Source organism: Osmerus eperlanus, chromosome 5, assembly GCF_963692335.1.
Source record: "Osmerus eperlanus chromosome 5, fOsmEpe2.1, whole genome shotgun sequence".
NCBI lineage: Eukaryota > Metazoa > Chordata > Actinopteri > Osmeriformes > Osmeridae > Osmerus > Osmerus eperlanus.
Window position 1 is genome coordinate 20,414,612 of NC_085022.1, and position 130,388 is coordinate 20,544,999.

The following is a 130,388-nucleotide window of genomic DNA, read 5'->3' on the forward strand; positions in this document are numbered from 1 at the left end:
TGTGAACAGCCTGATGTCTACAGACTGGCCTGAGGGCCGGCCTATTCTTTTGGGTTAGGTGGTAGTAGTCAGGATGTGTGTGTTCTGTGTAAAACATCTCTAAATACAGACCGTTCCTTGACTCTGAACCATGAAATACGGTAGGACGACGCTCTGAGCTGCTTTTACTTTCAATGTGCGCCATTTGTAAAGCGCTTTAGATAAAAGCGTCCTGCTAAATTAAACAAATGTGATGTAAATGTCTTCCTCCCAGGTGGAGTACAGCCACGTGCTCTCGCTGTATAACCGTGTCTTGGAGGTCACTGTGAAGAGCAAGAAGAGGTTTGTGGTCGCGGCCAACATCCAACTGGAGGAAAGGATGATGGACAAAGAGGAGTGGTTCCCCTTGGGAAACTGTCCCAACTGACACCTGGGGCTGCACTGGAGAAACTCCTCCACTAGAGGGCGACGCTATCCTGAAAATTCCACTTTGGGGCTGAGAAGAATGGACCTTCTGCACTTGACTGCAGGTCTGTGCTGTTTTAAATACAGAGTGCATTGTACGTACTAATGTCTTTGCTGTGCACAATGGATATATAGGACCAGTATGCACAGCTAACTGGATATGACTGCGTGTCTTCACACTCCAGTACTGGGATGCACATGAACTGTTACATCATTGATCTAGACTAGGGAAAGACTCTTTTGAAGAAGACTTTCATTTCTCCCAAATGAAGAAAAAAAAATTTAAATTTAGTTTGGAGATTAATATACAATTAAAACGGCCTTTAATTAAGGAAAAACATAAATTTATTGTTTTTAATAATGAACTGTATTTGTTTCTTATACTTTGTTGTAGAATTTGAGTATGCTATGGTATAGTAAAATGCCAGCTGTGTTCTGCTATAGTGTGTCAAACATCCCTGTCCCTCGGAATGTAAAGGTGTCATAGATGCCATGCAGAGGAAACACACTCGACTCACCTGTCTGTCCTGAGGGCAGAGGGGGTAGGAGGCCGTCAGGCGAGGGAGGGAAGGGATCTGCCTGGAAGCTTGATGTCACCTCAAGGCCTTCTCGAGCCCCAAGGCTTCTTTTAACTTCTCACCCCCCAAAATCTTCTACCACAAGACCCATCTCTCAAGCCTGGCCTTCTAGCCTTCCATCATTTACCTAAACCCAGGTATCTTCATGTAATCCTAATGGGAGGGCTCCAAGCAGGCTTCTGAAACTTGTCTCTAAACCTTCATGAAGTCTCAGATTCAAATGAGATGGTAGTGTACTGTATCTGGTTCAATAATGTATACACCTCTGAAATGCTATTTATTTTACCTCTGAGCATTTGAAGGAGGTCTTAAACCCTTGTGGCTGCTGCTTTTTTAAATGTCATAAAAGGTTGTGGTTTTCATGGTTCTAGAATTCCTATAAAATAATATGCTTCTTGTATGCCAATCCAATCAATAACTACCTTGTTTTGTTTTATAAAGAGACCTGTCTGAACTTGTTTATGGCTTATCACTGAGCAGGTGGTGCTAATATTGTCCTGTCTTGAGACTGTGCTGAAGTAAGCCTGAGGCCTTCCTCTTCCATCACACAGGAAATATATTGTAGTAAAAAGAAATATGTAAAATATATTTTCTGAAGATAAAACGTGTTTTTTTTTTATTATTTATTATTATTTTTTTTATTGGAGGCAACGTGTCTTTTTATTGCCTGCTGTCGGGGGGTGCAGATCCTCGCTGAGATTTGTGGGGGAGGGGGGGGGATCTAGGAGAACCAGACAAAGATGAAGAGCGACGCAGGATCCAAACTGAATCCCTCTCGAGACAGGAGAGGCACCCAGCGGTAGCCTGATGAGAACACACACACACACACACACACACACACACACACACACACACACACACACACACAGACTACCAGATTTAGAGTGCTGACATTAATCACACAAGCTAATGGTCACTGCCACCATGCTCTCCCTCTCTCATCCTCCTCCTTTCTCTCCTTCCCTCCACTTCTCACCTTTCCTCCACTCTCTCTTTCTCACCTTCCCTCCCCATACTCTTCTCCCCCCATCTCTCTCACCCCCCCCCCCCTCCATCTCTCCTTCCCTCCACCTCTCTAACCTTTCTTCATGCTGGTGAAGGGCAGGGTGTACTGGGCCACAAACTCGCTGTTGAGGAGTCCTATCTGGCCTCGTACAGAGAAGCGAACCAGGCAGAGCTCGGGCACAGCGATGGTGAAGTTCATGGAGGAATCCCAGTGGGGGCTCAGCGCTGCGGCAAAAAAGGGCCTTCGAGTCACCAGGCATTATGACACAACACACACCCAGTAGGACAGGGCTGCACACTCCCAGGAGGACAGGACTACACACTCCCAGGAGGACAGGACTACACACACCCAGGAGGATAGGACTACACACTCCCAGGAGGACAGGACTACACACTCCCAGGAGGACAGGACTACACACTCCCAGGAGGACAGGACTACACGCTCCCAGGAGGACAGGACTACACGCTCCCAGGAGGACAGGACTACACACTCCCAGGAGGACAGGACTACACTCGTTTCTCCCTGCAGCAGGGATCTCTCTCCTGCTCATCCCAACTTCATTCTGTCTGGGCAATCATGTCTCAACACAAACAGGTCATTACTCAGAGCGGCAACTACCTAACTCTATTCCAGCAATGGTTATCTCTCTTTCTTGACAAGCTTCTGTTTCAAGTAGAGAAACAGAGTCCCACAGTCAGTAATCTCCATCTCTTTTGAAACTCATATGTATTCACACAAGTGACCTGGTTGACTGAGAGAAAATGATAGGTCTTATAACCTTGCATCAGCAGTCATCTATCTTTCTCACTTCATTTCTGTCCTCCCTCTCTCTCTTCCTCTCTCTCTCTTCACTTATATACTCTCCCCTTTCCTGCTGTCAGTCTCAAGCCGGCGAGTGCCACTTTCCCCGCAGCAGCGCCTGGGTGTCGTCTAAACCATCCGACACATGCTTTGTTTACAACTTAATTAAGAAGCGCCCAAGCTTTGAACACGTACATTCCGGATGAAGAGGAAATCTACGTGAGCCGAGAACCATTCCCCAGATATGGAAGAAGCCTACCGACGTCCCTTAATGTCCATCAAAGGCAACACGAGCAATTACCCTGTTTTAGTGTGAGTCTTTACACCCTGATGACGGGTGGGTTCGCCGGGGGCAACAGAGCCCCGTGAACATACTACCAGGAGACGTTGTTTGACGCTCTTGAAAAACTCGATCTCTCTTGATAGGAAGGCATGAGCCTGCCTTAATAATACAGCTCTCGCAATAGCTTTAAGGTTATTACTGTACTAAGACGTGCTGTTTAGCATGCCACAGCTATGGACAGTCGGACTAAATTGACTTAATAACGTACACAAAGTCAACATTCTTGATATTCCTGCAGTATACTGAGGAGCTGTCCCTATGAGTGTACATACTACAGTGTTTTGGGGGTACAGTTATGTAGTTAGGTATGGTACACACTAAAGCAAGCAAGGCTGCTCCAAAGGCTGTGCACTCTACATGCACTCATCAGCACGTCTCCCTTGTAGAAGCCTGGCGGCTTGCAAGTAGAATTTTTTATCTATATTTTTTTAACATTTTTTGTCATTTAGCAGACGCTCTTATCCAGAGCGACTTACAGTAAGTACAGGGACATTCCCCCCCGAGGCAAGTAGGGTGAAGTGCTTTGCCCAAGGACACAACGTCATTTGGCACAGCCAGGAATCGAACCAGCGACCTTCTGATTACTAGCCCGATTCCCTAACCTATAATAAATAAATAAAGGGAGGAAAAAAGAGATGGTAGAAAATCATAAAAGTTGATTCCTTAGGCGAGATAATAGTCGCTGTTAACAGGATCGGCTGACGGTGGAATCAGGTGGGATTCGTGCTTCTTAGCACTCCCGAGGACAAACGGGGAGAAATGGTTTAGGAAGCTGGTGTTGTGTCCACTCCCTCTACAACCCTGGTCAAGTTTCCCCAATTCGCAATACAGAGATTGACAATAAAAGATTAGTTAAAAAATATAGACTTTTATCATATTTTTGACTGTTGTAGCTGTTTAAGAGATTCAAAGTTAGGAGTGTGTTGTGTGTGTGACAGCACATACAGTTGTGTGTGTGTGTGAGACAGCACTTACAGTTGTGTTTGATGGTGTCAGTGTTCCTCCTGCAGTTGTCTGAATGGATCCCGAGAATCTCGACTCTGACGAAGGGATCCAGCTTCCCACTGCAGGGCACAGGCAGGCTGGAGCCACTGACCACCTGAACGCCGCCAACACAGTGACCGACACAGTCAACAACACACAGACCAGCACAGTGACCAAACACACAGAGCCCACCTAAACGCCAACACAGTGACACGATGACCCTTCTAGAGTGAACACCGCAGACAGGGTCTCAGCCAGGATGGGATCATTTCACTCAACAGAGAACTAGAACGGCCTCTTTACAGACAGGAACACTTAGACGTCAAGAAGAGTTGTGGCGCCATTAAATCAGACGTCCTCCCCATGCAACTCTCCCTCAAGAACTGTGTTTACACTGTGTTTTAAAGGTCAGTGTCCCTGCATCTCAAAAGAAGCAAGGGAAAATCTTGTTGCATTCTAACTTGTAAATGTTACGTGCCCAGAGAGTCCATGTTATCCTGCCTGAGATCCTGTAGCGAGGGAGATGACGTCAGCTGGAGAGGAGAGGGAGGGAGGGAAGAGGGAGGGGTGGATGTCCCTCAGAAGGAGAAGGTGTAATTATACTAGTCTGGACCCCGCCAGCCTTATCTGCAGTCCTCTCACACGGAGCTGCTCCCCCGCCTGGCCCCCACGGCCCCTCCATCAAAGACAAACCTGCATGCACTTATCTGGACATGCTCTGTCTGACTGACTGCATGTTTGACTGTCTGGCTGGCTGACTGCCTGGCTGGCTGGATGAATGGCTAACTGGCTGCATAGCTGACAGTCTGGCTAGATGACTGATTTCTTAGCTGGCTGGCTGACTGACTGACTGACTGGCTGGCTGGATGACTGACTGTATAGCTGATTCCCTACTTGGCTTATGAAGAGTTTACTGAGTTATAGGAGTCCAAATAATGCTAGAGAACTACAGCTCCCATGTTCCTAACTTGTTCTACAGCCAGAGGCATGTGAAGCTGTAGGCTAGAGTGGTGAGTGATGGTGGACTAGAATAGAGTTTCCCTTCTGGAAAGAAATGGCTGGAAACCCATGTGAATAAATAAAGGTCGGCTTTTTTATGAGCCTCCAGAAAGGGAGTTTTTATGTATATTTCATGTGCAAGACCAGGCAGATTCATCAGCATGCACACCAGACAATCCTCACTTCGACCATGGACTAGACCCTGTAGGGAAACTAGTGAAACGTCAGGCAATTTTTGTGGCCAAAGAACTGCATCCCAATACAAGACATTCCTTATAGGAGTTCAACTGCAGATTTCTGGGTTTTGTCTCCATGCCACACTCCCACCCTGCAAGCTTTACTGTATATAAAATCACTGTGACTGATAAAGCCGTAGCGACGCAGAACCTACAGATCAAACCCAGCCATGAACATCTGGGAACACTGATAGTGTACGGTCTGAATGACTGATCCCCCAGGTCAGGTGAGGCAGCCATCCTGTAAAGGCCTCATGGCAGACAGTCATAGAAACACAACGCTGCACGCTACATCTAGGAGGTGATTTGTACACGAGTGGGAGTCAGAGATTCACGACAGCTCGTTTCCTCATGTTGGGACCAGGGACGCCACGCCACCAGTGCCCACTTGTTACCCTCCATCGCACTCTTCCGACTTCTGGACAATGACAGACTTTGTCGGGCCGCACATCTCTATAGCCTGTGTTTCTGCCGTTTTCTGGTATGTTCCATCGAGAGAACAAAGCCTGCTCTGTAATTGGGGTGAGGAGAGTTACAGTGATACTATTTCCCATGAGACTGATAATCAGACCAGAAAAACAGGATGAAAAAAAAAACCCTCATGAAACTGATGTAGCTGCTGTTCAGCGCGAGCCGCGTTCTTCGCCGGCTCCATCACTAATCTCCTCATACAACTTTGATGCTATGGAGGCGAGAGTCGTACTTGGCCCTGAAGCGCACAGTCTCTCTCTACATGAAACCGGAGACTCGCCCAGTCGTACTGCTTGCCCTTCGCATACAACAGTTCCACCCCCCCCCCCCCCCCCACACCCCTCCCTTCAAAAGGCTGATCTAATTAAACTACGCAGCTCTCAGCAGGGTTGCTCCTCTCGGTGGCTCAGACGGTCCAGGAGAGAGAGGAAGTGAGGTGGAGGAGATGAGCACCATGGTACAGTACCATGTCCTAGTTAGATAGGACGATGCACATGAGCACACATCTAAACACATGCACACACGTGAGCACACACACACACAAGCACCCCCCCCCCACACACTCACACACACGAGCACCCATCTTAACACATGCACACACCAGTGATATACCTTGAGTAAGAGGTGGGTTGGCCTTATGCGGGGCTGGGAAGAGTTAGGATCAAACCTCCTCTCATTGGACCGGAGGATCGCGGGTTTGAGGATGTAACCACAGCCACCGTTGTCCCGGAAACGTCCGTCGTTCAAATCCATGGGCAGCCCCAATGACTGGAAGTTTAGTGCCACTGCAGGATCGGACATAACACATTTAACAGCACTCACTCAATGCTGTGCAACACTCGCTCTGTTGAAGAACAATGTTCAGTTAACACACAGCTGTACATGACATCATCTGTTCCGTAAAGCAGTGAGTGGTAAAGATGACATATTTGTGATTCAGTGGGATTTGGCATAATTCCACGGCAGTACAAGGTTCTGAACAGCTGTACCTGTGGCCTTGCAGTGGAACACCTGCTCGCACTCCAGTTCTCACACTATCTCTATCACAGTCAAGGCCATGAATCACCACAACATCCCATAATATATCTGTGGCTGTCAGGGCTTTTCTCTCCCAACTCTTGTCCCCGGGTCTGTCTATCTGTGAGCTTCCTCTCCTATCTCTGCCCTCTTTTTGGTCCGAATTGATCTATGTGCTTTCCATTGTGTGGCAGTCTCCTGAAGCTGTTGGACGCTCTTTGCTCCATCTGCCTGGATGGCTGCTCCCAGGCACAGAGAGACTCTGATAGCCGCTCGGCAGGAAGAAATCTCCTTGTGTTAGGATCAGGGATGTACTGTCTATCTCTGTGTGTGTGTGTGTGTATGTGTGTGTGTGTGTCTGTCTGTCTGTTGATCTTTGTTTGTATCTGTCAGTTAGTTGTCAGTGTGTGTGTGTGTGTGTGTGTGTGTGTGTGTGTGTGTGTGTGTGTGTGCATGCATCTGTCTATCCCTGTCTTTCCTCTGTGTCGCCTCTTCTTACTCAGACAGACAGACAGACAGGCAGGCAGGCAGGCAGGCCGGCAGGCAGACAGGCAGGCACACAGACAGGTGTGCTGGCATCCACACAGGCTCAAACAAGTCTCCAGGCTATAGCTAATGGGTTGTTACCTCTTATCCTGGAATAATCTAGAATGACAGAGACCTTGAGCTTGAAAGGTGAACGTTTGGGTCTATAAAGCATGGTAAATTGATGGATGATGGCCTTGTCATATAATGAGGGGCCGATGTGATAAGTGATCATCTCACATGCATACACGCACACACACACACAGAGAGAAGCCTAGCCTGTGCCTCTATCAGGGATGTGTTACAAGTTCTTGAAAAAAAGATGCTATAAGCGTTGGCTTTGACTCCTCTTGGAACAAACCTTGTTCCTGAACCACACCAGTGTCCAGACTGCAGGCCACACACAAGTTCTCCTCACTAGCTTTGGAAAAGACGTGCTACTCTTCTCTAAAAGTGATGAACTGTTCTTCCTTCCTTATTAACTCTTACTTCCTGTCCCTTCAAAGGGATTTGTTTGATTGTTCTTTGTTTACACTGCTGTAATGGTAAATCTGGATTTGTGTCATGATGATGACAAAGAAACCATTTTATTTTGTCTCGCAATTGTTGTGCAATTAAAATAAAGATGTCAGCATTTCAATCTTATCAAAGACTTTGTTGGCGTCAAAGAAATCTTCCATTTTGCAAAAGATGTTTGGAATATCTATGTTGAGTCCTGCAGTCTGGGTTGAGGTTTAGAGGTTGAATGGGCACGGTACCAAATGTTCCAAGAATATCAATGAGGATGGAACTGTCACGGAACACAGAAAGTAGTGTGTGTGTGTGTGTGTGTGTGTGTGTGTGTGTAGTACATGGCTACCTAGCTGGGAACCCACGTTCCAGAACTCCTGGGGATTGTAGTTGGACGAGAGCGTTCTAGAACCTGCTGGGTAGATCCTGCTGAGAAACCTCCTGTTGTGTTGGACGAACTCTGGACCTGGAAAGTATCGACTCAGCTAAGAACAACCGATTATAAAACGATCTCCACATAAATTAGACTACATTGCAACAGTATTATAACTGCAGGAAATTATACATGCTTGTCGCCTAATTGGGATGATCATTCCATGGCCTGTGTAACTGTAATGCTGCTGGGCAGGACAAGCACCAGAGCAGACCTCATTTCAATCCTCTATCTCTAATGTTTCCACACATAGCAGCACATTTAACTGATTAGGATTCAATTTCAAACTTCACCAGGTTTCTTTAAATCTCGGTCAGAGCTGTAGGGGTATTTTCACTGCTGTGTTTAACATTTCATACGTTGCCCTAATTTAAATATACGGTCCCCTACCCTAATGTGTTATTTGTCAATGTGTTTCTACTCTCAAGGTGTTGTATTGCCAGTTAACTCACTGCTCTGCATCCATCCAATCGTCCATCTCACCTTTCCTCCCTCCTTCTCTCCCTTCTACCATCCATCCACCCATCATCCATCCATCCTATAGTCAACCAGCCAGACAACATGAAGCCTAACCAGAAGTCTTGGCCAGCTTCCGAGCCTTCTTTTCCCCGAGGGATGTGTTCTCAAAGACGGCCTGGTGCTCCCTGGAGTGGCTGAAGCTGTGGAACTTGACAGACTTGGTGTAGACGACCAGGTTAGACAGAGCCTCCACCACCACCACCTTTTTCTTCTTCTTCTGTGGTTGGGGAGATTTCTACAATTAGTCTGCAAGCTTCCACACGTAGAGGGAAGGTCACACACACTGGGAATGGGCATAAACATTGTAACTAGATAAAATACAGTTATACATTCTACTTATGTCTGGTGGCACATCTACACTACATCAAGGAGGTATACTTGTCACTGTCACCTTGACAACAGTACTCGGTTACATCTCTCCTGTGGACTTACTTTCTTTCCTGATCCTGTCTGTCTACCTAAGAACTTTATTTTAGTACGAGGTTCTTCTTCTTCTTCCTCCTCCTCCTCCTCCTCCTCTTCCTCACTATCCTCCCCCTCTGCCTCTCTCCCTGTCTTGCCATCCGGCTCAATCACTGGGCTCAGCTTTTTGTTCTTTATCAGGATCTTGTACTTCAGGTCCTGTCGCAAACACACACAAAGACACACGCACACCTGTCTCAATTGCAACCATCAAAAACTCAAGGCTGTCTGAATAATTCAGCGTCTGTGTCCTTACTCCAGGGGCTGGAAAACAAAAGTTCTCCTGGACATAAACCCTCCACTTTCGGTATAAATTTGTCCAGATATTCCTCGTAGTTTTTTGTTTTGTTTTGTTTAAATCACCGAGTTCAAACCAGAACTGTCAAATAAGACAAAACCGACAACCACATAGACCAAGAGTCAAATCTGTGGGGGGGGGGGACAGTCAGTGACCCAGACAACGAAACCTCATACATGTCTACCACAGATCAGGGCAGCCAGTACAGCTTCTCCATAGCTGTGATCTCCCTGGTTGGCAGTGTACTAGTGACGAGCAGCAGCATGCTCAGATCTAAGATGTGGGGACATGTGGTCGCTTCTGGAGGAAGCCGGCAACTCAGTAATCCAGTTCTGGCAGGAAGCTTTACGTCCGCAGTGGGGGACGGCAAACTGAAAATAATAATGATATCCTGTTGCATCCCCGGCCTGGAATCCAGAGGAGTCTCCACCAGAGTATAACTCTCTGTTTAAAAATGATTACCCACACGTTTCCATGTGGCTACATGGCTCCTCTGGCACCTAGCTCCCTTATTTCTGGTATTACACAAGATTATATACTATGGTGAAATTAGAAATAAGCGTTTATTGATGATGATATATATTGCATGTGAGCATCCCCTAACAGAGCTTAGAAAAACATGTAATGCCACATTCCAGATTATGTCTCAAGCGAAAAAATATTATGCTAAAAGTATATAGTACAAACACATTTAGCCTGTCAATGAGTATGTGAATAGACTAAATCTGTACATTTTAACCGCACCAATTGTGTAGAAAAAAATCAATCCAATGAAAATGTATTAACCCTTGTGCTGCCTTCGGATCACATGACCCAAAGGTTCATAACGAACCATCGTTGTGTTTACCCAATTTTACCCAATACAAAAACAAATAAAAATGCTTCACTTTGTTTTTGTATGCGGTAAAATTGTCGCAATACGACGGTGGGTCACAATGAGTGATGGTTCAGAATGACCCGAAGATAACACAAGGGTTAAGCTCAAATATCATACACTGAAATTTCTTAAAGTATTCTCTTTTTCCGCTTGGGGTGACATGTAAAGGAATTGTAAAGTGTAGCTAACGCCTCCAAAGCAAGCTGCACAGTCAACAGTGCTAGTACTTATCCTGCTGTGAAGGCGGCATTACAAGATTATAATGTGCTGACCATCACTATTACTGGCATAATAAAAGGCCCCACAAATTATCAAGGGACAGTACTAGGTAAGTAGCTATCCTTGAAAGCGTGTGTGTGTGTGTGTGTGTGTGTGTGTGTGTGTGTGTGACGGCTCCTCGTGAAAATGGATTGAATATCTGAAGAGGGTTGGGAGTCAAGACCAAGTTATTAGATCCGTCGAGGCTTTCATTTAATGCAATGCTTCGCAAGCCTTAAAGATGAAAGATTGATGTGTAGAGGAAAGTCAGACTTAGAGGATTCTATCACAATTCATTTCATAAAGCATGAAAGAGAACCCAAAGAGCCAGAACACATTCATACAATGTCTAGAAAAGCCTTTGTCCTCCAAATAGTGTTGGTTGGGCAGACAGACAAATGGACACACAGGTCCCCTCAGAGCTATCCACAACCGCAGTTTAAAGTGAAGCAGGCCATTTCAGAGAGGAAGTCTGCTTCGCAGAGCGAGAAACAGAAATGAACGCTCCTCACCAAAGTGCTCAAGAACTATTCATGGTTCCATCTTTTTCAGCCTGGCCGCTCCACTGATTCTGAGGGAGTCTGTGAGATTGGACGGCCTTGTAAGGATTATGATCCAGGACAGTAACATACTGTACTCCCAGAGGTGGGGCCAGAGAAGGTAGAGGGAAGAGAAACTGCTTGATGAGCCACCTCAGACACTAACTAATGAGGCCCTCCCCTCCTACTAAGAATTTTTATTTCTGAATGACAGAAAATAAATAGGTTTAGATGCACTTACTGTGCCTGCAATTTCTCTCGCACAAGCAAAGACCTATTTTAAAATTCAGGCAGTGGTAACCTCATTATGTCAAATTACATCAAGAACTCAACTTCCTGTTGATATTGATGCTTGCTTACTTCTGGGCTGGGCAGTTCTACAAGGGTGGTGAGATCCAGGCTGGAACACAGTTTTCTCCCCAGGATGGAGGTGAGGTAGTGGGCCATAACCTCCTGCTGCCCAGGAGAGCAGTGGTTCTCCAGGGACAGGATAACAGGGAAGGGAGACACCTAACACACAAAAGTCAGAAGATAAACACACATACTCCAAAGTCTCTTCTCAATAGGGAGTCAGGTGGCTGAGCGGTGAGGGAAGCGGGCTAGTAATCCGAAGGTTGCCAGTTCGATTCCCGGTCATGCCAACTGACGTTGTGTCCTTGGGCAAGGCACTTCACCCTACTTGCCTCGGGGGAATGTCCCTGTACTTACTGTAAGTCGCTCTGGATAAGAGCGTCTGCTAAATGACTAAATGTAAATGTAATGTAAATGTAAAAGTCAGAAGATAAACACACATACTCCAAAGTCTCTTCTCAATAGTTTGTGAATCAAACACGCCTGAATACCAGGTCCCCAGACATCACAGCGAACGGCCAAAGCTCTCTGAATAAAAAGGAGCCCCCCACAGTGCACAACACTGCTATTAAGAACGCCATTAATTAGAATGAAGACAACACAGGAGGCTTCTTAAGAGCCAGAAGAATAGAGAGCCCTGAGGCAGGACCGGGGGCGCGTTCACTCCCTGCTGGACGGTTTCCATCTTGTGTTGCTGTGTACAGTGTGCACCACCTCAAAGGCGTGCTGCTCTACGGTTGTGATGACGTCTCTGAAGAGGATCTTGGTGGTCAGAGTGTAGCCGTGGTAGACAATGGGCTCTTCATCTGGACCATCCCAGCAGTCAATCTCCAAACAGCGGCAGCCTTTCCTTAGAGCACTGCAGGAACACAAATCACATATAAAATATATTTTTAAAGTTTGTAATTCTTTATTGATGAAAAGGGATGAGAGCTAGGATGAGAGCTGAGATGAGAGGTTGGATGAGAGGTTGGACGACTACAGAGAAAACCTTGTAGCAGTTGTTAGAGGCAAATTCCAATTTCCTGTGAACAATATAACACTGTTTTCCACAGGCTTAAAGTGGATCCGGAAAAGCCAGCGTGAAAACATGTTTGGGATTACAGTATCTGAACGACACAAAGCCAAAAACCCTCAATGATTAATAAGGCTGCATCCCAATTTGTCCGTAAAAAAAAACGAAACAACTTCAGATCTCCCATCTTGCACAAGTCTTACTGGAACACCGGCCCTCTGTACTTCACGTTAATCCCATCTCCCTCTCGCCATCTCACCTGACAGAGCCACAGCGCTGACAGGTCACACTGCTCTCCATCCCTCAACGTGCTTATGGCTCTTTCATTAGCTAAGTAAACCGGGCTTGCTCGGCCACTTGACAAAAGGGTTACAGAAAGGAGAGAGTGCTCCCTGGATCCCGAAGGGACTATAAATACGCTACTCTGTTCTCATCAGCCTCTTTCTCATCTCACCTCCATTGTCCTCTGCGGGGCAGGAGAGCCACTTCCCTGTCTGGGTCAGCACAGCAGAGGGTCAGCATGCACGAGGGAAAGATTGAGTGTGTGGACAATGGAATGGGCCTCTTACCCCAGTATATAGGCCAGCGTCGATTCCTGACAAGACGCACTCTAAAATACCCCTACCAATCTCCACTTCTCAAGGAAGCCCAGTCTCAAAATCTTTCTGTGACTTTCTCAGAAGTTGCATCGGTTTAAAATGTCTCGAGATTTATTCCAAAAGGAAAAGTACACCACAAAAGTGATTTCCATTTCAAATGTCAGACGATTTCTACAGTCCTATACATTTACATTACATTTAGCAGACACTCTTATCCATAGTGACTTACAGTAAGTTTAGGGACATTACCCTGAACTGGGTAAGTGAAGTGCCTTGCCCAAGGACACAACTTCATTTTGCAAGGCCGTGAATCTAACCAGCAACCTTCTGATTAAAAGCCTGATTCCCTAACCGCTCAGCCATCTGACTCTCTTACAGAGCATGTGGTTGCAAGTCGGCCTCTCTATCCTCTCTGCTACATGTCACCTGTATACCTGTATACCTTTCAAACTCTCCTCCCAGGAGCCTGTGTTACCTTGTGTAGGCGTCCAGGTCACTCTGACCCACTAACTGGTCCCCAGTGAGGTAGGTGTTGTGGGAGGAGGAGATGAAATATCCGCTAAGGGGTTGTGTCATGTCCTGGTAAACCTTTCCATGGGCCTGGTCAAATACACAGCAGTCCTTGGACTCCATGTACCTAAGAAACCCCTCAAAGGTCATGGTCTTCATTCCTCTGGCTGCGGCAGATTAACACAGAGACACAGTATGATTTTTGGTAACATTTTTGTGTTGTCCAGCAAGTAAGTCCTTATTTGATGATGCCTAGCAATGCAATGGAAATCCAATCCCTGTAGTTTAAATGTATATGGCTAAACAGTAGTGAGTTGTTTGTGTTTCAATTTTAAAGAGGTGAATTCAAAACCAAGAAATTCGGTGGTGTTTACATTTCTATATTAAGTATTCAATGCCTTTTGAAATTCAAAACATTATGTCACTGATTTGCTTCCATAGTTTAGCAGCCTTTTTATATCAGTCTGTGCGAGCTCAGACTAGGACGATACCGATTGGGTGAGCGGTTCACGAGACCAGTGGCTACAACTCTTGTTGCAAAAAAAAGTCATATTTATAGGCCTATCCAATTAATGTAATTATTTGGATAATAACGCACTGCACATTCTTGGGTTTTGAGCAACACGCCGGAAGATATTCCACCTCATACAGTGCCCGGTTGTCGAGAAGATCCTGCCACAAAAACAGTCAGACAGACAGAGATTCCTGACATAGATGAGTGTAAACTCGAGTAAAATAGAACTTTCTGAAATTCAACAACAGCTTAGCTTGACCTGTAGCTATGTGAGCCCTCCTGTTTTTGCCTTGTCTTATTATTTGTGATGGTGAGAGCAGCACAGAAGCAGCACACTGAGCCCTTGGGCATCATCTGGTCTAGTAGTCCTCTGATGTGCCTGATTCCCCGACTTCCTGTCTGTGTTGTCACACTTTGAGGCCACTGAGCCTTCAGCAGAACATTCTGTCATCGTGTGGGAGTTGTGTTCTACAACGTCAAACACTTGGGATATACCGTAACATTCCCATGACCGAAACACTTTTCAGTGAAGATGTGAGACCAGCGTAACTGTAGGTGACTAAGCTGAATTTACCCTTGGTTATGAGAAGCGACACGCTGCTTTCAGTTAATCGCGATCAACAGACTGTTAATAACGAAGCGGATTCCACGCTCACCCGTCTCTTCTATCTCATATCTGTCAATCAGACTCTCTGCCGTCTCCTGATTGGCTGTGGTCTCCATTTGCTCCCTATGGAGGAAGCTGAGGAGTCCAACGGCAGGCAGAGTCCTCTGGCCAGAGGTGTAGCATTGGTAAATGTGCTGGATTTCCTCCCTCTTGGAGGGCAGGAGCTTGCTGTTCTTCATCCTCTTCCCTTACACATGAACCTCAAAGTGCCTGACCTAATCTGACCCTTGACACCCTAGGACATGGAAAGCCATCACACATCAAGTAATCACTGACCTTCTGAATATGTCACAGTTGATTGCATCACATATTGTATAGGCCTATCGGAAATTTGGAGATGTAAAATGCCCCCTTTTGATTTGACAATGAAATGTAAAGAACAGGACAAAAAAAAAGAAGGTAAAAAAACGTTATCTTTTAAAACCAGAACTGAAAATGTATGTTTAAAGTGTTCGACTAGATTTTGGAAGCATTTCAGTTGAGGAGTCAGAAAGCCACAGCTCTAGAAATGTCACCAGTCTGAGTCCAGAGCTGGCTGCTTAGATGCAATTTTTTGCTCCTTCAGCTGAGAAGAGGGGGATGAAAGGGTGCTCGCTCTCAAGGAGGAACACTCCCACCCTCCAAGACTCCTCGATTTCATCCCCCCCCTTCTCAAACACAGAGGAAACAGCTTCTGTCTCTCTCTCTCTCTGTCTCTCCCTGTCTGTCTCTCTCTCTCTCTGTCTCTCCCTGTCTGTCTGTCTCTCTCTGTCTCTCCCTGTCTGTCTGTCTCTCTCTGTCTCTCCCTGTCTGTCTCTCTCTCTCTGTCTCTCCCTGTCTGTCTCTCTCTCTCTGTCTCTCACTGTCTGTCTGTCTCTCTCTGTCTCTCCCTGTCTGTCTCTCTCTCTCTGTCTCTCCCTGCCTGTCTCTCTCTCTCTCTGTCTCACTGTCTGTCTGTCTCTGTCTCTCCCTGTCTGTCTCTCTCTCTCTGTCTCTCCCTGTCTGTCTGTCTCTCTCTGTCTCTCCCTGTCTGTCTCTCTCTCTCTGTCTCTCACTGTCTGTCTGTCTCTCTCTGTCTCTCCCTGTCTGTCTCTCTCTCTCTGTCTCTCCCTGTCTGTCTCTCTCTCTCTGTCTCTCACTGTCTGTCTGTCTCTGTCTCTCCCTGTCTGTCTGTCTCTCTCTTTCTCTCCCTGTCTGTCTCTCTCTCTCTGTCTCTCCCTGTCTGTCTCTCTCTCTCTGTCTCTCCCTGTCTGTCTCTCTCTCTCTGTCTCTCCCTGTCTGTCTCTCTCTCTCTGTCTCTCCCTGTCTGTCTGTCTCTCTCTGTCTCTCCCTGTCTGTCTATCCCTCTCCCTGTGTACCCTCATTTCGAATGTGTGCCTATCTTAGCCCCAACCCCCTTGCCTCTGATGTTACAGAGCCCCGTCGCTGCATTTGCTCCCTGCTGAGCATGTCATATCCATGCTGTACTAAACCACCAACACTGTCACTCATGTCATTAACTTTTTATACACTAAGCTCTGTGTGTTGCTGTGCAGGCCTCTTTGTGAATAAAGTGGCTAGCCATCTATTCATTAGAAATATGGCCAGTCAAGGGTATACCCCAGCCACAGCAGGTAGTGCTATCTGTCACCATGTTGTTTTTGGGGTCAATACAGATCTTTGCCATACATCCGGTCAACAGAATGGCCAAGGTAAGTTACCGTAGTCACTTTGGAAAACACTTTTTGGTTGTGGTGTATAAACAACCTACCTTAGAAATGTATCTCCTTAAGCATTGAGCTTCTGTAAAATGGACCACATCGACAGGCTTAGTAGATCAGCCTCAGGACAAAAAGAATGTTGTCATCACATGAAGACTTGTGATGTAATAAAACATCAAAGTTCTAATTCCATGCATTGAACGAATATGGCTCTGGTGTTCAAAATACACCTAATTTGTCTCCTTTTGGCATTTGGCAGACATGGGCCATTCATTTATGGCAGTGTCTCAGTCAACCAGGATGAAGAGTTGAAACCATGTCATAAGGGATCCCAGTCTCAGAACTTTCTATGACTTTCTCACAAGTCATCTGACAGTTCCATGCATTTAGATGTCTTTAATATTCCAGAAAAATCTCGTTACTCAGCTTTTTTGGCTCTCTTCTCAGAACAGCCCAAACATTAGTTTTCCCTACCACTGTGAACCCATCATCCTGTGTGAGACTGGAAGCAGAGGGGCATATCCACCCACTGTGGTCAGAGATGAGTGAACACACAGTGGTCCACCTGTGAAACGACTGTTAAAAGGCCCTTGTGTGTTTACAGAAGTGGCTCGGGCTGGAAGAGGGGCGGAAGGGAGATAGATATTTGAAAGGAAGGGTTTCTGATTCAGTTGGAGGTGCCGTAGGGATTAATTGAAGTGAAGTGGGTGGGTGATGAAGGATTTAGAAATCAAGAACTGACAGCTGTATTGAGAAGCTGACATTGGTATTATAAAGTCACTGCATCACCAAAGCACTCCTGCCCACTGTTTACCTCAGAGAAAGGGCACTGAATCTCATCAAGGGGACCTATCATTAAAGTTCATGCTGTGGAGGAAGGAAAAACTTGTGGTGAAGTTGTTTTAGGTCTACTTCTCAAAGAAGGGGCTGCCCTGCTGCCACTCTCTGTCTGAATGCGATGTTATAGGTTTCCTCTGAACCAGTGGTGCACAACACTGGTAATTGCTCGGTCACCGTCCAGCAGGGTTGGTTTTCTCTGAATGAAGCCGTGTCAGAGGAGGAAGGGGAGGGGCTTGGACCTGTCAGGCCCATTGGGAACCAAAAGTTGAGAAGATAATTCCCATGCAGTAAAAATGCAATTGTTATTAGGAGTACTCATCTCTCTGTAAAGGGATTTCTTTGGAGCAATGTTGCATGCATATGAGAGTTACAGCATATAATATAATGTGGTGACTCATTAGCTGAGCATTACACTGAATAGTTGTGTGTCGATTACTATTCTACTTTACTAACTTTTGAGTTTACAGTGTTGGTGCCCAAACTACAACAATATAAGCTACTGCCTAGGGCCACTCTTCACATTTGAGTAGGATTGGCTAAATCCCTAAACTGAGAAGTTGAGAGGAAGGTTTTAATTGAATTGTGGTGACAATGAATTCCAGCAGGATTTCCACTGGCTAATCCGGTATTCATCGGCCCATGAGAGCTTGGAGTCGGGCGGCTGAATGCCAGTAATGATGACCTTGCAGGCTCTGGTGACAAGAAAAGCAGGGAACACGTGATGTCTACCACAGCCACCAAGGGTATCTATCTCATTGGGTGATCTTAATGGGGATCTAGGACCCCCCAGACCAACTTCAGTTTGAACACTGTTCTAAGTACAGGCGAGAGTAGCTTCATAAAAACCATTAGGGTATTTTGTAAACCCAGCACTTCAACAAAGTTTGAAAAAGCTAGCTCTTTCAAAGTTAGCTCCGCTCTCACAGTTTAACCAGGAGCTTTTATGACCAGCTGGCCCAGGGCAATTATAATGATGATGTGTTTGTTATGAGCAATCAAGCTCCTGTTCTCCTAAACGGCCATTTTAGGGTGTTATCAAGACTTTACGATTATGGGAATTCCCCCGAACCAACTAAGTTGGGGGAACTGCAGAGTTCGCAACAGATTCTAAACAACATTAATTCTCATGGTGTTTACCTCAAACCTACAAGTGCATGAAGCTGCAACTCTGTTCACTGACAGATCATGAAAAGTTTTGCTCATGAGTAGGCTATTCTTTGTCTTCTATTGTAATATCATCAGCTGTGTGCAAATGCTATCTGATGACAAAATCCTCCGGTGGCAACAACGTTAAGGCAACATCAGAGGCCTTGTCTGGTACTGCTGCAGGCTAGTGAGTCAGATTGTGCAGTCAGTTGTGAGGGAATAAACTGTTGAGATCTGCCACAAAGAAACAGTGAGTCATTTTGTAACCATGAAGCAAATATAATCTAAACTACTCTGCTATAGATATTCTACTGAGCCGTAAAAGACCCCCCCAAAATTGGGAGGAAAATCCTTTACATCTAGCAGATCTGGAACGCTATAAATTGACCAGAAATCCTACATAAAATTGTTTAACAACAAATAATTAAAGTAGTTTTTTTGGTCATTTCCATCAAGCTAGAAAACAAATGAATGCCTTTGTTACGGTACAGCAATGGTCGGACCTTAAAAACGGACTTGTGAGGCAAAAAGTTTCAAAAGATAGTCTTTAATGTTCTATGTTCTAGCGGAGTTAACAATCTGGCAGAGTCTGGATGGTGAGCAGGGTCCACATAGATTGTTGATTGCTGATCTGCCACAGGTGAGGATGGTTGTCTGTCCCGGGAGACTCCGCCCATGCACACACAGGGAAAGGGAGGGAGGAGAACACAAAGGAAAAGAGAAACAGAAAACAGCGTCACAGCCAGGGGCATGACAGCCTTCTTCTAACCCTGAGTGATTTCTGCTCCAGTGATAGTTGGATCCAGAATTTAAGTGATACATTTTGTGTCTACACTGTCTGCCTTAGAAATGCCAGAGATTAATTGGTGTATGTTAGCCACACAGGCATCCAGGAGGGCTGTGTAGGATGGGGACCCGAAATCTGGACCATTTATTTTTCATCACGGGTCACATGGTCCCTAGCTTCATACTCCTAGTTAATTCACCCAGTGATATTAACCTACATTGTCAAGCCAGGGCAGCCATTGAAAATAGAAAAGGGTCACACTTCTACAGTAGTTTGGACAGAGCAAGAGGGATTGGCATTGAAAGGGTTTAGAGGTTTAAGATTAGTATCTAGGATTCTCCCTGCCATCACCCTGTGTGTTGTCTCTTGTGCCCTGAGGACAAAGGCTGTCAGTGACAGGAATGACGCTGGTCTGGAGATGAGCCGGGTCACGAGCCATCTAGAAGAGGCACAGAGTCGGCAGCCTACACGACAAACGCATCACAGGAAAGGAGGAAGAGCCTTTTTTAAATAATTCCCTTTCACTATGCCTGTCGGTCTGTGGATCCGCTGTGCATCTCCCCTCTTCCTCTGCTCCCATGCACCTCCATTGAACCCTCCGCTGGGTGCGGAGCGCAAGCACAACGGTGCTTAATTAGGAGGTTTCTTTACGCAGAATCGGCTGTGATTTCAATTCAACTGGCATACAAGCAGTTGCCATTATGAGAGAAGTGAAGAGCTGCAGCTCTATTGTGATAATCACAGTGCAACTCCCCAAATCCTCAGGGGGATGCCAGGGTGGAAAGGTGCGATGGCAGGGTGGAAAGGTGCGATGGCAGGGTGGAAAGGTGCGATGGCAGGGTGGAAAGGTGCGATGGCAGGGTGGAAAGGTGCGATGGCAGGGTGGAAAGGTGCGATGGCAGGGTGGAAAGGTGCGATGGCAGGGTGGAAAGGTGCGATGGCAGGGTGGAAAGGTGCGATGGCAGGGTGGAAAGGTGCGATGGCAGGGTGGAAAGGTGCGATGGCAGGGTGGAAAGGTGCGATGCCAGGGTGGAAAGGTGCGATGGCAGGGTGGAAAGGTGCGATGGCAGGGTGGAAAGGTGCGATGGCAGGGTGGAAAGGTGCGATGGCAGGGTGGAAAGGTGCGACACCCAGACCCAGCTGTGTTTATGTGGCCTGACAAGGATGTCAAAAATCACTTACAAATAAGAGCTTAAAAAACCCCAGTAAGGTTACATTTAGTCATTTTAGCAGACGCTCTTATCCAGAGCGACTTACAGTAAGTACAGGGACATTACCCTGAGGCAAGTAGGGTGAAGTGACTTGCCCAAGGACACAACGTCAGTTGGCATGACCAGGAATCGAACTGGCAACCTTCGGATTACTAGCCCGATTCCCTCACCGCTCAGCCACCTGATTCCCACCTGAAGGTTTAGTATGAAGGCGACTGAGGTGAATGTTGAGTGGCTGATCCAGCTTACTCTACAGGATAGATGGAGTAGGTATGAAGCATTAGTAACATGATCAATGTATGTTGGTGTGAAGGTACAATCCCATAGACACAAAACCAGCAAGGTAGAGGTGATATAGATTCAGGACTCATGACTCATCAGCCTTCCATAATTGTGTCTGAAGAATTGAAAGATTAGATTACAGTGACAGTTTTGCAATGGAATGGTTGTGAGACTGTCTGCCATGTCAGTCTCTCTATTATAGCAGACTATGTCCCCTGAGATACCACCAGCTAGTCTGAAAGCTTTCAGAAGCTCATCAACAGACACACAGATTGGAGAGACTGACATCTGTCTGTTTCACTGCTAGGTTAAGAGCAATACGTTCCTGCTGCTTGAATCAGTCTGAAACAATATACAAACAACATCTGCTTCAGTCATGATCTCAATTCAAACTTGTAAACAAATCCGATCAAAGCACATCAGCAACCTTTCGACATCATTTGCGCACTCAGTGAGGAAAACCCCCACATGAATTCGTTGTTAATTGACCCGTTTCTAGATCCACCGGGAGTCAAATACTATCCGCCTGAGTGGGAGGAACGGAGCGATGCAGAAGTCCCTAAAGAGCGCGGTGACAAACGAGCTCACGTGCCCCGTCCATCCGTCCTGCACGCACTAATTAATCAGTTGCTTGGCAACATCTGGCAAGGGCATGATTTACGGCAAACAATCAGCACACCTGTTAAACACTGCGTTAGGGAAGGGGAGGACTGGATAGCAGCTTGCGAAGCCTCAGAGCCCCGCTCAGTCTGAGTAAATAAGCACGGCCCCGGGTAACATTTTCTTGGGTTTGGTTTAAGGTGGCACATTCTGATATGGTTGAACGTTACGTGATGTTTTCATGGCAGCTCTAGGAACCCAGGGATCGTGTGGCTTCACTTAGGTCAGGCTATTTCTGTGGTAGCATAGGTTTACGAAGACAAAAACATGATCTGTCTCCTCTGCATACCTTCCTGTCTGCCTTACTCTAACAATAGGCACTTCATATGTGTTTTGACATTCATGCCAGCTTGGATAGCTAGGTATGTCCTCAACATGACATTACTGCACATCTTGAAACAGGGTCTGTGTTGTCAGGACAATCCACCTTAAGATGGGTGATAATGAATGCAGGATGACCCTAATACCATCATTCTACTTTATTTGTTTCCGCCAAAGTTGTTGTTCACTCACCACGAAACAACGATGCTTTTTCCATTTAGACAGATTGCACTTGATAGAATTTACTCTGATTTAATATCTCATGTTCTTTGTTTATGTGGAAGGCACCTTGACTAAAGACAGACATATTGTAAACTCAAGAGGAACGTTTCCAGAACCAGGGTTAGGTGGAACGTTCTGGACCGAAGCTCTTCCTATGAGCCGTGTGGAACTGGTTAATCACCAAGGACTAATTAAATCCGGAACCCATTAATTGCGTTTCACAACAGTCATGATCTGCAAATTGGAAAGGATTCAAGGAGCTCAATCAGCAGCCACGGTTGTAATTGCGTGGTGGTCACAGATGCAATTACACAGTATTAGCGTTGTTTTTTTACCCTGATCCCATGTACCCCCAATGGCTGGCTAATGCTCTTTTAATGTAGGTATCTGTCCCTATGTGGTCTTCTACTAATGGACATAACTTAAGCATTGATTAATGATAAATTGTCTATGTTTAGTAATGATAAACTGTCTATAATGTCCAGAACATCAAAGTATTATTTTTATTGTATTATTTTTATTGTCCTAACAGAGTTCCGTTTTGATAGCTGCCCCAGCCTCACGTTCAAACTGATCGACCATCATGCTATAGCCTTCCACCTCATGTCCCGTACCCGTAAGACCCGTAAGAGCGTCAGACGCTCTTATCCAGAGTGACTTACAGTAAGTACAGGGACATTCTCCCCAAGGCAAGTAGGGTGAAGTGCCTAAGAAGATGACACAACGTCATCTGGCACGGCCGGGAATAGAACTGGCAACCTTCTGATTACTAGCCCGCTTCCCTAACCGCTCAGCCACCTGACTCCCATACCTTAAGATCAATGTTTCATTGCTGAGTGGGATACATTCAACAGATCCAAATGTTTTTCATGTCTAAGTCTTGCTATCCTGCTATTAATTTGCAAGTAATTACATCATTTATAACACTGCTTCTTTAGTCAAGGCAAGTTAGCTCTGCATTTTTGCACTTCATCAAATTAGCTGCTGTTGGTATCCTTATGTAGCCTTCTGTTTTGCAGTCTCTTTGACGTTCTAGTACATTAAAGTAATCCCTATCCTGGGCGCTGTGCCCAAAGTAATGACCAACCATGGGATCAGATGATGCTGTTGCCATGGGATCAGATTGACGCTGTTGCCATGGGACCAGATGATGCTGTTCCTGTAAGAAACGATGCTTTAAAGTGTCTCCTACATCGGTATGTAAATCTAAGAGTGGCATAAGAGAGGGGGGGTAGTGAATCTCAGGAAGCTCTGTACTCTGTAGGGAGTCAGGTGGCTGAGCGGTTAGAGAATCGGGTTAGTAATCAGAAGGTCGTCGGTTCGATTCCCGGCCGTGCTAAATGACGTTGTGTCCTTGGGCAAGGCACTTCACCCTACTTGCCTCGGGGGAATGTCCCTGTACTTACTGTAAGTCGCTCTGGATAAGAGTGTCTGCTAAATGTAAATGTACTCATGGCACGAATGCACTTACACGGATGGCAGAGTTCCCCCCCATCCCGTACGCTCTGAAAAGTTTTCTCGTAATAAGTTCTTTGATCTATAAGTTACAGATGACAGGGTTTTTTTTTGTCTGTGTGTCATCAAAGCACCACAGTCATCCAACCATCTATCACATATCCATCCATGATCAATCCATCCATTCACCCACCCATCCATCCATCATCTATCCATCCATTCTTTCATCCATTCATCTGTCCATCCCTGAGGCCGCTGCTTTGGAAGGGCGGTCCCCTCTCTCTCTCTTTTTTTTATTTTACCTTTCTGCTGAGCCCAGCAGCTGCAGTGACCACGTGCCATCCAACCAACAAAACACTGATTAATTGTCTGCGGAAGAGAGAGGGACAGAGGACCAAGAGAGAGAGGTTGAGATTATGTCACTGTTTTCTACATGCATTAATAGAGCCTGTAGCAGTACAGCAATGCTTGTGATGGTGTTTCATAATACATTTGTGTCCTTCTGTTAGTGTTGGCCTGTGTGTGTGTGTGTGTGTGTGTGTGTGTGTGTGTGTGTGTGTGTGTGTGTGTGTGTGTGTGTGTGTGTGTGTGTGCGCGTGTGCCTGCCTGAGTGCCCGGATTCTTCTTCTAGCACCCTGCTCTCCCTCGGAGTGGCCCGGGAGAGATGGGACGTCCGTCAACCTGGCTGCGTCTGAAATAAGTGGGGAATCAATACTGATTGATTAGGAATGCTGCCTTAAGGAAGCCCCCCGCCCCCCCCCATCCCCCCCCCCAGCCTCCCAATCCTTAGGACTCGTCGTTGGAGGGATGAGCAGGCCTAGCTGAGTCTAACACAGGGAGACGAGTGAACTGGCCCTCACACGACCCCTCCACAGGGTACAGCTGTGTCACCCTGGCTCCAGTCACTACGACACACACACAGAGACACAGTAGCAGGCATGTGCACACATCAACAATTTTAAACGAGACGTAGCAAAGCAAAATGTGAAGGTATGTGAGATAATGGTGCACTTTAACTCTACATCTCTTCAATAGCTATTGGGAGTCTAAGCCCTGACCTGATTGATTCAACCAAATAAATTTTACACCCTTGATTTGACGTGTAAATTGGGGAGTCAGGTGGGGAGTCAGGTGGCTGAGCGGTGAGGGAATCGGGCTAGTAATCTGAAGGTTGCCAGTTTGATTCCTGGCAGTGCAAAATGACATTGTGTCCTTGGGCAAGGCACTTCACCCTACTTGCCTCGGGGGAATGTCCCTGTACTTACTGTAAGTCGCTCTGGATAAGAGCGTCTGCTAAATGACTAATTTTAGTTTTTTTTTGTTAATTGTCATCATTGGCTTAAAGCAGATCCAGTGGTCCATCATATGGGCTTACTGGACCTGAGTGGGAAGGAGATCAGCTCTCCCATTATAAATCACTCCTCATCGATTCAGAGCCAATTCACCACGACAGTCCTATTTTTGTTGCTGACTCTGACCTGCCAGCCATATGGCTGTGTGTGCATGTTAGTTGGTGTGTGTGTGTGTTGGCAGGGGAGCTTTAGTTAGAATTTGCTGATCGTTGTCCACCTGAACAGGTGTGCAGTACAGGAGAGTTTGCCAAAAACCCTTTCTATGATGCAGCACTGACTCAGATACTGAACAGTTTTAGATAGGGTTAGGGTAAAATAATAGTTTTGATCATTTATGTAATGATGTGGAAATGGTGTTATCTCAAAGAGGAGTACAAAATAAACAAGTATTGTTATCTACAGAGAACAAAGATCTTACTTAACTTTCTCTGTCATAGTCAAGTGAAATTTCCATTACGTGTTGGTAAACTTTCACGGTTCGTTGGTTGAGATATCATTCCACTGCCAAATGTCCTGCAGAGATAAGCATCATGTTATGTGTCATTGTTGTCAATACTTTATCACTACTTTATGTAGTGATGATGCATTATATAGTTAATTAATCATAGGTTACATGATTTTTAGATGTTGGCTCCATTTTCAAGTTCCCCTCACAACCTGAAGATCTCAGAAGCCCTTAATTAAGATTCAGCATTTCCAAAACAAACTATTTAGTAGTGAATACTATTTCTTTGCATATAGTAGCTCTAGACAGCAAGGAAATGTTGGTACAGTAGGTGGTCTCAAAGTGCTGGTAATTTGCTTCTCATAGCAATTGGTTTAATCACTGTCTTCAAAAAAGAGAGCGAGGGAGAGAGAGGGCAAGATATAGAAGGGGGAGGAGAGAACTCAATGACTCACTAGTCCAGGATATGGGTCAGGTTGTGATATATGCATGCTGCTGTGGCAGAGGCCATGGATCACGCTATGCTACACACACACACACACACACACACACACACACACGTGCATGAATACTCTCATTGGTATGTATAGAAGCACATACGCATGAGCACACACACACAATGACACGTACATGACACATACAGTAACAGAGGGAATCTGCAACTTCAGAAGAATCTGGGGTCATGAAGAGACTTGCCAAACTTTGTGACGTCAAAAATGAATCTCATTGTCCCTTGACCGGCCGCGGGTCTTTTTTTTTTACACAATAATAATCTTCACTGACACATTTCCTGTAGTCGAGGTCTTAAGTGGCTCTGACACTGTACAAAAGGTGGAGAGAAACCTGAGTAATTCCCTCTATAGCCTGAAGAAAACTATAGAGTGCTCAGGTGAAGATTGCAGGACAAAAGGCAAAGAAACAACACATTGTACATGCTTTTTTAAATATACAGTCGGTGTGGGGAAAGATTATGCGAATCTGCTTTGATTGATCACACAAAGACAGAGCAAAATGTGTGGGTTGTTTTCCTCCATCTTTCGTTCTCTCTCGTCTGACCTTGGCAAATTAGCAGACGTCCTAGGAGCAAATAGCTCAAAGCACGACAGCTGTTCATACATAAATATATGTCAAAGGCTGGATCGCACAGTACATTTCTTGCAGTTCTTACATAGTACTTGTTTTGAAAAGCGATAGTGTTGACATCCTTTTTTTTCTCGACATTGAGTCATGGAAGATTTTTTTTTTTTTTTATGATTTAAGAAGGTAATGTATGTTTTTAGCCTAGCGCTGTTGTTGTGCGCCTGTTTTGTGGATCCACTGAGGGTGGGAGTAGAATTATTTTCTCCACATGCTAAAGCCAAAATGCTGAATCATGCAATACTGCTTTGTGCCTCCGACAATGTGTTTTCTGGAGATCTAAAGCTCAATGACAATACCTCACAACACAAAGCTTTGCTTTTATCCCTTTTGATGGTCATCGACCACATGGAAGACAGATACCATTTCCATGGGAGTAGTCCTCCCCTTGACAATCATAGCTGAATATGAAGACAGAGACTGTTTGAGCCACAACACTTAACTTTACGCTCATCCATCCTATTAGTTTATAAAACATATCTGCCTGAGAGTTTGTCAACAAAAGTTGACAGGAAACTGTTGAGCTCGTCCCACTCCTCGCTGGGGCGTGAGAGAGGTCCGATGGTCCATGAGGGGCTCTGGAGGTTTGCCCTGCACACGACTCCGGTCTTCCTGACTGTCCTGTCTCACATGACCTGGGACCTGAGTCACATGACTCAATTCAACTATGACTGTCACAACTCTTGCTTTCCCAGCTGGAGGAAATCAAATTTAATTTGTACTGCCCATTTTTTTTTTTACAAGCAATGTTAAAGAGGGCCTCACAGATGCCCATAGATCAGCCTCAAGAAGCTCAAACCTCAAGAAAGACAAGGAATAACTCAGGAAAAAAGAAAAAATGGAAAAGAGATTTGGGTCGTAAGTTCCACATTTAGTGGAAGTCCTGTACATCATTAGACGTTCTGGTACACGACACTCAACAAACACACTTGGCTACTTGAGTGGTGGGTGTTGATGACCATTGAAATACATAGAAGTTTGTTTGATTTCATACACTAGAGTTGGAGTGGCACGATATAGGCCAAAACAGTTACATCCACTTAATACTGACTGAATGCCTTCAAATCCATTACACTCAGGTAACACTTCCAAGGTGATTCCCCTGGGGAGGGTCGATATAATCTTTTATAGGTTCGCATAAATACACAGCGAACAGGATGAATTTGCACTCGTGAAGATGAAACTTCGGGGACACGTGTGTCAGGATGTGTTTTGTCAGCAAAAGTGATGATTTTTAATGGCTTGGGAACATCCAAGGTTCCCACCCACGAGGGGTTATTTATACAGCGTGGCGGAGACGAGCTAAAGACTCTGATCAATATTAAACAGACCCACACTTTAATTAATCATCTACTTCATTACTTAAATGCCACCCATGGATCGCTAAGTAATTATGCCAGCTACATCTTATGCACCGCAATCGATATGTAATGTGCTGTGTTGTGCGATGTGCTTGCCTACATACTGTAGAGATGCGTTAGGACCAAAGTGGAATAGCACTAGTGCACGTTTCCACATTATCTTAGGAATCAGCTAGGTGTCTATGGTAGACGGGGCAATATAACTCAAAATTTCACTCAAAGTCCACCTTTTAAATCAGCAAATGAGGTCGTCAGTAGCTTTCCAGAGGACCAACCTACTGGCGATTAAGCTATCAAGGTGCTTTAAAACAAAGACTTTAAACCCAGCGAGCACAAGTGAGTTGCAAATGTCATAATTGAGTTATTTCCACAACAACTGGATTTGCCTTGGCTTTTGAAAGATTCCTAGAGATCAGAATGCCATTTTAATTGCTGTTGCCCCAGACCACTTACAACATGATTCCCTAATCACTAAGCAGATTGCTCACTCCTTATGGTTTTAATGACACACATCATCTGTGGAAATATCTCATAAAAGCTGTGCGGCTGTGCTGGGAGGAAAACCACTTGGACTGCACCCTACCCCCATGAAATCCCTATGAGGTCATCATGTTAACCTCATATAGTGAGATTACAGAAGGTGTGGAATAAGTTTAACATCCTGGCCAAGTAGTATCTTTCATTACAGTCCTTAAAAGGAGACATGGACATTGACAGCAGATTTGGTAAAAGCCAAGAATTAAATTGGGAACTATTAACTGACTTGACAACTGATTCCACCAAACGATCTAACAATTGAATAACCTTTAGCACACATCTTCCAAACTACTACTGCTACCGTCATCTAAGCCAACATGATGCCACTGTTTCCATCAGTACCACTCAGTGTCACCAGCGCCTGCTGATTTGACTGACCCTAATAGCAGCACTGGCTTGTGGGTAATAGATGCCTGTAAAATGATACTCTGAAATAGGAGAGAAAGAGTAGAGCACATTCAGTTCAGAGGAACAGACAGTGTGAACTCTGACTATACAGTGAGCCACACAAGCTAGTGGGCTGTTATATTTACTACATTCCAACCCATTGTACCACGGGTACCATAACAACCTATGCACAGGCGCAGTGTAGAGCTGGGATAACATCTCCCCAATTTGAGGACAAATAGTTGGTCTTGCACAACAACTAGCACAGATGAAAACAAGCCATTATGTCAGGGTTGCCTGTGATCCTGCCTGAGACACTGAGGACCCAGACTAAGGACCAAGTGGTCAATCAGCAACCTCAGAGCTTGGAGACCAGTCACTGAGGATAACGACTGCAGGACAGGCAACAGAACAAAGGCGCTCAAACAGCTGCTTGATATACACATCCATTAATTACATGTTGACGCCTCAAGTCTGGCCTGAGATGTTGAAAAGAACCTCTTCTTTTTTCTTTCTTTTTTTTACAATTCTGGAGCAATTACGTAAGACCTCAAAGCACAGTATCAGCCAGACACAATGCTGTGAGTTCTTAATTATTTCCTCTCTCTCGGATTTGAGAACCGAGAGAGAAATCTGATTGTCTTCAAATTGCTCTGCTTACAAAACAGTTTTTTTCGTAACAATTCCACAAGCCTCTGCTCACAGTCCTCTCCTTCAACAACAAAGCAACCATATCAGAGGGGCTGTAGTTAGAATAAATCTGCACATGTGTGGATCTCTAAGGCAGTTCCACAGCTCATTTAGCATGAAATGTTAAAAAACAGTTAGCTAACTTTTAAGGCCAGAGTGACATTTTAGGGGGAGTCAGTCCACTCAACCCAGTAGCCTGCCAAGAGAGGGGATAAACAGATGGGACAGTTCCATGGGGGCCAAGGACTCATTTGCTCCTGTGGTCTGGTATGGTTGTTTCCATGTTTATTTGTTTTTCTTTTCCTCCTATTAGTTTCTGTAGGGGGAGGGTTTTTGAGAGTAATGTACTGTAATTGGAGACAATGTCATCCTCATCTGCTAATTCAGGATAAAATCTCTGTGCTGAACGTATTTATTGTGACTCATTTTCTGGTATCCCACAACCAACGACAATGGGTATCGTCTTAGTCTTGTCAACCACTATGGGAAACATAACGCATCTCTAAAGATAGCTCACTTTAATTTGTCTCTTTTTCCCTGGGAGAATGGTGACAGTGGATTCCCCACCTCCATGTTAATTAGGACAGTAGCTAAAACAACACATATTTCAAATAAGCCTCAGCAGAGACAGATGTGACAAGCTGCAGAAATGTGATGAGGCCCTCAGGATATGAGGGCGTTCAGAGGAACGAGACTTCTTTGGGTTGATATGTAAGCAGGGCCGAACACACATGATTCACCCCTAGCAGGATCTAGGCAACGGTGGACTTCACTAAAGAAATGCCTGTGGCTGTAAAAGAAAAAGGATTCAATAGCCCCTGTGCAATGGACTGTCATTTGTGTCAATATGGACAGACCATGAACAGCAAGCGGTATACTGCACTACTCTTAACAATACCAAGACAGCTTGAACTTTGGAATCAACCGGGATACCCAGCTTAATCTTCCAGACTTTTGTAGTGGAAATGTAACGGTCTGCTCCGTTCCCTATGCATGTTCAAACCTTAAGGTTCAAACCTTCAGTTTCTTGAGCTTTCAAGCAACAATGCCTCAATTACCACTGAATTCGCAAGTGAACGAAATTTACATTTAGTCATTTTATCAGATGCTCTCATCCAGAGTGACTTACAATAAGTACAGGGACATTCCCCAGAGGAAAGTAGGGTGAAGTGCCTTGCCTAAGGACACAACGTAATTTGGCACGGCCAGGATTCGAACCGGCAACCTTCTGATTAATAGCCCGATTCCCTAACCGCTCAGCTGTCTGACCCCTTACTGATCCCCACTGAAATGATCTTGATCTAATTTTTTTGCTGGCTAAAGTTTGTCGAAAGTCAAATATGATTCCATCATTTTTTCCTCATCCTCTTTTTTCTTTTACTGGACTGCTCTACTAAAAACGTCCAGCCTCTCTCAAGCTGAAACTGAGCCTTTTCCCTGGAAAAGGAAACAGGGTATCTTCGTTCCTCCTCGGCGAGACACTACCTCACCTTCAGACCCTGTGGGTATAGACCAATCGGTATCAGGCTTTGACAAAGCAAATTCATACCTTATTGACCTTGGTCAAAAAACGCAGAGTAGGAAAAATGGAGAGGACGGCTATTCTTAAAATGGGAGATAGTCTTAAAACTCTTCATAGAGGTATCTTATTTATTATTTCTTTTGTTATTGTCAGTTTAAAGGTAAGGAAAATTAAAGTCACATCGAGTTAGGGAGAAAAAGTGGACGAACTGAGGCAAACTTAGAGAGTGATGGGTCTCCTTGAGACACATTACTGCTATTTGTATTGGGCCTGGCATCCTGCTGCACCACTACTGCTCTCTCTCTCTCTCTCTCTCTCTCTCTCTCTCTCTCTCTCTCTCTCTCTCTCTCTCTCTCTCTCTCTCTCTCTCTCTCTCTCTCTCTCTCTCTCTCTCTCTCTCTCTCTCTCTCTCTCTCTCTCTCTCTCTCTCTCTCTCTCTCTCTCTCTCTCTCTCTCTCTCTCTCTCTCTCTCTCTCTCTCTCCATTCTCAATCAATACAGGGCCGATGGGAAGGTTACACCAACAACTTTGGTTTTAATTTGTTTGCCATTCTTGTCGTTCACTACAGCAGAGAATTCTCCTCACCGACCACTGTTTTGTGTTTGTTTTAGAAATTCTTTAAACCACCGTCCATGCTGCTGCTCTGTTGGTTTTGAGCAGAACAAACAACTCTCTGTAACAAGGCTCTAGTCACAGGTCACTTCCCTGACAGCATCACCACGGGAGAGCATACAATGGGCTCAATGTTAGAAATGTGACCAGGTAAAGTAATGGATCTTTTTTTCTTTGTTGATTCCCTATCCACGAGCAACGCCTGCCTGTGCCTGACCCGAGTAGAGGCGCTCACTCAGTGACCAATCACAAGCCATGTCTGCGAAAACTGTACAGTCTTAAGCACAATGCCGCGTAAAGCCAACAAACAAGCCAGGCATAACTACCGAGGTGTTGGGTGACCTCTCTTTGTGTGGTGTAAAGAGCTGACACTGCCGACTGCACAGCAATGCCATAAGAGGAGTTTATTTATCGGAAGTTAAGGGCACATTTAGAAATATTACTTAAAGTGTAGCAGCAAGGCAGGGTGTGCTATATAATCTTCCTTTTTGATAAGGAATCTAATTAGGCTTCATGTGACTTTTTGTCTGTTGTGTGCAACAGTATTAGTCTAGTAAAGGAAAATGTATCGTGCATGATCTGTTTCTCACAATCCTAGTCCATTTCATTTGGTAAAACATGCATTTTACAACTGCAACTATTGCCAATGTAAAATGTCGGATTATATATGGGGAAATGCATAGGACATTAATGAGTATTTTAAAAAGGCCCGCACCTCCAGTGATTCACTTTTTTTAGCCTTACAGCTACCCGCCCGTTGCCAAGGTTTCGGTGTACGCGCGGCTCGAGCGGAGACGCGCTATTCAATGCTGTAGTACTAGTATTGCCAGACATGGCGGCGGATCTACACCCCGAGTGGATCTCTTGTCTCCCTTCTTCTTGGAGTTATGGGGTTACTCGGGATGGACGTGTCTTCTTCATCAAGTAAAGACATACTGGATTTTATTATCGGGCTTAATGTATGATTGTAACTCTTTTAGGCACATCTTACAACGGGTTTTCACTATTTCCATTTCTCACCAACAGCGAAGAAGCGAAGAGTACAACCTGGTTGCATCCAGTAAGTGGCGAGGCAGTAATAACCGGGCACAGAAAAACTCCAGGTATGCCGACTTCATTTGTGGAGAAGTTTCTTTTAAGATTATCTGATGTTGTACACGCCAATGCTGTGTTTCCAACGGCATAATCTCAAAGAAACTCGCTCTGTTTCTGTTTTGCTACTGCTTACTTTGATGTGTTGGTTTTGGTTCGCGTACTGCGAAAATCTGTAACGATTTGTTCTTCTTGAGCGTGGTGGTGCCCACACCACTGGTGCCAGTGAGTCGTTGGACGGTTAATTTGGTCACCCTACATTTGGCACTACAGCTAGCACTAACAGTATCGTTAGCTAGCCTTAACTACCTGACCTGGCCACCTACACACTCGTCCACTGCGTTAGGTAAAAAAAGGAAATACGATTAACATGAGACAATTCAAATTTCGAACTTGACAACCATCTCGGTAACTAATATCGTTAGCTAAACACCTCGCTGCCCTGCTAGCAAGGTAACGCAGCAAAGCCAGTGTGTAATTGATTGACATTTTTCCAGCAGCGACAGCTGCTGCTGATACGCGGTTAGAAAAGCTAGTCTAGCTACATACGAACTTACTTGACTAGTCGCCACTAAATTAACCTACTATGGGCGAACACTGTACTGAATCAAATAGCAAACATATACACATCAATTAGATATTCATAAATAATGTCAATTTTACTGTGTGTAGCACTCATTAACCAGTGGCCACCTATCTTGCTAGCTAACTAGCTACCGTTTTGTCACTTGTGACTGTATCGCTTGAAGTCTGTTAGGTAGCCTAAGGTGCTCGCACTCTGACCAAATGGCATTGCGGCCGTGTGCATGGTTGGTCCCAGCACCGCGACACCCACCCCCCTGACAGCTGTTATAATGTAATTCATTGGCATACCAATCAACCCTGTTTAGTCTGTTGTTTAATCTGTTTCCTCATCAGATCTACCGACTGGTTGGGAAGAAGGATATACTTTCGAGGGAGCACGATGTTTCATCAAGTGAGTCAGAATTTTGCAGCCATCCTGCTTCAACATGTCTTTATCATTATCTTGATTAATGCTTGGTTTGGCCCGCTTTGTAAGTCATACTTGTCACACGGATGACAACGGAGATGTTGTGTAGTGTCATGTCTGAATGCCACATCTTCTATTGCCTCTGATGTTCACAACTTTTGTATGAAACACAAAGCCCAACCCTTTCTTTGCGGTGCTGATTTTGAAAGAAAATAACATGTTTAGAAAATGACTGTCCTGTGAGCTTTACTCCTTTGTTTGCATATAGTGTCAGCATGGTTAATGATTAGTCTTTATACAGATACAGGCAGTGAGCAAAGTGTCAGTTGGTCTCAGTTTCAAACATAAACATCATTCACATTTTGACCATGATTGTGCTGGTGTGTATGTATATATGCTGATAACTTGAAACCGTTTTTGCATTTGTGTTTGTGGGAGTCATGTGTTCCACTAGCTCAGGGAAAGACACTTTCTATTCCTCAAATTTAACTCCCACCCTTCTCAACTATATTCGAGAATTCTATTTACGATGTGATGTTCACCGAAGAGGTTAGCTGAGGTCACCATGTCTTAACGTTTCATTCCATTGGCTTCATGACAGGAGTGTGCGTAATCAGAGACCATCATGTGATCCATCTACAGCTAGCTACTGCTCAGAATGTGTCACATCCATGTAGATGCAATGCCCTGCCTTGTTGCCTCTCAAAAGTGAAATGTGTCAGACACATGAGTGAGCCTTTGTGTGTTGGCACATGCTCTACTCTGCATGAATACACTGCAGCTTCCATTTTTTTTAAAGAGGAAGAGAGAGAGTGTACAGAGAACAGGAATGCTGGAGAGTAGTCACATTTCCTCCCATCCTCACTCCTCTCTGTGTTAACAAGGCAATCTTTCCTCATGAATTCGAGGAGCCTTGTGGCATACTGCCAAACAGTAGAACAGAGAGGCAGTAATCTGATATTCCAGTAAAAAATCACCAACCAAATTCTGCATGACATGAGGATGGTCTCCGTCAGAATTTGGTGGCGATTTTCAGAAAAAGGTACACTTGACACAGTGCATTGTCATGCATTTGAGGTTTGTTGTGAAACTTTTGAACTCAGACTCAGTCTGATAGGGAACAAGCCTTGCCCTAATAAGTATGGAATCCATTAAACATACTTATCTAGTCTGCTGGAGTATGTCGGCGTGAGAGATTTGCTGAATGAGAGACTTGTTTTGCGGCTTGGTTGCTCGGCCGGCCACATGGGGAGCACTGAGCAGCAGTTCTTGCTGATGTCGTCTCTATCCATTTGTGGGCCGTGAGAGAGTCGTAGCGAGGTAGGCCACAGGTTGTCAGTGTGATGTGGGGGCTTGGAGCTTGGGAGATTTGATTTGTTGATGTCATTGTGGGCTTTGAATCAGTAAAGGTCACTGCAGATGTTAATCAGATCATTTTTGCCCGACTGAGCTTCAGAATAACCGAGGTTCTGGGTCGTTTGCTTGCAGAATCGTGCCAGCATGGCCTAAACCTCTTTGTTTTGAAGAGCATAGTTTCAACTGCCAGCTAGCTCTCTGCCAGCAGGGAGTAAATCACATAGTCAGGAGGTGTTAAGCTGTGAACTAGGAGTTTGGCTGTTGGTTGTTGTGTTCAGCACTGCCACTATTGAGGGTGGCACAGTTCTTGATCATGTGTTCTGTCAGTAGACCATTGTATGCAAGGAGAGAGTCAGAGGAGAGACGGTTGTTATCTACCATTTCAAAGAGAAGAGCTACTTTTACTCTTGTATTCTTTTAAATCAGTTGTGCTCCTACAAGCAGCATGCTGTAGAGTTAGTGAAATGAAGCCTGTTTTGGTCGCTGTGCCTCCCTCACTTCCCCTGCCTGTCACAGTGAAAGGCCCTCTCTGCGGTGGCCACAATAGCCTCTCATCATCATCCTGAGCTCGGCAGAGGGATGAGGTGGTCAATGGAGCGCATTGCTGCAACTACTGCACTCCCAAGCTCCAGTCCTCTGCCAGTGTCGTCTCTCTGGGCCCCTTGAAAGTATTCAGCTCACCAAGGATCTCCTAGTTGAGCAGGGAGAACAGGTCCTAAAACGAAGGACTGAATCCCGAAGCCTTGCTGCTCTGCCAAGAGCTAATGGGATAATCCACATATCAGAGAATCGGTGTTTCTCCTCCAGCTTAACTCGTCTGTTTTACAGCCCTGTACTGAGATTGTAGAGGGAGGCAAATCGCTTATTGGACACCCAGTCAGCTGTATGGATCTAGCCTGGGATCAATGACTCGAAACAGAGGCTCCTTTTGATAGAGACTACAGTGATCTTCTAATTCCCTTATTTTATGCTGGCAAAGTATGGTGTGTCATAGGTTTTAGTGTGGTAGGTTTAGGTACATAAATCTAAATAGCGCTGTTGAGAGATGGATTGAGAGATGTTAAACTTCTACTCTCTCAATGTTATTCATTCATTCATTTAATTGCCTTTAATTATGGCATCTCATCTCATTTATATTTGCAGTGAGTGGCCAGGTCTTTATGTTGGTTATGTACGACATTTCTGTTGATTTATGTGCAATAGGAAATCCAAAGTCATTAAGTTCCTCATTATAAATGTATAACCTAGCTGTTCTACAGTATAGGCCTACAAATAATTCGGTCAACAATGCTATGAAAGCAACATTTTCTTTTTGGGTGCAACGTTGCAGTTCAAATTAATGTTGGCACGAGATCCACAGCCAGGTCAGTGACGAGGCCTAGACCTACTTCTTTTGCAAACTCATGTCTGTTGTCGAGACAGGGTGCCAAACCATCTGACAGATTTCATTAATCCGAGGGGCACATAATCCCATATTTAACCTAATCCCTATTTGGGTTGAGGTTCAAGCAGAGGGAAAGACGAGAAATTGGCTAAACTCAACATTGAAGCAATGATGTGTCAGCGTATAAATGGACACTAATGAGCTCTGTCCTCTGTGACCTGTGTGTGAAGGGTCTTTGAGCACTTGGGATGAGCCTTCCGATGGTGTGTATCTGATCAGTGGTGTCTAGTGGCTTGACTGTTGTGGCGATGCAAGATAAAATATCTTGGATGAATGTTGAACCCCAATCAAATGATGAGGGTCCATTTTGTGCCCATAAGAGTTGTTTACAGCGAATAGGCCTAGGCCTGTAGACTTTTTTTATGGAGCTATTTTGATGCCAGCACAAAGGGAATCTGCATTTAATAGTTTGTAATTTGAAATGTTAAAACTAAATATTGTATGTTAAATGTTACAGATTTAAATGGAATCAAATGGGTTGAAATCTAATGTAAATCTTATCGGATGAGTACTTCTCAGTTCAAACTCAGATTGATTGTAACAAGGGACTGTTATAGTATTTGTGGGTTAATGTGTACAAATGTTTGATAACATAAAGCCTTAGCTGTGCTGTTGCTGTGAGTTTTTCCAGGTTTGAGCGTTCGATGAGTAGGTTGAGCCAGGGCCAGGTTAATGATATTTTGGTTCTGTCTTTCCAGCTAAAAAGAGTAACCTTTTTGCAGTTGCTAAGGATATGAGGAGAAAGGGTTTGTGTGTCAAAGATATTTGGATAGTGGGCAGATCTCCTAGCAGAGCACTGGAGGGGCTGTCAGGGAGGCATATCGAGGACCTCCGGCCACGAGTCTATGAGTGGGCATGACCAGAGTGAGTGGATGTTACTCTTTCTGAAGCCCACAAGGAAGAGTTTGTGTAGTAGTGTGTGGTCTGTAAAATGTTATGTTGTAGTTCAGTGTTTCCCCTACGTTTACAGCTTTGAGGGGGGGGGCGACCATGTAGGAACAGAAATGACATGCCGTCGTGTAAATAAGATAAATAACATAAGGCCATTTAGTTTGTTTAATAAGATAGCAAGCTTTAGACCTGTTTTATAGGAAAGGTAACCTTAAATGACTTATTTTGTGATCTGGCGCTACATAAATGTTCTAAATTAACTTGACCTTCCAGAGGGGGGGGGGGGGGGGGGGGGGCGTTGGGGGGGTGGGGCGCCCCCCTAATATAATGGTAGGGGAAACACTGTAGTTATGTATTGGTGTTGACCTTTGCGTTGTGAATGTATTGATGCATATAGTTTGCCCGTTTATTGCAGTATCCTGTAGATTGGAGATTGCCTACAGAGAGCATCATTGTCGTGTTCTTCCCCTAATGATTTCTCTGAGTTTCAAAGATTCAATTTCAGTCTGTGAAATGCTATTTCTAATTGAGCAAACAGTTGGTTATTCAGTTTGAACATTTCTAATTCAAAACTGTTAAATGCTGATTCAGTTTGTGCTGGCACTGAAATAGCTCCATACTTCTACTATCTCATGTCTCTTCACTCCCTATGTTTCTTTCAGGCTTCATAGGGTTTTCTGGACTGTTGTTGAGACTGTTTTCGGACTGTGCTTGGCTGTGCTTGGTGTGTCCGACCCTACCTCTTACATTTACATTTAGTCATTTAGCAGACACTTTTATCCAGAGCGACTTACAGTAAGTACAGGGACATTCCCCCCGAGGCAAGTAGGGTGAAGTTTCTTGCCCAAGGACACAACGTCATTTGGCACGGCCGGGAATAGAACTGGCAACCTTCTGATTACTAGCCCGACTCCCTAACCGCTCAGCCACCTGACTCCCTACCTCTTAATTCGGGGAAAAGTTTTTCCCCCACAAGACCTCCATCAAAGTCAATGTTCTTTGAGGACATGGTGGAACAGCACAGCCCTCCTCTGTAAACTCCAATATGAAACATAAATATTTGACTAGCTAGTCGGCTCTGCCACCACCATATTCATTAGGCTGCTTCATTCCTCCTGCTGCATTATTCATCCCACAGAACAGAGGAAAGCATGTCAACTGAAATCTGGCCAATTTTTTACAAAAGTCTCCCCAGCGTGTTCCTATATGTTTGGGCTGTAGCTGATGCTGTGCTTTAAAAAGATTAGCGAACTCTCCTGACTGCAGGACATGTCAAGCACGACTCATCATCACAGACGTTTTACCAGTGGATCAATAATTGATACCGCTGCTTTCCAAGAAAACCTATCTTTCTATTATGCTTCTTGATTCTACAGTAATGATAACAGTAATTGCTCAATGTTGTGGCTTGTATTTACCCAATGAAAACCTATTACGTCCCACAAAAAGCATGTAGGTCTGCAGCCTTGTAGTTATTTTAAGGGTTAGGCTAGCGACTGGGTCACAAACTGTGTCCTGACTGGAGAAGGAACCTCCAGTCTGTCTGCTTACATTTACATTTACATTTCGCTCTTATCCAGAGCGACTTACAGTAAGTACAGGGACATTCCCCCGAGGCAAGTAGGGTGAAGTGCCTTGCCCAAGGACACAACGTCAGTTTGCACAGCCGGGAATCGAACTGGCAACCTTCGGATTACTAGCCCGATTCCCTAACCGCTCAGCTCAGCCACCTGACCCCTATGGCACATCTGCAGCTCCACTCATGCTTCTCCCTTTGAAACAGAGAGAATCATCATCCGTCTAGAGTAGGGAGGAGTTTGGGGGAAGTCTTACTGGATCTGTTGCCTCACACGGCCCTCCCCAACCTCAACCCTCTCTTTGGAGCTGCGGCTCCAGGCCCACGGGCCGGAGCTTCTTAAGGCGTCTATAAAAGCGAGGCGTGCCGTTATCAGATCTGCAGGATGGAACAGCGTGTCACAGACGCGGAACGCTTGTGGATTTGTTTCATTTTGATGAGTGATGCTCTGCTCAAGTGAATCAGCTCGCAAGCTAGCCTGCCCGGCAGAAAAGCCCTGGAATGGTTCCCCGCTGATCTCGCTTCAGTCAGAGGGGAGCGTTTGGTACTCAGCTAATGGGGCTCTGAGTCTACCTGGCTGCACACAGAGAGAGAGAACGGCAGGGGGGCAAGGTGGCCGGATTCATCAGGGAGGAAGTTCCTGTTCTGTCCCCCTACACACCCACACACACACACACACAGTCCCAACCCACACATCTCAGTGTCTGCAGCCTTTGAACTTTGAATAGCTCTCCTCCCAGGAGGATGTCTCAAAGCGTTCGTATCGATCAGACAGAGTTATCTGGGAAAACCCAAGCGGGAAACTAGGCTCGAGCCGTGAAGGGAATGCGTGAAACAAAAAGAGAAGCGTGGGCCCAAGGGGTTCCTCGTTCAGGCTGTTCTAACAGGCCACTCAGTGAGAGGGTAGCTTTGTTGATGCAGAAGGTTCCCCATCGTTCCTGTTATGGCTTGCAGGGGACTCTGGTTCTGCTGCAGTCAGACTCCACAGGCGCTGAGGGGAGTGTTTACTCCCTGCTCAACAGGGAGAGGCTGACAGTTGTGTCGCTGACTCACCCGGCCACTCCTTTTGAGGATCTTTGTGTGTGTGCGTGTAATGAGATTTGGGAGGGGAAACCAGCATATCTGGATTGGCTGTTCGTCATGTCTGTCTCTGGCTCCACGACTCTGGAGTCCCCTTGAGTCCCGTTGCCGCAGGCAACAGTCAGTCAGCTTTGAGCTGCTCCGACCGCTCTCATGCACTGCGGTCTCTGTGGGGTCTCTGCCATCTGGCGAGCTGTGTGTGTGTGTGTGTGCGTGTGTGTGTGTGTGTGTGAGAGTCAAGGACTAGGGAGATTTTCATGTCTATGACTGCCCCAGGTGCTGATTAAGGCCTTTTCTCAATGCGAAAGCTGGCCCGAGTCATGCCAGTAGTAAACGCTAGAATTCTGTTTGCTTCTCTGATGATATTTCATCGGATTCACTGTTGATCTTATTCTAACTGATATTGTTATTTAGAAACCGCTCGTTCATGGACGGTGCTTTGGCCAGCGTGGCTTCAAAACCACCGACCAACCAACTTCTGTTTGATATGTAAAGGTGGGAAATCGACATGCGCACATGGGTACCATGCAAACAGGGGCCTAGTCTTCAAGCCCACTCCCCCTGCCCCATCCTGGTGCAAAGAGAGGGTCCCCAGTGTGGTTTTCCTCTGTGCGTGGTGACAGATTCTCTCACCGTTGGTGTTAGATCTCAGCCCAGACCTGGCAGAGACCGGGGAGCCCTGGGCTAGGGCCAGACCCTGTTTCACAAGACCCAGTCACTTTGTCTCGCTCAGTTTCAGCTTCAGCTGGATAGATGCACTCTCGGACAGGAATCCTCTGTAGCCACAGACTATATAGCTGAGCCCCTCTGAGTGGTGAATGAATGTTCTTCCTCTAGGGTTCGGTCGTGGAATAATACTTTGGCTTCAAAGCCTCTTAGCAGTGCGATGTCTTTGATTCGAAGCTCAGAGCAGTTGAGCTTATAGTAAGGCTTAATCCCAGTTTTGATAATCTGCTATGAGCTGGCCTTTGCTGATCATGGGCCAGGTTGAGTCCAAGGGACAGGGCTGGCTTGTTGGAAATGGGATTGTGTCTGTATCGAGGTTCTTTACTGAGCCATATCAATCTGTTATTACTGTAGACTGTAGTGTCAGCGGCTTCATTCTATTCTGCACCCCAGACTACGTTGCGTAGGCTAATTTGTTAGCCTACGCAGTTTAGTGAGAGAAACACACACTCGCTCACGTACACATACCCACATTAGCTTTCCTCGTTGCTCTGATGGCTAATTTACTTTCCCTTTGAGTCCCCACCAGCTACATGCACTACACACATGCCAAGTAGGATGAAAACCCAACCTGTTGCTCCTTTGTGAAATCCATTATCTTGTCCCTGTGACTCAAGCCAAGTTTTCATCCTTCTAAACAAGGATGTGTGATAAGCTGTTTAAAAAGTAGAGAGTATTGTGCCCATACAAACAGCTCTCTCTCTCTGTCTCTCTCTCTGTCTCTCTCTCTGTCTCTCTTCCCTCCGTCTTTCTCTCAGTCCGGTGAGCACAGTTCGGTCCAGTTGTTGCCCAGATTGTATGTGTTGATTCGGGTGCTCTGGGAGGCTGGGGCTCTGGGAGGCTGGGGCTCTGGGAGGTTGGGACTCTGGGAGGCTGTGTCTCTGCTCACACCAGGAGCAGCTGTGGGAGCTCTCCGAGCGCCACGTAAAAAAAGAAAAAGAAAGTCCAGCCAGTGCTTGGAACACGATTTCTCTTTTCGAAAAACAAATTGTTACAATTTCACCCTGCCAGCTTAAACAGGCCATGGCAGAGTCCCTCTGTCTTTCCTAGCTGCGCGACATCCATCTCGAACCATAAAGGAGACCTGTTTAGAGAAGAAGGCTAAGCAGCACTTTACCTCCTCTCCCACCATCATACAGGGGACTGGAGGATGAGGCTGGGCAGCATTGATGTGCTGCTTGCTGCCAAGTTTTCAATTTAGCACCAGTCAGAGAGAGATTAATGTCCCACCCTGGGCCTGGAGCTTTCGTTGATCCCCCCCCCCCCCCCCCCCTGCCTGCCCACCCCCCACGCACAACTCACTCTGTCCAGACCTCTTCTAAACACATTGCCTGGTTGTCGTGTCTCAGACAGGTCTTTCACCCAGATCCCCCTGCTCTCTGTAGCAGAGCACACGGACCTGGCTCCGACTGTCCCCTGAAGCATGTGTCAACCGTATCAATATCAACTGTCAGCTAAAGCCTCTACTTTGCCACAGAGAGCTTCAGTAAATGGACCTGTCCAGCTGTGCTCGGGGGCGTTCTGCGTGGAGACCCATTACCACCCATTACCATTCAGAGAGGGGATCCCTCTCTGAATTGCTCCTCCCAAGGTTTCTTTAATTTTTTTTCTCCTGTTGAGAGTTTTTTTGGGAGTTTTTCCTTGTCTTCCTTGAGGGTTTAGGTTGGTTGAGGGGCATTTCTATGGGCGTATGTGAAGCCCTCTGTGACATGCTTGCGTGTAAAAAGGGCTATACAAATTGATTTGATTTGACCACCGTTGGGTGTTCGCCTTCTCTGTTGTGGTTTCCCCTCCAGATGACTGGCGTTCTCTCCAGTGCTCCATTCTGGACAGCAGCCCTACAGATAAAACCTCCTTGCGTAAGACCACAACAGCAAAGCTTCCCAATACCCAACTAGACTAACATCGCTCCCCCAGGGCTTGCAGCAGTGAGGCCCTCCTACAGTCAGTCTGCCCCTGCATTCTTATTAGACATCTGGAGAAGACCAGCGATGCTGCTGATGGTTTCCGGTTGTTTCCGAGCAGAAAGCAGCTCAGCCCTTCCTTCCCGAAGCCGTTCCTACGCCTCGTAAGCTCCAGGGTTTCACCGGCCTCGTCACAACTCTCACATGAGACGAGAACAACCTTTTAGAACAGGTGCATGCAAATTGCATGGCATTATTGTAATTGTATCCCTGCCAAGCCAGCTTCTTGTCCCGCTGGGTGTTTTGTGTCTAAGACAGGATGCAGAGGGATCTCGAGACAGTTGCAGTGATTGGATAATGTATTGCATTTAGCACTTCACTCACCAGCGATGCTGCTGTTCCAGTAGCTTCCACCCACTCTCCTGTCTCCCACAGCTACACTCTCCACGGCGAACTTCCTATGTGTGTGCCCACCCTTTTTTTTCTGGGAGACCACTGCCAACAGCCTCAACAAACACCTGCTGTGCAGTCGACTGACTATCGTATCACATTGTCTCACATGCTGACGGGATAACCAACAGCTCTGGTAATCAGTGAGCTCTCAAGACTGGCTGGCTTCTCCACTCCCTAGAGCGCTGTCCGTCTGTCTTAGGTCAGCTGACTCCCGGATAGTCGACAACGCGGACAGTACTGCCCAAAAACCCTCCTATGCTCCGTCTCGTTGGGTGCTATTGATAGCCTGCCTGCCTGTTGCACTGGAAGGGGATGGGCATCGAGCCTGGGCCCCCTAAACAAACACAGCCAAGGGGGTATTTTTTTATGGACTTGCGGAAGAAGAAAGAAAGTTGTTCTGATGGAGCATTAGTTTCCCTGCACAGCTCCCTGCAGCTTCCTGCTAGTTTTAGTGGCAGGGTGAGAGAGGGGGTGGGGGTGAGAGAGGGGGGGTTAGGGTGGAGGGACAGAGCTTCATAAGAGCGTTTAACGGGCTCTCCTGTACTCTGTTGTGATTCCTCCGTCCAGCGAGGCCTCCGCCATCCCTGGCATGCTGTGTCACAGGCGGGGATGAATGTTGCTGCAACACGAGACACCAGGTTTAAATATAGGTGCTACTCACGCTGGGGTAAATGCAGCACTCCCACCCTAGTGCTGTTCTTCACACTAGGGCTGCGCCCCCCCCCCCTCTCCTTCCCCCCCCAAAACACACACACACGTTATGCTGTTCCGTACAGGAGTTTGTGTTTGATCCATCTATGCTTGGCTTTCTTTTATTAGATATGGGAGTGAATACGAAGGATTTATAGGTTGATTGATACTGGAATTACTTGTGCTGCAGATGTACTTCTTTTGGTAGAATAATGGTAGGACCTCTGCTGGCTGATTTGGTTAATTCACCCAATGATGATGATGTCTTGTTGGACTTGGTTCCCCCTGGCAATCGTGGACCCCATAAATCCACCGTCCCTGGCAACCGTGGACCCCATCAATCCACCGTCTCATCTGGGGATCCAGATCTGTAGCCAAAGCCGAAGTTCAGGCTTGGAGTTGGGAGCAAGACATGGACCGGAAGATTGCAGCTCGCCTTTTTAGAACATTTGTTTTCATTGTTTATTTATGGAGGAGGCGGTGTCATTAGTCATGCAGTGTGACAGTGTAAATGTGTACACTTGAAGTTCCACTCCCCCGGTTGAAAGTACGTAAGCTGGCCGGCTGCCAGATTCCCAATTGGCTTTACCCAACGAGGTGTCTGAATGACTGACAGGACAATGCCCTCAGAAACAAATATGCCATGGATCATGGTTTTATACCGCAGTCAGCCAGTGTCTTGTTTGCATTCCCTGATTTCAAGTTCCTCCCTAAGAGAGAGAAAGAGAGAGAGAGAAAGGCGGCTTGTCTTTGTTTACGCAAGGATCCACTCCACTGATGAAATGCATCACGGCCTCTTCTCTGCCAGGTTGAAGTATTCCCAGAGCCCTGAGGAGGAACTCCTTACAGGCTAGCTAGACGCACGGAGGACAGAAATAACCGCTCTTTCGCACTCTCTGAGGGAGATGAAGGTTTGAAACCTTAATAGATATGCTCAAGCATCCAGGCAGCAGCTGCAGCCATATGTGTGTTTGTTTGTGTGTTTGTTTGTGTCATTGTTTTCGTGTTGACTTACATAAGCTCCAGTAATGAGAACGTGAACTCCACACCTGACTGGAGCTCTTTAAAGTGCAAATGATTTCTGCAGACGCTCCATTTAGTGGTGACCCCAAACGCAAAAGTAACCAAAGCCGCTCTCGTGACACAATAGAGTTGTTGGTCTGTGCTGTCAGGGAGGTGACTGAGTGCATGGGACTTACAACGATGAGTCGCAAACATGTGTCCAGATCTGTTCCACCCAGTGTCTGTTGAAAAGGCCACACGGTGCCCCCGTAGAATCATGAGTTCAGGTTCCTCTTACTCTACCGTGCATTTGTTACCCTCCCAACTGAAACGCTAGCAGTGGCACGCTAGTCTCACATGCACTGGCCCCCCTCCCCCAAACCGTAGAGGCTTAAGATCTCGAGACCTTTTTTTTTTTACAGTACAAAATAAATAAAAATCTCCCCCTCTTCTCCCCAGAAGTGTCCTAGTCCGTTCACCCTCTGTCTGGACTTTGCTTCAGAATTAGCTTTGATGATTGGCTAGGCTGGAACTGGAATGGCTGCCGGCTAGGGTCGAGCTATTACACCACCACGCTGGCCTCTAATGGACTGCTGTGTGGAGCTCTCTCTAGGGAGTAGAGGGAGGATTAGGAAATGCATTGGACTGGCTGGTCTGTTTTATTCTCCCACCGGTTCTAGGTGTGGCAGTCTCATTGCAACACCTTGCCGACAGGTTTCCCAACAGACTGTGCAAGATTAATGTTGTGGCCATTGGAGAAGGTATTTTTGCGCAGTACTTGAGCGCTACATTACAGCAAGCCAACGAACCTTACACAAACAGAGCTGTGTTTTCCTCTTAGTATGGTTGGCTGTGCAATTCAAAGGGGTGTGTTTAGAGAACTATGAAGTCAGAAGTTTTTTTTTTTTTTTTTCAGGTGCTGTTTGTGTGTGCATGTTTAACTGCAATGTTAGGCCCTTGTGAGACTAATGCTATGTTTACACCGAACGCAAAGCGAATTTTCGTGCGGCAAGATTACATGTAAAGTCAATGCAACACGCCTACTCGCATCTTTCGCTCAAGTTGAAAATGTTCATGGTTAGCGATGAAGAAAAAAAAAACGAGTGAGAGAGAAGGAGAGAAGGAGAGAAGGAGAGAAGGAGAGAAGGAGAGAAGGAGAGAAGGAGAGAAGGAGAGAGGGAGAGAGGGAGAGAGGGAGAGAAGGAGAGAGATGCAACAATGTCTAAAGGAAGCTTTGTGCGTTAACGTGTTTTCTACACGGCTGCCAGCTCATCCTTGGTCGCATGCATGCAAGGGTGTCAGCCCTGCTGAAACCTTTATTCCTCTAACATATGCAATGGAAAGATGAAAGCGGCTTTGATCTGAATTAGTTTGAGGTTGAAAATGTCTTATTTAATTGAAGTCATTTTTCAGGATCGAATGTATTCTTTGATCAAGGGGGATTTTGGCATGGACTCTCTTATTAGGTAGTGGGAACTTCCTTTTAATAATGCCTTCTGGAGAGGAAATAGCAGGAAAGGATGCACAGAGCAGTTACTTTAAGAGAAAGAGACTGGTACAGCCATTTTCTGATACATTTCTATAATAATGATTGCTGAGGTGTTTCATAATCTGTGTGCGCGCACATGTGCATATTTCCTGCTTTAGTCTGAGGGCGTGTCTGTTCAGCGCCTGTGCCGAGAGATCCTCTACATCAGTGGTTCTCAAAGTGGGGATCCCTAGGGGTCCGCGAACCATAGCCAGGGGGTCAGCAAAATGATTTGCCATAAATTATAACGTTGTAAAATTGTGCTGTATCATTACAAAATGAAAAAAAAATATATAATAGTCTACAGATGGGGACCATTTGCACCAATAAAACAAGCATATTGTGCCCATTTAAGAGCACAAAGGGTGTGCTGAATGGGGGTTATGATTATGGGGGTGGGTCCTTGGAACATTTTCTCCCCAGTAAGGGGTCACTGGCCCCAAAAAGTTTGAGAACCCCTGCTCTACATAGCGTAGTTCCCTGCTCTGTCAGTAATTAGTGTGAGAGAACCTCCTCCTCACCTCTCCTCTCTCCTCTCCTCCTCTCCTCTCCTCCTCCTCTTTCCCTCTCCTCCTCTCCTCCTCTCCTCTCCTCCTCTCCTCTCCTCCTCTCCTCCTCTCCTCCTCTCCTCTCCTCTTTCCCTCTTCTCCTCTCCTCCTCTCCTCCTCTCCTCTCCTCTCCTCTCTCCTCTCAGTACATACGCAGGGTCTCTGAGCTGAGTGCTGCAGAGGCAGTGATCTCATTTCAAGTGTGTGTGTATCTCAGCTTGGCAGCTCTCCCAAAAGCAGGGCTGTTTCTTCGCTCCAGCTGCTGCCCTCTGATTCGTCTGTTACTGCTCTTGTATGACAATGAATTGAATAGTTACAACCAGCCCACCACTGTTGTGTGGGAGCTCTTTATGTGTGCATTCCTTGAGTCATCGACACAAGATGATTTCTTTCATGTTGTGTTTTGAAACGCATCCAGTTGTTTGGCGTGCAGAGGTAGCAGAGCTGAATGTGAGAAGCAAACAAACAAGATTAAGTCCACAGCCTAAATGGATCCTTACGTCACAATCACATTGGTCCTGCCCATTCTCCGAGTTTAATGGAGGAGATCGACCAACAGAGGGCAGCAGAGCACCAGCCTGTGTTCTAGAAACATGACAAACGTTTCATGCAGTCTTAAATCAAACCAGATTTATGTATCTAGCACAGTTCTGTGTTCTGCCATTATTCCATCAGTGCTGTCAATGCACTCCCGTGGGGTTGGTTGAAGAATGGTATTTTTTGACTTTTTGTTATTGCCTTTTGTTATATCTCTTACTGTACATTGTGTGTTTGCGAAAATCCAGTAGGATTCCTGAGGAGGTTCATCGGTTCTCATACAGGCATACTTGTTTTTTCTTCTTCCAAATAGTGACAAACATCGTTTTGGAGAAGGCACTATTGTAAATCTCTAGGCCAGGGTTGTCAACCTCAGCAGCTCCTGAAGATCTAAAAAAAAAAAAAAAACGTGTGGGTTTTCACTCTAAACAGGATTCAGCTCGTCAACCAACTAAATATCAGAATCAGAATCCGGTTTATTCACCATGTATGTTATACAAACACAGAATTTACTGTGGCAGGGAGGTGCAACACACTAAACATATACGAATCTTAAATTAAGTAAAAGTACAAACGTTTAACTATTTCTAAGGACTAAACAATCTAAGAATACAACAATTTAAATATAAAATAAAATGTATATAAAAATAATAATAGAATGAGCAGCGTGAGTGGTCAACATAGTGCAATCGGATACTGAGATAAGGTGGCTTATGCATACTGTAATTGCCATTAGATGGACTTATAATAGTTAAATAAGTGAATGAATGTCAATGGGAGTCCTTGGCCTTGTTGAAGAGGCCAGTAGCAGATGGAAAGAAACTGTTCTTATGGCGTGAGGTTTTGGTCCTGATGGACCGCAGCCTTCTGCCAGAGGGGAGTAGCTGGAACAGGGAGTGACCAGGGTGGGAGGGGTCTGCCACAATCTTCCTCGCACGCCTATCAGAACCAGATGTTCTTGAGAAGGGTTGGGAACAAACACCAACATGATGTTAGCACTCCTGCAGCCCTGGGTTGGGCAGTCCTGCTCCAGGTCCTGTAAGGTTTGGTGCCGCTGCACTGGGGTGTCAGGGAGTCAGGTGGTTGAGCGGTTAGGGAGTCGGGCTAGTAATCTGAAGGTTGCCAGTTTGATTCCCGGCCATGCCAAATGACGTTGTGTCCTTGGGCAAGGCACTTCACCCGACTTGCCTCGGGGGGAATGTCCCTGTACTTACTGTAAGTCGCTCTGGATAAGAGCGTCTGCTAAATGTCTAAAATGTAAATGTGTCACGGTGTACCTGGCTCAACCAACCAGGTGAGGGCGCTGTTGTTTAACTGACCACTGCACCCCTTTCCTTTCGAATGAACAAGCAAACACAGAGACCTGCAGTCCCCTTCCCATGTGTTCCTTTCCTGCGCCTGCTAAATCAGTCTGATGGAACCTAATGCAGTGATACCTGTCGGCTGGTGATTCGACAGCACACCTTATGCCCTGCAGACCAATCCTAGTTCAGTGGTTCCAGGGTTACTAGGTTCCATGCTGATAACTGACTGATCCTCCCTTGTTTTCCCTTCTCTTCCTTGGGGTTGCCTTTGTGTGCTGCCTGGTCCACACCATTCAGGTATGTCACTGAAATAAGAAGGACCTCGAGAATGAATACTTAAGCCCACACGCCATTGATTTGTCTGAGTGACTTTAATGTTCAACCGAGTGGGCTAGATATGTGGGAGTCTGACAGTTTTTTTTTTTTCTTGTTATAGCTCATGCTCTGGAAAGGATAGTCTCCGGCAAAAGCCACTGTTTGGAGTAGTTTGGCTGTATCATTAGTCCGAATGGAAAGCTTAACCCGACCAAATAGGATCTTGATCAAATGTAGGGACTTTTAACAGGCAGCCCTTACTTCTGTCCATCACTGCTACTCCTCATAACGTCAGATCTGTGCTCCCGTTCTGTGGCCTCTCCCTCGGCTGTTCCCTGCCGAGGCTCTGGACGCAGACAGCTGTCAGCTCGGAGAGGGAAATAGATTTGAAGAGATCCTCAACTGAAAGCTGCCAGTGGTTCTATGTGATGCTCTTTCTCGGATGCTGAATCACTGACACCCCCCTTTCCCCCCCCCCCCCCCCCCCCCCCCCCCCAGCAGGGAAGTGCTGGAGAGATAAAGGCATCTCTCAAGAGTTTCCTCCCAGTCATGGATAATGGTGTATTGATTGGTCTTACAGAGGCCCACGTGCTGTGAAGTAACAGCATGAGGTCGTGAAAGGAGATCGCTCTCCTGCTTGTGTTTGGTCCTGTGTGTGGGGGATGAGACACAAACTAACTAGCTAGTCTGTCTGTTGATCAATAGGATGTTTGTTTATCCTGGTCATGGCTATGGGGAAACCCAGAAAGCGGAGGGCCTCAGTAGGATGCAGAGATGATGTTGAGGGAGTGAAACGTGATGGAGGAGGACAATAAGAGGCCTACTGGACCAGAGGGGGCTTGTGCTGAATCATAGCAGCGTCTCGGATTTCTGCTCTGGGCACTGCCCTAATTTCCCAGCGGTTCTCTCCACGTCCCCTCGTCCCCCCTCGTCCCAGAGCTGCATTGATTGTCCCAATTTCAAATATGGATCCAACAGGATGCCAGAGTATGACATGGTATCAAATGTGGATGTGGGGCGCTGGATCTAGCTTCACTTTGGGAGTCGGAAGACTGAAGGGTGGAGTTTGTTTGTCGGATTTCTTGTCGTCCTTATAATTGCACATACAGTACAACTGCAACTGCAACTTAGGATCTATGTTGAGCCGTTGCTACCAGCCCTCTATTATCAGTGATTACAAGAGTTTAACCAATACTGGTCTTGTCTGTAGGGCTGTTGAAGACTGGTCTAGTCTGTAGTCTGCAGGGCTGTTTAATACTGGTCTAGTCTGTAGTCTGCAGGGCTGTTTAATACTGGTCTAATCTGTAGTCTGCAGGGCTGTTTAATACTGGTCTAGTCTGTAGTCTGCAGGGCTGTTTAATACTGGTCTAGTCTGTAGTCTGCAGGGCTGTTTAATACTGGTCTAGTCTGTAGTCTGCAGGGCTGTTTAATACTGGTCTAGTCTGTAGTCTGCAGGGCTGTTTAATACTGGTCTAGTCTGTAGTCTGCAGGGCTGTTTAATACTGGTCTAGTCTGTAGTCTGCAGGGCTGTTTAATACTGGTCTAGTCTGTAGTCTGCAGGGCTGTTTAATACTGGTCTAGTCTGTAGTCTGCAGGGCTGTTTAATACTGGTCTAGTCTTTAGGGCGGTTGTTTAGAATGTTGTGAGCCCTGAGATGGAACATCCTCCACATTCGTCCACTTCCTTTTTCATCGTACAGGTAACATGTTGTTGCCAAACTCTGTCATCAGGGAGTACAGAGAACGACAACCCAGAATGTCAGGTTGACAATTATCACTGAGATGTTGTTGACAGTAGACTGGTCTGAGCCGGTTTCTAGAACAGAGTCTGAAGAGGCAGGCTGCATGGGCTGTTTGCAGTTTCGCTCGTTGCCACACAGCGCACACAGTCTGGAGACCTACAGGACATGTTTATTTATCACCACCGTTTGTTCATTTCGCGCCAGCTTTGTCGGTGTCCCCCAAAAAATGAAACAAAACAAATTGTGAGCCTATTGAAGCATTTCACACACAATTTCCCCTTCAATGGCAAATAAATCTAGTATTTTCGAGATGGCAGCGTTGTGACAGTGCAGTGCCGGTTAGGTCTGTAGTTGGCAAGCATGCACTGCATTCAGGGTCCCCTCTGTAGGCTCACACAGGACTGCACTCTATCTAGCCTACATTACACACACACACACTCGCATACGCTCTCTCACACACACACACAAACAATCATACACTCACAAATGCTTTCTCACACACTCACACACACACACACACACACACCCTGTCGACCCACAATCATACACTCCCGCTCATACAACCCTAACGCAGAACACACACACACACACCCCGTCGACCCACAAACAATGATACACTCTCACATATACATTCTCTCTCAATCACACACACACACACACTCCCTGTCGACCCAGTTAGTAAGCCATTACTTCCATCAGTCAGCCTTCTGTGAGAGCGTGGCAGTGCAGCCGTCCCTCTGTGTGTGTGGAGCCCCACGGCCAGCCCCGCCCTGCGTGGGCCGAGGAACTGGAGCATCCCTCCTCTCTCCTCCACTCCTCCTCACCACCAGGCCAGCAACCAGCTGAAGCCCTGGCCCTGGCCGCGGCTCGGAACTTTCTGGAATCTCTTGATTCTGGTTTTGGTTGCGACTCGATAGCTGCGACTGTCCCTAGATGGGCCTCTGATGACAGAGAGATCAATAATGCCCATCGCCTGGGGAAAGGGATTTGTTTACGGCTGCTGCTGATGAGCAGAGATTGGATTTTTGCACACCCACACACACACACACACACGCATACACACACACACACGCATACACACACACACAGACACGCATACACACCCTCAGACACACACTCTTGCCGGCCGTACCGTCAGTTTTATCGGTTGTATCAGAATTAGGCCACATTGGTGGAGCTGCAGAAGCTTTGGCAGGCCCGTGGCAGGCCAACTGAGCATGCTCAGTCTGCGGAACCTTGGCTCGTACCACTGCACTCACCCACACTGGTAGCTTCACCTCGCTCACGCTCAATATCCTCTGGAGTTCTACTCCCTTGTCACCTGTACTCTTTTTTTTTTTTTTTTACTGTCTTTTACCCACTACAGTGTAAAAGGGTGCAGCTTTTTAACTTTAGTTGAGCTCAGAGTAGGAGAGGATGGTTCTAGAGCAAGCTTAGATTCCTTGTGATCTGGAGTTCTGGAGCTGTGACGGAACGAAAACCTCACTGACAGTCACAGGTAAGCACTTCAAACTAGCTTACATAGTCCACCTGTGACGGAGAACAATGATGGATATTTTGGTAGAAGTACAAAATGAGGGCCATAGTTTTGGTTATAGATGATATTTCAGCGGCTCTGTTTCTGCTGGTGATGGAGTCTGACTGCAGGGATGTTGAGTTTCTGACTGAAGCAGGTGTAGTGTGAAGAGTGCCTTGAACCAAGCTGTATACTATGTGAATTATGTAACCCTGCATTTATGACCATCAGTCCATTAATGTACCTCTGGTCGGGGGAATGGGAATCATGATGATGATACTCACAGCTGGCGTCATGTTTGATATACTGAATATATTTTTTCCATCCGCCCCTCCCTCCTGATGTTGAAATCAGCCGCACCTGTTATTAAAAAGCAGCCGTGCCTCTCAGGGCTCCTCCGTAATCAATTCCAAACAAGGAAAGCAATCTTGGGGAAATGAGCAGTTGGAATGAGGCCCGGGTCTTTATGATGCTGTGGAGAGAGGTGCTATTTACCGTCCGTTCCCCGCGCCTGCTGGTTCCTAATGACTTTCTGCCATTGGTCTTTTGGGTGCCCCTGTCTACATGGATGAGGTTATTACCCCCTTATCAAGTCTCTGAACACGGTGCCTTCCCCAGACCGCCCGACACAGTACAGTTCCGCCACCTGGACTGAGTCAGACCATCTTATTAGATTCCCATTAGCTATCCTGTCTGTCCTCCCAGCCATACCATGGCTATGAGAACACTGCAGAAGTGAGTAGGTCTGACCGCCGTTGCCCGTCCTGTGCCTGCGAGGGCTCTGCCAGTCGACGTGGGAGAGAGTGATGCGTGATGGTTGTCATGTCCAAACCGCTCTCTTATCTAGGACATGACTTAATGATGTCAGCTTGAGTCAAGGCAGCACCAGTCACGTTTTTGCGTGACTAGTTTTTTTTACCTGGTTTCTTGTTTTCTAGGTTGAGTGAAGGGAGGGGGGTGGGGTTGGGGGGACTGACTATAGTTCTAATCTAAATCTGTGGTCTAATACGCCATGAAATAGCTTGTTTTCACACAAGCAGATGACCTTCCGACCAACCAATCAGATTCTTTATCATTCTTTCTGGTGTCTTGAACGGTAGGTCTCGAACCGAAGGTGTTCTGGCTCTGTGACTCCATGATTAAGCGTTTAAGCGATTTGGGGGATCGTCCACAGAGCCTCGGAAAAGGTCAGGCGTCAATTCCGGCCCAAGTGGTTTCGGCGAGCGCAGACCTGTGTGCTGTAGAAAGATTCAAGGGATTTTATTGACATTTGCAGCACAGCATCAGGGGGGATATTTAGGGGTAATGGTGTGGAGTCCTTCCCCTGTAATTGCAGTGTTAGTGTTGTAATGTGTACACAGAAGACCCTCATCATCCACGCATGCAGAGCCAGAGGAAATGATCCCCCCCAATTAGACCCAATGTGATCCTTACTTTTCCTTGCCACCCTTAAGTGAATACTGTTAGATTTCAGAAACTTTCGACACATTCCTGTTTTAGAGGAGAAAAAATGGCATCGAATGAGATGCTGACAGACTTATTTTTACCTACAGCGGTGTCAACCATTATTGCCACCGTTGCGTAATCCTAATCCTTCAATGTAAACAAGGGAGGCTGACTGGCTTCCGCTGTCAATCCTGTGGTCAGAGATGCTCGCTGCCGCTACCGTGTCTCTTCGCACAGCGAAATGCTTCACGTGTTTACTGACGGTTCCACTGAGGTGGAGAAGCGAGGAAAGTCAGCTCCTGTCAGAAGGAAAGCAGCGAGGGCTTGAGATGTGATGTCGGGAGGGGTTCTTCAGGGTTCTCCTGCTACAGCGCCTCGCCGGTGCTGTTTTCACTCGCGAAACCTGGGAATGTGGGCCTGTCAAAGACTCACGTGGCAGGTGAAGGGGCAGCTGGCCGTGTCCCTTGCAGCCCTGTGATGGCGCTGGCCAGAAAGCAGCGTTGTGTCTGAGGTAGAAGGCCCTGGGTTTCCTGGACTGGAGTCCCTTATTCTATCTCGCCTCAACACTACAGCTTGAGACATCTAGAACTATTGCTCCCCGCGTGCTCGCTCTCAAAGTTTTGTGCCAAAGCGTGTTAGTTATGGTCCATCTCAGGGCCCCCCCAGACCAAGGCACTGTGCCTCCAATTAGCATGTCTGCTCTTGCATTAAACACATCTCAGATACAGGCTATCGATTTTCAATGTCTCATTAGTACAGTGGGTAGTTCTGGGGGCCGAAGCCTGTGATTATGAGCACGCAGTGTGGCGTTGTGATCCGTGGCAGGGTTCAGTTCCGCCAGACTTCCTGCCAGCCCGAGGACGCATTGGGTACACAGAGCGCCTCATTGATTGTCTTTTGTTTTTGACCTCTGCTAAATGGCACTTCCTCTTGATCTTCCTCAGTCTGTGCTGTTGAGGGCTCTTCTCCTTTTCTCACGCTACCGTTTCACCATTTACTGAAATATCATTGTTTAGTTTTTTGGAGAGGGACTTCACAACAGCAGACTCGTCACTGAGGGAGCTAAGGACCGTCTCTCTTGGGTATGATCAAGATTTTTTAATCACCACGTCTAAGCCTTTAGTGTCGTGTAGTTTCGATACGATGTATGCTGTTGGTTCAGTCGGCTGAAGATGAGGAGATGGTGGGTGAGCTGCTGTCTTAAGTTGACTCCACGAGTGAAGCTTTCATTTTAATCTGGGTGGCCCAGGCAGGCAAACGAATCTCCACTCATGGCGAGATTACTCAAATCCCGTCAACAGCCTCCATCATGGAGACAGGAATAGCTCACTGAGGTGGGGGGAGGCTTTGCTCTTCAGGAACCAGACACCCGGCTTCAACACAACTTCTCTCCGCTCCTGGGGGGGAGTCACCTGTCAAAGCTGAATCACACATCAGCGTGTGATACTAGGTGTTTCATGACAGCCTTTCGTTAAAAGCACAAGCATGCACAGGCTAACCATAGAATGTGTGGCAGCGCGTGTCACATGCCCATCCCTGACCCCTGAAGCCACATCTCCATTGGATGGCGTGTCACTTGTGCGAGCTCCTGTTCCTCGGTCGGTCACCTGGTGTTCTCCCAGAGCTGCCGTTGGGACCTCAGCGCTCAGGCAGCCTAGGAATCTTCCATTGTTTTTCAGCTTCACTCCACAGACACAGAGAAACTGCCCGGGCAAAACGGCATGTTCCCTCCTCCTCCCTGAGAGGGGGGGGGGGGGTGTCCTTTCTGTGGCCCTCTGAGAGGAGCACTCATAATGGGGCCTCTTCATGCATGCTCGCAGTCCACCCTTCATGGCTTGTTTAGAACACTGGGCACTGCAGGAGCACAGGCCAACACGCCAAGAGGATCCGAGTCACCGTCTACCTCGGGCCACTAACTACTACTGCTAACGTCTTCCATCGCTGCTCCCCGCAACGCGAGCGTGCACCTGCTACGCCTCGGGCGTCTGGGATTTCTGCTGGCAGGAAGCTTGCACACTAACGGGTAATAACCAGCAGCTGTGTTGGGAGAGAGAGAGAGAGAGAGAGAGAGAGAGAGAGAGAGAGAGAGAGAGAGAGAGAGAGAGAGAGAGAGAGAGAGAGAGAGAGAGAGAGAGAGAGAGAGAGAGAGAGAGAGAGAGAGAGAGAGAGAGAGAGAGAGAGAGAGAGAGAGAGAGAGAGAGAGAGAGAGAGAGAGAGAGAGAGAGGGAGAGGGAGAGGGAGAGGGAGAGGGAGAGGGAGAGGGAGAGGGAGAGGGAGAGGGAGAGGGAGAGGGAGAGGGAGAGGGAGAGGGAGAGGGAGAGGGAGAGGGAGAGGGAGAGGGAGAGGGAGAGGGAGAGGGAGAGGGAGAGGGAGAGGGAGAGGGAGAGGGAGAGGGAGAGCATCCTCTGAGAGTGGATAAACATGTGAATACTCTGAGAGCCTGGGCTCTCTCTCATCTGTGTGACTGCGTGGGCCGGTAATAGGTCTGGAGGCTTTTCCTCTGCATCTACCAGCTGACGATCGGAAGGAGCCCGTAATGGCAACATGCAGCTTAAAAGCACGCTATGATGCATATTGATCCTAATGAATGTGCTGGTATTAGAATGCAAACTACTCTCGCACGACTGAATTTAAAGCACGATGAACCAACATGCTGGTTTGTGTATGTTGTTGTTGGTTGTTAGAAATGTAAGCTCCCTACTGAACTTTGAAATGTATTTATTTGAATTATCCTTGCTGAGTTTCCTTTATCATTCCCTTTTCTATGAATATAATTTAATTCAGTAGCTTCTAACCACCTAAAGCATTCCTAAATTTGGAACACCACCATAAAAAACCATCATGACTACTGATTGGCCACACTTGAGCCAATACATTTTTGAATGCAAAGGCCTGGATTGATCTCCATCTTTTGTTACAGCCGTGTTTAATACTGTACTGCAAGACCAGGGAGTCAGGTGGCTGAGCGGTTAGGGAAGCGGGATAGTAATCTGAAGGTTGCCAGATCGATTCCCGGTCGTGCCAAATGACGTTGTGTCCTTGGGCAAGGCACTTCACCCTACTTGCCTCGGGGGAATGTCCCTGTACTTACTGTAAGTCGCTCTGGATAAGAGCGTCTGCTAAATGACTAAATGTAAATGTAAGACCAACCTCACACTGAATAGTCTTTCAGGGGCAGAGAGAGGTTAGGAAGCGGACATGCTTCTTGGCTCCCAACACTCTTATTCGTCAACAGACCCCTGCATCCCTTCACATCATAAAACCTAGCAGACTGTTCCACATCAATTAGGCTAAAGTAGTGTTGTTGGAGTAAGATGACACAGGGTTTGTGTGACCTTGGAGTGGTCAGCCTCTCTCCACTCCCCTCACATGAAAAACATTCTTGGAAAAGGCATTTAGGCCTTCCACTCCCCTCCGACTGTTTAGATGGGGGTTGGGCCTGGTCCTGACTCTCCCTCTCCCTGCTCCCCAGCTTCCAGCTTGGATGTTTCATGTCAGGAGTTCAGTGCGATGAAGCAGGATCCTCCCTTCCTCATATTCACCCCCCTCCCACACACACACACACACACACACACACACACACACACACACACACACACACACACACACTCTCTCCCTAATTCTAAAATGGCCAACCTAATTTCTCTGCTCTAAATGTGCTCTCCTTTCATCTCTGTCGACTCCTGTACACCTGTCTGTCTCTTTGACCCTGGGCCATGAGGCTCAGTTGGACTAGATAAACACTCCTGGTCTCTCAGGCAATGCTGTACCTTAGGATGTTGTTTTGGACTTACCTCAAAAACAAAAGATAACAACATAAGGACGCTTTTTTTTTTTTTTTACTTCAGAGTGAGAGATGAACTACAAGAGTTTGAATTCACGCTGTGCATGTGCTTGGTTCGCCTGCAACAGTAATGGACAGAAAATATGAAGGAAATAAAAACAGATGAGGGCAGAAATCTCAGAATGATGAGAGGGGAAATCAATCTGGAGAGGTAGTACATTAACACGAGAACAGCATTCCCATCACCTACAGTACAGAAACGCACTCCCCTGTTATCCACCCTAGCACTCAGGTCTGGGTTTATGTGTTTGCAGTTGTTTTTATTTTTTGTATCTGGCTTTCCTACAGTGGGCAATCAATCATGTATGAGATGCTACACAGATTCAAAATCCAAATGAGCGTTTCTCCATTAAGTGTTAGCATGAAACAGATTCTGCGTCGAACACGCACTCGGCACAGAACACAGATCGGGCAGAGGACACGGAGATGTTGTCTGGCTGCTGCTCTGCCTGTGTTGATCCCGTCGGCATGCTCCTACTTGCTCTACCATGGCTCTCGTTCTCTCCAGGAGTTATTGTTTACTAAAACCACTCTATCGAAGCGAATCATATTTTATACAAGCACAAAACAGATTGTCGGAGAAGAATAATATAGTGTGGTTTATGGGAACCTACTTGGATTAATGTTTAAAACGGTTGGGAAGTTGTGAGTCAAAGGAACACCTCCACACACAGTTACGGCCCCAGGGTATAACTTGACTGTCTGTGTTAGGGGTCTCTGTTGGCGACTGTGTAGGAGGATTGCCTAAGCTCAATCACGCCTGGCCTTTCCATTAGACTCTAATGATCAGATGGACTGCTTCTATTATCACACAATATACAGTTTCACATGTGGCCAAGTGTATATTTTACTACGTTTTTTATAGCGGTATGTGATTTTAAACCTCAAATAACGCAATCTTTTTCCTCATCAACCGTCTTGGAACAGGAAGCCAGAGTACAGATGTCTGAGCAGCTTGCTCAGACTGTCCCCTCTGACCCGCACTGTGTGGGTGTCTGAGCACAAGCCTCTCATTGGCTATGGGGTTCCCATTGCATTTCACATGAGTCCTTTCAGTAGGACAGCCTCTCCCTTCTTCTCTGGCTCCATGTTATCGTGTCGTCCCCCTCCCTGGTTGGGGTTAGGGTGTCCACGCTGCAGCCCTGCCCCAGGTGGTGAGCATATCCCCTGGCTCAGAGCTCCCCGAGGGGGCAGCCTCCAGAGGGACATGCATGGCTGAAGGGCTGTGAACACACTCCTAATGGATTCATGATGCATTATTTAGGGGTGATTGTGTGTGTGTGTGTGTGTTTGGGGGGGAAGCCAGTGTCTGAACGCTTCTGATATTATCGTTGTTCTAATGCGGAGGAGCTTGGTTTGCCTTCGTTTTCTAAAATCCATTTGATCCCGCTTGGGGGTTTTCTGTATGAGGCATTCAGGCTTCAGAGGAGCTTGAGGATCATAGAGATGTGCGCCTCACCGCTGCCAGCTGGGATCGGCCAATGAAAAGGAACCTGAGTGTCTATTGACTGGCACAGGGAGTCTTCCTGTGCTGTTGACTGCTCCCAGCAGGTTCAGGAGTCGATGAATGGTCTGACCACTGGATTGGAGGTCATTGTTAAGGTGTTTTGGGTTTCAATAGCCAGTGGAACTAAGCTAAACCTACTTAATATTCAGATTTTTTTTTTTTTTTGGCTGAACTAATTTGAAACTAAATATTGTGAAACGTTGTTGTCTAATGTAAAGAAATTGGTATTTTGATCGATTTTACAGCAGGTGAAATTGCATTACTTAATGTCGTATGACATCCATGTGCAGGTGAGATGTAGTTTTATTTGGATGCAGTTTGCCTCATCAATCTGCTGGCGGCAAAATAACGAAAAAGGAACGAGGAAAGCGACTGCCAAGCAAGCGCGCTGTTTATTGCTAATGTTAGGTGTTTCGCTCGAGGCTGTTTTCTTATCTGTTCCATCTTTGGCTCCAAGTTCCGAGCCACAGCCCCATAGCCTCTGCAACTGTTAGTTTCTTTGTCTCCCCTCTAGCCTTTGTTTGCGTTTATGCTGAGAGAACAGTGCGTTGGCCACTTTGCTTAGATCCGGACCGTGACATCACGGCGTTCTCAGGTTTCAGCATTTTTACTACGGGCACACGCGCGCGGCAGGACTGACAGCTGGGACGCGTATTTCCCTGCAAGAGCAGTTATCTGAGCGCACTTCATAGGAGACGCTTCAAAGGAGAGGACTCTCATTCTTGAACTCTACATTTTTGCCCCCAACCGATGGACCACATCTGGATAACGATTTAAATTCGTGTTTCCCAGATAGTTCTACGATTATCCTTTATCGTCAGTCACGTTGTTGAATCTTTTTCTCTGTAAGTAAATGCGTTGTATCGTGTGATGGATTTGAATGGCTTGCGACACTGTTGTTTTAACTGTTAGTTGGAATGCATTTGTATAATTTGTACGTTTGTCTTCGACGTTCAGTCAACGTCTATATACTGTTTCTGCACGTTTCAAAAATAGCCTACCAGGGAGTGTGAAAAGGCTCGTGGTAGGATTCGGATCTTAATATGCGTTATTTCTTGGTATAATGGTACCGTGACGTGTAAGGATTCATTGCTTAAAACGGTCTTATTTCAATGACAAATTTACAGTTCGTAACGGATTTAATCTTTTGTTGAATTTAAGGTTGCTAATTGTAAGCTATTTTCTTGAGGTGCATTTCGATAGCCTAATATTTACAGAGAAATTACAAGGTTCGTAGACTTGTAAGTAGTAGGCCTGGTATAATAATTTACAGGATAGGAAATTGCAGTGTACCAGCCTTGGGCTAATATATGAACATTGACTTCCCCTGGTCAACAAAACTTCTACGAATGCAGACATTCTGACTGTTGTAGCCGCAGGAGTTTTAGCATAAGAATGTTCGGTTTTTATGACTATGAAAACACTCTAGACCATTTTACAATATCTTGGATAGTGCTTTTTTTTTTAATCATCTTTTTGTTTGTTTAAAAACGACTTGAGTCGTGGTCCTACCATCGCTTAAGAGCTAAGGGGTGTGCCTGTGTCTGTGCCTGTTTTTGTTCCATTACCTGGGTCTAACATGTTAATTGGCGTTGCCTAGTTTTAATGGACTTTGTTATGCAGCAAATTAAACAAATAATTAGCCTTTGCGTTTTTCATCGCAAAACCTAAATGGGTAAGATAGATGGTTCGAGAATGTGAGGGAAAGGGAGAGATTTCAGATGTGTTCAAAGGCAAGGTAAGCTACTTCTTTTCCGGACTGCATTACAAAGCTTTACAGCAGGGCTGTTTTTCTCTGTCCCTCTTTGGGGGGAGATTCAGGATAATCCATAAAAGGCTTTGTCTGTTATTCACAGTCAATTAAGCTGTAATTGCAGCATTGCCCACCCACTCCTCCCATTTCTAAGAGCAGTGACCCAGACATGGTCTTCTCTAATAGGCCGGCAAGACCCCCTTCTTCTGCAACTGAGGCCTAGAATCAGCTAAAACACCGGGAAGCATCAAGTAGTATGATTATCAATGCAAGTTTGATATTGCTTTTGCGCTTTCTTTTAAAAGATATACCATCAGTTCATCTTCTGTCACCAGTTAAGGCAGGGTTGTCATGGATGCAGTTGGCAAATGCATCTCCGCATTCAAGGTCGGATGGAAATCAGGAGTCCTGCCTGTTAGGATTTGTCTGTCTGTGGTGGGTGATCCTAGCATAGGGGCATAAATATACAGTGTACTTAAAGTGACGGAGAAAACACAATGGCGCAGCACAAAGTGTAAGAATTTAGTAGCTGTAGCAAAAAAAAAAAAAAAAAAAAACACAAACCAAAATTGTATATTCCCTATGAGCTCATCGTACGCCTGCTGCAAAGTAGCAGGCGCTGAAGTCAAATCACTTCCCAGCCACCCCACTTTACCATAATCAGAAAGCCCTCGTTCCATTCAGGGAAGGGTAAAGAGCTGCATGAGTAATGGGAGTCTGCGTTCCTGGGTTGAGGAGGGCCCAGTAGGCCTTAACGCTCGCTGACAGAGCCCAGACTTCAAGAAGGGAGAGAGGCACAGGAGGGCGAAGGTGTATGCTTCACCAGACAGGAGTGGAATGAGCTCACCCAGTGGAATTACAGAGACTAGAGGGAAGTGTCCACCCCCATATTAAACCCCCTTCTGCAGAGATGCTGTCAGATTCCCTGCATCTGCAGGCTGCACGAGGGGAGGAAGAGAAGGGATTGAATGCACCCTGTAGCTAGTTTTCACCCCTGTTTTGATTGAGGTTTTTAATATCCGTCTGAAAGGTCTCCATTCATACCGTCCATAACTTCCCTTAGTTTAGCAGTGTTGGAGGCGCATTCGTGCTGAAGGACTGTTGGGTCTTTGTGGTTGGTGTTTGTTTAGCTTCGTCTATTAAACTGTCCTCCGTCACTTCTCTGATGTGTTCCTGCTCTCCAAAGTGATCGATGAGGAGAGTTGCACACAACACTGGCTCTCTGTCCCCAACGGAAATGCTACTCAAATTGTGTTGGTCATACTCAAAGAAGCACAAATACTTTCAATACTAACATTTCTTACGCATCTTTTCTTATACGTCAAAAGCAACTGGCTCCTTTTTTTTATACAAACAAAGCCTCTAAAAACCGTTATAGAGTTGAAAGTCAAACTACATTCAAATGCTCCATCCAGGAATCGAAACATTCAGTTTGAAAACTAGTAGTCTTCAAACTGAACTACTTTCAAAAGCTAAATGTAAGCTTTGCATCACACTGGCCCCCAGATGGTGCTCCACTGTTGCAGCCCCTCCTCCACCTCCACCTCCCCCCCCTCACTTGCACACAGCAGGGGGGTAAGAACCCTCTAAACCTGCAGCGATAGCTGTATCTGTGCAAACCAACTTCACCTCTGAGGTTTGAGGAGTGTCTCCTCGTCACCGTATCCTCGTATCCCTCAACTTCCAGGTCCTTCCTTGTTTGGTGTATTCAGACACACATCCAAGGGCTCACGACACACAGTATTTGTTTGGTGCCATATTTCACGCGTGGGCCTACGGCAGGAAGGCAGTGCTACAAACATGAATCGATCCAATGCTTATTAGAATGGAAGGATGTTGGTGTGGAGTAGCTCTTGGCCTGTAGTGATGACATAAGAAGCCACACGTGTAAGGATGATTAGACATAGCGAGTCGATACTGAGAGACTGGCTTCCTCCATGTGTCCTCCCTCAGCCTGGTTGAATGCAAACCGGCTGTTGTCTTTAATGATGCCTGAAATTGGACAGCGAATTCCCCAAACTAAAGAAATAATACATTATATTCGATTGTGGAGGTGTGTGTGTGTGTGTGTTAGTCTCATGCTCGGTATGTTGCAAACTTGTTCTTTATTTTGTATTTTTTTTTATATGCGTGTTTGGACAGGTAGGTATAAATGGTAGAAGCCATTTTAGTAGCTCTGTTTCTAATGAATGCGGTAGTGGTCATACTAATAGGTATACCAATGCTTCACTATTTCCTCTCAAAATCCGCCCACTCTGGCCATCCCTCAGTGAATGCCACTCTTCAGATACTGTTTTTTTTGGGCCAGTTGCCATGGCGGTGAAGGAGATTTCAATCATTTGATTTGTTCAGCTGTGTGACCTTCACACAGTGCAGATTGTGGCAATGCAAACATCAAGATGTCTACTAATTGAATTATTGGCATAAAATCTTGTTAAACGGAACGGGCGACTGGGTTGTGGTAGTGGGTGTGGTTGAATGCAGGAGTTAAAGGTTAAAGTCCGAGCCTTCCCCTCTGTAAAAGCCCTGATACTGGCTGCCCAATCATAGGACTATATGCAATGAAGTCCCGCCCTCCAAGTGTCGCTACCCTATCACGACGGCTGACTCGACTTGAGTGTTCATCTTAGTCTTGTGAGAAGTGTCTCCCTTCTCAGCCTCCTGTGTCGCCAACGGTCAGCGTGATCACTCGCCGGCTGTTTGTGGAATCCCATATCTTTATGATACTGCAGCTTTTCTGTGGCCTCCCAGGGATCGCATCCCCCTCTCGTTCTCTTTTCCCTTTATTCTCTCCCCTACTTCCCCATCTCCCCTACCTCTCCCCTACCTCCCCCTCTCCCCTACTTCTCCATCTCCCCTACCTCTCCCCTACCTCCCCCTCTCCCCTACTTCTCCATCTCCCCTACCTCTCCCCTACCTCCCCCTCTCCCCTACCTCCCCTTAGTTCGACATACACACTACAATTCTTCCTGTTCAGCTCCAGGGTTTGTGGCTATTCAGGGCACCAGTCCAGCGTCCCTCGGGCGTCGAGTAGTCCCAGTGCAGCCTTATTCTCTGCTTTCCCACAACGCAGGCGCTAGACTCCTGTCACAAGGCTGTGAGCTTTACCCAGAACTCTCCAGTCCACCATGGTGTTGTGATGCCTTGGCCAACTTCCCTCCTGAGTAATAGGATTACACTCCTACACGCTCTAACCAGGGGCTTATATGCCAATGAATGGCTTTGTTTGTAGATTCGGGGGATTTGACTGGCTCGTAAAGGAAGTCTTTGTGCACAGAGGGTGTGTTTCTAATGTATGTATTAATATGCTGCTTTTAATTTGATCTGTCAATCAAAAGGCTCTGATATCCTTTCTGTCTCTTTTCCTCAGAGGATTCTGCTGCTGGTTTGGTAGCATGTTTAGCGAACGGTAGCTGTGAGTCAGAAGGAGAGAGGGGGTTTCTGGGATTGTGGTGATTATTACATTTACATTTAGTTATTTAGCAGACGCACTTATCCAGAGCGACTTACAGTAAGTACAGGGACATTCCCCCGAGGCAAGTAGGGTGAAGTGCCTTGCCCAAGGACACAACATCATTTGGTTGGCATAGCCGGGAATCGAACTAGCAACCTTCTGATTACTTCTGATTATGGTTGATTGTGGTAAAGGGCAATCAGACGTTTCCTGGCTGTACTCTTTGTGCACACCCTTTCCATAGACTAAGTTGCCAAGTTGATGCCATTTTAATGAGAATGTGTTAGAGAGACCTAATCCACATCCAAAATCAGGGTGGGGTTGACTTGACCTGAGATGACAAGCATGGCATGGTAAAAGATCTTGAGGTAACCTTCAAACCGAGAGTGCATCAGTTTTAGGATGAAAGTCGTCTAGGTTCTCCTCACCCCCGTCATCGAGAACCTGTTGGACAGTTTCCGTACTCCTGTCAGCGAACAGACTCGCTCTCCTTCCATCTTACCCCACCTGTGTTTGTTTCCTTCAGTGTGATAGTCTGGATTTAATTCTGCTTGATAGGACCGCTTGTCAGCTTCTGTTGTTTACAGACAGCTTGCATTCTAATTAGGGAAAGGTTGGTCAGAGAAGTTGTTTATCATTTCCTTAAAATGTTTTTGACGATAATGTGTTCTCAGCCCTGATGGAAACCAAGTGGGCTGTTGATGGACTGATTGTCTGTTTACAGGCAACAAACCATAACCGGATGAGTAGTTACACAAACGTTTAATTGTGAACCTGATGCATTTATGGGTTCAATGAAAACGATGTAGCAGAAAGCAAACTGTGTTATCTGGTTAAATAAATAGATTGCAGTGGGCCAAGTTTAATGATTTAGAAAAGCAGGCTAGAGAAATAAAATCTTTGAATTGTAATGTCGGCCATACCCCCCACAAGCGCATTAAAAGGGAGAAAGATTCAAGTCTCCTCAAGGGCTTCCAAGTAAAATAACTCTCAGTGCAGAGTAGCATGTCATATTAACTCTCAACTGCGGCGTTCCTTCGCTGCAAGTGAATGTGATGAACAGAACGGCCGTATTCTGCCTCTGTTGCTGGAGTTTTGAGGTTAAAACATGGAGAGCTGTGGGAGAGCAGGAGCCAGAGGCCCACCAAGGACAATAAAAGCCTTCCTCCCGTGGGAAGTTGACCCTCAACCCCCCTCCCCCCCTGCCTGGAGGTCTTCATTACCCCTCCTCAAGCCTAATGATGGAGGACAGCCCAGCTCCTCAAGCTTCGAGCGCAGCCCCTGCTCGCCCAGCCCCTGCTCGCCCAGCCCCTGCTCGCCCAGCCCCTGCTCGCCCAGCCCCTGCTCGCCCAGCCCCTGCTCGCCCAGCCCCTGCTCGCCCAGCCCTCGGCCCGCTGGGTGTCCCCCTGCCCCCCCTCACCATGCGGGCTTCAAAACAAGGAGAGGAGAGGCCTACCCAGAAGGCACAAACTGCATGTTTTTGCCCTCCATCAGGGGAAAAGTGCTACCAGATGCTCCTCCTACTATACGGCTTCTGTGACCCTAGAAGGCCATCCGTTTTTACTGCTGTGACCACAGACCACATCCTTCAAAACACGTGATGCCGTTTCACGTTAATATGGGGAGTAGGAATAGTTGAGGAGTTAGGAAAAATACATTGCTTTAGCAGTGTTTTTATTTGATTTAAGATTGTATTTCCTAGTTGAGAGTTAATTCCAGTATTAACCATTAATAATCCCTGTAGGGGGCGCTTCTGATGCGTGGCTCCACAGCCTCCGAGCCGACACATGTTCTTCATAAATTACATGTTCACAACATGCTGTCGTTGCAGATGCCTTGTGACAACCATGAAACCCATTTAAAACAACGTCACGTCCTCGGTGCTTCAGTCACGCTGAGAGCGCTCCTGCTGTTTGTGGCCAAGAATGATCCCCATGATTAAGGGTAGGCGAGGTCCCTTGCTGGCTCACGGTACAGACTCAAATCAACAGGTGTACGTCCTGGCGCTAGTGTGTCTGCTTCCTGTAGACCGGGGGAACAAGAGACTACTCAGGTCTTGTGTTCTCACCAGTCACCACACCAGAACAGTCACTTTACAGTTACTGTGTTTTCTCTGGGAGGTTCAGTGACCATTCCTTGCTCACTTGGATCAGGTTTGATACAGAGTCTGTTCCCTGGTGCAGGAGCAGTCTTCTAACGAAACTGCATTGTATAAACCCGGCCTGTAGGCGTGTCAATCAACACATCTGCAAAGGCTTACTTAGCACCGGGAGGTTGGGATTTTATAGGTGTCACCCAAGGTTGAAGGAGCCTCTCGCTCAGTGTTGATTGTGAAGGCGGCGTCTTCACAGGAAGCCATGACGGTTTTACAGCCTCCCGTGTCAGTGATCTACGTGAATGTTCCCTCCCAAAGGTGGACTTGAACGACTGGTCTCGTGTTAAATTCTCTACAGATGCTGCTGTCTATCTGTGCTTACATAATGTAAGCACCAGCAGCTAGATAGATGTGTATCACGTCCTCAGTGCATCTCACCACCTTATCAAAGATGAGAGCTTGGTGCCCTTGAATTGCCCGTTCCGCCTTCTATGGGAGTTAAATCAATTGTTATCTTAACTTAAAACGCACGCGAATCCCGCAGTCCTTGCTTTCTGGTTCCTTTCAGCTGCCCCTGACTTTAGCTGTTCTTAGCTGTCAGACAGTGTTGGGCTCCACAGCACAAGCTAACTGTTCCATTTAGATTTATTACAGGGGAAGCATGTTGGGCGGATATAGTTGGGAAGGTCAGTGCCTTACAATAGCATTAGCGGTCACCAAAGGTAGCGGACAATACACCTGTCAAAGTGTTTACATTATAGGGTGTCGGCCATGCTTCGAACTCCCAAGAATTGCCCAATCTCAGAACATTGGAAAAGTGATGTCAGCCATTAACACCAATCGCAATCTTCATTTGCACCTTATTTTGTCCCGAAGTCCATCCCCAGCCTGCATGTTTCTCTGCTCGACTGCAGCCAGTGTACGTGCGGAGGAGTCGCAGGCATGCGTAAGGGGATGCCAGACACAAATGGTGCCGTTCGTCTACCCCAAGACCGCACAGAAAACCCTCTGCTGCCAGCGTTGCCTACAGTAATTACAGGCCTGGACTAGGGCGAGGGCTGCTCTCCAGGCTAAACTGAAACTCAACCCCCTTATTTCAGACTTACTATTTGCTCTTTTCCAGGCATGCACAGCCCATGTTTAAATCTGTATTATTTTTGGGCGACACCACTGGCTCTCTTCCCTTCATGGTAGCTGCTGGCACGGTGAGCTGAGATGTTGGAAGGAGCAGCCTGATTTCGTTAGCCGTGTGTTCACGGTGGAGACTGTTGTAGATTTTCACTTCTCAGACGTGTTTACGTGCTGTGCTCGGCCCGCCCTTGGCCTCTGTCGCTTCAGTCGTCAGCAATGAAGGTTTATAAACACTCTTCTACTGTACGGAAATGCCTCCACTCTGCCACAGACCCTGCCTCTGATGCAATTTGCCAGCTAAGTAATCAAATGAGTGCGGATTTGCTCAGCCTAAATTGTACACTATTCGATCGGAAGTTATTTAAACGGGTTCCGACCGTGAACTAACTTATTCAGCTCCTAGGCTCCTCTCCAGCCCAGCGATTTGCCAAATGAACAGGCTGATTTATGGCAGCTGACGACAGTTAGCAGCAGTGTTTCCCAGGACATGAAAGCCTCCTCCAGGGCCTATCCGTTCAGAGAGCAAGGCCTCTGTCTGAGCAGGGCCTCTGTCTCTGCAGGGTGTGCTGCTGGTAGAGACGACCCTGCCCACGCTCCTGCTCCTCCTCCCTCCCCTCCTGCCCTGCTCGGCTCCGTGCTCCGCACCGGGGTGCTAAATCACGTCCATGTGGGAAGCCAGTCGTACGAGGCGGACGCTGTTATTGGACCACGGGGCTGGGTGGGTGGGAGTGACTGCGTCCGTGTGATTCGGCTGGGGCTGGAGGCTGCACAGGACTGGGCAGGCAGCTGGAGCCTCCAGACTGGGGCCACACTCAGTTCCTGTATCCCACACGAGGTCTTCTAGATCGGGGCGTGTTGGGAGTGTATGTGTGAGGAGCTACTAAAGAAGGCTCAGGATGCTGAAGTTCACGACCACACGTGGCTCCAGGTCTGTACTGCACTTTACTGTCTGAGTCCCTGCAGGCGTCGGACACCTGTCACATCTGGGAAGGCACGAGTGGTTTTAGACTTTAGTCTGAATGTTTTGGATTTCCAACGTGCCGTCATTTCTACCCGTTGTCATGCTTTTGGTTCTGTTGTCAGTGTGCTTGGATTTGGAGACAAATGGAAAAGGGTCACAAGGCTTTTGATGGAAGAAGCATGACATGTTTTTGTTGTTAGCTGTGGACTGTTTTATTCTGCTGACAGTTGGAGGCCATTGTTATGTTCTATATCCTTCACCTCTGTGAAGGGTGAATCCGAAAATGTTACCCATGGTTTCAAGGAGTTGGCCTATTCAAATCTTAAGACTAGTCATTTTTGCTATTCTTTGTGGTTTTATATGTGCAGTCATTTCAGGTGTATAGAACAAAACATGTATTTTTTGCTGTGAATTGATCTCGATTTTGCCTTGTGGGTTGTCTGTGTGTGGGATGAGTCCATGTGTTTGTGGGTGTAAGATTACCACAGGGAATTCAGTTAGAGGGAATCGTCACCCCCTCTGCTACATTTCCTCTCGTCTTGCAAAATCCTTTAATCCTACCCTGTCCAGATTGACCAAAGCCAGCCTCAGGCATGCCACACTGCCCCTGACTTTGACCATGATGCCTTGAGGGAATGTCCTCGTCTTTTGTCCTGCTTTGTAAGATTTCGCGGCAGCCTGTTTATCCATTCCTAAGATTTAGAGTCTTGACATGTAGTTGTAATGGTAATGATGGGACTAAATGGCTGTGGTGTTCTAACATTTCTCTCTCTCCCCCCTTCCCTCTTCCCCCTGCAGCCACAATGAGCGGAAGGTGACCTGCAAGCATCCTGTCTCAAGCTCGCCCTCACAAGACAACTGCATCTTTGTCGTCAACGAACAGTAAGCCTCTTCAGTTCTCTCTCAGAATGTCACCAGACTGCATTTTTCTGACGTGCAGTAATGTGGTTTAGAATCCAGTGTCAAACAGCACTCAGTATTAGCCATGGCAACCGACATCTCTCTGTTGACAATATGTCCCCATATTCCCTGAAATAATTCCCCTGTTTTTTCCCCTCCTGTTCCTTCCGTTAACAGCATTTCCAAAATATATGCTTTTTCTGTCATATGTTTACAGGTGTTATATCTCACTTGCGGTGTAAAACAAGACTGCTGTGTGTTTCTCTTACACCTGCAGTGCATAGTTCTAACCATTCTGTTATAAGCTCTTGGAGCGAAGGCAGGAGGAGAGAGACGCCATCATGGTCTCCAGCAGACCTTGAGCATCTACACGCTGTTCTGGACCTGGCAGACCTTCCGATGGTCCGGTCTTTCCCATCAAGCACGGTGCTGACTTTCCCCTGTCAGACAGAGCTGCATGTGACCCCTCCACTTGTTCTGCTTTCCACAGATCGGCGTCACATGTCCATCCACATGACTTAACCGGGGTCCAGTCACCTCAAGCTCTCCTTGCTGGGAACATCCCCTCTTTCCCTGTTGCTGTATGTCAAAACCTCACTCAGGAAACTCGTGATCAGCCCATGAAAGATCCCCCCCCACACAAGGCCTCACCACTCTCAGCTGTGGGAGCCTGGGGCCGGTAGTGTAGACACGCAGACACATACAGATGGGTGTTCTCTCCTGAGACTGCACAGTGACAGGATGTTGAAACAGAGCAGAGAGGGAGAGTGTGGACGGATGATTTGCAGCTCTGCTGTGGAACCCTTCAGTCAGCTCACAGCTCACCTTTCCTGCCAGCCCGGGCACCGGCCCCAGCCCGGGCACCGGCCCCAGCCCCAGCCCGGGCACCGGCCCCAGCCCGGGCACCGGCCCCAGCCCGGGCACCGGCCCCAGCCCGGGCACCGGCCCCAGCCCAGCTCAGGCACCTCTGATAGATGATGATGCTAGACCCCCCCCCCCTCCAGCTGAAGGGGGGGGGGGGGGGGCGGAGGTTGCTCGCCATGGCTCTGTCTCCCTGGTTACCTCAGCATCACGCCCCTGTGTGACAGACAGGTGTCTCAACCTTCCAGTGTCCCTCCAAGTCCTGGGCATCGTTTCCACTGGCCTAGCCGGTTTGTGGTCTAGTTTCAAATCAGAAATGCCGCCGCTGTGGTTTTTATTATGCTTGCCGCAACACTTTCAACCATCAATTTAACCCCCCCAAGCACAAACCATGACCACTGCCCATAGCCAGCATCATATTGCATACATCTCGCATGAGAGAACAAAAACTCGGGGCAATTTGATCAATGTGTGGTCAACCAAAATATTTCATTTTTCCCTCTGAATTGGAAGATATGAAATTGGGGGGCGTTGTTTGAAAACGTGTTCAGTTTTTATTCCTTCTGCTGGAGCTACAGAAGGCCTGGTGCCGATGTGGCCGGACTGTCATGCTGGGTCCTGTTGACACGTTTCCTGCCCACACTGTTACTCAGTCAGCCCCCCCCGATCCTGCAGCGAATCCTGCCTGGCTCGCCAAGCAAGAGCCAGCCATTATCAAATTCTACCATTCGTATTTATAACCTATGTGTCATGCTTTGATACGCCCATCTGGAAAAAATCTTTATTTTTCCTCTGAAGGTCAGTTTGTTTGCAATCACATCGATGTGTGAGCCATACCGCAAACCCCTTTTTTTACTGTCACGGGGCAACGTTTTGTGTTCAATTAAGCAGATGCTTAAACCAGCTGCTTGTGTTTGAGTGAAAGTTAAAAAGGAGTAAATCTTCGCTCTGGATGTGTGCACGGACGGCTGAGGAGGATTTAATCTCCCCCTCATGCTTTCCCCCCCAGGATAAAGAGCCCTCACTGAACATCACTGTCTAATCGCCTAGAAGCCGGAGAAAATGGGTGGAAAAAAGATTACCTTGCTTTAGTTTGATTACTAGAAATGACACATCCTTTAGAATCCCAGGCAATGAAGTTAGGATTATCACAATTCTCCTTACAACCCCCCCCCCCCAGCCCCCCCCCCCCCCCCCCCCCCCAAAATGACTTGTTATTTGCACGTTAATGTAATATGATATTGTGAACTATGAAACGCAGTTGAAGATGGAGAAGGCCGGGGGAACGGCTCAGTCTTTCAGCAGGCTGCTATGTAAACACCCTCATGCATCCTGACGCATGACTCATGCCGTCTCGGGCACCCTTGTTGACACCAAGCCACGCCCACAGCAGGAAATGTCAATCTGGGCATTGCGCTGTCACTCTAGGACGAGGCTGTTCCGAGCACTCGTCAAGGTCGCGGACTCTGACAGGGAGGGCCCCTCGGAGGCAGTTGGGACACAAAGGCGAACTCGCCGCACGGACTTCCTCAGCTGTCTTTTTATGTGACCCGTGGCAGATCTCTCGTTAGTGATGACGAGTTGAGTAGTTTGACAGGTGAGGCAAACGTGTAGTAAATGGCGTGTGTCGGAAGCAGACCTGTTTGGGTTTCTATGGTTGCGTTTCTATGGTCACCACAGAGTGACAGCCCCAGCGTTCATCACTCCTTTTTCAAAATGGAGCCGGGTGGCAGGAGTTCCTTCCTGGCACCAGCGCCACATTCCATTTGAAGGGTACATAGCTGAACAGGATTCACCCTGATGCTCAACCTAATGCTTTTCTACCATGTTTGGCAGATTTACCTCATGTAATGGTTTTGTTTATATTCTGTCAGCTCATACATATTTCTATATTGTTCTGTAGCATAAATTCTGGGAAATTGGTTCACCCTTTGTTTAGCAGGTAAATAATCATATCCAAAGCTTGAATGGTTCCTCTGTGGTATTCTGTGTGTGTTTTTATGTAAAACACCCGTGCCTGGTTGTGTGTCGTCCTGTGCCCTTACACAGACTGCAGGTGTTTTAAATAGTGTTTTGCCTGAGATCGTGTTATGCATTTGCATGGCAAACTCCCGACAGATCTGTTTGTAATAATAAGATGTTTTTGTATTTTCATGTGAGTCCAACCAACTGACAGTACCCCCCCCCCCCCACACCCCCACTCTATACCTTCTAACCTGCTCTACCTCTGGTCTCACTTCATAACTGCTGCAAGTCCTATCTGGTACTGTCGGTTCGTGGCACTTTTGATACAAGAGTCTGTGGAAATGGTAGTGGAGCAGAGTACTGTTCCTCTCCAAGGGGTTTTGTTGTTATAACTAGACCAAATATCTGGGAGGGGCTGGACCAGCTGGCTCACATGCCAGGAGGACGCTAATTGTTTCACAGGCTGACTCCACATTGATCTGAGAGGTGTCGAAAAAAAGTGTGATACGTTTCCCAATGTGTTGCTGCCAACTAAAGCATTCACCATAAATATGTAACACTACAGTAACAGCGGCTTCCAGAAATAGTGGTTAAGATGGACGGGAGTCTGGGTGTTAACCCATAATGTACAGTCAACTGAGATCCTTTTTGGAGGTGACCGTGTCTCCATGTCTGTCTGCATGCCTTGTCTATTAATCTCTAGTTGGAAGAAGAGTTTCCCCACTAAGTCAGGTTCACCCACATAACAAAGTGTCCTAAAGCCCTTCCCTATGTCATTAGAAATGCTGTGTTGTCTTTTTGAAAACTGCATCCTCAGCCAGTCATTTCAGTTCCCCGGTGTGCCTAAAGAACCCAGCATTACTGAGAGGGTAATCCCCCCCCTTTTTGCTGTGGACACATACACACACACACATGCAAGCACACACACACACGCAAACACACACACGCAAGCGCACACACACACACACACACACTCGATGACGCCACTTGTTCGGCCGCAGAGAGGCCAAGTGCAGGGGGCTTCTTATCTACATCCGGGAAAGTCTTTTTTTGTGCGGAATTAACGCGAGGGCTTTGTTGGCCCAGAGTTGTATTGGTGTCTTTGAGCGCACACGTAATCCTCTCAAAACCAGGGCCACGCTGTTCAGTGCCAACTGCCACCGCTCAGCAGAGTTCTAGATCCATTGAGCTCCTTCAAGTTGAACACGGCTCTCTGTCTAGAGCAGTGGTTTCCAACCCTGGTCCTCAGGGACCCCATGTCCTGCATGTTTTAGATGTTTCCCTGCTCCAACACACCTGATTCAAATGAATGGTTGTTACCAGGCTTCTGCTGAGCTAGATAACGACCCATTCATTTGAATCAGGTGTGTTGGAGCAGGGAAACATCTAAAACATGGTTGGACCAGGGTTGAAGACCTCTGGTCTAGAGTGACGGTGGTGAAGATGGGGAGTGAAAATGCCAGGTGTCCCGCCAAGCGCCTCCTATTATAGTCTCCAGACACAGCTGGTGACAGACATGGGAGTGTGACACACATGGAGGGAGCAGCTCTCTGACATCGTCCGGAGGAGTAGAGGAGGGCCTTTCTTCTACAGCCTTGTTGAACCCTTTGATGAAGACACAGAGAAAGCTCTGACAGAGCCCAAGCATGGCAGGATTGCGTGTCCGTGTGTGTGTGTGTGTGTGTGTGTGTGTGTGTGTGTGTGTGTGTGTGTGTGTGTGTGTGTGTGTGTGTGTGTGTGTGTGTGTGTGTGTGTGTGCTGTCACGCCCTCACGCAACAGCACACAATTTGACGAGTTCACAGCTTTTTTATTTCAGATCCAGCAGTGTGATTATTGGGCTGGGGTTAATTGGCAACAAAGCGACCACCCAACACACATACGTGTGCGCACACGCACGCGCGCACACGCACACAGACACTACGACTTAGTCAGAGACTGAAATCATATCTTATTGACTAAATAGAGCGTCAATCAGAGCCACTTCCATAGAAGAGAGCGAGCATTTGTCCCCTTTGTCGCGTTCGCTCAACGGACTCTTTTATCTCCATGGCCCGCTGTCCTGCCAGCAGACAGGTAGCCGGTCTCCCTGTCTGTTGTTCTGTGGTTTCGTCGTGTCTGTCGCTGCGTCGGACCTGCGTCATGTCCTGCACGAGAATGAGCACCTGCCCGATTCTTCATGGATACGTGTCACCCTGATCCATTCTTACCCCCCTTTGTGGTGCATACGTGTCATCCCTTGTACTTGCCCTGCCAAAGCATGCAGGAGGGAGGGGAGGGGTGGAGTGGGTGGGTGGGTGGGTGGATGGATTGTTGTTTAGGCTGGAAGGTGTTGTTGTGATGTATTGATTACTTTAGAATGAGTTTGGTAGACGGGAGAGCAGCACAGTCCAGTTGAAGTCAGAGGAGGCCAGGGTTGTTTGTCCTTGTTTAGTGACCTGAAACCTAATATATCCACGAGACGACTCTTTTCATGGCTGCAGTATTTCTGTTCTCCTCTCCAGCCACAGTGCTATTCCCTGTAGACCCCACCGCGTCACCGTGTTCCTAAAGAATGTGGGACACCACCCTGGGACGAGGGACGACACATTATTCAGGTGTTTGATCCTCAGGCTGCAGAGTGAATTCATTTGAAAACCTTTCAACCTCAAAAAAAAAAAAAGTCTTCCTCATTTTCAGATCGACTCAAAGTTCTCTGGGAGGCCGCACTGCCTTCTTTTCTTCTCTTTTTTCTTTCTGCCGCATAAACTGCCGCAGCTCAATTTGTCAGCCAGACTTTGCAGACCATTTAAAGTTGTTAAGAGACGGGCCGATGGATCTACCCTGACATGGTGGGAGTAATTGGCATCCATTCAGAGGGCCATGTTGAGATCTCATTAGAAGCCGAGGGTTCTAAACTTCAGAGAGACTGCCTAACCGGCCTGCCTGGGTGGACTGAGCGGATTGGACAGCCGAGAGGCAGCATTGACATGAGGCTCCCGTGCTGTTCCTGCTCACGTCGTTAAGCAGAAGATGTCTCACTGAGAGTTGGTTTGACTGATGGTTGTAGCAGAAGGCAGGCAGGCAGGCCTGCGAATGCCCACGTGCTCATGCCCTGCTCTCCCTACTCTCCTGCCTAGATCGGCACCCAAAGCGCCAGCGAATGAAAAGAAGGAACGTCCTCTGAGCACCATGAGCGAGGCCACAAACTACACAGGTGGCTCGGACTACGCCACACACCCTGGTAGTCCAGCAGGGAGGGTGAGACACACACACACACACACGATTCATCAATCTCCATGTATCATTCGAGTTTCAAATATTTTTTTAAAATTCATTTCCAGCCCTCGAGACCTTCAAAAAAAATCCACAATTTTGGGAAGAGATCCAACTCGATAAGGAGGAACCCCAATGCCCCAGTCATCAAGAGTAACTGGCTGTACAAACAGGTGAGTGAGTGGGTGTCTTTACATAACAGGCCTGCAGCACAGTGAATCCATCCATGACTCACACACTCAGACGGAAGCTGGACCACTCCAAGCTGTGCTTGAAATGACATAAAACCTTGCCTTACACTCCGTAAACAACAGTTATGAATATAAATCCCTTATTCTGCTGCACTCTCCCATACTTTCTGTACAGGGGGCAGAACTTACATTCTCCTGTCAGTTTGATCAACAGTCTTAAGAGCAGCACAAAAGGAGCTCTTCGATACAGGATCTTGGAGGGGTCTTTGTCCAGCCTTTCTGCTCTGTCAGTCAAACGGGCCGAGGGGTATTTTAATATCCGACCCTCCTCACGGTCCTCTGCCTGCCTGCAGCACGGGTGAAAGGGAGGGATTCTGAGGCAGGCCACATCCAGAAGGTTCCCTTTTCAATACAAACACACAGGCACAAAATGGGACCCTCTCATTTAGATTTGATTACGACCAAGCCGGGGCAGGGGAGGGGGGGGGGGCTTCCCCCTCATCCAGCTGCCAGCTGTAGTTTCTATTAAGACGGGGGTGGGGGGTGAGATTCAGTGCGATGTAGTTCAAGGGAGAAATGGCAAATCCTCGACTACCAACTAAAGCTGGATTTGCACTTCTTATTCCTCATTCAAACCTGGGAGCTATTGAAGCTCTTGTCTGAGGGAGGGGACCAAACCAGCACTTGGAATTGATCCAGCCGGAGAATAAAATGTCACCTCGATTCATTGTGAAGGCCTTGTTTCCCCTCCTTCCTCCAAAGCCCCATTATGAGCAGTGTGTGTTCTGACGACCACAACAGTGGAGGGACGCTACCTCATCCATCAGCACATCAAAGACCAGGCAAGACATTAAGGGGACGAGATGCTGGGATGCGAAGCTGCTGGATTCAGCAAATGAAACTCAATTGCGAGTCATTTCGATGCATTTTCAATGATGCGGGTAACGCAGAAATGCCTAATGTTTAAATGCAGACACATTCTGCAGTGGCCTATATAATTGGCCATCTAATGCATTTTGACAGGTATAAACTCGTGAGTAGTTTCTGAGACACTCGTGGCTCGAAAATGTTCTATTTTCACGCAAACTCCAGTTTTCCGTAGTTTGATTAATAGAAACCCAGTTTTGATCAGCAGCTTAGCGAGGCCCTTTGAAGACAGCATCAGCTGATATCGGACAAGGACTTGACTCGCGGCAGACTTTATTTTCAGACCTCACAAAACAATACTTGCCTCTGAAAGAGAAGGTTCTTGTGTTTTGATAGTAATCGCATACTTACAACGGTTCAATGCTCTCTCTGTTGGATTGTCTTTACTTTGCTAAAGAAAGTCTGAAAGTCTGCATCTGCAGAAAGAATCCATGACATGATCATCCTGTGGTTCGACCTGTGGTTCGACCTGTGGTTCGACCTGTGGTTCGACCTGTGGTTTGACCTGTGCACCTGTGTCCTGTCTGCCTCCTCAGGACAGCACAGGGATGAAGCTGTGGAAGAAGAGATGGTTCGTGCTGTGCGACATGTGCCTGTTCTACTACAGAGGTGAGTACGTGTCCAGCAACCCCCTGGAAACACGGGAAACGGTAACCTTAGCAACCTCGATGCTGCTGTTTGTTTCCGTGGAGCGACCAGAAGGAGAGGTGAAGAGCGAGAGTGATGCAGAGACGCGGGGTGACCTTGAGCCTCTGTGGTCTTCATCAGAGGCAGGAGAGACTCTCAGAGGCAGGAGAGACTCTCAGAGGCAGGAGAGACTCTCAGAGGCAGGAGAGACTCTCAGAGGCAGGAGAGACTCTCAGAGGCAGGAGAGACTCAGAGGCAGGAGAGACTCTGAGGCAGGAGTCAGCCCTGGCTTCTTAATTAGGCCTGGCCATCCTCCCTATTGGCATTTGTGTGTGTGTGTGTGTGTGTGTGTCGTAGTCCCTGCTGAGTAAAAGTGACATAAAACAGGGCTCCACAGACCGCGCAGAGATAAGGCAGCACAGTCCATTACATCTCACACTTTTAATGAAGCTTATAAAACAGGCATCGACAGACCACAGCCTTGTTGTACTCTGGCAGAATGCCATCACGGTATTGTGAGTCCAACATTAAATGAAGTTCCTGAACGTTATTTTAAAGCCCTTCCTTTAACACCCTCATACTGGATCTGCCGTCTTTCTAAACTGTCAGAATGCTTCTTGGAATGGGTATGATCTACAGCCAATCGCTTGATGATGCGCATGGTTTCTTTTCTCTTTTTTTTCTTGAAACGTTGAGGATGTACAGTATGATGGCTCTGCCAAAGCTGCAGCGGTTGACCACGACAATCTCAAAATCCATCTTCTTTCAAGAATGTGATTCCTTTTCCATTCTCTAATTCAAACGAGCCTTCCTCCAGTAGCTTTGCACAAAGAATAACCAGCAATTCTGCCAAGCTAAGAGACTCTCTCTTTTAGTTTTAACTGATATTGACTGAAGTTCTCACTCTCTCTCAAGCTCAGCAAATGGTCATATTAAATATTGACACAGCTGTTTAGTGAATTGGAGAGCTTCCTACCCAAAGAAACCTTTACCCGGAATCAATGAGGCAGGTAGAGGCGGGGCTTGGCCGTGGCTCGGGCCCCTGGCAGCGGCCCAGGCGGGGGGGGACAGCAGCTCCTCTCTGAGCAGACACAGTTACTGCTGAGCAGGCTGGCGACGGGGTCTATGTTGTTTCTGATGTCTGCTGCCCTCGACTTCTTTCCGGCCCTGTCTGACGCACCCCCTAGATGGCAGCGCGGACTGCTGTGGCTTCACACGGGGACAGCGGGGGGTGGGGGGGAGTCGGGGAAGGGGAGTCGTGCGCTCTGGAAGGGACGCGGCAGGCAGGTCACCAGCCCTGCGCTCCCCCCCTCCCCGTCCGTCCAAACGCTTGGATTCCGTCTGCCGTCCTCGTTCATCACCGTCAGCTCCTGCTCTCTTTGTTTGTGTCTGCGGAGGTTTTATCCTGTCGGAGACGGCCGCGTGTGAGAGAGCGTGCGTGCGGGAATGTAAATAAATGGGCTGGAGGGATGGAGGGATGCATGCTGGACCGACAGCCAGGCTCCCTCCCCAGCTAGCAGAGACCAGATGGTTTACCCTGATGTCTCGTCTGAAAGGCTGCTCACAGAGAGGTCCTCCTAACCTTTTCAAAGCAGTGCTGCAGTGGCCGGTGCAGTGTTTTGCATAACTGCCCCCGTTTGAAAGGACTTTGTTTGTTTAATAATTTAGCGTGAAGAGCAACACCTACAGGCTAGCTGTGGAGCAGCCTCTCCTCACACACACACACACACACACACACACACACACACACAGCTCCGCTGTTTGTTTTCCTGCCTCGTAAACCAAGAGCAGTTGAATGCAAATGGATGGTATCACATTGGAAGTCTAGAGGATTTTCCACGTGTAAGACTTTGAGTCCGTCTGATCTCTCCCTGTGGAACTGCGTCGGTGCTGCCTGTCTTTGTGTGTGTGTGTGCGTGTGTGTGTGTGTGCGTGTGTGTGTGTGTGTCAGAGCAACATAATGAGGCTTAGAGGGAGTTAGACTTGCTGAGCTCTCCTACTGTATATGTTCATCTTTTACACTGATTGTGTTTGTGATTTCCCTGCCCTATTGTGCTGACCACCAGTCCTCCAGAAGTTTAACATTCTTTTGTCTGATTTTCAGAAGTTCTAAAACAACAATTATATTTCAATTGGCTATCAAATGATATATATATACACATACATATATGTGTATATATATATATATATATATATATGTGTGTGTATATATGTATATTGACTAAAGGAAGTGTCTGTTTGTGTCTGCAGATGAGAAGGAGGAGGGCATTCTGGGTAGTATACTTCTGCCCAGCTTCCATATCTCCATGCTGTCTGTGGATGACCACATCAACAGGAAATACGCCTTCAAGGTCCGTGCTACCCTTTAAACTCCTTTTGCGCCCAGCGCCTCCTATCCCCTCTTAAGCCCCGAGAACACAAAGCACAGGACACAAGAGAGAATGATAAAGGGAGAGGAAGAAAATGAATAAGTTATGGACGAGGACAGAGAGATGAGAGAGGGTGTGAAGGCTCGTGTCTCTCAGGGCCGGTACAGAGCGAGGCTGAACACCAGCCGTCAGACCCCAGAGCTCTCAGTCCAACAGGCACTCGGATCTGTTGGTGTGTCAGTGCTGCGGCTTCCACTCTGGGCCCTCTGACAGCACCCAGAGAGAGAGAGAGAGAGGGCGAGAGAGAGAGAGAGGCTGCTGCCAGCCCAGCCACACACGCCCAGGAGTCTGTCCAGAACCTCTCTGCACAACCACAGCCTCCACTTCCAGCTCCTGACTTCACAGAGGAGAGGAGGGAGGAGAAAAAGAGAGGGAGGGAGGAGAGAGAAAGAGAGGAGAAAGAGAGGAGAGAGAGAGGAGAGAGAGAGGAGAGAGAGGGGGAGAGAGAGACTCAGGACAAACCCCTGCTGTTCATAGTAATGGTAATAATATTTCACGCAACTCTCAAGGAAATGGAGGTTCTCTTAAACTGGATGCCCTTCATTCTCAGCTCCGCGGGTGGAGAACACAGCATATCCCCACATCGCCATCACAGTTATTCTGAGCGGGTGGAAGTTTCAACATTTTTGTTTTCGCAGCCGCTGTAAATAGGAAATCACGATGCAGTCACTGGATGTTCTGTCTTTTGTCAGTGTTTCTTAAATGATGTTCTCTCTCTCTCTGTCTCTCTGTCTTTCACTCTCTCTCCCTCACACACATCCTCACAATGACAATCCTCGTTGTCTCTCTGCGTGCCTGCTGGGGAGTGGGAACGTGTCACAAGAGAAGAATCATCTGTGTGTTTCCTAAGGTTGCTTGATGGTAAGTCTGGTGGGACACGTGATGAGTCACTGCTGTCTGGTGGCTCAAAGCTCGAAGCTAAGCCCTGCTCTTTACAAGCCCTCACATGTCATGATGCAGGAAAACAATGGAACATTGCATACCTGTAGAGAAGGACACCAGTTCATACCCAGAAAATAAAATAAGCACATAGTAAAACTTGAATCTTCACCAATGGTATAATACATTTATCCCACCCCCTCTCCCTGTCGTTTCCAGGTTACCGTCTCCCCCCCCCCCCCCCCCCGTGTCCCATCCCGAGCAGGCCACACACCCCAACATGCGGACATACTACTTTTGCACGGACGCGGCCAAAGAGATGGAGTCGTGGATGAAGGTGATGACGGATGCTGCCCTGGTGCACTCGGAGCCCGCCAAGAGGTCTGTACGCTCCAGGAAATGTTCACGCTATTGATCCGAGTCGCTGTGTTATTATTTAAGTGGCGTAAATCAAATTTATTTGTATAGCCCTTTTTACACGCAAGCATGTCACAAAGGGCTTCACATACGCCCATAGAACTGCCCCTCAACCAACCTAAACCCTCAAGGAGCCTACCAGTCTAAGGTACTCCCCCCCCCCCCCCCCCCCCCCCCCCCCCGAGCTGTTTGGCCGCTGCTTAGCAACCTCAGCAGGCCCCCCACCCACCCTTCCCCGCGTAGCCGAAGGAACGCTGTCTCGTCACTCTTGCATAACCCCTCTCCCAGACCACCGGGGGCGAGGGGGGCATGTCTCCCTTAAGTGTGTGCGTACGGGGGTGCTGGCCCGTCAGATGTCAGTAGGCACTTCGACGGGGAGGGGACGGGAATTAAAGAGTGGAAACGACTGTCACCTGGCAACCTGCCTCTCCAGTGCTCCCCTTTGCATGAGGCATGGTGTTAAGAGCTTTTTAATTACATGAAGCGCTGGCGTCGGCACTCCGGAGGGATCGGCAGTAAATGAACTAGCGACAAATGTTATGCTTCCAGAAGAGTCTCCAGCTCGATACACCCACACGCTCTCTCACCTGTGTCTCCTTCCGGCCACGTTTTCCATTTCCTCCTGCTGCTACAGTACGTTACCTGATAACAACTGCTAGGAAAATAGTCTCCACCGATGGAGCCTAAACAGACTGCTAAAACAGGCCTTTCATAGCTAACCACCCTGCAGAGAGGGTCTGACCCAAACCAAGCATGAGGTAATGCAGACAGCAATTTGTTTTTTATTAGGCTCTTGATCCGTTTTATTGGGTTGGACGAGAGAGACAGAGGGCTGTGGAAGACATTATGCTCGGCTGGGGCCGTTCTACTGCCCAGGAGTGGAAACTGGAAAGTCTCTAGCTCTGGTCTGTTACTCTCACCAACCAACCACCCCCCTCCAGGCCTAGCCCCACTCCATCTGTGTCAGGGCGGGCTGGGGGGGCTTCTGAAGGCCTGTGACCTTGAGCTCGTCCCTGGGGCCAGGCTACAGTAGTATCCGTTACCTCATCGGGGCTCTCGCTGTTACCTGGTACCGACGTCTAGGGTTGCCAGGTCTGGGCCCGTGGCACCTCCACAGACAGAGCCAGACAGAGCCCAGGATTTATTGGACGTCTCTGGTTTCGCTCTCTCTCTCTCTCTCTCTCTGCCTCTGTGCCTGGTCTGTTTTGGCAGCTGCAGGAGCCCCCGGCTCCTTCCAGGATCACGTTCCCTTTGTCTGAGCACTGGCCAGCCTAGCTGCTCCTACTGGTGCCTGGCTCCCTGTACCAGCCAGTAGGCTGTCATATTCCAACTGCACAGTGGCTGTACACACTCTCCCCCCCCCCCCCCCCCCCCGGCACGCTCCAACCGGAAAAGCACACTCACTCACAGCTCTTTGTGAAAGTGCTTGTGATTGGAATCTCCCCCTGTGCCGTATAGAAGCCTCGTCTACTCGAGTTACTGTGTGTTCAGCTCCTCCTCCTCCTCTGTGGAGGCAGAGATTTGATGTCTTGATTATCTTTCGCTGACTTGTCGACTTGTTATTATCTTCTTCTCTCCCTCCCCCTCTTCTCCTCCCTCTCTCTCCTCCCTCTCTTGTTTCTCCTCCCTCTCTCTTCTCCCTCTCTTGTTTCTCCTCCCTCTCTCTTCTCCCCCTCTCTTGTTTCTCCTCCCTCTCTCTTCTCCCCCTCTCTTGTTTCTCCTCCCTCTCTCTTCTCCCCCTCTCTTGTTTCTCCTCCCTCTCTCTTCTCCCCCTCTCTTGTTTCTCCTCCCTCTCTCTTCTCCCCCTCTCTTGTTTCTCCTCCCTCTCTCTTCTCCCCCTCTCTTGTTTCTCCTCCCTCTCTCTTCTCCCCCTCTCTTGTTTCTCCTCCCTCTCTCTTCTCCCCCTCTCTTGTTTCTCCTCCCTCTCTCTTCTCCCCCTCTCTCTTCTCCTCCCTCCACCAGCAGGTTGGACAGGCTGAAGGTGGAGCAGTGCGGCCCGCAGGACGTCAACCACATGGCCAACCACAGGCCGCTGACCCGCCCAGAGATCCAGAACAACGAGCGCAACCGCGAGGCCGACCGGGAGCGCCACCTGGCCGAGGAGAGCCGGAAGCAGCGCGACGCCGAGCGCTACGGCTTCCAGAGCGCCGGGGCAGACAGGGAGCGCCCGCTCACCAAGATCAACAGCATCAAGCTGCAGCCCGCCCAGGCGGCCGCCCTCACCGCCAACATCAACAGCTGCCCCTCCCCCGCAGCGCGCCAAGCCGAGCCCGACGGCGCCCCCCGCGGGGCCCCCCAGGTGAACGGCTCCGGGGAGCCCAGCCCCAGGGAGGTGGGCGCCCCACTCCAGAGGACCCCTACCCAGGAGCCTGACTGTTCCCTGCAGAGGACCCCCACCCAGGAGCCTGACTGTTCCCTGCAGAGGACCCCCACCCAGGAGCCTGACCGCTCCCTGCAGAGGACCAGCTCCATGCAGCAGCTGGAGCAGTGGGTCCGCACGCAGAGGGTCCGCAACCAGGACGACGACACCAGAAGGTATGTGTGTGTTTGTCTGTGTCTGTGTGTGTGTGTGTGTGTGTGTGTATGAAGGTGTGATTGCTAGCGGTTTAGCTAACGTATGCATTGTGTGTGCACACAAGAGGATAACAAAAAAGCTAAGCAGAGAAAATCCTGCTCTTTAAATACAGAGCAGATGACAGTGGGAGACTTGAGCAGTGCTCTGTGTCTCGTCCCTTCAGTGAAAGTCTTCATCCGCGACAGTGGATAGCTCTCCCCCCCAGCACTAGGCCCCAAGTCTTTATATTCCCCTGCACGTTGCCACACTCCCCCCCCCCCCCAGTGGCCTGCACACCCACAACAACATTGCGACAGCATCCTCTGATCCAAACCTTCCCTCCTCAGAAAGCTCTCAGCCCTCGCTGGCTCCAGCCCCCTCCCTCTGTATTCCTGTCACAGTGACCAGAGGAGTTACAGAGCCAGTCGTTCCACCCCACCCAGGCCACCACTCCTCCACTGTCCAGGTTGTTCCTGGACTGTTTCTGGACGGCCTGCCCTCGTTTCTGGTCACCGATGTGGGGAAGAGAGAGCGAACTTGTCTCAGTGTTAGAAATGGAGGAGAAATAGGGAGTCAGGTGGCTGAGCGGTTAGGGAGTCGGGCTAGTAATCTAAAGGTTACCGGTTCGATTCCTGCCTGTGCCAAATGACGTTGTGTCCTTGGGCAAGGCACTTCACCCTACTTGCCTCAGGGGGAATGTCCCTGTACTTACTGTAAGTCGCTCTGGATAAGAGCGTCTGCTAAATGACTAAATGTAAAATGTAAATGCTGACTCATAGACAAAGAGGATCCTTCTCCCTTCATGGTTACCTTCCCATTGCCCCACACACACACAGCTCCCGGGAGAAAAGGAACATTTGCATTTTCACACTCCCATGAAACGCTGCAGTTCTTTTTTTGGGTTGCTCTATTGTGAGTTATTGAAGGAATCAGAGGGACGGGAACTTCAGGAGCGATAGAGGGGAGGGCGTGCAGGGAATATCCCAGGCCAGAATTGAACCCGGGCCCCCCTGCATTAAGGCCTTAGCCAAGTGGTCTTTAACCCTGGTCCTCAGGGTCCACTGTCTTGTATGTCCTAGATGTTTCCCTGTGTCAGTATGTTTAACACTCTGATTGCTTATGGATCTTCTTAATCCCAGGAAGGTTTTCCTCCTGTTTTCAGGTTAGTTCTCTGGTAACATCTTTCTGCACAGTATTCTACCTGTGTGTGCACTGCGCTATCGCTATGACAAATTGTTGTGCTTAGCTCAGTGCTAAACTGGGGGTGTTTAAATCATTAATGGGTGTGGGAAGCAGAGTCCAGTTCTAAACAAGAGCAGAGAGTAACTTCTCTACAGCCGACCTCCTCCTTCTCCTCCTCTTCCTCCTCTTCGTCTCTGCTGAGCTGAGGACTCCCTGTTTAATTGGGTCAGAATGCATGCTTGCTCTCTCTCTCTCATCCTCCCTCTCCTCTCCCTCTCCTCTCTCTCTCCTCTCTCTCTCTTCCTCTGCAGTATCTCCTTGTTCCCCTCCTGTCCTTCCCCGCAGCCTGTTCTCCAGAGCGCTGGGCGAGCGTCTTGTTCCTCTGATGTGGTGACCTGGGAGGCCAAGGCCTGCTCTCTCCCTCGGGCCTGCTATCTGCTTACACCAAGTTTATTTACAGGCACAGCCACTCCTTCTTAATACTTTCTCCCTCTCTTCTCTTCTCTTCTCTCTCTTTTCTCTAGCTTTCTGCCTCCCTCTCTTCTCTCTCTAGGAGATGAGCAGGCCCTGTTTGTCATTAGTCGTTCTGTTTGCCATGAACGTCCTCTGTTTCCCAGCTGTCCCCACCTGACCATGGCCTGATGACGCGCCCGTCCCCTCACATGAGTGTCAGCTGAAGGGTTACCATGCCCCCTCTCGACCCCTGCCCCCCTCCGCGGAGCCGCCCCCTTCGCGGAGCCTCTGCAGAGGGGGGGCGTGAGGCTGCTCTCTGAGTCGGGCTGCACTGAGGTTCGCCCTGCCTCGTCTGCAGAGCTGTTCAAAGCATCGGTGCCCGAATTTCTCCTCAGGAGGCTGTCCTCACCACACTGTTTCTCCCGCCTCTTTTTCCTCTCTTCCACGCACTTGTGCACGGGCTCTCACTAATCTGAAATGCTCAGACTTCCCTGTCTGTGTAATTGTCTCTGTTACACACAGACACTCTGTGCACGTTCTGGCAGCTGACAAATTAGCGCACGGCTAATGGCTCATAGCACATAGCCCGACACAAGGTCAGGCTAAAAATATCTAGGTGGAGATGGCTGTACCCAGAAAGAACCGGAGCGTGTGTGTCCCTGTCTGTCTCAGGGATGTGTGTACTCTTCTCGTCTCCAACCCCTGAGATGCACACAATCCCGTCCGCAGTTTCCATGGCACTGCTAATAACTGTTTGTAATGAAATTCACACGGCGAGTGCACCAAAGAGGGAAATGGAAATTTCGGTCTTTAGCGCCCTCATTAAGTGTTTGTCCATTTTCTCTCTCTCCTCCCACCCCCCCCCTCTCTCTCTCTCTCTCTCTCTCTCTCTCTCTCTCTCTCTCTCTCTCTCTCTCTCTCTCTCTCTCTCTCTCTCCTCCTCTCTCCTCTCTCTCCCTCCCACACCCTCTACCTACACCTCTCTTTCTCCCCTTTCTCTCTCCCTTTCCCCCCCCTTTTGTCTCTTTCTCTCTCCCCCTCTCTCTCCTTTTCCTCTCCCTCCCTCAGCATCATGTCTTACCAGACGCTCCCGAGGAACATGCCGAGCCACCGGGCGCCGCCCGCCGTCCCCCACTACGGCGAGGGCTACCGCACCATGCCCCGGAACAGCATGGCGCAGCGCGACAGCATCTGCAGCATGTCGCCGTCCGTGTACGACCAGGCGCTGGGGCTGGCGCCCGGCGACAAGCGACGCTCCATGAGGGACGACACCATGTGGCAGCTGTTTGAGTGGCAGCAGCGCCAGGCCTACGTGCGGCCGCCCGGGCCATACGGCACGCTGCCCAGCCCCAAGACCATGATCAACCTGTCGGAGCACGCCACCCACTCCATCCCGCCCTCGCCCTCCCACGGCTCGCTGGCCATGTACGGAGGCTACTCGCCGCTGCGCTCCTACAACACCGTCGCCCGCTCGGAGGTGTCCTCGCCCGTGTACCGGGGCGACATGAGCATCGACAGACGCAACCGCACACACCTCACCAAGGTAGGTACACACACACACACGCACCTCACCAAGGTAGGTACACACACACACACACCCTCCTCGTTTCATGGTAGGTCATGTGACTGCAGGTCCATGCCAGGCATGAGCGTGAGGGATGAGTGTAGTTTCATGGGAGGTCATGTGACTGCAGGTCCATGCCAGGCATGAGCGTGAGGGATGAGTGTAGTTTCATGGAAGGTCATGTGACTGCAGGTCCAGAGGTAGCAAGTTGGAGTCTCACCCTGCATGTCGCTTGGGATATAATCATCAGCTGAATGAACACACACACACACACACATGTTGTGACGGTGAGGCCTGTCTTGTCTGCTCTCCACAGTATGCCTACCCACCTGACAGGAGGTCCATGCCAGCAGGGATCCCTGTCCAGACCATCACTGCCCAGACTCTGCAAGGGAAAACGGTCAGTTGCCTCCCCATGTCTCTCTCTCTCCCTCCGCTCTTCTCCTCGCTCGCCCCTCGCTCGCCCCTCGCTCGCCCCTGCCCAGGCCCCACCACGTCCCGGGCCCAGCCGTACACACTCCTGGAACACGCCACCCTGTCATTTTCATGGTCGGGTTTAAAGCCCTAGTTTTCCGTTGTGGTCTAATGGGGCTCTATCCAAAAGACGAGTCATTTTAGTAATCGCTCCCCTCGCTTCTCTCCTCACTTTGTTTTTTTTGTCTCTCTCTCTTTCATCCGAAAGAGAGAGAGAGGGCGTCGTCTTAAGGCAGATTTAGACTCTGACTATGATCCACGTTTCAACCGGGAGGATTTACAGTGTTTACTCCAAGAGCTCTGGAGCATTCCCTACACGTCAGCAGCAAGCACAGTCACGCTCTGCTCCTTGAGCCAGAACAGCTCTCTCTCTCCGCTGTTGACACACTCACAAATGTGGGTGCAGGCATTTGTGTGAATCTGTTCAGAGATGCCAGCTACACTACACACATCCAGAACATATGCTTGTATTCTTGTCCAGTAGTTTTCTTCAACCCTGGTCCTCAGGGCCCACTGTCCTGTATACTAGATGTTTCCCTGCTCCAACACACCTGATTCTAATGAATTGATTTGAATCAGGCGTGTTAGAGCAGGGAAACATCTAGAACATACAGGACTGTGGGCCTTGAGGACCAAGGTTGAAGACCACTGATATATAAGACTAGATGCTAGATGTTTCAACTAATGACCCAACAGTCCTACACTGTCGACTGCATGACGGCAGTCCCCTGGTTCCAGCAACCACCTGGTCACAACCAGCCTCTAATGTCCTCTCCTGTCCCCTCCTCTGTCCTCTCCTGCCCCCTCCTCTGTCCTCTCCTGCCCTGTCCCCCTAACCCGGTGGCCTGGTTGTGTGTGCGGCTGTGTGTGTGTATGTGTGCCTGACCCTATGTGTGTGTGTGTGTGTGTGTGCGGCTGTGTGTGTGTGTGTGCCTGACCCTGTGTGTGTGTGTGTGCGGCTGTGTGTGTGTGTGTGTGTGTGTGCGGCTGTGTGTGTGTGTGTGTGTGCCTGACCCTATGTGTGTGTGTGTGTGCGGCTGTGTGTGTGTGTGCCTAACCCTATGTGTGTGTGTGTGTGTGCGGCTGTGTGTGTGTGTGCCTGACCCTATGTGTGTGTGTGCGGCTGTGTGTGTGTGTGTGTGTGTGCCTAACCCTATGTGTGTGTGTGTGTTCGGCTGTGTGTGTGTGTGCCTGACCCTATGTGTGTGTGTGTGTGTGTGCGTGCGGCTGTGTGTATGTGTGTGCCTGACCCTATGTCTGTGTGTGTGTGTGTGTGTGTGTGTGTGTGTGTGTGTGTGCGTGTGTGTGTGTGTGTGTGTGTGTGTGTGTGTGACCCTGCAGCCTGAGGAGCTGACTCTGCTTCTGATAAAGCTGCGGCGGCAGCAGGCAGAGTTAAACAGCGTCCGGGAGCACACTGTAGCACAGCTTATGCAACTAAACCTCCATGGAGACAACCCAAAGGTCAGGCCCCCAGAGGGTGTGTGTGTGTGTGTGTGTGTGGTGTGCCGTCTCCATCCACTTGCGTCATTCATTTATCCCAGGGATTTATATTTTGGGTTGGGGGGGGGTCATGTTTCTCTTCAACACGGGGAAAGGGGGGGGTCAGTAGATCTATTGAGCGGAGGGTGCGGCCACCCCCATGACCTCGGCTGGAGACCCCTGGACTAGTCATCATCTTCAGAGAATCCAAACTGGTAACCCTGACCCGGCTGCCATACTGCAGGATGCAGTACCAACATTGACCAGAGGACAAGTCCTGCCTAGGGTTAGCCAGCGGGGGCAGCACCCGTGCATCCTAGAAGAAGCCAGGCAGATGTTTTAGGGAGATGAAGACTCTTAGCCCACTCAGCTCTTAGACAGGAGCAGCTAAGGAGGCTTAGTCTGGCGGAGATGTGACCAACGCTTCTCTGGCTTCTCCTCAGAATGGGTTTTATTTGTGGGTAAATGTAGGTCGCTAATGCTTATATGAACTGGGAACTGTTGGCGGTCAAGGGTTTAAAGTCAGGACCCGCGCGTGGCCTCTCTGACTCGAGGCATGTCTCTCTAAACACTGGGTGCATCAGGCGCTAACGCCTTTACTCAGTCTCTCTGGGGCTTATTTGATGTACCTACTGAATTAGTAATGAAACATTTTCTTCGAGTGGTGGAGGGAAAATGTGTGCACAGCAAAAAGAGAACCCGCCCTGCCGACACATTGCCTGGTCAGATCCCGACCGCTGGTCAGGTGCCTCCGACTGTGGACTCTCCCAACACAGTTCTCACACCCTTAGTGGCGGTGGCATGATTGCGCGTCACAATCGCACAAATTCCTCGTTAGGCCAAACAGTTCAGTCAAAAAAATACAACCGGGGGATTTCTCATGTTTTGCGTTTTCTCAGCCTTCATGGCATGTGTGATCTACGCTACCCTACTGCCGTGCTGTCAGAACCCAGCTCCAGTCAGTTACAACCAGGTTGCAACTCCAGTTACCTCCCTGAATGCTCTCCTCTGTGTGCCTCCGCCTTCACGACTGACCTCACCTGTTTGCCTGCCTCCTTAACTAACCCCTTACCTGCCTGTCTCTCTGCATGGCACTCCTCTAGTTTTAACACCAGGTGTGTACTGGACGTGTTTTCTTGATGGTGTCTACTCTCCTTTGCCTCACTCCGCTCTCTCCCTCTCTCTCTCTTTCTCTCCCATCCCTTCTGCTCTCCGACGCTGCTAGAACGACGTTCTCTCTCACCACCTCCAGAGGAACCTCATGTACCTGGACCACCAGGTGTGGTAGAGACCCGCCTCCCTGTTCACGCAGCCACACCGCATTCCCACTGCTTTTGGTTCTCAAGAGTCGGTCGTTTTACAACAGCTCCAGCGTTTTCTTATTCCTTGTTATTACATTTTTATAAGAGAGAAGCTAGAAACGTCCGTTGGAAAGGTTCAGAGACGGTAGATTCTGTTAGCCACCAAGTGGTCAGTGGCCTCTGCATTGAAAGCTCGTTTTTGGAGAGCGTTGGACAACATTCTTCTTCTCACAATGCTTGTTCAGAGGGGATTAGATGGATATCTACTGGAGGGGTTTGGTTCAACAATTACAGGGGAGGGGACTTTTACCAGGGTATTTTAGGCTTAAAATAGCTCTGACATTTCTAGACATTTAGCCTGAGTCTGGTCTTTAGGCAGACAGGCAGTGCAGCCCCCTCTCCACTCCCCTCCCCCACCCCCCAACCCCTGAAGAGGGACCCCGTAGGGGACCACACATCCCCCCTAGTGGACAGAACACTGCTCCTCTCTACTGCTGTCTGGTACAGTCAACGTCTCAGTGCTTGTCGCCCATGTCCAACGTTTTCTCTGGTTGCTGGCTGCTTTTCTCTGGAGTTTCCTGGGTCGTGCCACATCTTGACTGTGTGATTTATTTATGTATATTTTTATTTAAATTGGGGGGGGGGGGTGTCTGAAGGGGAGACGGGGTGAGAGAGAATGAGTGAGCGCAAGAGAGAGCAAATGAGGGGGAGAGAGAGAGAGAGAGAAGCAGACGTTGTCAGTGTTACCTCTGAACTCTGCTGTGAACTGACTGCCTGTCCGTGTTGCTCCTCTTCTGAACTGAACCAGATGAAGGAAAATGACCCTTTAATCGTCACCATTCACACTATGATTGAGAACTCAGCCCCAAGGCCTCAACTGTACCAGCAAGTAAGGCCAGCCGAAGCCTTCGCCTTCCTCATCCTCTCCAGTCGTTTGTTTGTTTGTTTGTTCTGCGTCTGTCAACGCACCCTGCGGTGTCAAGTCCTCATGGCATCACAATATATTTATCTCCCCCTGTATTGCTTTCAAACCACGGCACCTTTGTACCCATCACTTTTGATTTGACGGCCTGTACCCCCCCAGTGTGTAGTCACGCCGACGTGGGCACGGCGACGTGCTGGTGCGCTGTGTAGCACGCTGCCTAGAACCCCCCCCCCCCCCCCCCCCCCCGTCCTCACTGTGGATGGGCGAGTGAGCGAGTGCTGTGTACTGTGGGAGACGAGCCACGTCGCATTAAGACAGACTTTTATCAGCTCGTAAAAGGCTTTCATAGCGGGTTGGCTGTATGGGGTCAGTTGGTGGTGGTGGGGCGGGTTCAGTAAGGTGAGGGGGGGGGGGGGGAGGGGCAAGATTCTCTCCTAGCTCATTTACCATCCCCACACCATGTAGTGAGACACTTGGCTGGAGAACTCTAATTGGTGTGATAAAACGCCAGAACGCCAGCCTTGTCACCTAGTTGAAAAGACCACAGTATGCAGCTCATTATGCCCCTGCACAGACCAGTGCAAATTCCAACTTCAATTTGACATTTAAAATAACTTATCATGGCGCAACGTGTCAGTTTGTGGGGTTTAGACTACCCTCACTGTTGTAGCGTTAGCTACCAGGCTCGCACCGTCACAGTTGAATCGAGTCACAAGGCAGGATAGCATGTTGAAGAATTAGTTTGCGGAGTCCGTCGGTTATGTCAGACAGGATTTAGGGGTTTTCGAAATGTAAACAAGCTTGTTTTGAGCGTGCTGGGGTGAAGACGGATTGGTATGCTGCAAGGGCCTCTCTGCTCACAGCCAGATGCTAGTCTCACTTACTGGCCATATCCCATTTCTCCCTTTGTCTCTTACAGTTGTGTATCTGGTTGTGGTTTCCTATGGAAGCTCAACAGAGTCTGTGTGTAGGACAGTGTGATGTTGTGATGTCACATCCCTCTTGCCACTTTTGAGACCACCAATGGAGGTGTAAAAGTGCTGCCCCCACCCCACTTCCATACGTTGGCATAGCAGCCCAGCGCCAATTGCATATCCATCTCCCCCCCCCCCCCCCGCCCCCCCCCCCCCCCTCCAGATGAGAGAGGTCTGTCTCCCCTCTCTCCCCAGCTCCAGTACCTCGTGGCTTCCTGTGCTCACTGCACAGGAGAGCCTGCATGCTCCGTATGGAATGTCATCAACATGCCTGGTTCCACAGGTCCCACATGCTTTACCTGTGCTGTGGTGCAGTTCAATGATGGAGGACTGTGTGGGTGTGTGCTGTATGTGAGAGACTGAGAGTGAAAGGGAAACAGAGAAACATTGCTTTTTGAATACATGAAATCCAATGCAGTTAAAATCAGGCCCTTTTTTGTTGTTGTATGAATACCCTAAATTAACTAGTAAACGATTACAATTGATCTAAGTAGTATACCTCTGGGATGTGAAACTGGAGGGCTGTAGTGTCCTCAAACTCCCCCTAGTTAAGGTTGGGGGTTTGGCACTACAAAGTCTGCATATAGAATAAACCCTAGACCAGTTCTTCTTTTCATTCAGGGCTATTTTGGCATCTTTAAAGGAGGTCTGTGGCCGACCTTGGATTATTCAAATTTAGTTCCAGCCAAACCAACCCGACCACAGGACCCAGAGACGAGCCAGTTCCCCTCAAACTCTTATCTGTGTAAGAGCTGATTCCCCTCACAGTAGACGTTCAGCTGAAAGGATAGCATTACATCCTTTCTCCTTGCACCGCCTTCAGAAGAAAAGAAAAAAAAACACACAATATTCTGCCGACGTAGACAAACGACCGCGGGTGGCAAAACAAGAACTCTGCTGTCATCTGAGTCAAAGGCAATGTTTAGACTGGCTGGTTTAGACTGGCTGGTTGAGGCTGGCTGGTTGAGGCTGGCTGGTTTAGGCTGGCTGGTTTAGACTGGCTGGTTGAGGCTGGCTGGTTTAGACTGGCTGGTTGAGGCTGGCTGATTTAGACTGGCTGGTTTAGACTGGCTGGTTGAGGCTGGCTGGTTTAGGCTGGCTGGTTTAGGCTGGCTGGTTTAGACTGGCTGGTTTAGACTGGCTGGTTGAGGCTGGCTGGTTGAGGCTGGCTGGTTGAGGCTGGCTGGTTTAGACTGGCTGGTTTAGACTGGCTGGTTGAGGCTGGCTGGTTTAGACTGGCTGGTTGAGGCTGGCTGGTTTAGACTGGCTGGTTTAGACTGGCTGGTTTAGACTGGCTGGTTTAGGCTGGCTGGTTGAGGCTGGCTGGTTTAGACTGGCTGGTTGAGGCTGGCTGGTTTAGACTGGCTGGTTGAGGCTGGCTGGTTTAGACTGGCTGGTTTAGGCTGGCTGGTTTAGGCTGGCTGGTTTAGGCTGGCTGGTTTAGACTGGCTGGTTTAGACTGGCTGGTTTAGGCTGGCTGGTTGAGGCTGGCTGGTTTAGACTGGCTGGTTTAGACTGGCTGGTTGAGGCTGGCTGGTTGAGGCTGGCTGGTTGAGGCTGGCTGGTTGAGGCTGGCTGTTTTAGACTGGCTGGTTGAGGCTGGCTGGTTGAGGCTGGCTGGTTTAGACTGGCTGGTTGAGGCTGGCTGGTTTAGACTGGCTGGTTGAGGCTGGCTGGTTGAGGCTGGCTGGTTTAGACTGGCTGGTTTAGGCTGGCTGGTTTAGGCTGGCTGGTTTAGACTGGCTGGTTGAGGCTGGCTGGTTGAGGCTGGCTGGTTGAGGCTGGCTGGTTTAGACTGGCTGGTTTAGACTGGCTGGTTTAGGCGGGGGAGGGGGTTCTAACCACATCTTCCTGGCTCTGTGGTCACGCTTGTCCCAGTCCAACCACAACAGCGTTAGGCCCTCCAGTCATGAAGCTGCATTAGATGTCCTGGTTCAGCCAGACAGTGTGTGTGGACGTCCCTCCGCCCCTCTGACAGCCTCTCTCTCTCCTCCAGATGAGCCCAGAGGACTACAGGGAACACGCCTACATGTGCAGACCAGAGGAGGTGGACACAGACGTGAGTCCTCTACTCTCTCCCTCTACTCTCTCCCTCTACTCTCTCCCTCTACTCTCTCCCTCTACTCTCTCCCTCTACTCTCTCCCTCTACTCTCTCCCTCTACTCTCTCCCTCTACTCTCTCCCTCTCCTCTCCTCTCTCCCTCTACTCTCTCCCTCTCCTCTCCTCTCCTCTCTCCCTCTACTCTCTCCCTCTACTCTCTCCCTCTACTCTCTCCCTCTACTCTCTCCCTCTCCTCTCTCCCTCTACTCTCCCTCTACTCTCTCCCTCTACTCTCTCCCTCTACTCTCTCCCTCTACTCTCTCCCTCTACTCTCTCCCTCTACTCTATCCTATTCAACTACTCTCTAAATTCACCAGATGTTCTACACCTGACAAATATGTATCACTGTTGTGGGCATATAGCCAAATTGGGACACATTAGTAAATTAGGTTACACTACAGGCATTAGCTGTTACACAGGGCGAAAGCTATAATTAGCATGTACATCTGTCGATTGAGCAACAAAACCTCTGAAAACAATACATTCTATACTTTAAAGCCTGTATTCGCAAATTAACTAACAAACGACAAGGAATGTACCTCATGCAATACCTTATGAAAGTAGGTACACTATAAACTAAACAACGCGATGATTAATCACATACTATCAGCTCAAGCTAGCAACAGGAAAAAAACGTCATAATTTGCACGTCGTTTTGGATAAAAGTGTCTGCTAAATGAATCGTATGTAAAGTGTAATCTGTGTCCATGTCTCCGCAGGCCAAGCTGAGCAGGTTGTGTGAACAGGACAAGGTGGTCCGAACACAAGAGGACAAGCTACAGCAGCTCCACAGAGAGAAGGTAGAAGACCACAGCTAAACTCACCAGGCTAGGGGAGAGAGAAGGTAGTCTGACGTAGAGACCACAGCTAAACTCACCAGGCTAGGAGAGAGAAAAGGTAGTCAGACGTAGAGACCACAGCTAAACTCACCAGGCTAGGAGAGAGAAAAGGTAGTCAGACGTAGAGACCACAGCTAAACTCACCAGGCTAGGAGAGAGAAAAGGTAGTCAGACGTAGAGACCACAGCTAAACTCACCAGGCTAGGAGAGAGAAAAGGTAGTCAGACGTAGAGACCACAGCTAAACTCACCAGGCTAGGGGAAGCTCACTAGGGAGAGTCCAAGTAATGGGGGATCAAGACAGTCATATCTGCCTCAGACTTTCGTGTGCACCAGAGAGAGATCTCCACAATAAGTGTGACGCCATCTCCACATTTATACCAGAAGTGAACCGCGGGTCACCCCTCCCCTCTGCCCCCAGCACACCCTGGAGACGGCCCTGCTGTCGGCCAGCCAGGAGATCGAGCTGGGCTCTGACAACCCTGCCGCCATGCAGAGCGTCATCCAGCAGAGAGACCTCCTGCAGAACGGCCTGCTCAGCACCTGCAGAGAGCTGACCAGGGTCAACACTGTGAGTCTCCACACACACACACACACACAGACATCCACACATACACACACACACACATACACACACATACACACACACACTCACATCCACACACATAATCTTATCACTCACACACATGAGGTGAACACATTTACACTTAAAGGATGCCCAAAAGTAGTGTGTGTGTCTGGGGATACGGTAATCCCTTTCTGCTGTGAACCCGTGTCCTGCCCCCTCAGGAGCTGGAGCGGTCCTGGAGGGAGTACGACAGGCTGGAGGGAGATGTGACCCTGGCCAAGAACAACCTGCTGGAGCAGCTGGAGGCCCTGGGCAGCCCTCAGGTAACAGCAAGACCAGAGCATGCACACCACCTGCTCAGCCCAGGCTCAGCCCCGCCCCAGGCTCAGCCCTGCTGGACAGCTAGCTCCCAGTCAAGCCAGCTCCATCGTCTGAAGCTTCAACAACCCCTGTAGTTCAAAGAGAGGTTCTGAGAGAGTTTCCTGAGAACCGTCTCTCTAACAATTCAGTCGTTCCGTCATTGTTCTCTCCTCACCTACCCTTTCATTCAGTTACCGCCTCGAGGTAATAAGAGGGTGGGGGGGTTATGAACGAAGAGGGTGACGGATTACCGAGGCGATGGTTGGTTACCGAGGCGATGCTTGGGGCGAGTAATTAGATCTGGAGACGTTTCTTCTCCTCTTTCATCAAGGTGAAGAAAAACCTCCTCTTCATATGCCTTTATTATTCCTGCTAGGAATTCAGGCAAGACTGTAGGAGAGGGAGAGAAAGAGAGGGGAGAGGGAGAGAGAAAGGAATAGGAGAGGGAGAGAAGGAGAGGGAGGAGAAGAGAGCAAATGAGAGAGAGGGAGGAATAGAGGACAAGGCACAGAAAGATGCACCCTCTGTGCCCTTCACACAGGCCTGCCGTCAACAGTGAAGGCATCATTATCTGGTGCGTGTCTCCCTGGCTCTTTCTTTCTTCTACCTCCTCTATCTCATTTCAACCGCTTCTTCTTTCCTCCTCTCTCTCCCACCTCTCTCTCTCCCTCTCTCCCCCCACCTCTCCCTCTATCTCAGCCTCTGCACAGGGGAGCCTGTTCAGATGCAGCCCCACTGCACACCTGAACAGGCCCATTACTCTCTCTTTTGTCAACCAAGCAGTTTCTTTCCCTCCTTCAGTCACTGCCCCACTCGCGTTGTTAGCCCTGGAGCCTGACATAAAATGTTAACAGTCTCTCGGCGTATGAGGTCATTACGTTTGCATGTGCGTGCATGTTTATGTGTGTGTGTGTGTGTGTGCAGACAGAGCCGCCCAGCCAGCAGCACGTCCACATCCAGCAGGAGCTGTGGAGGGTCCAGGATGTGGTGGAGGCCCTCAGTAAGAACAGGGCCCAGCGCAGCACGGACGGCTCGTCACACTTCTCCAGCAAACACAAGAGCGAGGTGAGGCCCACGCACCTCCGCGTGCAGCGCTGCCGTCAGGGCTGTGGCGCCCATTGGAATTTCCTTTTTAAATACTTTTAATAAAACAAGACACGCCACCTAAAACAAAGTTTGTTGTTAATCTATAAATGTATCTGTGAGAGTCCGGTTTCTGGTGAGAGAGAGAGCTTCTCTGGGGCCCACTGTGTCTGACAAGGCCGTAGGGCTTGAAGTGACGTGTGACGTGTGAGGCCTGTGGCAGACTGCTCGGTCCTGCGCTGTGTGAAAGGGGAGGAAGTCCAGTGACCTCTCCCAGGGTTGACCTCTGACCCCTACAGAGCTGGTCCTGACCAGGCCAGCTGCTTGCCCATGAGGGTGGGCAGGCACCTGTGTCACTCTCCCCTCCCCCACCCCCCCTCCTGTGACCTCCAGGACTCGGTGCCCCCGCGGCCGCCCCTGCCCCAGTCCTACGACCCTAACCCCCCCGCCGTGCCCCCCCTCCCCTCCCCTGCCGGCGTCCGCACCACGCCTCACCGGCCCGAGGACAGGAAGGCCGGCCCGAGGAACGCAGCGCACAGCGTAAGCTGTTGACTCCGCCCCCCATCCCTGACCTCTGACCCCCCCCACCCCACAATGTCATCATCGCTCATCATCGCCCCTCCCCTACACCATTCAGTTTGATTTCCGTTGGATTTTCCGCTTTTCTCCGTCTCCATAAGTCCTCATCATTTCTGCTCAGCTGAACCATCCTCCTCCCGTTCTGTTCTTTCGGACTGTTTTGGAGTATTTATTTGTCGTGCAGATCAGTTGTTTAGTTTTGGAGATTGTTGTGGTTTCTGTTGAAGCTTCCCCCTGCCTGTGGCTTCATGTTTGCACCAGACTCTTCTACTTAATTTTATTGGACTCACTCTTTGTTTGGTGTCCGGTTTCAAACCTCTGCAGCCCTTTGCTAATGACCAGTTACACTCTGTGTCTCTCTGCATGTGTTGCTGTATTATTGTGTGTGTTTTAGATTTGTGTGTGTGTGTTTAGGTCTGTGTGTGTATGGTTTTTAGGTTGGTGGGTGCGTGCGTGCATGTGTGTCTAGGTTCGTAAGTGTGTTTAGGTTGGTGTGTGTGTGTTTAGCTCTGTTTTCCGGTGATGTGTGAGCTGACCTCTGACCTGGTCCCAGCAGAGCCCAGACTACCGTCTGTATAAGAGCGAGCCTGAGCTCACCACTGTGGCTGAGGTGGACGAGAGCGGAGAGGACCGCTCTGAACACACTTCTGAGAGAGACCCCTCGGGCATCAAAGGTACACACATGCACACAGTACACACACGCACACACATGCACACAGTACACACACACACATGCACACAGTACACACACACACTCACACACATGCACACAGTACACACACACACACATGCACACAGTACACACACACACATGCACACAGTACACACACACATACACACACGCTAGGTTAGTACTGACAGCAAGAGCCTCCTCAACCGCAAGAGGCCAGGTTACCCAGGTTACCCAGCCATAAATCGGCAAAATACAGCACCTGATGTGCCTCTCACGCCCCCCCTCTCTCTCTCCAGGAATGTCCTACCCAGTTGGAATAGTTCCCCCCAGGACCAAGTCCCCCATGCCGGAGTCCTCCACCATCGCCTCCTACGTCACCCTGAGGAAGAGCAAGAAGCCCGACCCCAGGACGGTGAGGGTCCTCCCTTCAGGAACCCCACCCTGGCTGGGCTGCTCCCTGACTGACTGACTGTGTGTGTGTGTGTGGGGGGGGGGGTACTCACCCAGGGAGAGCTGGATCCATCTCCCTGGTCTCTCTGGGTGCACTCATGGGTGTGCAGATGACTGTGTTAATGATACTAGTCAGTCCACAATGTGTTTGTGTGAGAGGAATGCGCACGCTATAACGGTGTTTGTGTGTGTAATGTGCCTGTGTGTGTGCGTAGAAAATGCATTTAACTGTGTGTGTGTGCAGGAGCGTCCTCGCAGCGCGGTGGAGCAGCTGTGTGCGGCAGAGAGCGGCCGCTCCAGGATGAGCGTGGAGGAGCAGCTGGAGAGGATCCGTCGGCACCAGCAGGGGGCGCTGCGGGAAAAGAAGAAGGGGCTCAACCTCCTGGGGGGGTTAGGGGCGCAGCAGGACGCCCCGTCCCCCTCACGCAGTCCCTCACGTAGCCCCTCCTTCACCAAGGAGAACCCCTTCCGCAGCATGCAGGTAACAACATGCGCACGCTGCATCGCGCTCACGCACACTCAGCCCCTCCTTCACCATGGAGGGACCCCTAAGTAGATTTTTTTGGTATCAGTACTTTACGTTTAAAAATGTTTAATGTTTAGAAGGTTTTGAAAGGTTGAAAACATATTTGCTACTTTTTTTTAAATCTTTTTTTTTTTAAACCTTTTGAAAAGAGGTTTACAAATACTTACCTTCCGTTTTATAGACTTGTTTGTGTGTTCTTAATCCATAGCACAGCACTGCAGTGGACTCTGCAGTGTGTGCGCCATGCTGTGTATGATAGATGATTCTATTGTCACACAGTTACTTGGCACTAACCACTATAATACTGCATTTCAGGTCCTTGATCATCTGCTGCACCAACCATAAGCACTGTTCATACATTTCATTGGATAATAGTGTCTGCTAAATGATGAAATGTGTGTGTGTGTGCAGGCCCACAGCAGGCGGAGGGAGGAAGTAATGAGCAGCGACATCGAGGCTCTGGAGGCGTCGATGCGGCGACAGGAGGCAGGGAGGGACATCGAGGCTCTGGAGGCGTCGATGCGGCGACAGGAGGCAGGGAGGGACCATGAGACGCCGGCCCAGGAGATCGCACGCCTCAAAGAGGCTGGGCAGGCGGACCACTTCAACATGGACCGAGAGGTAGGACGACAGAGGGGTAGGACGACAGAGGGGTAGGACGACAGAGGGGTAGGACGACAGAGGGGTAGGACGACAGAGGGGTAGGACGACAGAGGGGTAGGACGACAGAGGGGTAGGACGACAGAGGGGTAGGACGACAGAGGGGTTGGACGACAGAGGGGTTGGACGACAGAGGGGTTGGACGACAGAGGGGTTGGACGACAGAGGGGTTGGACGACAGAGGGGTAGGACGACAGAGGAGTAGGATGACAGACAGGTTGGACAGCGTCAAGGTAGAAGCAAGGAGCATTCATATTATGCACACTGTTCGGTTGCGAGCCCCCCTTTCTGCTGTGTCATAATGTAATATATTCATTTAGCAGACGTTTTTATCCAATGTGACGCACAGGGGGGATTTTAACCTGAGAACTCTTGATCTGCAGTCCGATACTCTACCACTGAGCTTTGTCCTCCTCTCCCCCTCTCCCCCAATCATGTCCTCCCCAGCTGTCTGTGCCAGACAAGGTCCTGATCCCCGAGCGCTACGTGGAGGCCGAGCCTGAGGCCGCCCTCAGCCCACAGGAGGAGGCGGATAAACAGAAGAAGGTGGATCGCATCAAAGCCCTCATCGCTAGAAACAGGTAGACACAGACGGACACACACAGAGGGACGCACACAGAGGGACGCACACGGGGGACGCACACGGGGGACGCACACGGGGGACGCACACGAGGGACGCACACAGAGGGACGCACACAGAGGGACGCACACAGAGGGACGCACACAGAGGGACGCACACAGAGGGACGCACACAGAGGGACGCACACAGAGGGACGCACGGCAGATCAGTACAGAAGGTCTCCCAACCGGCTTGTGCTGGCGTGACAAAGGGCAGCCTATCACAGTCAGACTCGCTCCCTATCTCCTCACCAGACGGCCATCCAGCATCCATCACTCCTGACGGAGCCTCCAGACTCACTTTGTTCCTCCAGAGCCCTGTGTGAGGGAGGGAGGGAGGGAGGGCAAAACACGGCTTGCCTCTGAACCAGACGCCCGCCTCGCTCTCTTCATGCAGATCAGTGTCTTAGATGTGCACAGACGGCCCCGTCTTGGCCACCCTCAGACGCTGGCATTTACATTCTAAATGTCAGGCCTCTGGATTTGATTCTGGAACGATACTTTGTGTTTGTCCTGGGGTGATTGTGTTTCACTAGGGGGGGGTGGGGGGGGGTCTGTGTCGTGTGTGTCACATCTACCAAACTGATGATGTGTGTGGCGGAGGGCTTGTGCCTTAGTGTCTCCCCGACATGTCCGTTGTTTGCGGTCCAACGGCTCCCTCTTGTGGCCCTGCAGCATGCAGAACGCGCTCCCTGGAGAGCTGAGCCGGGAGGAGGGTGGCGAGGAGGACAGCCCGGCCCAGGAGCAGGACAAGTTGATCAACATGTCGTACGAGCTGGCTGCCGAGGCCTCCAAACGGAGCAAGCTGGTGGCAGGTAGGCACGCCTTGTCTGTGCACCCCGCTGGGAAGCAGACACCACGAGGAACTACAGAGAACAAAGATGGCTGTCGCAGTCCCTTATCTAGCATCTGCTTATCTTAGCTATTCAAAACCTTTTTTGGGTTTCTTTATCCCCCTGTCCTGCTTCGTTCATTCAACTTATTTGTTTCATCCCAACAGTCTAATATTGTGATTTCATCGCGATATTAGTTTACAGGTTTCATTGCTGGGTTTTTTGTGTGTTTTTTTGTGTGTTTGTTTGTGTGTTGACTCACTGTGTGTGTGTGTGTTTTTGTTTACGTTGTGTGATGTTGTTTGCAGTGCAAAGCCTCTCGTCCTCATCTCCACCCCAGCTCCCAAGCTCCTCTTCTCCTAACACACCCACACACCCCCAGCTCACTGATGGGTCCCACTTCATGTGTGTGTAGTAGACCAGTAAGAGCCCTCCTGTCTGTCTCTCTCTCTCTGTGTGTCTCTCTCTTTCTCTCTCTCTGTCACTCTCTCTTTTTGTCTTTAGTTTTTTCTCCATCTCTGTACGTCGCTTTGTATAAACCATTTCCTACCGGATCTCGGGTGTGTAGCCTGGTGTCAGGCCTGTCGTTACCCAGGGCTGAGGTCTGTTTCAGGGGGAACTCATTCTGACTAACTGTCTCTCTCTACCCTGTCTCCAGCCCAGGCTCTGGCTTCAGTGAAGACCTATACGTGAGGGACACAGGCAGGGAAGTAAGGGAAGGAATATGTCCACTCAACCCCACCACCACCTCTCCTTAGGACATCAGCACAACTCGTAGACAGAGCCCGACAGATAGACTGATGGACAGATCGTCTGGGCTTCACCTCATGAATTTGGCTTCACTGTGATGTCACATCCTATTGTCAAGATGACACTTCCTGTGACCATGCCCACCTCTGGACCCCCCATCCTGCCTGCCCCTTCCTCCATTACAATGATCAGACTGCAAGGCATTCATACTGTTGACGTTAGAAGAGTTGCATCGCTGTTATTTACAGTGTTCGGTTTTGAGTTTGGATTTTGAATACAGGCCGAAGTTCTGTTGTTGGAGCTGATGGATTGATTGACCCCCCCCCCCCCGTGCGGTTTTAAGGCTCCTGTTCATGCCACCACCACCCGGAAGGACCTTCCCCTCAGTGATGGCTGACTCATGCAAACAATGGTTTATTTGTTGTAACCGATGTTCCACAATGGTTTTATCATTCCCCTGGCATCTTTTCAGTTCCTCTTGGATTTTTTCAAATTCATGTTTTTTAAGTTTGGTTTTTAATCTTTTCCTTCACATAACTGCATATTTCAATAATTCTGTAAAAAATTAAAAAACGTTCCTGTTTTCTATTTCAAAGAAAGTCTAGCTATATATACTGTATGAAAAAGAGTTGATTTATAATTCAAGAAGGTGCCACTTTATTGCTGCAGATGATGAGATTTGTAATATTTTTTCTGGGTTGTAATTATTTATATGTCGGATTCTCTGCAGTCTGTTGCACTGTTAGCCGACACATACGTGAATGTTTTGGCTTAAGAGATGCATAATTTTTTTCTAATGCTGAGAGAGATATATTTAAGATTAAATGAAAGGAGAAAAAAAGTTTTCAGAGTTTGGTTATATTTTAAGACGAGTTGGTTCCTGGAACTGAAAAAAAAAAAAGGAATAGCACATAAAGCAATAAGAACGTTTTGTTAATCCAGGAAAGTTTTTGTGTACAAAATGTAATTACCAGAAGTTCATTGTGTATATACTGTACACGGTACAAGAATATGGGAAGCTGCATCTTGGCTACTAGTGTTGATATGCAAATGTTCATATACCATCTGTTTTATATCATGTTAAATAAATGTTGCTGTTCTTAAGTGTTTTCGTCAGTGGTGTTTAATAACCGACATGATGCATATATGCATTCATTACGATAAAAACATACATAGGCGTATGCTCAAATTGAGTTAAAATTAAAATATTTGGATGTCGCCGGGTTGACAGCCCGTCACAGTGACTAGAAAAAATATTTGATAAACATTTAACTTTGCTCCCTTCCAGCCCAATCAAAATTCCGACATTGGAACATTCAAAGCACCAGTGCAGCACTGCTGAATATCCTGTAATTCTATTAAACCTATCCTATTGGCATGTGGCTACTATTGAAACGGTGCAATGGTCATATTTACTGAGCCTTTTCTGGATATTTACCGACATGGAATGTTGGCGCTCCCACGTGGACATTAAGTATAGCAAATTCTGTATGCAAATTGGGATGTAGGCAACTATTTGAAATTATTATATCGCGATGTTTTACTGTATGTTTTCATTTAATACACACGTTAATATATTAACGTGTGTCCATCTATACGATGGTCATATCTGACATAGCCAACACAAATTCCCCCAATTAAATGAACATTCAAGTATCTAAGTATCTATATTCATATCTATATTTAAAAATACTTTTTGTTCGTAGTAGTAGCAGGTTTTGAAGTAAAGCCAACTATTTTGGAAACACGTGGAATCTGGTGATGGGGGAAAAACACCACTTCAGGAAAATCTCCGCCCCTAGCCTCCTTTATCCAACCAGAGACTTTGGATATCGCTTTGGCCCAGCCCCCCACCACTAGGCTAGTAAGACATTCGACGTTGTTTTGTACACTAAAGTACTGCTAATTGGTTATTACGAATAAAGATGGCTACAATATCTACCGAAGAAAGCGCCGTGCAGAATGAGAAAAGCAATAAACGGCTAGCCGGGGAGACCAAAGAGGACGATAAGACAGGCCTACAAACGTCGCCGGAGCAACCGGCCAATATCGTAGAGATGAAAACGGAGGAAGCTGATGGAATGGCCGGGGAGGTAAAACCCGCAGAGGAGGCCTTGGTGGTGGCAGTGGCTGCAACAACAGGATGCGAAGACGAAGAGCAGCTGGTGCCTGAATTTGACAAGGAAGATAAAAACATATTAGAGCAGCATAGTCCAGCAGACTGCGATGCCACTGTAGACAATGCTGTAAAGGAAATGAAACTAGAACAAGGAGATGAAAGCCAGTCCTCGATTAGCGATTGTATGAAAAGCAAAGCGGCTAGCAATGACGGCGCAGAGGAGAAGAGCGGGACCCGAAGCATGGAGCTTGGAAACAAGAGACGGACCAGCGTTGAGATGTCATCCTCGGATGGAGAACCCCTGAGTCGGATGGATTCCGAGGACAGGTTGGTTCTGTCGGTAGTCAGCTAATGTAGCTAATGTTGTTACTTTTCGTCATGACGGCGCGCGATGAGATTGGGCAGGTGTTCATGCTCCACCAACCCAGCTCTCGCAGTGTCAGACGAATCGGACAATACTACAGAGTATTAATCCGGTTTCTCTTCGTTTCTTAGCATCAGCAGTACGATGATGGACATGGAAAGCACAGTGTCCAGTGGTCGTTCCACTCCTGCCATGATGAACGGCCAGGGCAGCGCTACATCCTCCTCCTCCTCTGCCAAGGCCATGGCCTACAGCTGTTGCTGGGACCTTTGTCTGGAGACTTTCAGCTGCAGTCCCGACCTGGCTGAACACATCAGAGGCATTCATGTCGACGGACAGAGAGGAGGGGTTGGTGCTATATGACCTTACATACATGTCTCTGTGTGTGTGTGTGTGTCTCTCTCTCTCTCTCTCTCTCTCTCTCTCTCTCTCTCTCTCTCTCTCTCTCTCTCTCTCTCTCTCTCTCTCTCTCTCTCTCTCTCGTAAACCTTGCCATCAACTTGACAAATGTGTCCTGTGTGGGTGGGTGCCCATCTTCTAATTATCCCGTTTATCTTCTGCAGGTGTTTGTGTGTCTATGGAAAGGCTGCAAGGTGTACAACACTCCATCTACCAGTCAGAGCTGGCTGCAGAGACACATGCTCACTCACAGTGGAGACAAGCCTTTTAAGGTTAGACACACACAAGCCACCACAGCCTCTCCTTCAGAATCAGAAAGGGTTTTAATCGCCATAAAAGTTTGCACAGACAAGGAATTTACTTTGGCAGGAAGGTGCATACATTAAACATAGGAATCTTAAAACTTAAATATCTGTTCTAACTATACAAAAGTAACAAAGTCTAGCTAATACTAAGGGGATTTAGAATAAAAATAAAATATAAAGTAACCATAATTTACAATCCAAAAATTCAGATAGTACAAAAAATACAAATAGTACAAAAGATACAAATAGTGCAAATTGCAAGGGTGCAATTGTGGCAAGGTGTCATTGTGCAGATTGTGGTTCACAGCAGACCAACTGCATTCTGCACTAGCTTGGGGATCATTTCCAAATTAGTTTTATGTTGTGTATTTCAGTCATCTTTAAAAGGGTGAAATGATACAATGATGTCATGACTGTTAGCTCACAAGTGTTTTCCAAGAATTGTCTTCTTTAGATGTAAGCCCTTCCCTCCTGTAGTAATGTCTAAACCTGAAATGTTTTTTTACTCAACCTTACCTGGGCTATTGGAACGTTTTTGAACCGTTCTCCCTGTTTTGTTCCACAGTGTGTGGTGGGTGGCTGCAATGCTAGTTTTGCCTCCCAGGGGGGGCTAGCGCGCCACGTGCCTACCCACTTCAGCCAACAGAGCGCCTCCAAGCTGGCCAATCAAGCGAAGCTGAAGGAGGAGTCACCATCCAAAGCTGGTCTCAGCAAGAGGAAGAAGTTGAAGAACAAGCGCAGGCGGTCTTTACGTAGGTACACACACACTCACAAACACACTAGGGATGGGCAATTCATTCAATTACATTTTCCATTTTTATTTTGGCTTCCAATGATTTATGAAAACAAGATAATTGGGAGATTTTGTTGTAAATCCAGTGCACCCTTTCCCTTTGGGTTTTGCCCCTCTAAAAGCCCAAACTCCCTCAGCCAGGTTGTGGTTAGTTATTTGAAAATCCACAGTAAAAAAATATTCATGAAATGTATGACATTTTCAAAGTTATCGTGTTAAATAATTGTGATCTAAATATTGACCAGAGTAATGTGGTTATGATGAGCAGCCCTAACAAACACACACACACACACACACGTGCATGATGGTAGAACAGACTGTAGTGTTTGTTCTCCTCCTACTGGCCTAACTACACACTTTGCTTTGCCCCTCCTGCTGTGAATATGCACTGTGTGTTAGTGTGAGGTGCAGGTGGGCATGTCACTAGATACATAAAAAAATAAAAAATTCATACTCACAACTGCCGAGTTCCTGTAGGTGGAACGGGTAAAAGACTTAGGAGACACACACACACCTTGGACTCTCACTCACACACACACACACACACCTCAGACTCACACAGAGCCGGACTGACAGCGTGTCCCTGGGGCTGTTTCGGAAGCAGATTCTTCCACCGTTTTGCAAAACAACTGCGAACTGTCAGTGTTAGTTTCACGCAGCTCAGCACTCGTGTTCAGGTCGTCAGCTCCCTCCCTTACGGCAGGGCCAGCCTGAACACTGTCAGCACACTGAGCGCACTCAGGTATTCTGAGAGGGAGTCTTGGGAAGTTGTAAAGGCCTTGTCTGGTTCCGGAACCCTGTGAAGCATGGTTAGCCTCCCGTTTCCAGACACGGCATTTATTTTCAGCTTGGGTGGGTTTTCTAAGAAATATCAATACAGGGTTGTTATTAAGACATGGCAGTGTCACATCCTAACTTGTCACTTCTGACTGCACTGGAAGGGAGTTGAAATAGTGTGTGAGAGAGAGAAGGGGAAAAACAAGCCGAGTTGACCGTTGTGCTTTTAATTGTACTCATTCCATATTGAACATCTAGATGTATTTGGGTAAATATGCCATATTGTATTTTCAATCATTCTGGTGTTGTGTTTGTGTGTGTTGCTTGTACAGTTTGCGTTGTGTTTCTCATTGGTCTCATGTCTTTTCTCATCCCAGTTTCTCCTCTCCCACCAGCGAGGCCCCACGACTTCTTTGACGCCCAGACGATGGACGCCATCCGCCACCGAGCGATCTGCCTCAACCTGGCAACCCACATCGAGACCGTGGGAAACGGCCACAGCATCGTGTTTCACAGCAGCGTGAGTTCTGTTTTTTAACCCCCTTTCTGCGTCCTCACACAGTAGCACTTACCTCCCAGTCCTGTTCTGGTTCACCAGGACTCACACAAACACACTCTCCTCTCCTGCCGAAGGTTAGGGTTGGAGTTGTTGTCGTGGTCGCTGTCCTTCTCGGTTTTGGACACCAGAGGGTGCTAGGGAGTCAGCTTGCGGTTTTTGATTCAATCCCACTGCAGATTTTCTGAATGCACTTCAAGTGAACCTTAAGAATGCCCCAAAGCTTGATTTTTATTTTTTTTTCTCTCCCTGGTTTGTGACGGGTTGTTTTTGTGTCCTGCGCACAGTATAGAATTAACGAGTTCTAGACATGCGTGTGTTAGGCCTGACCCTCCGTTCAGTCACTACATCAGTCGTGAACACAGCCCTTTCTATACTGTGGTTCTCTTCTAGATTTCTGTGGTTCTATGGTGGTCAGGTCTAGCCTCAGAGACACAGAGAGCAGCATGTGAGGGTTGAATGCCAGTTTTGTGAATGACCGTCAGGGCCTTATTACTCCACTAGAGGGCACTGTGCCTCCTACTTACTGAACTAAGGGAGTGGGCGACAGGGGCTTACAGTCTTCCTTAAAAGCAGAAGAAAGGTCATAGTCAGCTGTGCCGCATCACTACACACACGCCCTCACGTTCTCTCTCTGTCTCAGTACCACAGTCCTACACCTGTCACCAGTGCATCTGCTCTCGTCGCCGGCCACCTTGTTCATCAGCGTGGCAGGACGGCGGTCTGCACTCTGTTGGGTGTGTGAAGACTCCACTGGCCCCTGTGGCAGAGCCAGGCTGGAGGGCCGTCTCTGTGCCGTGCCAGGGGGTCTGCTCGCTGGCGTGAACCCCCCCCCCTCGGTTCTGCCCCCTGGTGGAACTCACTTTTTGGATGTAGACACACACATGCAGTAGTGAGGAAGTGTTTAGGAAAGGGAGAACTAAAGGGTCATTCTAGGGAGAGGACCTCTTCTGCTCTCTGCCAGGTGTGTGTGTGTGTGTGTGTGTGTGTGTGTGTGTGTGTGTGTGTGTGTGTGTGTGTGTGTGTGTGTGTGTGTGTGTGTGTGTGTGTGTGTGTGTGTGTGTGTGTGTGTGTGTGTGTGTGTGTCGTCAGACTCACGATGGTGACTCATGAGCCGTCAGTGCAGATGGGCTCTCCTCAGAGCGGCCATAGCATCGTCATCTGTGTGACGCATACAAACGCACATTGTTGAATCCCATGCTCTCCTCTGATCTACTCACGCACGCTCGAAGAAGAACACGACTAGAACTGTTCCTTACGCCGTCAAACTTGTGTTGTAGTAGTAGCCCTGCCCTAGGCTGGAACCCTTCCCAGAGACTGGAATGGCCCACGGTTACGTTGAGGCTACGTGCCCGTGCTATCAGCACCACTATCATTCCTGCTCTGTCTTCTGCTCCTCACTGCTCTGTTCCTGGCAACCTCTCAACCAACCACAGGCCAATAATTTTAAAAGGGAGACTAAAGAAAAGGAAAAATCCATGAAGATTAAGCTTGGGAAGAGGTTAAGAGAGGTAACCGCATGCTTGGACAGAGACCGAGTTTGGGGGGGCGTGGGTCAGGAGGGAGGATTGGACGTCCTGTTGATCAGAGAGGATGACAGAAAGAGCCCACTCTCCCTCCTCATAATGAGGGGGAGTGGGTGGGGGAGACGGTGTCGCTCCCCAGACCTCCTCCAGACATGCCCAGGGAGAGGAGGAGGGGAGGTGGGGGTCCTGTGGAGGTCGGCCAGTGGGCTTCCTGACTCGCCTGGTCTCCTCAGCAGTGTTTATGGTGGGATATTGTTGTTATTGCGCCAAACTGCGTCATTCACAGCTTGACCCCCTGACACCAGACAGGCACCCAGATTTAGTAACCCCTCTCTCCCGTCTCTGGCCCTGCATTTTTCACTGCGCTGTTTTGGAACCCTGGTCATATCTCTTTCTTTCCTCTCTCACCCTCCTTTTTTTCTTTTTTTTTTATTCTCTCAACGGCCTTTTTTCTTTCTCTCTCACTTGCTCTCTTGTTCGTTTTCACTCGCCTCCTCCTTCCCCGATGACCCCACCCTCCCCCACCGCCCCTGGGGGCTGTGCTTCTCTGTCAGACGCAGCCCAGATCCTAGGTCAAATCCAAAGATGGTTCCTCTGTACCAAGACAAGCTGAAACTCGCACGGCTGCACCTGCACACAAACAACAACAACAACAAAACCGAGTCTCCCACTTCTCTCCTGTCCGTAAGTGGCCGTTGCCCCTTTAAGAGCGGCCTGGTTAATGAGTATTAACCTGGTTGCTGCCTGTGCTAGCCCCGGGCCAGAGACTAACTCCCATGCCTCTTTAATTAAAAGGGCAATAAAGCAGCTGGCAGCGTGCAGAGTCCCTGCAGGGGGCTCTGACATCCATGGAAGGGGAGGGGGGGGGGGGTAGCTGTTGTTTTTGGACGTGGCCGAAAAAAGACCACCGCCTTCCCGCCTCGACCCTGTGTGTGTGTGTGTGTGTGTGCTGCTGCAGTAGCCAAACACTGGGAGATGGACACCGTGGAGACAGGCTCTCATCCAGCTCTCGCTTCTGGAAGGACCCTGACCCAAACCAAACACGGGAGTCTGAGGAAGAGCCAGAGGGAGCCAGGCGTCGGGAGGAGAAAGCAGTTGTGTGAATTTATCGACTTGAGTGGGAAATGTGATGAGGGAAACCTTTAGTGGGAACTTGTAACAGAGTTACTGCCTTGAGAAGGAGGCGGGCGGTGGGGTGGAACCCTGTTAGGATCTCTTTGCCCACCACGGAAAGTTGAGCAAATCCTCATCTAAGTTGCAGATGACCGCTGGGGATCAATATTGCGGGTTAGAGCAGCGAGCTGGCTGGATACTCCTCCTCCTTCTGCCTCCTCAGTGGAGCCGCCGGGCCTGCTAGCAGGCCCCGTGATGAAGCTGAGATTCCCCCTCCGCCTGCTCAGCGCCCAGCCTGGCTGACATCCTGTGTTCCCTGGCACGGGGTGCTCTCTGAAGCGTGCCACCTCGCGCTCTCCGAATAGTCCCCAAGCCAGCCAGCCAGTCAGCCATAACTCAACCTCACCTCAAAAGGTGTGTGTGTGTGAGGGTGAACTGGCAGTAGTGTTGGGACTTGTGTCTGCTGGATGACGTACACAGAGGATGCAAGATGGCTTAACGCAAGCTTCCCCCATCACTCAGCGGTGACATGGGGACAGAGGAGAGGGGAGATGGTTGCATGGAGATGGTTAAACAGGAAGACCGGAAGCTGGCGGCGGCGGAAGCGAGCCAGAAGGTGAGCTCGTCTGTTCAATGAGAGACGGAAGAACCTGAAATGTTTAGCAGAAGAGAGTAGAGCAGGAAGGGGGGAGATGGAAAGAGAGAGATATTTTTGGTCCCTCTCTTTCCCCTCCCTCCCTCCCTCCCTCCTGTCCTTAAACTAGTTTCCATGAATGCCACAGCAAGTCCCCAGAGTCGAAGGAATCAGCAGAGATGTTCGTGTGCGCAGTAGAAGTTCTTCACGTGTGAGCTCATTCACAACCCCTAAAAATAGACAGCTCTATAAAAAAAAAAACGATTGACGCAAGAGTTTGTATCTGTGACTATTTTTGAGGATCCTGGTTATTTTTCATGCCTCCCGTCTCCCCACAGACAATATTTGTGTGAATTCCTGGCTGCTTTACTCTAAACCGACGCAGTAGGATACTGTAGACCAATAGTTGTATGAAAGACTGTTGGCCAACTAGGCGCTAGAATTCTTTCACGGTCTCCACTGTCTGTCGCTGCCCTTTAAGCCTGTGGACTGTGCTGACATCCAGTAGAGACTTATTGGAGCTGTCATTTGGCCATCTCTCAATTGTTCTTGATGAAGGCATTAAGCTACACTTCATCAAACATCGTGGAACCCCATACACAAGAATGTCGTGTGCGAAGGGAACTTGAACACGGACGATGGCCCAAAGAGTCCTCTGTATCCAAAACAAATTTCACTGGATGAAGGGCGTTTGTTGGTCTTGCTGTGTCTGCCTGTCCTGGGTGATTGCTCACTAGCTAGACTTCTGCGTGTGTCTCTGGTCCGCAGGAATGTGAGCTGTGCCAAAAGCTACTTCTTGGCAGTACAGCGTTGATACCTCTCTGACATCTCTGGATTGTGTCCGGAATGTCCCGTTTGTGCCACAGTACGTGGCGAGCGATCGACTCACTCGGATTCCTGTGGTGTTCCCATTTGTACGGTCTTATCGCATTCAGCTCGTGTTCCCGTTATTGTATTGATTGTCCACTGATGTGGACGTGGTGGTCTGATTAAAGATGTGCCACAGTTTACATGATGTACGTCACATATACCCCCCCAGAGAATGCTTCAAAAGATAAACAACTCTCATTCCGTCTGTCTGACTAGTCTGGAGACTCTTCTAACTCCTCCCCTCTTATCCTCCTCCTTTCCTCTCCTCATTTCCTCTCCTCCTTTCCTCTTTTGTCCTCCTCCTCCTCTCCCAGGTGCTGGCCAGGAGGAAGGAGGGCACTGGGAAAGTTAAGGTTCTTCTCCATTGGACCCCTGAGGACATGTAAGTATGCTCCGCCTTCTTCTCTATGCCCCGCCTTCTTCTCTATGCCCCGCCTTCTTCTATATGCTCCGCCTTCTTCTCTATGCCCCGCCTTCTCTATGAACCGCTACAGAGCTGTGGGTTAACAGGACGTCCCTCAAATACCCATGAGCCTTTGCAGATTAAAGTGATCATGGATATCGACATGGCAAGCTTTGGCTAACTGAATGACTTGGCTACAGCGGATAAGAGAATCATTATTGACTTGTTTGGCCACTAAGTCTATTTTTGTCTACATAGTTGGTTGTCATTATGTAGAATTTCACTGGATTCGGGCTATTAATCAGAAGGTTGTTGGTTCGATTCCCGGCCGTGCAAAACAACGTTGTGTCCTTGGGCAAGGCACTTCACCCTACTTGCCTCAGGGGGAATGTCCCTGTACTAACTAAGTCGCTCTGGATAAGAGCGTCTGCTAAATGACTAAATGTAAATGTAGTGTGGAAACAGGGAGGGAGGATACAATGTGAGGGAGATTGCTGCTGACAGCTTCGGATGAACATACAGTACCCCCCCTACACACACACACACACACTTCACCTACCCCCCACCCCTGTCCCTTTAACTCTCTCTCCTCCGCACAATGACCTCTTCTCACACGTGGCAGGTGAACCGCACGTAGAGAGAAATGGAGGGCAGTGACCAGGAACAACTCCTCAGGTTAGTCGCAATCATGAGGAAATGAAGGGAGAGAGAGACTAAGATAGAGATGGGAAGGGAGACAGAGTAGGAGAAAGTAAGCGGACGAGAGAGAGAGATGGGGAAACTGAAAGGGATATGGAATTGGAGAGAAATGGAGAATGAGAGAAATGGAATAGCATAGAGAGATGGCAAGGTTGACAGAGAAGACGGAGATAATGGAAGAGAGAGAGATTCTCCACTCCATTCATGCCAGAGACTCAGTGACGCGATATTGAGTCATAAATTTGCTGAGCGGTTCCGAGCGCTGTGGCATTTAGTATTAAGAAGCACTGCCAATCTATGCAGGGGGGAGGACTTTCACTGATCGTTCGAACGTCGGAGGGCGGTGATATTATATCTGCATAATCTTCCGACAGTCCAAGGTGATCCATCAATAAAACCTGGTGGATCAAACCATCGTGTGTGTGTGTGTGTGTGTGTGTGTGTGTGTGTGTGTGTGTGTGTGTGTGTGTGTGTGTGTGTGTGTGTGTGTGTGTGTGTGTGTGTGTGTGTGTGTGTGTGTGTGTGTGTGTGTGTGTGTGTGTGTGTGTTTCACGCATACATTCACAGGTGTATGTAAAGTCAAGGTTCCTATGTGTGTTTCCAAGCCAAGCTCGCGTGTCCAACCAGTGAGGCCAGTCATGTTCATTACAGGCCGACGCAGATTATTCCCACTCTGACACTCATTAACCCTCGTGCTGCCTTCGGGTCACATGACCCAAAGGTTCATAACGAACCATCGTTGTGTTTACCCAATTTTACCCAATACAAAAACAAATAAAAATAATTTTCTTTTAACCTTCGCAATGTGGGGGGTCTGAGACAGCCCAACGGTTAAAAGAAAATGCTTCACTTTGTTTTTGTATGCGGTAAAGTTGTCGCAATACGACGGTGGGTCACAATGACTGATGGGTCAGAACGACCCGAAGATAACACAAGGGTTAACTCCATTTGGGGTAATGAGTAACTCTCATTAGGATGCTGCTCTGGACTGGAACATTCTGGACTGAGGACAATATTCCTGGTGGCGCCAACCTACATCCACCTCTTTGTTTTGGGTGCTGGAGAATGTATTTGTTTCACAGACACACACACACATACGCCTAGTCCATCCTCCTCCATATTTAGGAATGATAAACATTGTATGAAAGGCCAGTGTCTCAGTAATAACTTGTCTAATGAATGTTATATTGTGAACATTCCCCTGTTCTGACTATTCATGTTATCCTACCCAGCCAACAAAGGAGCAATGCTGACCCATTCGCAGAAGTCTCTTTACAGTATTCTACAGTTGGTATTGTAAGCTATACAGTATGAGGAAATATTTGATGTTTCCACTGAGGGCTTTTATTCTGAAGTCTGGATCATACTGCAAGTCTATAAGGGTGTTTTGCTGCAAGCACTATTGGGAGCTCTTATTGTGGTGATGGCCATCAATCCTGGCTAGGGGAATGTGTTTTGGTTTGGCAGCAACCAGCACTATTTCTTCCTGCGAGGGCCTCATTGAGAATATAAATTTCTGGGTCATAAAAAACAAAGCCAAACAAGTGTCTCTTGTGGAAAATAAAATGTGTTTCTATATCTTTTTTTTTTTTGCTGTCAAGTTTGGAGCACACATTGTTTGTGTTGCATTTAATTCTCTGAACTTCTTGAAGAAACGAAATATGTACGAATTTTGTCACATTTGACAAGGCCTTGAGCGGTATGTGAGCGAGGTAGAAAGAGAGGGAGGGAGAGAGAAACATCCTGTGACATCGTGGCCTCCCAGAATGGCACTCCTGGGTGTTGCCCATCCATCAGGGTTTAATAGCTTATCAGCCCCGCAACATGTTCCACGTTACATGTTTACACTGGCTCTGGAGTGTGTGTGTGTGTCCACGTGTATGTGTGTGTTGTCAGTGTTTACTATGTTTAATGCTCAACGGCTTCCATTCCTTCACTTGGGCTGCCTTGTGTAAGAACATTTCTCATCTGTAACACAAACGTTGAAGACTGTGAAGACGAGGCTGTTTATCGTCATCCGCGTGCCTCCCTGCCTCTTTCCTTTTGTGTCCTAGTACCATGAAAGGTGCTGGTTTTGCTTTAGGTGTATATAAGCCTGCGAGCGCGTTGCAGGTCGTAGTGTAGTTGATCATAAACTAATACTGTCTACGATAAACCACATGTCAACTTTATAGTAGTGTAGTTTCTGGGAGATGTGTAACGGTGGGTTCGAAAAGTTGTGCAGTGGGAGAATTGTAGTGTACTGCAGAATTGGCTGCATGTCGGAATAGGCTTTTCCAAGTTGCTATCAGTTAGCTATTGCTAGCTAGCAAAGTTAACTAGTTCAGCGAGCTCCCTAACCAACAAACTCCTTGTCATAAGTTAGTTTAGGGTTAGGGTATCTATTTTTTGTTTGGTACTTAAACCATTTGGACAGTCTATTTTGACTGCTTGATCAAACAATCAAAATAATTATCAAGACCACAAACGCAATATAAAATGCTGGAGATACTGTATGTATTGTTATTCATTAACTTTCCCCTATGTCTATCTAGCTATCTCTCATCTCTCTCTCTCTCTCTGTCTTGCTATAGCTCTCATTTCTCTCTCTCTCGCTATATCTATCTGTCTCTGTCTCTCTCTAGCTATCTCTCTCTCCCCATCCCCTCTTTCACAGAACCCCTTCCATCTTTTGTTCCCCATCTCTGCACGCATGCAGCTCTGAATATACAGTGTGTGAATTGCTACCTGTGCACAGTCCCAGTGAATGGGCTGACTAGGCGTGTGAGTGAGTGATTTGGCTGGCTGGCTGCCGCCCTCCTGAGTGTGTGTGTGTGTGTGTGTGACGGGCCTGGACGGGTATCTCTGGGGGCTCCTGCAATGACGCACATGGTGACGGAGGGAGAGAGAGAGTGTGTGTGTGTGTGTGTGTGTGTGGGGGGGGAGGCTGCAGCCGACTCAAAGCTCTTTGTTTCAGCCTCTGCACCCTACCTCAGCACACTACAGCACACACACACACACTCTGTTGTGTTGCACTGAGATCATGCTGCGGTACAGTTTGATGCAAACACCCAGCGTGCGTGTGTGTGTGTGTGTGTGTACCCGTCTTGCTGGACTAACAACTTCCATGCATTCCTGCTCCCCTTAAAAAGCGAGATTGTTTGAAATGAATTGTGTGTTCTGAATGTGGGATACAAAAGACTAAACTGAAGGAATTCCCGCGCGCACACCGATGACGCACACATTCGCAGGTCCATCTCCTTGATCCTACTGTTGGATGCGGAGTGAGTTATTTTTCCAAAACGGAAGCTAGCTAGTTTTAGTTAGCTTCCGTTACCTAGCAACCTAGCATAATACTCGTAGCAATGCTACTACCTGCTAGTGTTACTTGTTAGCCTCCTAATTGTAAATTTTGAAGCCATACTATAGCGTTTGTCATATAGTTTTTGTCTATCGGAAAATCGTCGGTTGGAATGTTCAGAATCACATATGTGTGACGCTACTCCTTAACGGGTTAAGTGGCCTATTTATAATCCCCCTTTATCTGTTGAAGTTGAACATCAACTGTGCTGTACAGAGGTTACCTTGATAACTTCCCACATTAGGAGAAAAGGACACCTTGTCCTGTGTGTGCACGCATGTCCCCCACACATCCAGAGGCTGTTCAAATCCCAGTGGCTGTGTTTAACCCCCATGGCCGTGTTACTTATGGAAATGTACTCCGTGTTCAGAGGAAGGTGTTAACATGTTCACTGGGCTCAATGACTCTCTTTGTCCATCTCTCTCCTCCCCCTCCCCTTTAATCCATCTATCACTCTGGTTAGAGCCCATACCCTGACCGTGTGTGTGTGTGTGTGTGTGTGTGTGTGTGTGTGTGTGTGTGTGTGTGTGTGTGTGTGTGTGTGTGTGTGTGCCAACTCCACAGTCTGCCTGACGTGTGGGTGAATGAGACTGAGCGCTCACAGCTCAAGACCAAAGTGGTGCACTTGTCAGCACTGCCTCAGGACACTGCTGTGCTTCTGGACCCCAACATTTACAGGTGAGATTGTGCCCCACCCCCACTACCCCCCCCCCCTCCTCCACAACCAGACCCCAGCACTGGGAGGGCCACACGACAAAACACATACACACTCTCACTCTCTCACTCTCTTTCTCTCACTCTCTTTCTCTCACTCTCACTCTCTTTCTCTCACTCTCTTTCTCTCACTCTCTCTCTCACTCTCTTTCTCTCTCTCTCGCTCTCGCTCTCTCTCGCGCTCTCTCTCTCTCTCTATTTTCATCATCCTACATTCACCTTAACAAACACCCCTAGTTTGTGTGTGCATGCGTGTGTGTACACACACACACCCCCCCCCACAAAGTGCCTCTGTTGCCACAGCACTCTGTTTAAGTGGGCTTCACTTCCAGCTGTCTGGTCTGTGCAGCCCCTCCCCAGCAGGGGGCAGCGGGTCTCTCCTCCTCTCCACAACCCCAGGCTTCAAAAGAACGATTCCAAATGGCACACCAAGAAAACATAATGTCACCCCCCCCCCCCCTCCCCTGCCCACCCTGCCCCACAAAAGAAAAAGAGCAATTCTTTCTGAAACTGCCAGTTCCTATCTGGATCTGAAGAGGTAGGCCCTCTCGTACTGTGCCACGTTCACGTCAGCGTAGACGCCATTGGCCGCAGCTAGGCGAGCTCTCCGCTCCGATTGGCTAGAAGGTACGGGACCCCTGTTGCTGGGACGATGTGGCAGTGAGACTGCACGCTGGCATCAGCCTGAAGGCTTCCGGTTGGACCAAAATGCACATCGTCTCTGCCGTCCTGTGCAGACAGTTTAGTTTAATGTGTCGCTAAAGTCTCCCTCCCCTCACAGAATCAGAATAGTGTTTAATCGACAAGTAAGTGGGAGGGAGTCAGGTGGCAGAGCGGTTAGGGAAGCAGGCTTGATCAGAAGGTTGCCAGTTCGATTCCCGGCCGTGCCAGATGACGTTGTGTCCTTGGGCAAGGCACTTCACCCTACTTGCCTCGGGGGGGAATGTCCCTGTACTTACTGTAAGTCGCTCTGCATAAGAGCGTCTGCTAAATGACTAAATGTAAATGTAAGTGGTCACAAACAAGGAATTTACTTTGGTGGGCAGGTGCATACAGTAAACATAATAAACAAGATAAAATGTACAACAAAATACTGGCAGAGCTATACAATATAATATTACATATTATTATAATACATATTATTATGTGATACAATAAAATGAAATAATATAAAAATACTGAATGTGGTAAAGTGACTGAGTGTGTCAGTTTGGGGCCTTGTTAATAAGGCTAGTAGGACAGCAGGACTCATTCTCTCATATTGGGAGTCTTAACAGATACAGGTAGGAAGCACAAACCTGTACCTTCCGGGGTACTGGCCGTCGACATTCCTCGTAAGAACCGAAATATCATTGCTATCATCTCAGCTCAATTCTGACGAGCTGTACACTCCCACACAGAGTGAAAGGTAGTGGAAAAATAGACCTGATGATGCTTTATGGCACGCCGTAAAAGACTGAAAATTTATACCCAAAGAGGAACAACGTTCCTGAAATAACATAATAACACAGGAGATATATGGCGTGCAACGTCCTCTGTTGGCTCGACACGGGCTAGGTGATGTTAGCTGCACATGGACCTACTGTGTACACACAGACTCGCACGCACACGCGCACACACACACACACTGTCTTTACAAACACTCTTTATTATGTCTCCTCAGAGCACTGCCACAGAAGCGGCTGAAACGGAGGTAAGATCAGGGTCTCCCTCTGAATCACTCCCCCCACTCCCACCAGGGTGCTCACATCCCCCTTGTAACCCCATTAACCACTCCCCTGTTGTGGAGGTTGTGCAACAGAGCAGCACCTTCATGCCGTGTGATTGGCTCCTGCAGACAGGAAGTGAGCCTGACCCGGTCTTGTTCCCGATACCCAGACTGACCAGGTGTTCTTTCTCTTGTTCAGTCTCTGAGTGGCGCGCGGACGGCCGAGGAAGGAGACCACCCTCATGCCTCGCTCTCTCCCTCCGAAGACGAGCGACCGAGAAACGGGCTTTGGAGGAAGGGATTTTTTTTTCCCGCTCTTTCCTACATATTTCAACATCCCCCCCCCCCTCATCGTCGCCTCCCTCCCAGTGGCTCATCCTTTTTAACCCCAATAAACCCCAATGAATGTTTTATATACAAACTTGGGGGAAAAGGAAAAATATGTGAATTCTTCAATGATTTTACAAGTCGGTCTTTTGTACACTATTGTGTAAACCAATGCTTTCAAGTACTGTAAATTGACTGCCTATATTTTGTAGACATTCTTGTAAATATATTTTTTTTGTCAGATCTGTAACTTATTTTTATACCATGAAGTACTGTACTTTGGATATTTGGTTAGACTTTTTTTGTTGGTATAGTTGTAATTACTGTAATATGCTACAGTAGCTGTCACATGAAGAGGAACTAAAATAATATAGTTATTGACTTGGAATGAACACAGCTTTGGGATGCTTGAAGTTGTCCTATCTGCTCCTGTCATTTGTGTCTCATAAACGCCGATGACGTAACCGCCCTACTGTAATGATGAAGAAGGCATTTGTCAGCCATTATTTCCAGACCTATAGACGAAGGGGCGTGTAACTCCATAATTTTGTGTTTCTCATGGAGCTCCTAATGTTCCTGGCCAGTTGAAGCACAGTAGAGTAACTCTGTGATCTTTAACCCCTGACTAACAGTGTTAAAAAGACCTACTCACCCCAAAATGTATTTTAATCACCGTATATAATAACTCACCATCACCAAGATGATTATAGATCTATGTGTCCAGCATCAAAGCACTTATGAACATCTTAAATGTATGTCGTTGCAGTTAAGATCAAATCCACAACTTCCCATCACTGCAATAAAACACACAAGTACATAAGATGTGTCTGGATTAGTATGATTTATTTCACTTAAGATATTTGGACGAGGGACTTCACCCTAGAGAGAGAGAGAGGGAGACACAGGGAGACAGAGACACAGGGAGACGGAGACACAGAGACAGGAAGAGAGAGATGCAACAGCAGCTTGTGGAAGATGCTGCTGGGAGGCAGTGAGCCAATGAAGGGCCGGGAGGACCACCGACCCGACCTGCATCCTCAGCTGTGGCTTAGTATCCCTGCAGAGAAAACAGGGTTCATGGAAAGGTTTGCTTCAACTTACCCCTGCCACACAATACACTCACACACTATACCCACACAATACACTCACAGGCAGTAAGGACTGTAGAGCAAATACCTATAAAAATTGTTTTTTTTACTAAATCTGTTTACTGATACAACTGAAGGCCGCTGAGTTTTGTTGCAAGTACTGTACGCAGAGCAGTACGAGCAGTCTGCTCAAATAGTTTTGTTCTTGTTTATGTACACAATGTAGTGTGGTAGTCATTTGACTTTCCACTGTTCAAAAGTGTTGAGAGAGAGGATTGGGGAATAGTGAAGGCAAGGTTATACACTATCAGACTGCAGACTACATGGCATGTGTATCACAGTCCACTGAGCCAGTGTTCACAGATAGTGTTGTGTGTGTGTGGTCACTTGCTTAAAATAACTGGCAGAATTGGCACAGCGTTTGTTTGGAAGGGCATAGCTGAAATGTTGCATCAGATGTCATCAAAAAGAGCTCTGTCGATGATCTCAGGCGTTTCACTGAAATGTGAAACGCCCCCCTTCCCCTCTCTCCTTCTCTCAGCTTTCAATATGTTCTTTGGCCAATGTCTTTTTCATGCGCAGGATGTTTCATACTTAGACCGAGGACATTGTAGTGGGGCCTGTCCAAGTCTATGACTCCAGCAGTGACATAAGCTGGAACTCACAGAGACAGACGGGCCGTAACTGCCAGCTATCGGAACCCAGCCCCCCCATCCCCCCACCCCTCCATCCCTCTCTAATCCTGCCTGTGTCAGAGGCACTCTGATGCTACCCTGGAGTGACGTCTGTTCATTCAGCCCTCTGAATTGGAAGAGAACCCTCCTCTTCTCAGTCTCCCTCTCTCCGCTCCTCTGCTAGCCTGTTTCCTCATGCAGTCTCCCTCTCTCCGCTCCTCTGCTAGCCTGTTTCCTCCTGCAGTCTCCCTCTCTCCGCTCCTCTGCTAGCCTGTTTCCTCCTGCAGTCTCCCTCTCTCCGCTCCTCTGCTAGCCTGTTTCCTCATGCAGTCTCCCTCTCTCCGCTCCTCTGCTAGCCTGTTTCCTCATGCAGTCTCCCTCTCTCCGCTCCTCTGCTAGCCTGTTTCCTCATGCAGTCTCCCTCTCTCCGCTCCTCTGCTAGCCTGTTTCCTCATGCAGTCTCCCTCTCTCCGCTCCTCTGCTAGCCTGTTTCCTCCTGCAGTCTCCCTCTCTCCGCTCCTCTGCTAGCCTGTTTCCTCATGCAGTCTCCCTCTCTCCGCTCCTCTGCTAGCCTGTTTCCTCATGCAGTCTCCCTCTCTCCGCTCCTCTGCTAGCCTGTTTCCTCATGCAGTCTCCCTCTCTCCGCTCCTCTGCTAGCCTGTTTCCTCCTGCAGTCTCCCTCTCTCCGCTCCTCTGCTAGCCTGTTTCCTCATGCAGTCTCCCTCTCTCCGCTCCTCTGCTAGCCTGTTTCCTCATGCAGTCTCCCTCTCTCCGCTCCTCTGCTAGCCTGTTTCCTCCTGCAGTCTCCCTCTCTCCGCTCCTCTGCTAGCCTGTTTCCTCCTGCAGTCTCCCTCTCTCCGCTCCTCTGCTAGCCTGTTTCCTCCTGCAGTCTCCCTCTCTCCGCTCCTCTGCTAGCCTGTTTCCTCATGCAGTCTCCCTATCTCCGCTCCTCTGCTAGCCTGTTTCCTCATGCAGTCTCCCTCTTTCCGCTCCTCTGCTAGCCTGTTTCCTCCTGCAGTCTCCCTCTCTCCGCTCCTCTGCTAGCCTGTTTCCTCCTGCAGTCTCCCTCTCTCCGCTCCTCTGCTAGCCTGTTTCCTCCTGCAGTCTCCCTCTCTCCGCTCCTCTGCTAGCCTGTTTCCTCCTGCAGTCTCCCTCTCTCCGCTCCTCTGCTAGCCTGTTTCCTCCTGCAGTCTCCCTCTCTCCGCTCCTCTGCTAGCCTGTTTCCTCATGCAGTCTCCCTCTCTCCGCTCCTCTGCTAGCCTGTTTCCTCATGCAGTCTCCCTCTCTCCGCTCCTCTGCTAGCCTGTTTCCTCCTGCAGTCTCCCTCTCTCCGCTCCTCTGCTAGCCTGTTTCCTCATGCAGTCTCCCTCTCTCCGCTCCTCTGCTAGCCTGTTTCCTCCTGCAGTCTCCCTCTCTCCGCTCCTCTGCTAGCCTGTTTCCTCATGCAGTCTCCCTCTCTCCGCTCCTCTGCTAGCCTGTTTCCTCATGCAGTCTCCCTCTCTCCGCTCCTCTGCTAGCCTGTTTCCTCATGCAGTCTCCCTCTCCTGTTTTTTTCTTCATTACTTCCTTTCTCTTAAATATCTTTTGTTTGCCTTTGTTCCTTTGCTTTCTTATTGAATATTCTATCCTTTCCTCTATCCTTCTATAGATTTCCCTACTATCGATGATTGTACTTTTCTCTCCTCCCCTCATCCCTTCTGTTTTCCTTCTCATTGTTTGTTCTCTTCTTTCCTCACATTCTCCTCCCATCTATCTTCTACTATCAAGTATTGCCCTCCTCCTCTCCCTTCCCCTCTCCTCATTCAGTCAGACATATTTCTAATGAGACAGTTTTAATATTGGCCTGCTCAGCACATGGCATGTTCTGATAGGACCGGAGAAGCGTGTTTATAAAGTTTGGCATGGAGTCAGCCACTTTTCTATCTCATATTGATTTAGCTTGCTGTTGCCATTGTGACATTTTAGTAATGTGTCACTTTTCTCTCTGTTATGACATAGTGAGCTCATTAAGCTGGTCCATTATTCATTTTTGACAGTGTGTGTGTGTGTCTGTGTGTGTGTGTCTGTGTGTGTGTGTGTCTGTGGGTCTCATCCCAGGGTTTGCTGCCCTGGTCTTGACCCAGTAGCACAGACTTGGAACTTCTCCACTGCAGCTTCACTTAAACAGAGCTGGGGTCCCTGCTTGGCTTTCTCATTTGGGCATAAAATCTTTCATTTGCTTTGGCTACATACAGTGCTGTCTCAGTGAAGAATTGAGGTGTTATATCATGAACAAAAGCTATGAGCTGCAGCTTTAAGTCCTCGTCTGGGATTGGCTTTTCCCACACTGCTCCATATATTCACTGGGAAAATAAGAAAACCTTCATGGGAAGAATATACTGTTTCTGAAATACTGTTGTTAAGTAGACTGTCAGGATACAAGGTGTAGGAAAGATGTTGTAAACAGTAATTTCATAGAATAAGGAGGGTTTTTGGCAAAGTCGGCCATCGCCATTAATTCATGCAGCAGTCTATTAAAAAATAGTATATTGGCCCGGATGTTCCAATTTTTATGCTATGGCCACTGCATGCTCTTTCACAAGCCTTTACCCCCCAACCATAACATCTGGCTTCTGATGTATTGCATTTCCAGACTAAAGCCAAGAATCAAGTTGAAGAAAAATGGTGGTTCAATGTAACCGAGGTTGACAAAAGTCTAAGAAAGGTTTCATGAGAGAAGCTCAGAGAAAGAGTGTGTGTACTCGGACAACATCAAATTGTGTTCTTGAGCTGACTTCAATCCCCAACTTCCATCTTTACGGACAATTCTCTCATTCATACTGTTCCTGTGTTTCCCTTCGTAGCCGTCGTCATGCCGACGTGGCCCCACTGGTCCTTCACTGGGTGGTCTCTCCGTGTCCAGCGCCCCAGCTTCTTCTACTGAGCCCATTGGAGTAACTCAACATGCGTGTAGTTAAAGTTCTTTCTTACCTACCTGCATTATTCATAGGCATGACTTATTCATTGGCTTATGCATCTGGCACAAACATATTTTGACATCTTTGATTCTGGCTAATACCTGCACTAGGAGGATGTGGGGTTAATAATCTGTTCTGTTCTACAAAGTGCTTCGGAACTGTCGACCTAAAAAGACCCACTGAGACCTTCAGTCTCACTGGATCCACAGAGGCAAATCTGCAGTCCTGGTTGATCTCATACAATCCTAGCAGCAAGTACTACCGGGTTTCAGAGCATCAGATCTACTAGATCTACCTCAGGTGACCTATTATAGGTTAACTGAAAGATCTGGAATATAGTCAGCCACCCGTCACACATGAGCCGGCTGACGTTATTTAAGAGAACCTGTCTGCCTCCCTGCCCCCGCTTCCTCTGAACAGTCTCCCAGCCACCCCTCCATCCAGGGGCTTGTAAGGTCCCATGGTCACGGCCTTAAATTCAACAGATATAATGCAGCAACACAGGAACATCACATCAGCGCGTCGCGCCCGGTAAGTGCACCACGGACGGGAGGTTACGCAACGGCTGTCTTTCAGGTCGACCCGCGGAGAGGCGGCGTCTGTTGGGCTGCATGACTGAGTTAGCGTTAACCTCGGCCCCTTTTGTGTGTGCCCAAGACCTCTCGCTCGCTCGCTATTTTGACATTAACGCTACACTCTCTCTCTCTTTTTCCTTTCCTCTTTTCCTGTACAGCTGTGGTGGAAGCCCTGTGGCTGTACAGCTCAATGCTTGGGCTTTTATTTATGGATGAGAATATTGCACCGGACCTTAATGCTTACTACTACTAGCATTAGTAGGAAAGGGGGAAAAAATGCAACATTTTCACTAAACAGTTACATTTCCGTCATGACTGGAAATGACTCTTTGGCCTGTGTTCATCAGTTGAACTTAGCTGAAGATGGTGTTACCGTGTAACGTTGTCATGGTGACCCCAGAAGTCAAGAGCAACTGGCTTCCTCCTCTGAGTTCTCTGTTCTCCTGTGCTGTATTCATTCAAATCCTCTCCCACCCTGTCCTTCTCTCCCTACCCTCTCCTGTCCTATCCTTCTCTCTCTACCTCTGTCCCCTCTCCTCTCCTCTGGGATGAAAGCATAGTGCCTTGTGGCGAGGGCTGCGTATTAGCCCAGGCCCCAGGCTTTGGAGAACTGCCGTTAGTCAGAGGGAATTAGTCCAACCTTGCCTGTGCCCCAGCAACACACAAGCTCTCTTAGAAAATACATCTTGTTCCAGCACAAAGACTGCACCTGCTGACTCTTTTTCGATGCTATACTTGTGGTATGATAATGATGTTGATATTGGTTTCACCATCTTATCTGCAGAAGCATGGAATAAAGATGAGATGGCGCAATTGTATAACTTGTACTGTTCCCTGGTGCAAACCACTGTTAAACTGACAGAACTGTTCACATCCAGTCCAAAACATAGCTGTTGCTTGCCATGTCCAAATGACCCTGTGTTGTAGGCCTACTGTGCACATGACAATTAATCGTTTTGACTTTGATGAAGCTGTCGCATCACAAAGCCAACTGAACATGTGATATACTCCGATACACAGGGGTGGAGTATTATCTCAACAGGTGCAATTTTGAAGAGTACTTATCGAGGGATGGGTCACAGTCCTCAACATGATGCGTCTATTACACAGGCGTGTTTACTTACGCCGCTGTGAGGAAGGCCCTCCTGCTGAGTGCCTCTGCTTCTCATAGAGAAAGAGAGGCCGTTTCCTTTGATGATTAATACGTTCGTGGTTGCAAATCTGATTGCCTGGCTTCCTCTCCCCTGGCATGTTCCAGGCTTTAGTGATTTGTCAGAATTACTCCCTCACTTCCTGTGTGGTCGTCTCCCCCGTTTTTCATCCCTTCATCCTCGCTCCCCGCCTCCTGTGCGTGCTTGATAGCCTCCCGTCCTTCTCTTCTACCTTTTCTCTCTCCGACCGTTCTTTCCCCTCGTAGTATTCCAAACTGTTTGGACATGCGTTCCATATTTGGACTGCCTACATGCAGGAAACTGTCATCCATGTAATTGGCTGTGATTATGGGTGAACCTCCCACATAACCGCTTTGTAGATGTGTTTCCCAGTGCTGCTGATAGAGATTTTTATATTGTGTTGTGGGCACATTTTTCCACAAATCTGTGTTTGTGTGTGAGAGAGAGAATGGAAAAGTCTTCTCTCTTCAGGTCGTGAATGGATGGTTTGTAGTATTGTTTATCTGTGTGGACACTGAAGATGTTGTGTCCACATTATGTAACTGTGTGTTGTTGTACTGTCTGTCTAAGTCACGCACGGACGCGCGCGCGCACACACACACACACACTCTGAGAAAGACAGCAGATAGCCTATGCATGTATAAGACATTTCCTTTCATCTCCCCGCCGACGTCAAACGTCGTTTACTCTAGCCACATCACCAGATATGGAAATGCTAGCTATACCAAAGCTAATGTGTACATTTGTGTGTGTATGTGTGTGTTAGGGTGTATCACACAATCCAACTCCCTGGTTCATCTTTGCTGCACTTAAGGAGGGCTAGGGTCGCAGACAATGGGAGGGCGACTTCTTGCCAAGTACTGTGTAACTTTCTAAGCACGGTACCACCATGCGCTTTTTACTTGTCAGAATGAGTAGTGTTTGCTCACGGCTAATGGCTAACCCGCCCATTAACTCTTGTTCTGTCCGACCGCGACTTTTCCTAGAAGAGGCCACTTGACGTCCGTGTACTCAAGATAGCATCTTTCGGTTGATCTCATATAGAGATGTTCCCAAGATACAAAAAGCCTCCTAATCTACAACGACAAACCCCATAAATTCAGAACTGTTACGTCGTTTTTTCAGAAGCGTTCATTAAAAAAATGCGGATTGAAACTTGACTGTCAAGTTTTTAAATCATATCGTCTTTTTTTTATTTGAGCTATTTCATGTTGCCTCACTCCTTTTAACTAATGTTATCCCAGTCCATATGTTTGTCCAGGATTATTGGTCCCTCTGGTGCCTTAAATTACCCACTGTAATCAGAGTTCTAAATTAACTTTTTTGATCACCAGCCAGTCAGAATTTCCACTAGCCAAATTCTTTCCGGTTAAAATAAGAACAATTATGAGTTTCCCTGAATGCATTTTATAATTTTATTAACATTGTTGGCATGAAAAACACAGAAAATGAAGAAAAATGAAGCACATAAGTATGATGCAAGGGTATGTGAAATCACCAATACGTAAGGACACGATTTATTGTAAATGGCTAAAACGTCCATTAGCGTCATGAGATTGACTCCTGCCCATGCATTTACAGAAACGTTTTGTCCTAAGCAGGCATTAATTAAACTGACCTAATATACTCTTTATTAAGAACAGTGTATTTACATTACACTAGACTGTGTCAGTAAGCAACATAATTTTTCTTATGCGTAGACTACATGCGGCAATCCTTACAAAACATGACAACATTTTCATTGTCAAACACAAGCCATTCCCGACCCGTCGGCCATTTGGCATTACATTTTCTTTTCTTCGTTTCTCTAGTGCTATCAATTCCGCATCCCCTGCCTCGTTCCTCTTCTCGCCCCCAGAAGTTTGTCCTAACCACCGCCGCATTAAGTTCACTTTTTACTTTACTACTGTACTCTAGCTCTTATTACCTCCTATGATCCGTTATGCTTCGTTTTACTTCTTCCTTGTGTTTTCTGGTGGACGCTCCGTTCGTTTCCACGGTTTCTCGCGCCGGTTTCACTTCAACTGCGCGCAGCCAATGGGCGTATAAAACGTTTTCACGTAGCATTACGGCACAGTGTTCATGGGAAACTTAGGAAGTACTGCCAGGGGGATAAATGACCGAGAACCATGCCGAGAACAGGGCCTTATGTATCATTCATCTAATGCCTCATGTATCACCGGCCAAACTGGCTAGTGAGTTTTTATTAACCCTTGTGCTGCCTTCGGGTCACATGACCCAAAGGTTCATAACGAACCATCGTTGTGTTTACCCAATTTTACCCAATACAAAAACAAATAAAAATAATTTTCTTTTAACCATCGCAATGTGGGGGGTCTGAGACAGCCCAACGGTTAAAAGAAAATGATTCACTTTGTTTTGGTATGCGGTAAAGTTGTCGCAATACGACGGTGGGTCACAATGACTGATGGGTCAGAATGACCCGAAGATAACACAAGGGTTAACACCCGCCAAAATGAATTTTAACCCGCATTTAGCGGGTTGGCGGGTGTTAATTTAGAACCATGACTGTAATACAATTCTCCACAATGCGGGCTAAAAGCGACCCTAAATACCTGAAGGGTATTACTGTTGAGTTATTGTCAACTTCCTGCACAACTTCACAGAGCCGTTTCATTGGTCCCTGTGTGAGGGTCCGAGCAATCGAGTCAGGACTAAAACCAATCAGATTGACTAGTTCAACAGTACAGGTATGGTTTCATACATTAACCTGAAGGCATATAGAAACCCTCATTTATTTAAAATGTGTGTTGAGACACAGTCTGAAAAGCATCTATGCGTGTTTCCATTCACAAGGTTGTTGGTTAGATAATCCGAACCCCTCAGTGAAATAAATGGTCAGCTGTACACAGTAGTGTCTAAAGGCACCATGTGAGAAGGAAGGAGAAAAAACGAGAGAGAGCATCGAGGCTAAGTGTATACCACATCCAAATGTGGTGTGTATGCTGCTCTGTGTGTATGTGTGTGTGTGTGTATGCTGCTCTGTGTGTATGCTGCTCTATGTGTACGCGTGTGTGTGTGTGTATGCTGCTCTGTGTGTATGCGTGTGTGTATGTGTGTGTGTGTGTATGCTGCTCTGTGTGTATGCTGCTCTGTGTGTATGCGTGTGTGTGTGTATGCTGCTCTGTGTGTATGTGTGTGTGTGTGTGAAAGAGAGTGTGTGAGAGTGCAGTGTTCACTACATCCTAATGCAGTGTGTATGTTGCTCTGCGTGTGTCTGTCTGTGTGTGTGTGTGTGTGTGTGTGTGTGTGAGAGAGAGAGAGAGAGAGAGAGAGGAGAGACAGAGAGAGAGAGGGGGGAGAGAGAGAGGACAGAGAGAGGAGAGAGGGGGGGAGAGAGAGGGGAGAGAGAGAGAGGGGGGGGGAGAGAGGGGAGAGAGGGGGGGAGAGAGAGAGGAGAGAGAGAGGAGAGAGAGAGAGTTGTCTCAGACACGTGGAGTGGAGCTGCTGTAGCTGTAGCCGCCCCCTGCCTCTCAAGGCTCCTCTGGCCTGTAGATAATTGATGAGGGGAGTGAATAAGAGATGAGTTTGTGACTGTCAGATGGGCTGATGGGGATGACAGAGCCTCACGTTCAGCTCCCCTCATCTGACTGATGATGATGCCACTGTCTTGCTGCACTACACTGGACTATACGACCACACTGGACCACACTGGACTATACGACCACACTGGACCACACTGGACTATACGACCACGCTGGACCACACTGGACTATACGACCACGCTGGACCACACCGGACTATACGACCACAATGGACTATACGACCACACTGGACTTCACTTCCACCACCAGTCTCTTTGATTGTCAACGCAGAGTGACAGACAGAGAGAGGGATATAGAGAGACAGACAGAGAGAGGGATATAGAGACAGACAGAGAGGAGGATGAAAATAGAGAGAGAGAGAGTGGGGGTGGAGAGACACATTGAATCAGCCCAGATGCAGAAGTTGTACGTTCAGAGGTATAAAGCCAAGGAGATCAAGCGTGTCTGGAACGATTCATCTGCCCTCTCCTCCATGGCACTGTCCAATGTTTCCCTCTTCCTTGTTCTCCTCACACAACCTCCATAGCGCACATTCTGCCTGCCAGGGTTGGTATTCATAAACATCACAATTCCTTCCTTCCATTAGATGGGGTAGTGTGTGGTAGGTTATGAATAGAAAACGAGAGGGCTCAGGTGGTGACAGGACAATGTGACTGCTACTCCCATCATGCATACCTCCATCAGGCCCAGGTCAGGAAAGGTCACCCAGTTGGCCATGAGTTTGCAAAGCCCTTGATGCTGATGAGAAGGGTTTTACAGTGGGAGATCAGGCTCTCTGTGGTGCAGCAGACACCTATTAGATTAGGGCATTTTCTTTCTTTTGATACCGTTGCCCCTCCCCCCTCCAGGTGGAGGTAGGGAGGTGGAGGCTGGGGGGGAGGGCGGTGGGGCGGTGGGGCGGTGGGGGCAGGGAGGTGGAGGCTGGGGGGCAGGGCGGTGGGGGCAGGGAGGTGGAGGCTGGGGGGCAGGGCGGTGGAGGCTGGGGGGCAGGGCGGTGGGGCGGTGGGGGCAGGGAGGTGGAGGCTGGGGGGGCAGGGCGGTGGAGGCAGGGAGGTGGAAGCTGGGGGGCAGGGCGGTGGGGGCAGGGAGGTGGAGGCTGGGGGGCAGGGCGGTGGGGCGGTGGGGGCAGGGAGGTGGAGGCTGGGGGGCAGGGCGGTGGGGCGGTGGGGGCAGGGAGGTGGAGGCTGGGGGGCAGGGCGGTGGGGCGGTGGGGGCAGGGAGGTGGAGGCTGGGGGGCAGGGAGGTGGAGGCTGGGGGGCAGGGCGGTGGGGGCAGGGAGGTGGAGGCTGGGGGGCAGGGCGGTGGGGCGGTGGGGGCAGGGAGGTGGAGGCTGGGGGGCAGGGAGGTGGAGGCTGGGGGGCAGGGCGGTGGGGGCAGGGAGGTGGAGGCTGGGGAGGGCAGGAGGCAGATGAAAAGTTTAAAGCTTTTGAAAGCAATTATTGATGGAGGAGGATAACAGGTATATTGAACATATCCAGACAGTTTGAGCCGGCTTCCGGGAACAGTTTTCTGAAAAGAAAGACTTATTTTTCAAACTGTGTCTTCAAAAAAAAAAAAGAAATACAATATTGAAGCTTTGTTTTGGAACATTTATAACTTGCTGGCCCTTACCCCAGTAGAACTCACCTCTGTGGCCAAAATCTGCTTTCTCCCTCTGAAGCAAAGCCTGATATTTTTCTGCAGTTATTAATAAATGCTCAACCGCAAGTTTAAAAGAGGGGTGCCAGAATTTGTGTTTTTGTTCGATTCTGATCTTAAATATCCTAGAAACATCCCAGACATGTTGCTCAGAAAGATAGAAAGATATCAAATGTGTGTAGTGTTTGTA

General features: G+C 48.2%; 4 protein-coding genes across 29 annotated transcripts in view; 3 read left to right on the plus strand and 1 right to left on the minus strand.

Moving 5' to 3' along the window:
* The window catches only part of pik3c2g (phosphatidylinositol-4-phosphate 3-kinase catalytic subunit type 2 gamma), a 13,974-nt gene extending 12,350 nt beyond the window's left edge, over positions 1-1,624 (plus strand). For both annotated transcript variants that reach the window (XM_062462514.1, XM_062462515.1), the window contains one exon: positions 254-1,624. In XM_062462514.1, the coding sequence (XP_062318498.1) occupies positions 254-406 (153 nt within the window). In that variant the 3' untranslated portion in view covers positions 407-1,624. The remainder of the gene's footprint in view (positions 1-253) is intronic.
* Positions 1,625-1,726: 102 nt separating this feature from the next.
* Positions 1,727-16,736, minus strand: LOC134021582 (1-phosphatidylinositol 4,5-bisphosphate phosphodiesterase zeta-1-like). Its single transcript, XM_062462585.1, has 12 exons — positions 16,686-16,736; positions 14,946-15,191; positions 13,741-13,942; positions 12,366-12,510; positions 11,661-11,810; positions 9,299-9,487; positions 8,921-9,083; positions 8,264-8,380; positions 6,475-6,647; positions 4,148-4,271; positions 2,103-2,252; positions 1,727-1,826 (listed from the first exon to the last, which is right to left on the minus strand). The coding sequence occupies exons 2-12, from the start codon at positions 15,133-15,135 to the stop codon at positions 1,744-1,746; spliced, it is 1,686 nt and encodes a 561-aa protein (XP_062318569.1). The 5' UTR covers positions 15,136-15,191; positions 16,686-16,736; the 3' UTR covers positions 1,727-1,743.
* A 15,637-nt stretch (positions 16,737-32,373) lies between these two features.
* LOC134021558 (pleckstrin homology domain-containing family A member 5-like) lies at positions 32,374-102,985 on the plus strand. Of its 23 annotated transcripts, none has more exons than XM_062462518.1 (29): positions 32,374-32,526; positions 32,629-32,705; positions 33,613-33,670; positions 69,286-69,369; positions 75,331-75,451; positions 75,535-75,639; positions 77,121-77,193; positions 79,462-79,562; positions 80,785-80,900; positions 82,899-83,471; positions 86,194-86,668; positions 87,006-87,089; positions 88,505-88,624; positions 89,868-89,921; positions 90,752-90,832; positions 93,839-93,901; positions 94,663-94,743; positions 95,203-95,352; positions 95,571-95,672; positions 96,634-96,774; positions 97,186-97,332; positions 97,928-98,045; positions 98,341-98,456; positions 98,739-98,975; positions 99,432-99,641; positions 100,128-100,261; positions 100,974-101,113; positions 101,440-101,553; positions 101,790-102,985. In XM_062462518.1, exons 1-28 carry the CDS (start codon positions 32,435-32,437, stop codon positions 101,544-101,546), a joined length of 3,960 nt encoding a protein of 1,319 aa, XP_062318502.1. In that variant the 5' UTR covers positions 32,374-32,434; the 3' UTR covers positions 101,547-101,553; positions 101,790-102,985. The 23 variants fall into 23 exon arrangements, with proteins under 23 accessions (XP_062318502.1, XP_062318504.1, XP_062318517.1 ...); XM_062462520.1 differs by having other exon boundaries at positions 99,432-99,476; positions 99,525-99,641; positions 101,440-102,985; XM_062462533.1 differs by having other exon boundaries at positions 82,902-83,471; positions 99,432-99,476; positions 99,525-99,641; positions 101,440-102,985.
* Positions 102,986-103,709: 724 nt separating this feature from the next.
* aebp2 (AE binding protein 2) lies at positions 103,710-119,350 on the plus strand. Of its 3 annotated transcripts, none has more exons than XM_062462596.1 (9): positions 103,712-104,327; positions 104,496-104,712; positions 104,928-105,035; positions 105,634-105,820; positions 107,034-107,158; positions 111,652-111,719; positions 116,344-116,457; positions 118,157-118,186; positions 118,401-119,350. In XM_062462596.1, the coding sequence occupies exons 1-9, from the start codon at positions 103,807-103,809 to the stop codon at positions 118,405-118,407; spliced, it is 1,377 nt and encodes a 458-aa protein (XP_062318580.1). In that variant the 5' UTR covers positions 103,712-103,806; the 3' UTR covers positions 118,408-119,350. The 3 variants fall into 3 exon arrangements, with proteins under 3 accessions (XP_062318581.1, XP_062318580.1, XP_062318579.1); XM_062462595.1 differs by having other exon boundaries at positions 103,713-104,327; positions 107,016-107,158; XM_062462597.1 differs by lacking the exon at positions 118,157-118,186 and having other exon boundaries at positions 103,710-104,327; positions 107,016-107,158.
* The last annotated feature ends 11,038 nt before the right edge of the window (positions 119,351-130,388 follow it).

Excerpts from the sequence above, each read along its gene's own strand:
- LOC134021582 (XM_062462585.1), bottom strand. The coding sequence starts at position 15,135 with ATGAAGAACAGCAAGCTCCTGCCCTCCAAGAGGGAGGAAATCCAGCAC. Across the intron at positions 9,084-9,298 it reads AGACAGGATCAGGAAAGAAA|AAGAAGAAGAAAAAGGTGGT; the intron begins GTAAGTCCACAG and ends CCCCAACCACAG. Across the intron at positions 1,827-2,102 it reads CTTCACCAGCATGAAGAAAG|GCTACCGCTGGGTGCCTCTC; the intron begins GTTAGAGAGGTG and ends TGTTCTCATCAG.
- LOC134021558 (XM_062462517.1), top strand. The coding sequence starts at position 32,435 with ATGGCGGCGGATCTACACCCCGAGTGGATCTCTTGTCTCCCTTCTTCT. Across the intron at positions 75,452-75,534 it reads CTGGTAGTCCAGCAGGGAGG|CCCTCGAGACCTTCAAAAAA; the intron begins GTGAGACACACA and ends ATTCATTTCCAG. Across the intron at positions 96,775-97,185 it reads CCAGCAAACACAAGAGCGAG|GACTCGGTGCCCCCGCGGCC; the intron begins GTGAGGCCCACG and ends TGTGACCTCCAG.
- aebp2 (XM_062462595.1), top strand. The coding sequence starts at position 103,807 with ATGGCTACAATATCTACCGAAGAAAGCGCCGTGCAGAATGAGAAAAGC. Across the intron at positions 107,159-111,651 it reads GCATCGTGTTTCACAGCAGC|GTGCTGGCCAGGAGGAAGGA; the intron begins GTGAGTTCTGTT and ends CTCCTCTCCCAG. Across the intron at positions 111,720-116,343 it reads CATTGGACCCCTGAGGACAT|TCTGCCTGACGTGTGGGTGA; the intron begins GTAAGTATGCTC and ends CCAACTCCACAG.